General features: G+C 39.1%; 3 protein-coding genes across 4 annotated transcripts in view; 1 reads left to right on the forward strand and 2 right to left on the reverse strand.

Moving 5' to 3' along the window:
- Window positions 1-4,214: 4,214 nt before the first annotated feature.
- nos1apa (nitric oxide synthase 1 (neuronal) adaptor protein a) lies at window positions 4,215-98,127 on the reverse strand. Of its 2 annotated transcripts, XM_035414918.1 has the most exons (12): window positions 97,602-98,127; window positions 97,071-97,142; window positions 63,153-63,245; window positions 60,606-60,664; window positions 46,892-47,000; window positions 42,224-42,365; window positions 41,418-41,575; window positions 27,120-27,281; window positions 20,847-21,012; window positions 20,319-20,468; window positions 8,594-8,930; window positions 4,215-6,894 (listed from the first exon to the last, which is right to left on the reverse strand). In XM_035414918.1, exons 1-12 carry the CDS (start codon window positions 97,704-97,706, stop codon window positions 6,309-6,311), a joined length of 2,139 nt encoding a protein of 712 aa, XP_035270809.1. In that variant the 5' UTR covers window positions 97,707-98,127; the 3' UTR covers window positions 4,215-6,308. The 2 variants fall into 2 exon arrangements, with proteins under 2 accessions (XP_035270809.1, XP_035270810.1); XM_035414919.1 differs by lacking the exons at window positions 4,215-6,894; window positions 8,594-8,930 and having other exon boundaries at window positions 18,277-20,468.
- Window positions 98,128-124,640: 26,513 nt separating this feature from the next.
- On the forward strand, window positions 124,641-130,447 carry rgs4 (regulator of G protein signaling 4). Its single transcript, XM_035412186.1, has 5 exons — window positions 124,641-124,797; window positions 125,078-125,182; window positions 126,131-126,192; window positions 128,405-128,571; window positions 128,744-130,447. The coding sequence occupies exons 1-5, from the start codon at window positions 124,754-124,756 to the stop codon at window positions 128,990-128,992; spliced, it is 627 nt and encodes a 208-aa protein (XP_035268077.1). The 5' UTR covers window positions 124,641-124,753; the 3' UTR covers window positions 128,993-130,447.
- A 6,260-nt stretch (window positions 130,448-136,707) lies between these two features.
- LOC118224706 (regulator of G-protein signaling 5-like) overlaps window positions 136,708-144,179 on the reverse strand; it is a 12,188-nt gene continuing 4,716 nt past the window's right edge. The window contains exons 3-5 of the mRNA XM_035412341.1: window positions 142,964-143,025; window positions 141,130-141,296; window positions 136,708-140,393 (exon numbers count right to left, since the gene is read on the reverse strand). Coding sequence (XP_035268232.1) covers window positions 140,232-140,393; window positions 141,130-141,296; window positions 142,964-143,025 — 391 coding nt within the window. The 3' untranslated portion in view covers window positions 136,708-140,231. The remainder of the gene's footprint in view (window positions 140,394-141,129; window positions 141,297-142,963; window positions 143,026-144,179) is intronic.

Here is a 144,179-nt window from a genome sequence, read left to right on the forward strand (position 1 = left end):
CCTCAGTTGTCTTAGTGCAAGCCGAGCAGACACTGACCTGACAGGCACGTCTGCTTGGGTTTTATCACCCTCCACAAACGTGTGGCAGTGTGACTGCATCAAGGTGAAAATGCTAACAGCCATTCCTGTGATGTAAATCAAAATAAATGGCCTCAAGTACATTTAAGCATCTCACCAGTCCTGCCACAGTCAAAACAGTTCTAAAGGAAGACACAGATAAAAGGGGTCATGGGTCATTACCTCATTACATTGGCTTATGGCCCCAACAGCCACATTTCAGTTTTGAACCTCGTGTACCTGCTCATTGATCACTACATGGCACTGCTGTCTTTTTATTTGACAAACAAGCTGTTTTTACTGACCCCAAAGCCAGTGAACACAACTGACAGTAAATTTGTGAGCCCATTGCTGAATATTCATCATGAACAATGTGAATACTGCTCTGGTACCCAATTAGAGAATCCCTATCCCCAGACAAGGCCTTGAATTATGAATGGGGTCCAGGCCTGCATTGCATGCAGAATCAGGCCAAACCAATACAGCACTCCTGAACTGAGGTCAAATCCCCTCTACTACTGGGGGAGGAGAACAAAAGAGAGATCTATAGCTGCTAGAAGTACAGCACTGTGTTAATACACAGACTTCTGGACCTGCGAGAGCTTGTTAAATCAGACCAGAGGATGCAGATATCTTCCGACTGATTGTTTTTCCACGTGCCACTCTTGTTTAAACTTGTTTCTGTCTGAATCGGTAAAAATGGTTATTCTTTATTTTTTAGAAGAGGAGTAATTGATAATATTTGATATAAATATTGATGACAAATGAAAAACAGGAATAAATAGACAATGAAAGATATTCATATCCCTGAACTGAACTTTCTGGCTTTGCATAGACAGATTTTATAATCACAAAATTTATTTTCAACAGTATATTCTTGGGATATAATGACAAAAGCTATATTTCAATTAGTGGTGATTTTATGTGACTATAATGTGTATTCAATATTTCTGAATGGGAATAATTCTCAAAAAATGAAAGTTTGAACTTAGTACTTTAGTATTTTGTTGAGATGATAGTTCAGGACAGTGCAAACTAACTAGTTTAAATGTGAATTAAAGTAAATAACAACGGTTACAATTTGGAGAAACTTGCCTTTCCACTGCTGGATTAGCACCTCCCCCACCGCTCTCATGGAGATGACTAATTCAAGTAAATGGAAAGATTTTCCAACTCATTTACTTAATGTGATTCCATTTTTTTTTTCTGTTAAAGCAATGTGAAAATATCTCCATCTGAAATGTCTCTGTTGAAATCACGATTAAGCCCAACATCAGAATAAAATGTGTTTGAGTATGAATTTCATAGTGTGACTGACCTATAAAAACAGTAACGTTTATAAAAATGAAATCAACCTCAACTGAGGTGCATTATCTGGTATTTTTCAAAATACAATTGTACTGTACATGAAATTACAAAAAAGCAAAGAATCAAAGATTCTCCATGCAGTAAGCTCAAAAATCAGAAAAGCAGATCTGAAATGTGTTTGTCATGTTTATTATACATGATCAGACAAGTCCTATTCCAGAAGCACTTCATATGTATTTAAATTATTAACTACAAGGCAGTGAATCTCAAGTGGAACACAGAACTGATTCCTGTTTACAAACTGGATCCATGTGGTGATACGGCAAATAAATCTGATTTATACATTCATCATTCCATCGTGTGCACAGAAATGTCAGAGATGCTAATACAGTGGTATCTGAAATAATTTAAAATGCATAATTCTAATTAAGAAGACCTACAATGCAGCAGACTCAGTCTGGATCATGTAAAGGAGGTATGCACAAGAACATCAAATAAGTTCTTATAGGACAGCCCCTGGACGCAGAAGACAAACTTGTTACCTTCCAAAGGAGATCTTTACTTCTCTCCCTGAAATACTTACATGGATATGAAAAAAGGAAAAAATGGCCAGATCAGACAATACACCTATATAGGTACAGAATCGACTGCAAGTCTTGGATTCACTCCAGCTGTAGTCCCATTCCCATGTTAATATTACACCAATTGAAGGAGAGATGCGTGCGCGTAGAACATTGGATATGCTTGAATATGAGCACTCTGATGCAGCACTCCGTAAAGGCTGGATCTAATACAATGAAATGCATTGACATGTCTAGGTCAGGCTGCTTTTGACATGCCTGGATCTTTTTCTTCTGCCAGCAATCTTATTGAAGGAGGAAAAAAGAGAGGCCCATTGTTTAAATGATATGCAGATAGTCTGGAAGGACCCATGGTTGACCCAAGCATGAAAATCCATGTACATCAAAAAACAAGAAACATGTACTAAACAGCATACTGCAACATTCTACAGTATTAGGATTTGAAGGCACAACCTAAACAGGATGTCTTGCTGGCAGTGATCAATGTGAGTCATTAGTTGCTATGGTTATGTAGAGGGGAAAATGAAATGGAGGATATGCCTAAAATAGACAGGAAAGCTGCCAGTGAAATGGTCGAAATAACCACGAAGCTAATAATGTTTCTTGTCAATTCACAGGAGCTTGATTTTGTCTGTATATATTGAAATGAAGGTAAACTAAGAATTGCACTTTTCTCCATTCATTCTCATACCACAGATTGTGTGAGAATGTTTAGTTCATTGAGTGTTTAGTTCATTTGCCAGCAGCCATACCACCATGCACTCTGCTCCTGCCGACTGGCTGAAGCTAAGCAGGTGTGGGCTTGGTTAGTACTTGAATGGGAGACCACCAGGGAATACTGAGTTGCTGCTGGAAGTGGTGTTGGTGGGCCAGCAGGGGGCAATCTTCCCTCTGGTAAAATAAACCCCAATGCCCCAGTGCAGTGACGGGGACACTGTGCTGTAGGAGATGCTGTCTTTCAGATGAGACGTTAAACTGAGGTCCTGACTCACTGTGGTCATTAAAGATCCCATGACACTATTCGCAAAGAGTAGGGGGTTCCCCGGTGTCCTGGCTAAAAATCCCAGATCTGGCTCTCGCAAAAACTTGCCACCTAATCATCCCCTGATTTAATTGGCTAAAAAAATGTTCTCTCCCTCCAGTGGGGCTGCTCAGTGGTCAACAATAGAAGATTGTGGTTGTACTGGGCGGCTCCCAGGTGTGAATGTGAAGCAGGGCGTTCCTGCAAATGAGCATCCGTGCTCAGCAAACCTACCCTGGGTAAATAAAGGTTACATAAATAAAACAAATAAAATTGGTTGAAGTGGGAAAAACTGTCCAAAGATCAACAAGATCTTCAGGTCTGCAGATTCAGCCTCAGAGAGTGACTAGACTAAAATCAAAGCAGCCTGAAAGCAAAGCGATTTTTGGCACAAACCAAACACAGCCTATCACCCAGGTAACACCATCCCTACTGTTAAGCATGCTGGTGGCAGCATCATGCTATGGCTACTTTCCAGCAGGAGGGACAGGACAAGCTTGCTGCCATCAAGGACAAGATGGATGGAGCCATATACAGGCAAATCTGTGAAGAGAAACATTTTTTTAATCCGCAAGAGATCTTAGTTTAGGGTGAAGACTAATGTTCCCTCTGGACAATGATCCAAAGCCTGGCAACAACTACAAAGGAATAGCTTAACAAGAAGGTCAGTATTTTTTAAATGCCCAAGTCAAAGCCCAGACTTAAAGCCCATTGAACATTTGGAGCAAATTTCCATAGAGGAATGGGCAAAAATTCCTAAACCTAAATGTGTAAAGCTTACCCAGATATCCTCGAGACGTCTCAGAGCTACAGTTGTCAAAGCTAATGACTGGGGGAGGGATATTATATTAATTAAAAAAATTTTTTTGCATCATCAATTTGTTGAATTTAGTGTGTTGGTGAAGGGGAAAATATTTAGAAAATTTAAGGAGGAACAGGACAAAATGTGAAATAGTTCAAGTGGCTTTCTCAAGGCAAAGTGTATATATGTATGATTGTGTGCGTGTGCAAGTGTGTACATACACACACACATGCACATTCATATATACACACACGACAGAAAGCTTAAAGTGACTAATTTGTCACTAAAACAATGTCAAGGAGATTGATGTATTAATACATAGGTAAGCATCCAAAATAGAGCCCATATTTCTCAATGCATACTGAAATATTTGCAACTCGGCTTTTGAAGAATACAGCAAGTTTGAGTAAAAATGAAACCGCAATAAATCAATGGTCCACATGTCTTCAGCATTGCAGTAGACTTCATTCATCTGATTAAATGATCTTTTCCTTCATTTAGTACATTGTTTTTGAAATTATATAGACCCATTAACATTAAATTTACAAAGCTTAACAAATAATGATACAATCTTGTAATTCATACATTTATATCACATTTATATCTACCATGATGGCAAACAATACCTTTTTGTGTTTGGTTTCCATTCTGAATTAAAAAAAAAAAATTAAAACAGACATTTTCATTAAATTCTAAAACTAAAATGTGCCCTAAAACACAGATATATGCAAACAAATTATTTCTCCTAGGCAAAACAATGTATTTCTGAATTTCCCACATTTGAAAAATGATTACGGTTCAGTTATATATTACAGATATTGGATATTCACATATAATAGCACACATGGAAGTATGTGTTTTTATGTCCTCCTTTTTTGTTCTCGCATTTTAAATTACCATATACCGACATCATCATTGTAGCTAAATTTATCTCATATTAAAATTGCATATTGCATTTTCATCTGCTAGCAACTGACAAAACTACACTGATTCCATAAATGCTTTGTAAGAATAAAATTACTCCTTGTTCTTCTTAAGTATACATGATGCATTAATCATCCAAAAACTACATAAAACATAGCAAGATAATGTTAGTGTAAAACACGGACAGTATAGCAACACGCTGTCTTAATTGCCACTGTTCACTCTAAGCCTTGTAAATATCACTTTAGAAAAGCATCCAAGATCCTAGCACCAACACAGACTTAAAGCTGCAGGTCTGTTGATTTGTGTTGACATACTGAACTCTTATAACTTCCAGTTCCTCATTTTCAAGACTTTCTTTGCTGGGCAGAAAACCCTGCACCAAGAGACAGAATGACACAAATGCCTGTTCATGGTTGGATGCATTTCAGACGCTGCTTGTTCATGTAAAATACTCATTAAAAAAATCTATACTTACGGGCTGGTGGAACTGACAGTTAATGCAAAGAAAAAACAATAAAAGTAACTGGGTTATCCAGGCAACACAGATTTGTTTATACAGTTTTCTAAATTATTCCAGTTGTAAGATATTACATTATATTTTTCCATTTATACTGTACCAGTCATGTACATTTCAGTAGCTTTTGAAAACATATCATTAGACAAGAGCTTGCTCTCTTACATTGAGGAGTTTTTTAATGTTGTCTCAGTGGTGCTGGTATGCATTATCTGGTCACGTATCAATTTTTTTTTGCTTTACTCAAACACACATTCTCTCTCTCTCTCCTTCCTTTCTCATCCTTTGGCCCTACATTTTCATCATACCAGCTGACCCGTAGCCCCAGTGTGATCAGAGCTTAATAATGTGGCCCCCTGTGGGCCCTGTCCATTAGGTTATATAAGCATGTGTAAAAGCACTGCTTTTGTTTTACAAAACTCTGCCAAGCTGGAATGCTTAATGACAGAACTATGATAAATATCTGACCTACCTATCATACTGTATGTGTTGTCTATTAACCAAAATCTTTAATAAAAATATAAGCCTTGCAAAAGGTTCCAGTGCTTTTTTGAATATACCAGCAATCTGTTGACCATTGTGGTATAACACACAGCCATATAATCAGCCTATCCCTGCAGCATCACAATAAAACAGAATGAATGGTCCATGCTTTGGTTTTCAGGTCTTTCATTATTACAAACAAGCAGCAGATTATTTTCGGAGGGGTATGTAGAGTCCAGCATTAGTCATGTACTAGACTTGAATCTATCTGAGAAAACCTTTATTGATGTGAAACATCAATTCTTAAATATTTCTTTAAAAATATATACACTATAAGGAATAAAATGTAATAATTTATGATGTGAGAACATCAATATTTGGGTATTGCATAAGGCTGTGCACTGCTGAAATGAAAATGAGCAACTTTGGTCTGTCTCCTGAAGACACTCCCATAAGCATTCACTCCACTGTGGATGAAAACGGATGGTTTGATGAAGTTTCTGTTCAAGCAGACACACCCAAAATCATCCTGATGCAGCCAGTGAAATGCAGCCTCTTCCCAGCTCCCCAGTCACTGCGCAGCAGAAGATCAGGGAGAGGGTGAGGTCAGAGCAGCTACTCAAAGGACAGCAGGTCTGGGTGTGGCTCCTCGTTGTCCACACTGGAGGATCGCTGCCGTGGCATGCCCGAGTCCACCGAGCCGCTGTCCTGGAGGTCGTCCTCGCCCATGCTGATGCGGATGTCGGGCTTCCCTGGGCAGGGAGTGGAGGCCATCCGGGTCTCCGGGCCTCCAAGCTTCTGCCTGGGGTCCAGGGTGTCCTTGTGGATGAGGTCAGGCACGGAGTGCAGGAGCTGAGACGGGTCCACCTCGTTCTTCTCCTCTGGCCCCTCCGGGCCCACGGCCTCCGGCCCCACTGCACCCGCAGCCGCACGGTCGAGAGGGGGGGTCGACCCGGAGCACCTCTCCGGCTCCTTCCTCGCGTCCTCTTCCTCCTCTGGGGGCCGCTGCTTGGGCTTGTCCGTCTGGACGAGGGGAGGTTTGGCGGGTGAGGACGCACAGGAGTCGGAGGCCTCTGGGGTAGCCACCACGGGGTCGGAGGAAATCATCATGTCTTGGGTGGTTTTCAGGGCACGTGGAAGGCGCTTCTTGTTGGTGGGAGGGGGAGGGTCCAGTCGAGGGAAGGAATCGAGCGTGACGTGACTGCATTCACGAAAAGAGAGGGAGAACATTTAAAGGAGGGTAATGAGGCAAATAACCTTTCCCACTGCCTTCAAATGAGGCAATTTACAAAATCTGAAAAAGGAAAAAACTATGTGACACTAGTACCGATACAAAAACACTTTAATGGTGAGGTCAAGGGAAAGCAATAGGTCTTCAAAAGTCCTCTGAGCTCTAACATTAAAATCAAAGAGATGGAAAGTTTTACACCTTTCCTATTTAATATTCTGCTTTTTTGTTGTACAACTATGCCCAGACAGGAAAACAGAGAACGTTTAGACTGCCAAGCTTTGTTTATGACAGGACATTAAATTTCACATTAACAACCATCCCAAACCATTAAAGACAGACATAAAGGGCAGGTGTGAAACGTGTCTGCAGACAAGATTGGGCAGACGTGGAGGGTCAGGAGATTCACTTGCATTCAGTGAGAAATGAGGAAGGAATGCAATTTGAATAACTGATCTGAATGTAAATCAGTGTGAATAACTGATCGGAATGTAAATCAGTGTGAACCTATTATGTGAAAGGAAATGTTTTGAAGCATTATACTTTTCTTAGAGCACTTCTGAAATATGAAATATAACACAGACATCATTAGAGCTCCCACCTTACCTACAACCCTGGCTATGACTGGCCGATAATTTTAGCCAACAATCAAAATGTATTGTATGAAGTACAGATGGTAAACAAATAGCTATGTTAACGGTCACATTTTCCCGAACCTTACTCTCACCCTCCATAATTGTTATACTTTCATTGCAACTCTGATGACCTTATATAAAACTGCCTCTGTCGCAAAAGGCAAGTCTCAGCAAAAGTGCCTGAAATTTATGACATGTTCATAATTGCTGAAAAGGCTGATACAGTGATTCATTTTCTTGACAGGAAGGAAGCTGAGTAATATGGTTACCAAGGGAGACCTGAGCTGCATAGCAAAAAAAAAACTTTCAGATTTTTTCCCATAAATCATAGGTAAATACATATATATATATATATTCACACACACACACACACACACACACACACACCTTTTGTGACTGAAAAAAAATCATGTGAACAAATGCTTTTTCTTTGTGTGGTACCCCAACAATTCCAGTCACAGCAAATCAGTCTATTAAAAATAGATCTATAGGAAGGTAGTCATGTCTTTTATCTGAAGCACATTTCTGAAGCACTGATGTTTGTAAAAACATTGTGAAAAGCTCCATGGGAAATTTTGGGAGCACAGAGTTCTTAAATTCAACACTACGTGCAGTTAGTCAGCAAGGGTGAACAACTCATCAGATGACTGACACGATGAGGCCTAAGAGGGCGGGGCAAAACCAGGGTCTGAACCACCAGGCTTTCAAAAATAAATACATTGCTGAACCATGACATGGCGCCACATTTTATCTCAGAAAAAACTACTGTCAGTTAAAAAAAAAAAAAAAATTTAAACACAGGAGAATATAACCCAGCTCATCTTGTTTTATGTTCTGCTAGTCAAACCTAGGGTTTGTCCAAAAACCAATACCGACTGGCCTTGGTTTCGGATTTCAGACATTTACGGTTATGATATTTTCAGGGAATTCAGTCAATAAGAGGAGCAACATCTGCTTTAAATTTATCAAGATACATGCGAGTCATGGGCACCAGCTGTCTGTATAGTGAAGTCTACGGTGTGGTGTTAAGTGGTTACCTGTTGGCTGTGACGCCCTGGGTGCCGCTCTCTATGCAGGTCCACACGGCCCCCACGTTCTTGTTGACCTCTGTCACTCCGATGTCCCCCAGGCTGCTGGGGTCCTTCCGCCGCAGAAGGTCGTTCACTCGGGCGCCCATGGCCTTGCCCAGGTTGAGGGCGTTTTTCAGGTGCAGACTGCTGCCGGTCTTAAGGCCACCGGCGCCAGGGCCGTCTGCGGGGCCGCTCGGACCCGAGGCGTTGCCAAACGAGCGCCGGTTCAGGGCCGGGGCCGACTTGGCCGTTTGGAGCTTGGTCTGGTACGCGGCATTGGAATTCTCAAACATGCTCTGATCAACTGCAAAGGACAGACAGAGAGGCATTAAAAAGTCTGAATATTTGGGTTACACAGAAGAAATTAGGGATATAAGGGACATTCCGCTTTGGTATAACACAAGTAGATTTGTGGAGCTTGCCCCATTGTATTTGCATGACATGAATACTAGCAACATTCACTCCCATTCATTTTTGGGACCTCACCTAAATTCATAGTTTTAAAGCACAAACTAACTACAAAGGATAACATCAATAAAAGAGAGCATCAATGTCAAAAGGTCTCTGTTTTGTCAATATCTGATGTATTTGTGACATCATATAGCCTTATAAAAGAAAATGAAGTAGCCAACCTGAAAATAGTTCCTCTATTTATAGCTAACCAAAACTTGAAAATAGATCACCAGCTCAAAAAAACAAACAAAAAAAACCAGGACCTTTTATCGATCAGTTAAGCTCCCTAGTTAAGTTCAGCTTTAAAACTATTATATACAGGCGAGGTCCTGAATGAGAGTGAATAGGGAGCTGGGCAACCGTGCTGTTAATGGTCAGCAAGGACAACTGATGTTGCTAATATTCTAGATATGCAAATATAATGGGGAAAGCTCCGCAAAATTACTTGCGTTAGTGAAAAGTGAAGTATTCCTTTAAAGGGTGTTACAGTCCGTGTTTAATACGCATATATTCAAGACAATAGAAGGACATGAGAAACAATTTAATCTACTGTCACACAGTACAGATGCAAAAGAAAGACTGCAGTTCATAAACCAAACAACAAACACACATGCAAACCAAATTTGACAAACATTACAACCTTATTATGAACACTATGTACTCATTTTTTAATGCAAATGACAATACACAGCAGCCTTAAATTAGACAATTACTGAAAAGCTCTTACCTCATGGACAAAATTATTTCTCGGAAAGCATTTAGGCAAGACATAAAAACACATTTTCTCATGAATGACAAAGTTAATGAAGCCATTTCGCTTACACAGATCCACATGAAATATAGCAGTTATTATTTGCAGAACATGAGACAATTTCAGGCAACAGGCAAAATATAAGGAGCAAAGCAGATTATTTACTTCAGTGAGGCCCGGTTCACGCCGTTTCTGTGTCAGCTTGTTTGCGCTTTGATTAGTGTACATAGGACTCCTCTGTGAATCTGCCCCTTTGAGCATTGCTACAACAAGCTTGCCGAATGCGCTTTTGCTTATGAAATCCTCAAGCTCAGCACCAGTGCACTAAATCACTTGTCTCATTCTTACATCATATTTTTCTTATGATCTTGACTAGTTTTTCCTCCATGATAAAAAAGCAGGAGAGCAGGGGAGGGTCATACGTCACTTAAATTACACCAGAAATGTGTTAGTGTATATTCACCTCTACACCAGCCACTGCATTAGTGGTATAGCTGGAAAAAAATGATTTGTAGACATATCATTGATGGGGGAGAGCTTGGGAACAGAACTGTGATGTGGGACATCAGATCCTAATAAAAGGATGCATAAGAGCTGTTCACATAATGTATAAGCAGAAACCCTAGAATACATACACCACACAGTACCAACAATCCAACAATTTTAAACATAATTGTATTAAAAACAAAAAAATATATACTCTTGTGTTCCAAATGTGCAAAATAATTAAATTTGTCATTGTAGGTTCTTCAATAAACATGGCTGGAGTAGTGAAGTGTCCAAAAATACACACATGGAAAAACTCGAACATAAGCTCTCAGATCAGTCCATAGACCGAAAGCAATTTTTTACATTTTCAAAGACAATATGAAAGCTTAGAACACAGATGTAAACAAATCAAGTTTGCTTGCCAGAGACCCGATAGGAGAACATGTTTTCACTAGCCTGTCAAAATGACAGACAGACCTTTACGACAGACATGCTTTTAGCAGCATGGACCACAACCTGCACAAAGATAGACAGGAGCAAGTTGAAAGTGATGATACGTCTAATGCTCCATAAATATTTGTCTGAATACGGCTGGGTAATTCTCAGCAAATATTTGATTCCCCAGCATAAGAAAATTGCAACGAGAAAGTGGCAGAAAGACAAGCACTGAAATGTACACAGACAGCATTCATCTGGCATTATCGACAATTCCAGTGATTACTTACCATCAAGAAATGGCCGCTGAAGTTTCTGAGCAAGGGGAAGTTGTACTGGACTGACAGTAATAATGACTGATGTGCAGGCAGTAAATCAAATAGGCACATGCCTATTAAAGGTGGGGATTCCAAGACGGATCTTCTCACTGAGAAACTTCAGTCCTCACATGGACAAAAATGGATCTCTTCTGCCTCTCTGCCTTCCCTCTCCCCCAATATCATATTTTAATTTTCAAAATTAAACCATTCATGAAAATGGTTTAATTTTGTGTGTCTGGCAAATGCTAGAAGTGATGGTGCGGTCCTCATATCAGGGACAATGTGCATGATTCGAGTGCCATTTACAGACGGGTTACGGTCTGGCAAACAAGTGCACTCATGGGGCATATCAATCATACCACCCACAATATTGTTCCTCTTGTGCCATTTTGTACTGGACAACCGCTACTACAGTATGTTGAGTTGCTCATGTTAGCACAGTAATGACTAGGGCTCTCAGGTCAGCTGATCAATGATCACACACAGGCAAGCAAGCCTGATGTTGCAGGCTTATTAAAAATAGATAAATAAATAAATAATCCTCTTTCAGACCATGTGTTCTTGTTAAAATAATTGAAAAAGTACACATTATGCTTAAATAATTTAGATAATAAAAATATAAGTAAACCTCCCATGTCTAAAAACCTAGTGCTGAAGATTTGTCTGCGTCAGAAAATTTCATTGTTATTTTAGCAGCTGGACTATCTGCATGAAGTAATTTCCTCCTTCGCCACAGGACTTCAAAGTAAACATACAAAGCATGACCTCAGAGAATACCATCAAAACAGCTGCGGAAGGGCAGCCACAAAACTCACAAGGGAGTAGCATGTCTGACATGGGGGTAATTTAAGGCCTACTACTCCCATTCAGTCCCAGTGGGTGAGAAGCCTGTGGACAGAGCTGCGCTCTCATTGGACAAATTCAGAGACATCATTTCCAGATACTTACACTGAACCAATATGACCTCATTCCTGAGTGGTGAAAGCAGCCACTGCAGACTGACTTAATGAGCTGAGTACTAATCAGCTAAACCTCTGATACATCCTCATGCATTAGTATGGATGTTTTGCATCGCTAAGGAAAACTTGATTTGGCTGTAGCTGAGAAAAAAAGTTACAGGCTGAGAAAGTGTCAACTCGAAAAGGGAAAAAGAGAAAGAATTAAGAAAAGAACAATTTATTCAGCAAAAGCAGGATTTGTGACAAGATGCAACATAAGTGCACTTACACTTCCATTGATAATTTGGACATATTTTTTCCATTACAGTAGGGCTGTTTTGCACACATCTTGGGAACAAAAGCTTACATTATCAAAATGTGTTTCAGTGCTATTAACAACCTCTAAGATGAATGGCACACATTAGCGGTTGTAGCACTTGAAGCAAGCTTACAGTAAAAATGCATAATGTCCCCTTATCCTGCGCTACTGTCTGCTTCACAAGCGCAAAGTGCCGTGCTCCAACGGCCAACTGGCATCAATTAAAACAAAACACTCGCACATTAAATCCATCACATCTTACCACACCTGAACTGCACTTGGTTCTTTAAGTGCCATTAAATCAATGTTCTTGCTTTCTTAAAATTATTATTTTTTAAAGTCTTGAATAACATCATGTTTCCTATTTCCATGTGCAATGTTTTCGTATTACGTCTGTGGAGGTGAGTTCAGTTCATACAAATGACGACACACACAATTCGGCAATTATTTCAAATTGAGCTTTGTGACAACAGTCCTTAGAAATTAATAGACGCATGCTTTCTGGTGGACTCTGACTCCTAGGTGAGATGTGGTGAGGTGAAATGACAGCATGACAGAACATATGAATTTTGTGTGGAAAAGAAAAGTGTCAGACACAGGTTTGAGGCACTCCTAATGGTGCTACCATTAGCATGCAAAGCTATGCTCGAAACAGGCATATGTGGTGTGAAGCAGCACTGAGAGACATCCTACCCATCTGCCCGAGATGTCATACTTTTGCATCATCGTAAGCTGTCACTCCGCATCAGCTACTGTACTTTACTTCGGGTCTCCTTAAAGAACCTCATCTCTGATCAGTGCAGGGACTTGGAAATCAAACTCAGTGACTGCAACTAATATTGTACTTGCCTGTTACAGTTTATTTTTTAGGCTGGCTAAATTATATGGTCTTTTAAACTATGTTGCTCCTGTTTGTCTTTCTTCAGGAAATGAAGAAGGTTGTTTAAAAAGACAATTGCTGCAATTATTTTCATTAAAGTGGTTGCACTGAAGACAGGTTTTAAAATAAACAAGCGTTTTACAATATTTCTAAAGGGGTAAAGGATAATGTCCTGTTTGAGTGGGTTTGTGGGTAACAAATTTAAATGAGAAAGGACTCAAAGTCAGCAGCTTACAAAAAGCTAATATAGACCGTAACCCAGTATTTAGTAAATGTATGTTTCTGAAAACCAGACTGACAACAAATCAGATTTCAGATGAGATTATGTTGTTTTCACAAAATAGACCTTGTGCTTTTTAGCACTTTCTGGAAATGAAAAAGCCAATTTAATAATTTTGTAACAAAGCCTGTCTTTCTCTCAGTCCGCTGCACAGGACAAATTGCAACAACTTGGCCTTTCAGGGCCTGTGTTTGCACATGCCCAGAGAACAGACAAACAAGCTGAGGACTGCAGGGGAGACCATAAATATTTCACAATGACTTGTATTTGCACATAAATCTTTAACACGGTGGAAGCTTTGGGGGGTTGAGACACTATAACATTTTGTAAAGCCCTGTCATCTCATGGTGAAACCCCAATAGTCAGGGCGTAAACCCCTTCCTGCAAGCCACCTAGCGGCCAGGAGGCTGGAGTTCTGAGATTGCTCGACACGGACACTCAGTGCTCCAGCAACCAAACTGAGTGGAAACAAGAAACTCGTAGGTCGTCCATTTAACAAACACCTCCTCCCCGCAGTCACATCTGGAACGATACCCCCTAAGAATGACACACTGGACAATAGCGTATATCGAAGAGTTCATGAAAATATTCTTTCACCACTAAAAATTGTATCCCATCATAGTAACAAGATAAAGCCAACAATAACCGAATGTATGCCAATACAGTGGTGAAAAATGTTGCTCATTGAACAGCAAAATAAACAACAGGAATTTCTTTTTGTGTAATTATACCACGTCATTACTATAAATATCTGCAACAAAACACTGAATAAATGTGCAACCTTACCATTGGTTCTACACAAAGTTGTCCCTTCGACTTTGGTCATTTTTTGTCTTGAACAATCCTTTTCAGAAATACACAAATAGAAAGTGTGGATAGACATTTACATCGGTGCAAAATCCCACCTACTTTTTATGCCATTAGAACTCTTTTCTATGGAGGACTAAAAGTGCCAAAATGAAATAAATAATTAAATAAATATGGAATTATATTTAACATATAAAAATAAATAAATAAATAGGGTCGATAATAAAATAAATATTACATTTTATTTAAAAATAATTAAATTACTTCCACTATATTTCATTTCATAATAACTTGTATTTCTGAATTGCTTGTTTCATTTCATAATGAAATTTTTCCGAATGACTTATTTCTGATTGGCGATTTTTATTTCCGAAAGCCCTTTTTCATGTCTTAATGACGCTTTTCAAAATGGTAAATTTGGAGACACTCAGGGACACTAGGGCACACTGCTTACTTTCTGCTTCATTTAGTAGTTCTGCACATCACCCTCTAAGTTGGCACACTTCTGCGCAAAGTTTATTATCCAAGACATATATAGTCTACCTGTGTTATACGTGATATTTCATTTCAAGCTAAAGGAGAACTTAATTTTTGCATTGCATTTGTAAAACTTCATTTCTGCCTAAATTATGAAAATTAACTAATATAAGTATTGTTAGTGTTGTAGTGTTAGTATTGTAAATGGTACAAGTATCTGGCTTCATTAAAGACATTTTCCAAGACCCTGTGATGCTCACATTTGGTGTTATGAAGACTTAAATAGAACATTACCTAAATACGCAAGGATTGGCCAGATTTGGCATCTGTGCAAAACGGTTAAACTAACGGAGAGGGCGCCTTATGAGAAACTGTAATATGATTAAAAACACTCTTCCCATTATTAACCCTGTACTGACAACACTCCATATCAGTGCATTCTAATGAATTATCCAGAGTAAACACACTACAAGCCTGATTAAGTGCATCTGAATGATGAAGCCTAGTGACTACAGCAGCAAGGGGGAGTCGCCAAGTCAACATCACTCTGTGTAGGTAGCACTGCTATGTGACATGCTTAATGTCAGTGGGAAAATGTCAGACAGACTAGTGATCTTCAGTACTTTATTGCAAGAAGTGAGTGTTCCTCAAAAACCAACATCATGTTTAAAATTCATAAATGAAGGGCACATTTTATATGAAAGGCAATCATATCACCTGAATTATACACAGGCCATGCTAGGCTTCCTTGTCCTTTAAAGGGCAGCTAGCAGAACTTACACAAAACTGGGTATGTATAGTGGTCACCTGGGTATGAACTCACAGAATAGACAGAGAAAGGTGGAAGATGTACCCCCCTCTGTCCCTATCAAAGCACTTTAATCAATATTTAATTCACCGTCTCAATGGCTGCCAGGGCTCCTACATCATAGCGAAGACAGAGTGAGTCACAATTAATATGTAATTTTCCTGTACATAAATCATACTTTCAAGTTTCAGGTGTCTGGCCTTGGATGGAGTACAACGCAATATCTGAACAATAGGGGGGGCTGAGCTCATTGTGTCTAGTTTAATGAGGCAGTTTTCCATACAGGGACATTTTAAATGTTTTTATGACATTTTGTAATGATATTTTTTGTCTCCATGTCATTCATCTTTGGGACAGTGTTATTTTTCCAGTGAGCATGAGTCCAAGCTTGCAGTGCAGATGATGAAACTGCATTTTTCAAAGGATCAAAAGATCAGAAGTGATATATCCTTAGTGTAATCACATGTATGTATTCACACTGCAAAGGTTCTCCTGAAATCTTCAAATACAGGCACAAAATGACAAAATCCACTCTCCTTCTAGAATTAACCCTGGACTGTGCAGCCTTAAATCAACATCACATTTGATTGGCTCAGCCATGGTTCTCATACAATTACAGTCACCTTGTGAAATGCGCCTCATTGATTCCAGATTTCTAGTGTGTCAAATGGCGGAATCGATAAACCCAGTTTCAAGTTTAGCACACGTTCCTGTGATCCTCTCCGCAAACAAGATGGTGGCAGCCACACATCAATTCAAGCTGCCACTCATTCACGGAAAAATCAGGCATTCGCGATGCAGAGGCCATGAAATAACGGCCGACAGTGTTTCACAAAGCAGCGGCTTGTTAATTAATCGTATGTCCTGACCTCAGCGTTTACATGCGACAGGTCCCACCGGATATGTGAAACTTTGAGCAGCGCTCTTTAAGAGCTGAATGCTCTCACAATTCAATCTTGAAAGTGGGAGGTGGGCCTATGCATCAGTATTCATCCTGCAAAGATGTAAACAGCCTCTCACTTATCTGGGGACTGTGGCAGCAGTGCCAAAATGGGACTCGATGTTCTTAGAAGATTTCAATTATGATTCAGCAAAAAGCTGGGAGGTGATAGCAGCTTGCCGCCATGAATTGTCCATGTGTCTTCTGTGCCTCTGCATAGTCTCAAGGAGCACTAACTTTTCCCACCGTAAAACCTCCCACTGTGCCTCTGCATATAGCCTCTGCTTTTTCATCAGTATTTGGAGGGCTAATGGTAATGCAGCATGCTATTATTTAAAAATTTATTTTCCAGAGAAAAAACATTTGATATGAAATAATAAAATTCCATTATAACTAATAGTCAAATAATCAGAGGTGGAAAGTCCAGGGGTCAGAAAGTAAAAGTCCTGCCATGAGTTACTTCTACCCATGAACTCAGCCAGCTGATTCTACTAATAAGTTATACCTCCTGGCTGAAGAATTGTGCTAATCAGCAAATCCAGGGGGTTGGAACAAAATACAGGGGAGGACTTTTACTTTCTGAACCTGGATTTTCCACCTCTGCAAATTATAAAGATTATTTTAAGCTCTGATGTGGTAACTATTATGGTACATCCTCTCTGTAAATTTAGCGCCTAATAAAACTAAAAGACTAGATTTCTCCACAGATGTTATCTGTTAAAAGTAGTTATCTTTTAAAAGTAAAAAAAACAACAACACATTAATCTTCTAATATGCAGGGGATGTAGTGCTATGAGGGTAAAGAAAATGAATTGTCTATCCGAATAAATATTTGTGGTCTCAAGAAGGAAACACACTTCATATATCATATTAACATCTTCGCATGATGGCAGCATTGAGCAAAGTCTTTTTAATTAAATGAATTATTGCATTTTTCATTCACATTTTGGCCTTTATGATGCATATTCTAACAATTAATTAGTAATGCTATCTGAAAGAATGCATTTTGGCATAATATAAATGTGCATATAATAAGTAAATAGAAACAGAAAAGAAAGCATACAATTACATTTACATTAACCAGTTAAGCTTAACATTTAGGCAGGTTTAGCTTCCATACAATTATATACATAAATAAGATTTTTTTTATGTCATACTGGTACTTCTACCCTGCTTCACTCCCAAGGACCCGTTATAACAATCCCATGCTATAATTTCCTTGAGCTCAATGGTGTCAGGTTGCATGTGCCATAGGAACTAGTTCCAACCAAAAATTAGACAAAACATTATTTTAATGAATAATACACAAATATATAACGTCTGGTAGCATAACTTTGCTGTATAAGCTGCTCTGAGTAATTTGAGCACACACAAAGCAGTGTATTGTTTTGCTTTAGATCACAGACCCCAATGCATTAACACTAGCCACTGAAAAGTCAGCAGCGTGTCAGAAAGTTCTTTAAATATATAAAGTATCCTTCATTGCACACAAAACCTGTCTGAGCCAATCAAAAAGCATACAATAAATTCTAAAGCTTAAAAAAATCACTTAAAACCTGATATTATTGAAAGATGCAAACTTCCATAAGCACTGCTTCATAGAAGTTAATTTCTGCTATGGATATACTGTATTTTTAAAAAATCAGCCGTTGAAAACTTTCAGTTCTTAAGCCGTTTGCACTATCTGACTGTGATCAGTTTGTTTCTATATTTGCATTTACTCTGCTCTCTAGTTATCACCCCCCCCCCCCCCCCCCCCCCCAATGCCTGCAGATCACATTCCTCAGCCTACAGTCCAGGCACTGCTCTCCGAGATCTATCCAGACTCCACTCTGATTGGGTGCTGGTGAAAGCGCAGCTCCTCAGGCTGCTAGGGGGTCATACTATGGCAAACAGGGGCTAAGCGGGGAAGGTCGGGTTCTGACCGGCCCATTGATTCTGCGGCAAAATCACGATGACCACCAATTAACAAGCGCTTCGAGAGGAAGATGAAAAATGCACAAGTTGACATTTTCCAAAATACACGTGTCAGGGTATCTGAGATGTTTTTGGAGGTCAGGCTCCTTCTGCCCCTCCGCACCTGGGCCATGGCCTGGGGGTGTAGGGCTGCCTGCGCGGTCTGCCCTGAAGCCCTCATTAGAGGAGTGAGCCATTGCTATGCTCCTGCTCTCCTCTTACCTCTGAGACCTGGGATCCCAGACACACTCCTGCACATTCATTAGCATGCCTCTGACTCCCTCTCCCCCGCTCGCCCAATCAAGCTGCAAATCACACAAGGCCAAAGCAAATCATTCCGCTCACGACAAAATGGTAAAGTTAGATTTGCCAGTAAATGGCGACGGTAGATGAAAGTTATAGGTTAAAGCAATGTCACCATCTGGAGATGAGAAGGTCAGACGATGAAGCGTTCTGCAGGCCATGTTTTTAGCAGCGACGAAGGGCGATTATTTTTCCTGAAGGGTGATGGGATCCTGATTAAACAGTTTCCAAAAGGTCACGATGACTTTCTTTAGGGTCTAATCAGGCAAGCACACACCAATGCCATTGCATTAGGTAGCCTACATCCTCAGAAAGATAAACAAGGAGAGAGCAATACATCTAGCCTTTCTCAACAAGTCACATGGCAGCTTTCTGCAGACAGTGCATACAGCACAACCAAGGACAAAGGAGAATCAATGTGGTCCACTTTACTGATTGACCAGTCTCTGTGCTCTTTAAATCCATTACCTCAGATGGTACTGGTGCAGCCTGACTGCCAAGCACAACTTGGTTTGGTGGATAACTGCACAAAAGCAAAATTCTTGCTGATGCTAGACAGACACATAGCATGCTATGAGCAAACATAAATGAAATCTAATTTGTTCAAAGCTGAGCACATGCTACTAGTCACAGATAAAGCGAAATTGGATGAGTTTGACTGCATGCCAAAGGTCACAAACAGAACCAGATGTGAATGAAGCTGCAGGAAGTGTGCCATAAATATGCAAATATGCGCGAGTTCTCAGCATAAAAGCACAATAATGTTAAACCGCTGCATCATAGCTTCACAGTACCATGTATAAAATGTAGTCTTTCCTTACATATACATATATAGATATAGATATTCTGCTTTAAAAAAATCATCTTTAAGTTGTTAGAGGACTGGCCTCAGAATGGATGGCAACAGGTCATTGAATGTCCTACATTTTTGCCCAGACTTTAAATAACAAGAGTGCATGTGCACTGTGCTGGGCTCCCAACTTCCCTTTACTCCTGTGATTGGCTGCTTACACCTCTCATTCTAGCACAGATGAAAGGGGTTTAAAAGACATCCGTGTCTGTACAAAGGTTCTGCCATATTGTGTGTCGTGGATGCTCTATGTGACACAATGACGCCTCCTCTTTTGGGAGCGGGAGGAGCACTACAGAGTAGTGAGGTCTGACTCTCGACAAGTGTATTCACCGGGTGCTTGGAACGGGCGCGGTCACGGTCGGCAGCGCGTGCGGAGAGGGCGCAGGCCAGAGGGACGCGCTAGACGGCGATCTCGTCGTCGAGGCAGTCGGACGGCCCGTGCCTGTTCAGTGCGTTGAGGAGGCGCAGGGCGCCGTCGTCCGGCCCCCAGCTGTCGCGGTCGTCGCTCTCGTCCGTGTTGGACTCGTACTCCGAGGCAATGCCCGACTCCCGGAATTTGAAGAACTCCAGGCTGTCGAGGAAGTCGTCGCGGGACCCCCGCGGGGGCCCCCAGCCCACCTCCCTCAGGGCGGGCCCCGGGAGGAAGCGGAAACACTCCAGCTTTACCAGGCGGTCGTCCCTACCTAGCGGGCTGTCCAGGGGCGGGGAGAGCGGCGTCCCGTCGCTCAGCTGCGGCAGCCCCGCCTCCTCCGGCCGGGGCGTGGTGGGGTCGCACAAGACCGGCGGCACGTTGGCGCGGAAGGTGATTTCCAGCAGGCTGTCCTGGGAGCCCACTGCGAGGAGAGCAGGGGCGCACAAAAACACGCAGGAAACCTCATCACAACCGCACTGCAATCACCATTCACACACAACGCACGTCAACCTGCTCAGCCTTGCAAATAAGCAGGATATCTCAAAACTGGATAAATTACTGCAATACATTTCTTACCTCTTCAAATTACAGCAATGGAAAAAGAGATGAAAAGGCTCCCGCTGATTTTATAGCTTTCTAAAGCCGTAAAACTTTCATATATTTCAGGAGGTGTAAGGACTCGCTGGGCTATTTTGACCACGAGGGAGGGAATAAGCTCGCTTTAGAAAGGCTGAGTGACAGCTGGAAAGTGAATGATGACATCACAGACTACAGGCGTGATGTGGGAGAAGAGTCTTACTGGAGTTGCGTCCGGACAGTTTGAGCTCCAGCTCCTGTATCTGTTTGACCAGGAGGGAGATGTGCTGCAGCAGGTCTTTATTCTGCAGCAGCAGCTGGTGGACTCGTGCCTGAGCCTCTAACCTCGCTGCAGCTTCCGCTGAGAGCTGGTCCTTCAGCAGGTGAACCTGCACACACACACACACATAAACACACACACACAAACACACGCACACACACACACACACATAAACACACACACACACACACACACACATAAACACACACACACATAAACACACACACACAAACACACGCACACACACACACATAAACACACACACACACACACACATATGCACACACACACACACACACACACACACACACACACACAAAGGCAAACACACGTAAACTCTTGGCACATTAATGCGCTAAACAGCTTTATATCTGCCTTTACTATTCTACCAAGGCAGCATGAACCACATTTAGGCTCCATTATTGATCTCATGGACTCATCACAATAAAAAATAACTACATACACAAGATGAGTTTAAAAAGCAACTTATTTAAGTTGTCAGAAATAATAAAGGCAATAAGAAAGGATTTTTTGGTTTAAATGCAAACAAATGCCTTCTATTAGATCGTATCACATCAAAAACGATTAAGCAATAAATCAGCTTTTGTTTACATACACCCTTGTTTAATCTGAGGTGGAAGGTTATTCAACGCAAGAGCAAAAGAGCAAAAATGTAATTTATTAGTATCTTCAGCTGAACTTTAGTTTTTCATCTGCATTAGCACCGATGAAGTCTGAACAGTATTTATGGGAGGGTGGAGGGTGAGAATGATAAGCACATTCCAAAGAGCAACTGCTTACTGTATAGTGATTTATAAATTTAAACTGAAAAGATAACCAAGCATCTAAGATGAGGCTGCATTCCAAAATGTCAAACCAGTGCAAAACCAGACAAAAATCAATATGGCTGTCAAAAACAGACACAACAGTCAAAATAAAATGAACCCCATTTTATTCCTAGAAAATGAATAGCGTACTTAGATGACCCTGGAGAGGAACAAGAGAGAGAGAGAACAAACACCACTTTTAGCTAACACCAGCTATTTCTAACAGCTCCTACCAAAAACAGGAAACTGCTTGACCTTGCAGAAATTTTAGGATTTAAGGGGAAAAAAAACAAAAGTACCTAACCATTTATGCCTACATTTTGCAACAAGCTCTGGTGTGATCAAGTCATAGGTTTACTGCCGCTGCAAAGTAAAACAGCAGCAGAATGTGACCAACCGAACGTGCTGTGAAGGAACACAAATGCCCAAATGTAATTTTGAATTAAATGTAAGATTATTTATTAATGGGATGAATATGTTGACAAATATATCCGTTATAAAGTGCTGACGGTAGCATGTAATGGGAGTAATGTAGGAGCGGTAAATGGCCTATAATAGTGATATAACACATTAATGGAACAGGCAGTAGAGATATACGCTGAGCATTCACAGGCCACACAGGCCATGGCATATCAAGCAGGAAACTGCAATATGCCATGGCTGAAACTGAAAGCAATGTCCTCCTTTTTGTTTTGTTTAGGCCTACATTACTTTGTTCCATTCCAACAATTTACTATAGTAACTAGGAACGCAGAGCATCTCTGTACCATGTCCACTCCAACCAAATTAAAAAAAAAAAAAAAATCAATTGATTAATTAATTAAATAAATGACTAATAAATAAATAAATTACTAGCTCCATGAATATGTCGGACAGATAGCAAATATTCAAAGTGCCAAACTATGTCAAATCCAAGTTTCGGAGAGACTTCGGCTTTTACAATGCTTCTTAACAGTGACTTAATTGAAAGATTTATATTTTGACATTGATTTAATTCTAGAATAAATAATTTCTACTGACAACATATGCAAATGCAAATGCAAAGTAAACTGAATTGTATCACATCTGAACTGGACTGCATTGCAAAACTGAACTGAATCAGAGCTGAATTGGCTAAAATTGTATTGTATTGTTGCATTGTTAAGTGTAATTTTCCTGCATCATTTCATAAGCCATGTACTAACATGCATACTGAATCTTCTGAGATTCATACCCTTTGTGCAGACACATCTGGAGGCTAAAACTCTGAAACAAGCAGCAGTCTCCAGGCAATCTGGACACACTGTTGGCCACTTGGAAACTACTGAAGCACCAACGCTGACTTACTGAATGTTGAGAACTGTATCTACTCAAAATACAGTCAGTTGGCTTCTGCAAAGTAGCCAGCCCGGAAAAAATGACAGCATTCAAATCATATTTCAGCATTTTTCTTTTCAATACCAAGATGAAATAAACACATTTATAGGAAACCTGATTACAATGAATGGGATTCATTTAGCTGTCAGCGAGAAGGGACTGTGAACCCGAGGTCAGCTTTCAATGATGTAGGGTTTCAGAAAGACCCCATCATGACTTTCTCCCAGAAGACGATGAACAGAACTGCTGTCATCTCTATTTCAGAACAAAACAGAGGGTTAACCTTGCTACTCTCGCTTTATAGCTCTTGACTTCCAGAATTCCGACAATTCATGGAGATGGGGAAGCTATCCTCACAGGCATTTAAAAAAGTGAATTTAAAGTATTTTCAGAGCCACCAGTTCTGTCCATTCACTATTTGAAAGATATTAAAGTAAAATAGACAGATTTGACGGCAGTATCACAAAGCTCAGTGACAAATGAAGGTGATGTGGATTGGATTTTGAGAGAGAGCATCAGTTCAGGCATTCCGCTTGACTACACTGTGCAGTAATCATGCTGCCACTCATTCACAGCTCTGGCATACAAAATAGTCTGAGGGGAGGAGGGTGGGCAGCAAACAGGGAACTGTGACTTACCCTACACTGACTGTGACTACCACAAGCCTCAGAACAGCAATGCACACACTCAGGGAAACACAAAGAGAAACAAGACATGAAAGCATTACACCTTCAAGGGGTGACTAGCATGACAGCGCCAATGACCTGTTAGTCACTCAAAGTCATTTCTGCAAAATGATTCATCCATCACAATGTGTACTTTGGTGAAAACTGAATATTATATAGTGGGGCACTTACACTGCTACTATATTAAAGTGCATGGGACATGGGCAGACAACTGAGCGACTGAGTCCCCAGGAGGGCAATCCATTCACCATGAGCTCAATTGACTGATCCCAAGCCCCGCCTTGGCCTTCCAATCACAGCTTGGCAACCATTGCAATCCACCATAATCTCGGCCAAGCTTTCACAAGTTTAGAAGCTGAGCCACTGTTTTCAATAGACTGATTTTATATTTTAAGCCACCAAACATGGTTGAAAGTGCCAGGGCGAATGAATAAGCTGACACTCGATACCCTAACAGTGTAGATGGTGTTTTTTAAAATCCATTTACAAAACTAAAAAATAAAATTACTTGCAGTGTCCGCTTTGGTTTCCTTCATGTAGAAGACCTCACCATTGGCTGAACGCAAACACAGTTTGCTTTTTGCCATCTTGCATTTTCCAGATGTGTGAGAACAGGAAAGATAAATTTAGATAATATGTTTTTCTAGCAACACTAATTTCAGCCTCTTTTCCATTTTCCGTGATTTTCAACAACTTTGCTGTGAGAACTCTGTGACTTTAGCCAGGTTTGGGGGCTAATCCACTGTATCCAAGACCACAGTGTAAATTCTAAACTGATAAACAACTATTAAACTCATCCAGCACTGAATAACCCTGATGTGTAATGTTTTCCTCTTCAGTGTGAACTGAAAAATGATTGGGTTCTTTTTGTGATGTGAGTGATAGCATTTAGCTTCAGTTTTTATATTCCTTTTTCCATTCTCTGCAATTTCTTCACTGCTTATACATGCTTCTAAAGCATACTGAATGCCTGGCTTTTGACTTCTAGTTGATACATAACCCAATCCTCAAAACGGATCAATTGTTTCTTGCCATAGCTGGATAAACTGAATGACTCCAGCCATTTTTCAGAAAGCTTGAGTAGTGAGAGTAATCATGCATAGGTGGGGTGAGAGATCGGTCAATTAATGTCAAAAACTACACTGCTTAGATTTGTGTGCGTTCATAGTATTCCAGCATTTACACATGAATATTCATGTAAAATTGTTTTTCATCTAACCCTGTACAACACTTTAAAAGCTTAACTTTCCCCAGACACTTCTTTTAAAATTTCCATTAGGCACCATGTAAATGTTTTAACTAAATGATAAAGACAGATCGCTTCCAGTAAAGCAACAAGGTTTGCAGTTCAATTCTCCAGCTAGAAACTCATCAGACATAAGCATTCACACTCTCTTGAGCTGATTAATGAGTTGCCCGAAATATATATATAAATAAACAAATTGGCTGTGTAATTTCAAACGTCCCGGCAACGCTGACGTTTCTGGTGTGCTGAGCTTGGAGTACTGACTGCCTGAGAGTCCTGACCATGGTGTGCTGAGAGCAGGTGTAATGGGCTTGACCCTTCCTGACATCACTGAATTGCCAATGTGAGGGAGGCAATGGAAAGAACCTCTTCTGGGCAATCCAATGAACAACAGCCTGCAGGGTCAGGACTGGACTTTTTCAATCTCCTGCCAGCAAATAGGGCACATACCCCTTATTTCAGTTAGTGTTCCCTGCTTTGTTGGCCAGCTTTAAGTAATTACCTTCACATTTAAAAAAAATGATTCTCTTTTAATTAATTCATAGCTCATGTTAAGTGTCGTTTAAACTACATGGTTTCATAATTCATCGGTTTGCCAAAGCAAAATAAGTGGCATACCGAAACGAAAAGTTGCAAAAATGATGTTAAAAGTATTAGCGTTGACCGAGGGTTGAATTTTTTCTACTGTAAATGATGGATAAAATGTCAGCTTGCCCTGAGACTGGTTTAGATTCAACCAGTCTAACTGGTTTTTGCATGGCCCCTATTTCTAGACCACGTGGTGAATACCCTTTCAACTACAAACACATTTCATCCACAAACAAAGCTCCCCCCCTCCCCCTCAAGACAACTGTGACACAAATTAGTAATGACCAACAGCACAGGTGGTTTTGATAATAAACTTCAAAGCTATCCTCAAAGATTGTCTGTCATTTTAGACAAGTTACTAAATTGGCACGAGGTACCTTTATATATGTTGATTTAGTGGAACTCCAGTAGACTGGCATATGGGGCAGAGCAGGGTGAGGAATGAGTACACATCCCTAATGTCACTGAGCTGAGAGAGTGGGAGCACTGTTGCGTAGATGTTGAGCGCTCTGCAACTGCACTAGAGGTTTTGAATCCCAGGAGTACCATCGCTGTTATACCATTAGGGCCAGGTACTTAACTTGAATTACTTTAGTCAGTATCCATCTGTTAAACTGACAACTGGTTAGATGTTAGGTGCCTATTTGCCCTGGATAAGGCTATTTGGAAATAAAGAGTGTGGAGGGGTGAGAGAGCTAAAGAAAGCTGGACCCTGTTTTACATTTAAAATTATGGGAAAGTATCCAAAATTCCAACTCAGAAAGCTATGAGAACACTTACTAGATGAAAACATCTCTGATTGTATTTAAATTGATATTCTCTCAGTTAAAACTAATGCAAGTGTTAACTGCTTGAACATGACCACCATGAAAAACAAAAGACAAATTCAATGGGTATAAATATGACGGATAAAGGCGTACATTCCTTCCTGCACTGCACACTATTTCCAGGGGGTAATGTGGCATTTTACAATAAAACACTGTGACACTTTTGGGTTATCTGCTCAGAGTGGTGGGAGAATTGTGAGAAACAGGGAAGAATCTGATAATCGCAGAGAGCCCAGTGTGAAATAGCAGGTTGGAATCAAATGCGGACCAGGAAAACCCTGCAGCACTACTGTTAGAGCTCAATGGCGCCCCCTGGGCCTGTTGGCAGATCAGAATGGATCTAGGACGACAGACTGAACAGAGTAAAGGGCCAGGATAACCCCTTCAAAATATTGATAGTATTTTAGAGCGCACTAAAGGCCTGGAAGCTTCTGGTTCCTATTTTATTTCATATGGTGCTGTTATCTTGGCACAAAGCACAGCACAGATAACACACACAATCACATTTAACAATAAAGCACATAAAGCTGGGTGCGCCATAATGGGGCACCTCATAATTGCATAAGTAACACACATATAGAGCTACGAAGGAAACCACAATCTGAAGAGCAACCGAGGAAAACGTGTCTCCTGTCATTAGCATTAGCGAAGCTGTGGGGGAAGCGTGGCGCGCTCATGGTCCTCACCTGGGCTACTGCCACCTGCGTCTGCTGCTGCTGCTGCTGGACCTGCTGCTGGAGGAGCTGAATCTGGTGGTGCACCGACAGGGGGGTTCCAGCTGCCAGCTGGCCGGACGAAGGCAGGAGCATCTTAGGGGTGGCCAGCAGGATGGAGACGTCCTCTGAGACCTGGGGAGGCAGTGGGGGCGGGCCCCGTGGTTACCATGGTGACCAGCGGGGTGATTGACAGGAGCAGAAATCAGCTCCCTCTGATGGCAGTGTGTAAACAGGCCTGTAGGGGATGATGCTTAAACCTGAAGTGCTTTGGCAAAACTCCAACCATATCTATGGATGATATATTAAAATGTAATATAGGCATATGCTAACCAAATAATAAAAAAACAATATTTAGTGCACTGTATGAATCAATAGTGAATCACAATTTTAATACATAATGAATCCGTCATAATAAATATTATATAATATATAAGACAGATTTACAATGGGCACATAAATTAAACCACCAATAAAATTTATTCGCAGAAAGCTCTGCTCAGCTCACACAATTCGGAGCATTGCCTGCTGGGTATTTAGAGTAGTCCTTGCTTCTGAGAGATGAATGGCACCACTTCAAGCACAAGTGTTTAAAGGACTGCAGCATGACCCAGCCTGGTCAATGGACCGCTTCACCACAGAGCCTACAGAATGAGGATTGACTGTGGTAGCATGGGGCCAGTGCCCCTCAGCGACTGACCCCACTGCCACTGACCCGGGGCCATTAATTAGCCGTGCCTCTGGTCCCTGAAGTAGCCGAGCCCTGTACACACTGGGCAGCGCTGCTTGGGAGGCACTGTGGTCCGTCGCAAGCACGGCGATGATAAATTGGCAATATTCCACCACGCAGCTGGGTTATTTATTTCTCCTGGCTGAGATGAAAATATGGTAATGCTGCCGGTCAGATATTGACCTCGGAGGTGCTGGGTGTGCAGTCTGTGTCACGAAGCAACGGGCACAATTTCACGGCGTGAACTCTATTCATTCCGGGTTAAATGTGATATGGGATTGTGGCCCTCTGAGCCAAGGCAAGGCAACGTGCACTTGGAGTCAGTTACCGAGTTATGAACAAGGAGGAAGAGATGGATAGGTAGAGAATGAAAAAAGAGACCTATTACTTCCCATCTCCCTCACATGCCAATTTCTCACCGTTCCGCCAGACACCCTGTGTACGCAGTTCACAAGTCCAATGCATCAACTCAAAAAACAGACATGAGTGCAATACTCCAGACAGCTGCATTTCTCTTCACTCCACTGCTTTGAGAGGCCACACAATTAAAGAACATCCTGACTTTTTTTTGAGTGGCTCAGACAAGCGGGGCATTCCATAATCTCCTCTTAATTATCAAGAAAAACCCTGCGTTTTCCCTCTCACACATACATGAGCAGATTTCAAACAAAGGTGGGTGCGGGGGTTTAATTACGTTTGCCAAGGCTACTTTAATCTGTTTGTCGTCCACACCAGGCTCTACTTACAATAGATGGCATTCTGCAGCCACAGAGGAGCTAATCATATTTCTGAAACAATCTGTGAACCAAACAAAACAGGCCAGGTTTGCATCCAGAATTCAGGTTCATGGCGCCTGTGTGTGCTAAGCAGCAGATGTTTCCTAGAGCAATTCTGCAGAGCACTACCTTGTAAACACCACCTGCTCCGTAAGACTCCATCCTGACTTCCAAAGTTTCGTGACCAGTAAACTGATGAGAAGCCCATATAGCTGATACTTCCACACTGAATCCATGCTGGCTGTATCCTAATTCTCTAATTTGGCACCTGATGCTAATTATAATTAAGAAACTACTGCAAGCATGATGCTAATCAGAATGGATAAGGGCGATTGACTATGTTTACCTTTTGAAAGCAATTGTGTTTATCTGGCAAACGTGTTTGATAAAGAATGCAAAAATGAACTAGAAGAGTGCACTCAGTAGAGTGCAGATCTCCGCCAGGCGTGTTAGCTTTGCTGATGCAACAATAGAGGCTACACAATCAATGCAACCAGACAAATACAATATTACAAGCTTTTACCATGTGCCACTGAAAATCCCAAAAACGCCAATTCAGTGAAGTAACGCTAAAGGTGATGACATGTTAGCTAATTTCATTCACATCAGCCACGATGTGTTAGACAGAGCTAATGTTGACGTTATAGTCTGGCACTTTCATTTCAAATCTGGACAGGAACAATTCCAAAAGACCAGCGATATAAAATATCAATTTCAATGTGAAAATGGCAACAAAAGAATTGCCACAGATTCAAACATTAATGTACCCCGTTAGTTGGCGGATTATTTTGTTGGCATTTTACATCACTGGTCTTTCATTCCAAACGGAAGCAGTTGTTGATCACTTGCGGCCCCTACCAGCCAGTTAGGAGGAGTGAGGAGTTAGCACTCAATGTATTCGAAATGGACAATGATGGAAATTAATTCAAATAAAACACTTGTCGTTGACCGATTTGCAAAATATTCGAGAATTCAGGTCATTGGCCTGCTGTCAGCATGCACAACAAATATTAGGCTGATCGGCCCAGTAGTATGCGAGATTAGCTGCGGACAGATACACACACACACACGCGACCAAACGCATAATCCCCTCCAGGTTCTCACCTGGCGGAGATAATGAATAAATGATTCCTGTGTTTTTCCCCATTTGGCTGTTTCAGCCAGATCTTAATACACTTTCCTCTCATTATAGGAAATAGAATGGAAACTGAAATTTGTGAATTCTTTGCTGATGTGTAGTTTTTGCATTCACAAATGACCCAGAAATATTTTTGATGATTATGATTCTAGCAAAAAAAGTGGTCAGTGGTCAGGGTTAACTGGGTACAATGTACAGTACGTAACTAAAACGCTACAACCGGTGAAACCCTTTCTACTTGTAATATGTAAATGATGCTATAGCTACCTTTGTGCAGGCAAGCTGGAAATTCCTAAGCATTGTGCCTTGATTGATGCAGAATAACCAATACGCTTTTTTTCTTTTCCAAAAAAAGCAGAGACCCACAAGAAATTGGTTAATTTCTGGAGGCTCACAGACACTGCAATATTGCAATAAACCCAACAATTAATATGTGTAGTGCCAATTTTTGCGAGGAGGACTTTCGAAACTGCACACAAAAACAAAGTGGCTTTGCTAAAAAGCTAGCGCTAGTGCATGGTGCAGTGACTTCCTTCAACTCCCTCCCAAAACTTTGCAGCAAGTGACACTTCCGGTGGTTGCAGAGCAGACACGGGATGGATTGGTAAGAAGGCCTACCATTAGCTAGCAATAATAACAGCTTACACGTATAGATTTGTGGAATTAAAGCCTTTCTTTATGTGGGTGTAATGTCCAGAGATTGAGACTGCTGTCAAGTCTAATGTCAGTGTTACAATGCTATTACACATTGAACGATCTTCATGTTTAACATTACAATGGGAACGTCTAGCTTACGTTGCTCTTTCGTGTTGTCAGGTATTCTAATGTTACTGCACTGGACAGCCTGCTCTAACCCAGTAACGAGGAATGGTTTATATACGAGGTGTCTCACCGATATGAAGTTAATGAGAGGAGGATACATGCCCTGTTCGTATCTGCTTATTTGATGCTAATTCAATAGTATTTATTACAATATAATGGTTATAACCAAGTTAAAAACTTGAAAGAAATACTAAGCACAATCAATTGTCACTTCTGGGGAATATAACCACAAATTGAATCCAGTTTCCTGGACATTTAACTCCTCCCTGATAACTTGAGGATTTCGATAAGCCATGTTTGTGCAGTTGCCTACAAATTTACAGTAATGCTCCACGATTTTAGAGTGGGCAGAAGAAATAGCGGAGCATTACTCTAGTTGACATTTTAAGAATTACATGCATCAGTAGCCAAAAACTTTTAGCACAACAAATTTGTGTTGTGCTGACAAAAACATTAAGTTAAATGTAGGTGGCAATGTGAAAGGGAAAGAATCTATGTGTGTATATGGACCAAGAAGTGAGAAAAATCTGAGAGAATTAGGAACAGGCTGTCAATGTAAAAAATAAAATGAGGAAGATACAGAAATAATGAAAAATGTAGAGAGAACAGGACCAAAATAAGGCTTTCACAAATTCTGGTTTCAAAGCTAAATATGTCAAAAATGCAATAACTATATTCTACAAGCAATGCATTGAGCGCATGCCTCTCCACTCTTAACAAATGCCAAAGCAAATGTCTCTAAAAGAGTCATCTGTTTCAGCAAAAGGTGCCTTCCTTTCTTGCATGAAATGAAAACCCCTCTTTGTAAATATCTCACAAACAAAAAGTCAAATCCTTTCTGGACTGTACTAAAGCCAATAATACCAACAGTTGTCACCCACAATAGTCCATAATGCATTTTCAGTAATGCTGTTACTAGACAAACGGACAGATGCAAGGGGAATATCACAGACTATAACCTCCCCTTCACCTACTGGCGGCTGAGATAACAGGCTGCCAGCCACCCAATCACGAAAACCAAAACACATAGTTAGCGCCGGCTCTCAACAGCTGAGATTATCTATGACTGATATGTTTTGTAGACATGTTATTACTCTCGTGTCAATTTGTGAAGGCAAATCTCGAATCAAATCTGGGACCATATTGATGTATTCGTCACAAATTCGCTCTCCAGGAGACATGTGACAAAGTGCTGGCGCTGGTGCACGCAGTGAAGCTTGCCCTCAGTGCCAAGCATCTCGTGAGGAGCTGGGAGAGATAAGCGACACCTTTAATACGGCCGTGCAGTGACAGCGGGCCTGACGCTCCAATCATCCGCCAGAGCGCTCGGGCTCCGTGTCAATCAAACTCTGACGTCCGAGAGACTGAGTCAGACGTGACACTGACAGAATGACACGCAGAAGGACGGCCTGCACGACATGAGGCTGCTCACATCATAACAAACACGCAGGCCCGCTTTTGACACCCCGAGCCGAGACTGTGCGAGTCACATGACTTCAGCCATTAGCCTCCTGGAACAGTGTTGTTCTCACATGACCACCGCATCCACATTACTTTTATTTGTTTAGCATTATCACCTTATCCAGAAAAAAGCTCTGGATGACACAGGGACTGGAACACAGGAGTTCAAAAGTGTGTTACAGTACGCCCTGAAGTAAGTGATATTAATGTGAGGCAACGGTGCTCCCGAATGCAGTTGTTGCAGTTTACGCATCAAAAATTGCATGTCTGAACTAATGGACAGTTCTTCCAGTAATTTCCTGTAATTTGGAGTGTTGTGGTCCAAGGGGAAGCCTTCATTTTGCAGAGGGTAGTGAGGAACGTTGGGTTACAGCAGTAGGCAGAGGCGATGGATAGCCTTGTCTGTCACAGCTATTGGTCAATGAGGTGTAATATAGTGAGGTGTGACAGGATCTTTAGTCTCTGGGCCAGCTGGGCAGGACAACGGCCATTCTGCCACACTATGCAGGAACTTTGCCTCTCCTTCATAAACACCTTTTTGGTTTCATTGCCCACAATTTGGCCTTGTACTCACTGTGAGGAGGGGGGGGGGGGAGAGAGAGAGAGAGAGAGCAAAAAAGAGAGTGAGAGAGACAGACAGAGAGAGAGAGAGACAGTGACAGAGAGAGGAATTTATTTTGACCTTTGGAAACTAAATCCAGTTTGAAAATTTGTAAAGTTAATACCATATTTATTCCATTAGAATTTGTTTTGACTATTTTTTGTACACAGTTTCTGGACTGGTTTATAAGAAGGAAAAGCCTTATCTCAAAATAGTGGAAAACAGAGCAGGAGATAAAAATCAAAAGGCAAAATTAATAGACATGGACATTTTTAGTCTTTAAATGATTCATGGGCAATGACATTAATATCAAACTGAGACGGTGTGCAGTGCAGAACATAGAGAGCTAGCTTTGACATTCTGGGATCCATTAAGGTGGTATATATATTTTGAGCAGTCACAGACGCAGTTTGATTTGAGCAGCCATTTCAACCCCCCTAGAGTGGGTTAAACCTACAAGCCCCAGTCATAGTCCACTATGGAGAACATACTCATATTACCTGAAACTGCACCTCACCTCACCAGTTTCAGAATTCAGAAAACAAGGAGAACCTCAACTGTCAGAGAAGATCAAGGCAGCGTTCTCTTGAGATCAACAATATCAAATATGCAGTTTGCTTCAACATTGACCTGTAGTATGAAAATCCACATTGTGAATTCTGGTGTGCATTTCTCTAGAGAGAAACCATCATACAAAACAGAAGTCAAACAACAGAGGTTTTTCTTTAACATTCCTTACCTTTTCTTTTTTTTTAACAACTGAATATTCTAGAGTTGCTCATAACCAAAAGAGCCATGTCATCAATGAGATTTGGAGTGCACATCTCCAGATCTATCAGTCACAGTTCTTTTCATTGTGCTGCTTGACGGCTTTCACAAACATCAGTGCAGGAATTACATTTCTCCTCTCCGGGTCCCTTGTGCCGGGATACCCACAGGCTGTATGGAGCTCCTAACGGCCACTGTGCAGGGAGACGAATGTAATGATAAACATCAAAGAAAAAGTGATCAACACTCTAATAAGAAAATAGGCTGGTATATGCTGGAGCAGCATACGGAATGTCAATCGTAATGACGGCCTTGATGCTTTTGTACATTAGGTCTGTGCAAACATTGAGAGGGCTGAAAATATGCAGAGAAACCCCTCTTGAAAATTTTGCTCGAAAATATTTCAGAATTTCCATCCCATGTGTGAGAAGTCCTGGGTAACGTTTACATATCTGAATCTGTTTTGTTCATCCGAAATGTCATTTAGAGTATGTGTTGGCCCAAAACTTCCGGAAGGATTACGAGAACATGGCTCCTTCAGACGCCTGTTAATCTGCAGACCACACGGACACTGCTGTTCTTCCCTGTCTCTCACAGTGACATCACAGCTGTGCACTTGTATGATCTGACATTTGGAAAAGTGCAGCGATGTAGAGGTTGACCACTGAAACATTTAAAACTGGGGCATGTGCTCTACAAAACCATGTGACCCTGGCTGTTGCCCACACTGATAAAAGCACAGCCATTAGTCAGTAAGCAGTATTGTAGCCCTCTGCCACAAGGGGACAGAACCAGTGGCCACAGCCTTGGAACACAGAGGCCCTGAAGGTCCAGTCCATCAGATCTGAAGATCCTGGGAAGGCTCTCGCCCATGGTGTCAGCCCTCTGATGACTTCCTTTTACAGTCCCCTAAGTACTATATATATACTCAGCTTCTCCTTACATTAAAACAATACACTGCAAAATGACCTGAGCAGAAGACGACAAACAGGTTCTGAGGAATATTACAGAGGGTAATATGGCAAATTGATATATTTTAATTTAACACCTCATAAAGAAAACACAAAGCTTCTAAAATAACCAGACAGCAACAATGAACAGAAAAAAACATGCAGCAAAAATATAACATAAATTAGAGATTTTCACACAACTTTTAACCTTAGGGTTGGTGTTACCACAACACCGACACGTGAGACATCTGAAATAGTGTCATACTCAAACTGACAGCTTCTGGTTGCATTCTCAAAATGGCAACCTGTGCCTCAAAATCAAAAACTCCATTCTTCAAAGTTCTTAAACAGGTTCGGGAGAGAGAAAACATCTGAAATGGGAAAGGTTATCCAACTGGCGAGCAACAAAGCCAGACTAATTGAGTAGCATCTGTTCCTGTACTTTATTTCTTATCCTGTCACGACTGTAAGCCTTCTGCAAAAAATTTTATAACAGGTTTGAGGACCTCAGCCAAATCTTTAATAGCAACAATTGAGATTTCAGGTGTTTTTAGCCCAATGTAAAAACTGCATTCAAAAAAGCTCACTTCCTAACTGGTAATAAAAATCTGAACATTTCATTTAACAGGCCTGAATAATTTTAATGTGGTTCCTTATGCAGGAAAAAAATCTTCCCACTTAATAAACAAATAGGCTGGATCTAGACTTGTTCAGCCCCAAACTCAAACACGACAAAGCATGGCATGATATTAAATAATGTTATTAATGTGAATAAAATGCTAATTGGGAAAGGGTATTTCAAGTTGTTTGGGACTGAGTATGTGTAACCTAACTGAAGTAATAATGCCATTGTACTTTAAGATGATCCCTGTAGCCTGTGCTCTAGCAACAATATCAACACGAGCAGAAGCATAAAATTGATATATAAAGGCCATTAAGCTTGTATGTCAAGTTTTACACGGCGCCTAAGGGTGATAAGATCAGGCTGCGCTCAGAGATTCCAGCATGCCATGCTGGGGACCCTGACCAGTGGCCTCCAACCAGTTCAAGCTTAGGCTTCCAACCAGACACGCTTTATTTATCAGCACGGTCCCTCCAGTCTACAACCTTACAGTTTCTCACATAACGCCCGGTCAATCCAAGATGGCCAAAAACTTCCCAGAAATTAAAAGTAATTCTTGCAAAGATCATCTTGCCAACCCCCTGACAAAAATATGGAATATGACAAAATTCTTATTTTGTCATAAAAAGTAACAATCTTAAAAGGTAACAATAAAAATGTTTGATTATAATGAGGGAGAGTAAAATTTGATTAGGGAAATGCACAAAAAACATCAAAGACAAATCTGAAAAATATCTTTACCAATTTGGTAGTGCATATATTCGGCACTAGAATGGGTTCATAAAAGTCAGTGATTGGCAGCTCGCCACATTATGGTGTTTATAAAGCCTCATAACCAATTATAACTGTTAAAGAGGGTACTTACTGTGAGTGTGTCTGGGATGTGAATTGAACGTCAAGCTCTTATGGTATTTCTGCCTTCTGATAAAACGTGACAACTGTTCTGACTTTCTAATCAGGTGATACCATCCATGCCTTTTTAGTTGTTTAACTACATGTAGACACCAGCAGAAGTAAACATCCATAGCAGTTTAACCCACATTTAACCTACAGTCTTGTAAAATTATGGAAGGTAAGCATGCACCAAGGCAAACTTTTTACACCTAACAAATTTCAATGAGTGGATCCAAAGAAAGAAAGAATGATATCGCACAAGCAACTAAGGTAGAGAATCATAAACACAGACCAATAAACAGAACATCAGCGAAAATCAAATCCCCATAAATAAAGCAATATTCGTCCTGTTATTGAATGTTTCCACCGCTGCAATGCCAGGAGGTGTCAGTGACATGATCAATTTTGCAGATATATGCTGAAGTATCATAACAAACCCTGTATCTCAATTTTTGATAAATAGAAAGCTTCCATTATCCTCTGTGTACTGTTAGTGTTTTATGGCTCTGTGACATTAAAAAGTGGATCTAAAACTTGTTTGCAGTAATAAAAGTTTTTTCTAATTTCCAAGTTTCATAAATTTTTTGCTATATAGTATTCTGCCATTTTAGCCCCACTTGACTAATAAAAAAAATCCTGCAGTGTGTTTGATTTGAAGTTTTGGCTGGAAACTCTTTCCCCAATTACTCTTTCAGCCACAAAGAAATGTGCTCGCAAGAACTACAACGCTGAGTTAACAAAAACTGGGAATAACCGAAGGATCTCTGTAAAGAGGTGAATTTCAAAATGGAAAGCCAAAACTACTGATAGCAGCAACAGAGCTCCAGGCATTTGTGCTTGGTTAACTACAGCATGAGACCGATGCCCTCAGAAGCATAGGCTGAAAATTGCTCATCACTTCTTCAGAAGCTTGAAGTCTGAAATGCAGCACACTCCAAACCCACTTGGAGAACAGCAAAAAATGTATGGCTTCAAAGGTCCTCACATTCCATCTATAATTTAGTGGGTAAGAACACAACCCTGGTTCAAATGGCCAGATAGGCTTTATGTTCTACAGCCATCCATAGACCAAAATGTCGGAAACATTGTCAAGGAATAATGATAAAAAACAATTTACTTCTGCAAGTAACTACAGGCAGCAGAACAGAAGTCAGGGGAGCATCGTCTATTTGCAATTTGTTTTAACAGGCCCACTTCACACAAAATGACCTGCAAGGCCTTAACTTTAATAAGAGTTTGGTAGGTGCCAAGGATGGTTAATTCTTTCAACACATTAAAAAAGCATATTCAAGTGTTTGCAGTTGTAAATGCTTGTTCTTAAAAAAGTGTGAGATTACCCAAAATGTCCTAGCTAAACTAAAATTACTTAATGGGACATGAATCCACACTTACTGAAGAGCCAAAAATTGAATGAAGCTCAGGATCTCCTGTGACAAGACTGCTTCAGATCCTTTAACAACAAGCCTGGTTTACTGCAGAGAGCCGGATCTTGTGCTCTGAACCTGTATACACGCATTAACATACCATTTCATCTACCTCCAAAACGCATACACCACTGGAATTCTGCCCACTCACAGCCTGACTCTGAGGAGCTTAATCAAGGATGCCCGCATAGCCTGCACCTTACATCACAAGGCATTACTAAACGATGGCCTGACTAAAGAAATGTGAGCTCCAGGGCCTCGAGCCTGCTGAGCAATGTGACAATGGTGTCCAAACCCACTGCTGAGTAATCTATCAGACTGAGCATGATGATTGTTGCCCAGCATATCTGAAAAGGATTATTCCCACTTCAGTGAGGTTTCTCTTGATTTCATGGCTTGTTGGTTCCAATCATGTCTTCTGTGCACAGACAAATGGATTAAAATGACCAAAGGCCCAATTTTTCACATGGTCTTAATGATACATAGCTGTGCATGGCTAACCAATGTATCAAATAGCAAGACATTAAGAACAGACAAATGCAAAAATAATAATAAATAATAGTAAGTTGTTTTGTTTCACAGCTTATTTTTGCTAACTTGGTGCACTTTCACAAGCATCAGGCAGTAAAGGACTTTCTCAGCAGTGCTTCAAAACCAAAAGTAAAATTAGCTACAGTGATTTACAGGACACAGTATGGAGCTTATGAACTTTACTATAGCATTCACATTTACATTATTGGTTTCCACTGACCATGACCACAATTACTTTCACTGTATTTTAAAATAATGGCACAATCATAATGACATTCCCTGCCGTCGGCACAGTGAGCCCACTCTGCACAATACTGAGATTCAAAATAACATTTGTATGCAGGTCACAGAAGCACGCGTCGACCACGACAAGCAAGTAGTAATATTACGTTATTATGCTTTTAATACTGTAGTTCACACAGGGAGTCCACCAACACAGACAGAACTCTTAAATGAGATATTGATGAAGTGGTATTGCCTTCCTACAGGGGATGATAACAAACCAACAAACTAAAGAGAATTTCCCTGAAGGAAAGAGAACACAGTAAATCATAAAAATATACTCAACTCACCCGCACTCCACTCACTTCTGCTGAGCGTAACGCTTGACCTCTGTGAGGTGGGATTTTTTAAAAATAAACATGTTTTCACAGAAAACACACCATTCACCTACATCCTGCTGCTCCTTTCAATTTGTATATTGTTATTATCAGGATTCATCTGAATACTACGGGATGGGAAAACTTTCTGCCCCGAGAGTGAACACTTCAATGCTGTAAATAGACACAAACTTTATGGAAAATATGAAACGCATATACGACAAACCACACACTGCCCTCCACAACCAAATACACTCCATTAGAAATTTCACAATATCACCTTGTTATCATGATGCCAGCAGCCATGGAGTCTAATCCCTGGATTTTAACGTATGCAGGGTAGAAACTAATGTGGTAATCTAATGGCCTATGGCACCAGCAGCGTTCGTTTCTTAAAGACATGAGGGGTGATCATTGGTGAAGGTTTTGAAGCTGATGCAGATGATAGCATAGAGCCTCTTATGTGCAATCATTTCCCTCTTGTATTACAAGTAACACCTCTAACTACCACTCCGCAGCACAAGTCTTTGAAAACATCTTTACCAAACCAGATCTGGTGAGTCTGAATTAAAATAACATAAGCAACCCAACCCCTGCCACAACAAAATAAAAATGACAGACCCCAAGGACAGTCTTCGACTTGGGTCTAGTGTAGCATTGCTAATATAAAAAAATAGTTGGCCTGCCATTGCTCTGGGGAAGAAAATGACTACTTTCTATTTACAAAAGGTGACATATTGAGACGGGCCACGTTGCAGACTCTTTCCAATTACAGCACAGTGAAAGGGCTTTGATTTGCCTCTGGCACCTGCACGCTGAACTGTATTGTAATGAACTGGACAGACACAAAGCTCCAAGAATTTGGAGCAGCTACCAGAGCTTGGTGCCAAACGGCAAAATACCACACAGCCCGAGCTTTCTACAGCTCTGCACTCGGATCCGTAGAGACAATATACAACTGTGTATTCACATCACTTTAACAGCCATATATGAACCTGCATCTGCACCAGATACATCCTGCTATGCCTTGGCCAAACACAAAGATCACATAATGACCTTTCTACATGCATCTGGTGTTGGACAGTCATCTGTCACAACAGTGAATAAAACCCAAAGAACTCAGCTGAAACAACACAGCCTGAAAGGCGTTGGAAATACACAGGCGTAGGTGGGAGAAACACCCAGAAGCACAGCCTGAGAACCATCCAGCCTTCAGACTCTCAGGCTGTCTTTATGCCAACCAATCACCATCATACAGACAGTACAGGGTGAGCTAGATGAGCAGTGCAGCTATAGTACTTGGCAATTGAGCATGGATGTCTGAAGGTAGCAGGGTAATTGACGTCATGCAAGACCCAAGACCCAATGCGCATAACCTTAAAACCCACTGATGGGGCCTTCACTCTTGCACAAATCTCATGAATGTGACATTGGCTGATACAACACCTTTAGAATCAATGCAGGAAGTACTGCTCATTAACTTGCTGTCTCCCTACATTGGTTGAACAGCATGTAAAACACATGTTGGAGAATAGTGATGTTCAACTAATGGTAAATCGACTGCATTTGTATAGCGCATTTTCCAGCAACTACAGCACTAAGCGCTTTACAATGAATGCCTCTCATTCACCCATTTATGCACACATACACAGATACACACACACACACACACACACACACACGAACGTCGAAAGGCGGCCACGCAAGGCACCAACCAGCTAATTGGGAGCAAGGACACTTTGGCACACCCAGAGGGCTGGGGATTGAAATGACAATTCTCCGGTTGCCAGACAACTGCTCTATCTCCTGAGCCGTAATGCCATAATGCCATCCCAATGATTGCATTCAGTACATTTTTTAAATTCTCAAACCACATCAGGTCACCCTAAACTGTGTTATTTCAGGGCTAATTACCTTGAGAATTTCCCTAATGGTGTTTAAATTACTGGACCACAGCTGTCTAAGGTTCAGCTTGAAGATAAAGCCTACATTGGTCATGTATTTCAACTTGAATTAATTACAAATGACATTTTACCAATTTATACCTCTATAAACCACATACATGCACACATATGCATGCATGTACAGTATGGACTACAATATATGACGAAAAGTATCTGGACATCCCTTGGTCTGGGGCTGTTTTTCACAGTTTGGGCTAGGCCCTTTAGTTCTAGTGAACGGAAATCTTAATGCTACAGTATACGATCACATTCTAGATGATTCTGTGCTTCCCCAACAGTTTGGGGAACACCTTTTCCTGTTTCAGCATGACAATGCCCCTGGGTACACAGCGAGGTCCATATAGAAATGGTTTCATTGAAAACTTGACTGGTCTACACAGATCCCTGACCTCAACCCAGTCAAACAGCTTTGAGATCATTTGGAAAGTCAACTGCGAGCCAGGCCTAATCGCTCAAACAGTGCCCGACCACACCGATGCATTTCTGGCTGAATGGAAGCAAATCCCAGCAGCAATGCTCCAACATTTAGAATAAAGCCTTCCCAGAAGAGTGAAGGTTGTTATAGCAGCTAAGGGTGGACTAACTCCATATTAATGCCCATAATTTTGGACGAGATTTTGGATGTCAGGTGTCCACATACTTTTGGCCATGTAGTGTATTTAGTAAGAGGTTAACAACTTTTCATTAGTGTGCTCTATCTGAAGTAGATCATTACCCACTCTTATCTGAACTGAGTTGCTAAGCAGTGGCCCTTCATGGGTGACTTACTCCCGAACAATTTAAACATTAGCTAATTCCCTAAACTCTACTGGTTTCTGCTGCTTTAATTACCCTCATTGCCGTAATACATTCGTAGAAACAATTCACAGAGCCATTTCCCCTTCTACAGTTGCTATTAGAGCAGCATGATTGGCAGAGTCTCTTGTGCTGAATTGCTTGTCAGTTCTATTAACCTCAAATTGAATGAGTAAATCGATTTACAGTACCGCACCTTCTTGTCACTGCCGATGTCGTCCTCTTTCTTGGCCGCGTCCAGGTCAGTGACCCCGCGGTTGAACTCGTCCACCGTGCTGTCCGGCAGGGGCACTTCCTCTGCGTCAATGTCCGTCTCCTCGGCGACGGTCTTCTCTGCGCCAGTCAGCTGCCGGGCTGAGAGAGAGGAGGCATTTTCACACAAAGCATTCACCACCAGGGGCCCATCGTGCAAGCAAACAAGGGCTTAGCAGAGCATGAATCGGAAAGACAAAGAGACTGAAGCAGGGGGTAATAAGAGATTAAGGCATAATTAAAACTGTCCAATTAGCACCTCAAGGATACACTTTTGGAAAATTACTCAATGTCACTGCACTCCACAGAGGGAGATAACCACATGGACACTTTTTCAAGGTAAACTTCCCCGAAGCCACTGCTTACTTAAATACTGTATCAACTATATGCTTTTGCTATGCCCCTTTTAAACCCAGGAACCAACAGAAGCAAGCTTCATCCCTTCGACGAGCAGCAGTGCATTCGCAGAGGTGACACAGGATTTCTACGCTGCAGTGCTGCAGCACATGGGTGTTCAGGCTCATTTGCATTTCAAAGGGAATGCTGTGGTGGCCCGCCTTGGAATTAGACCAAATGAGGAAGCTGTGATGCTGGGCTGTGGGGACCTGGGCTCTGCCTCCACATGGTTTTCTTGTGACTAAACAGGTGCTTTTTCATCAGACTCTGAATCAGACATGCATGTACAGGAGCTGCTGGTGTGAAAGCTGGGTGTTGGGGAGGTGGGGCAGAGCGGTGGCTGTGAGACAGTACCTGGCACCACAGATTCCTCGCTGGCCTTCTCGCTGACACCGTCCTCCTGTCCGTCAGCATTCTGCTGCGTGTGCTGCAGGCTCAGCTTGTGGCACACCTCGAACGCCTGGCCCACCGTCCGCACAATCCGCATGGCCTGGCTCTATAACGGGGGGGAGGGGGGTAGGGGTGTAGGGGTCAGGTCATCCTGGCACAGGCAAGACGGGCCATAAAAAAAGCCCGCATCAGCCAGGTGCTCACCATCAATTTTATATATCTGTGTGTGCTCCAGGGAAGTTGGTTGTAGGGAGCCAAATGTGGTCTTTGTTTCTAAGATGGAGCCAGGCTGTATATATAACCATATGTTCTGACAGATGGACCTCAGTAGCATCTGCCTTCCAGAGCTCTCCCTTTTTTCCCCACTTTCCCTTTGATGCTGTTGACCTTGGGGCTGTGGTTACTGCTGTGACTGCACTGACTGTGCGAATTCCCTTTACTCAACGTCACTGGAAATACATTACTGGAATATCCAAAGGACATACACCTCACTCTTGAATTACTGTCTGCTGTTTTTTATTTTTTATTTGATTTATTTTTTTCACATTTGTCTGAATGACCTACAATCTACAAAGTGAAGGTTTCATGAGGGGTCTGAATGTCCATGGAACTAAGCCACTTGTGTAGCAAACTGAATGCACCCCAGCTGTTAATTAATAACCATTAGAAATCAAATTCATCAGTTTGATGCAGGTAATAATGTTCTCTGACCCTGAATGCCAGTCTGAGACAAGACTGCAAGATATACCAAGGTTATTGTGCTATTAATCTGTGAGGACAAAAGCACTACTCCATGCTGATATTCTTCCCTTTGCATCACCAACGATATATGTCATTTTGAGAGTCAATGATTTGGTGAAGGAAAACTACATTGATTTTCTTGTCCGTGAAAACAGACACAGAGCCTCTTCTAATGGAATACACTTCAGCGGTTGAAAGGGAAGAAATGAAATAAAAGTACTCTTATTCCATAAATTCTGACAATAAAAAAGAAAGACGTATATGTAAAGATGGAGGGTTATCAATACGTCATTATGCACAACGTATGAGAGGAAAATTAGTGCAGTCAATCTGTAATTAGCATGAGCGGTGCTGAGACACTCAGCTGTAATGAACACTGATGCTGATGTGCTAAATGAGCTGAAGGAGAGCATGGATCTGGGGAGCGAAATTACCATTGCAGAGTTCTAGTTAAAAAAAAAAACAAAAAAAACAAAACGGATGTTTCCAAGCCCCACAGATCCATCTACAGTATAGAAATCCGTCACTCACTCACTCAAGTGTGAACAACAGTGGAACGGAAAGTCGTATGCAATGTTTTGTAATTACATGTGTATGTCTTTTAGTCCTCTGTGCTTACAAGCAGAACTGATTAGGTGCCTAGTATGTATCCTCACTCTCTTTATCATTAAAAAAATTATAATATGGCTTTGTCTCCAGATAGAAGTAACACTGAGTATTCAGCGGCCACTGCACATACAGTAAGCAGAACGACCAGTGGAACAGCCAGAGGCTTGGCGGAATGGTTTTCAGCTTGGCGATTAATGTAACCCTCTAAGGAGCTTCCAGACAGGCTCTGCTTCACAGTTACACATGCGGGGGGACTCAGGGCCAACATTCAATTTTAAAGCTGGGAATTAGAGTCACAGTATGTGGCCACAAAAGCCCTGGAGTCATGTAGTTGCATTTTTTGCTTCGACACAGAGAATACTGCTGGGTAAGTTACACTGAAAATGGAATTAACACAAAAGTTACAAAGTAGTGCTCCTTTTTGCCCAGATTTAATAACGCATACATTACATTTTGCTAGTTGTAAACTGAAATAAATTCACAGGCCACTTTGTTAGGTACACCAAACTCGTACCAGGTAAGACCGGCTTTTTCTTCGGGAACAGTCTGAATTCTTTGCGGCATGGAATAGACAAGGTTCCGAAAACTGTCACTGACATGTTTGTGAAACCAGCTTGATGGCATGCGAAATGGCGATTTAAGAATTTTATTTTATTTTCAGGAAGTATCTGAAACCATTTGAAAAAGGGTAGACTGTGGCCATAAAGGGATGCACATGGTCAGCAACAATGCTTAGGTATGCAGTGGCATTCAAATGATGCTCAATTGATATTAAGGGGCCTAATGTGGATCAATAAAACATTTCCCACATCATTACACCACCACCACTAGCTTGCACTATTGACATAAGGCAGAATGGATTCCATGGATCCAGTTTATGTCAATTTCTGACCCTACCATCTGCATGTTGCAGCAGAAATCACTTTCCAATCTTTAATTGTCCAGTTTTGGTGAGCATGTGTCCCACTGATGCCTCATCTTCCTGTTTTTAACAGACAGGAGTAGAACCCAGGGTGGGGTCTTATGATACTGTAGCCCATTTGCTTCAAGGTTCGGTGTGTTTTGCATTCAGAGATGCCCTTCTGCACTCCACTTCTGTAAACAGCTGTTCTGTCAGCATTTGTGGCCTTTCTGTTGGCTTGAACGAGTCAGGCCATTCACCTCTGACTTCTCTCATCATCAAGGTGTTTACAGCCATAGAACTGGATGTTCTTTGTTTATCTCCCCATTCTCTGTAAACTCTGGAGAATGTAGTGCATACATGATTTGCTGTTTGGAGGAGCAGGCTATTTACATTAATAAGCAGGCGTACCTCATAAAGTGCCAAGTGAGTCTATAACACAGGCAGACTTTCTCACAAATACTGTGACATTGTAGACTTTTTCCAAGAAAAAAAAAACTTCCAAAAATTTGAAGTACATAGAATGAGTAGTTCTCAGTCCTTTTTCCTGAAGCATGTTTCTATATAACTTCCAGAAGCTGTTATGTGCCATTTAATTCAAAGATTGATAGCCGTCTTGTAAAGAGAAGTCAGGTGCACCAATTCACAAATGGTCTTTCCACTTACAATTTTGGATTTGACAAAAATGCAGGCATGCTCATAATAATCCAGTGGCACAGAGCAATGAGATATTTGGAGGGATTTGTGCAAGTTGCATGCGAGACCTTAATAAAAAAAAAAATGATTTCCATTCAGTAAACTTCATTTCCAAATTTTGATCAGAGAGGGTTGAAAAGGGTGAAAATGAGCTGTGCTCTGCCTCCAGAGCAGCGGATGCTGTATTAGCCCAAACCGTGACTGATAGATTACTAACGAGAGCACCCTCCGTCGCTGCCAATTGCTTCCTGATGTAAAGCAGTGGGGAGGTCTCAGTTCACTGTATATTCTAAATTTGGCAGCGCCCAAACCTTCCACCGCACTCTCACCCCAGCTGGGCTTGTGTGTCACTCAGGCCTCATTAAAATTCAGGAACACTTCCTCGGCAACATTAAATTGTAATAGATTCCCTGAGACAGCTCTCTCATTTAATGCCCGTGATAAAGACGCAGCAATTAAGGCTATTCCCTAAATCTGTCTTTCCTGGGAGTGTACTCTCTAAAGAAGTCCAGCTAATCCTCATTATCGGCTTGTATTCCATACCACTAGCTGGGCAGGGAAGACCAAAGTCGTAAAGGGGGACTCCATGGGCAGAGGGGCCACATTCACCGCGTTTCTTTGGCCTCCCTCGCCGCCTTACTGCGAGTTGGAATGGTCAGATAAAATGCCAACCGAGCGAAGAGATAATTTCCACATCCCACAGCATTCTTAGCATTGTTAGCATTCATGAGTAACCGGCGTCCATGCCTGAGCTTCCAAAGTGTATTTCAGCCTTCAGTATCTGTTGTTACAGGAGGGTGTGTGGGTGGCATCCGGGGCGGTGTGCTTGTGTAAATGTTGGGATTATGGAGCTGGGCACAGCCTGGTGAACTGTGACCCAACATAAAAACTGCATTGTAACCACAGGGCACAGCAGGCAGGCGTTTTCACAAATGCAGCTCAACCAAAGGAAACTATAATATGTCAATGGTCACCAGAAACAGCACCCTGTGACTTTCTCCCAGCTGAAGGCTGAACCTAAGCAGGGATGGGATTGGATAGCACTGAGAGAGGCCTGGGAAACCAGGTTGCTGCTGATAGTGGTGCTGGTGGTGTGGCGATTAAGGGAAATCTTCCTTCTGGACCTGGTTGAAAAGCTAATAACAGTGACAAAGATGTTGTGCCGTAGGAGATGTTACCTGTCAAATTAAATGTTAAAACATAGTTCAGACTCACAATGGCTATTGCAGACCCCATGCTAGGGCACCTCTCACAAGCCTTCCTTCATAACTGTCTAAAGAAATTCCTCCCTCCTGCAAAAAGTGGGCAAGACACATCAGAAATGCATGCCACCTTCCTCTTTCTCACATTACAAAATTCTCAGATGGATCAATTAAAATGATGATGGTGGAGATAAAGACTAACATTATTATTATCACAACATAACCATTTGTCTCAAATAATTGGCTTTGATCCTAATGTCAAATATTACTTTTAAAACAGAGTTTTTTCTTAAGCTTTTACTTTAAGCTTAAAGGAAGGATGAAGTTGTTTAGGTGAGGGAAAAACACAATAGCACTTCTGTACTTGCCATTCAAAGTGAAGGCTAATTATCAAATCAAGAGGAGTGGATTGTGTCCTTCGACATCAGCTGTAATGAAAGCTTCCATTAAAGTCACTTTTGAAAGCTGCAATCAGCGGCTTACCTTCTTCTTTGATTTGAAGACATTACAGCGGAACACATTGCTCTGCCCATCTCGTGCTATGTAACTGAAGATTTTCAGGTCTTGGGAGTCGTGAGAGACATAGAATATTCTGGAAAAAAGTAAACTTTGTTACTTAATCGTGTATATATGAGATTCTAACTAATTCTCAAATATTTTGTGCGATTCAACCCAACAAGACAAACAAATCTGTGTTTTACATCCTCTATCATGTTTTTACTTCCTGTAACTGACTGTATTCCTGTAAATATCTTTTGTTCTGTGTTCCACTGCACAAACAGGAAGAAAATGACAACCAAATGACACATTGTTGTACCTTAAGGTCCATTTATAGCTTTCTGTTGTGACATATTACTCAGCATAGTTGTGGCCTGATACTTGCATGAGTCACAATCCTGCACCTTGCTTATGTACAATTTTTATTCAAGCACACATGACCCTGGACTGCATCTACTAATTAACCAAAGTTTTTAAATGTGTCTTTTTTCTCAGAAACACTGGGGGACAGAGCACAGCATGTAAGAATGAGAGTTAGGGAGAGAGAAGGAGAGAGATAGAGTGACAGAAACCACAATGTTTATACAGCTGAAAAGCATTTGTTTGGCTTAGTTTGTTTTGTTTTCATTTGTTCGTTCAGTCTATCATTTTTCGCCAGGACACCGTGTGGCAGAACGTACAAATTTTTTTCTTTTATTTCTCAAACAGTCTGCCTCATTGTGTGTTCTCCCTGACCAATAAAATAAATTCTCTGGTCCAAACTGGATTGAGCACATCTCCCAGTGTTTGCCTATTCTGTCCCTCCAGGCATCAAATCCAAATGTTGCACAGTTACCCATAAAACACCTAGACATGGATAAGTTGATTCTATCTCTTCCAAGGCATTTTCTATGACCGTTAGTGATGTTCCTTTTGTCTGAGACCCTGCACATGCGGTGATCAGCAATAAACAGAAAAAAGAGGTTACTTTTGTGGGTAAACAACGAGGGAAGAGCTGCTATCCTGCAGAGCTCCCAAACAAGGAAAAAAGTTAGGAAAGAAAATGGGTTTTCCCAATCAGGGAGAGGCATCTACTCTCCGAAACTGCGGAGAGCAATCATTTTCTTTTGGAGATCAGATAGAAGAAAGTTTCCCCTCTCCTTTAATGGGACTGATAGGTATCGAGTTCTCTGTTGAAATTTTCTTTAATGTGGGGAAAATAATGATTCCCTCAAAGCTTTCCTGGCTGATAAATGGCTGAGGGTTATCAAAGACTGCCCTGCTGAAAATCCCCCGGTGCTGCCAAAAACAAGGCTCAAACTACATCTACATCACTGCCGGCTGCCAAAGTCAAAAAGGAAACAGACTGTTAAGTGTAAAGGCAGTGTCAGAAAAACAAACAAAGCCCCAGACTCAGCCAGAGCGCAGATCCATCTGAAAATGGAAGTGACTGCACATTTTTGGAAAGCACTGGACCTTGACGAGCAAATTAAAACTTCAGAAGCTCCCAGTGGGCTTTGTGTCGCAGCGGGATGAAAAATTGCAGGAATGTGCGCAGACCAAGGAAGAATTAAGGAGCTACAGTACGCACTGTAGCAGCACAGTGACTACCCGTGCGTTTAAAAAAATTACTGATAAGCTTTTAGATCCACGGGACACACTGCAGCCTAGCAGCACAGCTTTCACCACCACCTCAGATTTAACAGAAATATCACGGAGAACGGTGCAAAGGACTTGTTCTGCAACTGTGGTGATAAAAGATCCTGTACACCTATGCCAAACCCCTGAAGGTTTTTCCCCATTTTATTCATAAAAAGACAATTGATATCTGGGAAAGAATAGCTGCTTAGAGATCTTCCTTGGAGCAACAATTCAGTGGCAAAGTGACAGATTCATATCATTCATTTATTCATAGATGTAATCATGTGCACAACTACCAGTTACAAATGATACTCTTTCATGGCAAAGAAAACTGAGTTACACATAGAAGTGTCTTACTGTAAATACACCGCAGTCAATACAATGACTCACTATAGATGTCCAAGGAACGCTGTAAACATCTTATTACTGCTAGTGCTTATAAAACTGTGTCCCGCCTTCGGCCACAGGCAGGTGTGAGAGGCAGATGTTGCAAAATCTCTGGCATTTGGCCTGGACCTATTCCAGCCCTCGGTCAAGCCTCTAGGACTCTAATCTGGCCGACCTATGCTGACAAAATAGAGTGGATGACCTTCTCAATGTTGTCCCTAAGGTAAATAGTAAGTTAACAAAAAAAAAAGACTAATGGCCTGTCACTAGACTAATTGGTGGCCAGATTAAATTATTCCCGGCTAAGCTGACTTTAAAGGAAGTTCAAGGCAGTGAATGTACAGGCAATGCAAATGCAGATCCAGCAGAAAGCGCTCACCCTCTTCTGGGACAAATGATAAAGGCAAGCAGCCGAGTTTGCACTATACCACATTCCTCCACAGCCATGTCAAGAAGTAATTAAATGTTGAGAGAGGGAACTATTTGCACAATTTACAACATACTACTGATGAAAAAGTATAGGTGTGCATAAAATGAGCAGTGTACAACTTCAGAGGTATGACACTTATTCATTTAATTCCTCCCTGTGCTGCTGATGCTGTTGCTCCTCAGTCAGTGGTCTTGCCACACATGAGAATAGGAGGATGAAACTTGCAATTATAGAGGATTTTCTGCGTGCCAATTAATCAGAACTTAAAACATTTTGTTTAATTTATCAATGTTGTGAAAGAAATCCTGACATCATTACTTCTGAACACATCAGAATTCAAAGATCTGGACAGAATGAAAAGCATGAATGTAGGCATTTCTTGATCTGATTTATTAAATAAGTGTTACATGTGCAACTAATTTTAAATGTTTATGTCTGAAAGAAAAAGAAAACTGTAAAAATTGCATCATGAAACCCCCATAGGAAGGAAACTTACTTGTTTAGACATTAAGTATAATTGTATTCATTGTTTTAAAATGCCCATTGTTTTCATTAGTCACTAAATATTGACATGTAATAAGCATCTCAAATGGCAATTACTATGATAAACTGCTCATTGCAAAAGCAAAAATGAAAGAGAGGAGGATCTCAGTAGATAGGAGAGAGAATAAATCAGACAGAAAAATAGACAGAACATCACAATACTGACCACTTCTCTGCCATCATAATATTTGTCCACTAGACTGTACGGAAAGGGTCTGGGAGACCCACACAGAATATGGGAAAAGCATACAAACTCCACACAGAGGGGTCTTGGATATAATTTGAACATCGTGCCATCTCGCTATGAGCCCACAGCACCACTTACTACACCAGTGTGAAGCCCTAATTTATTTTCATTTTTTTTTTATGCCAGATTATCTACAATGCATTTTGTTCTCATAAAGAACAATTGCAGCTTAGCAAATTTACATTAATTAGACCAATGCTGTCATGACATCAGAGAAAAACACAGGGTACATTAAATGCTATACATGACGATGGCAGTGGCACTGAACAGCTTCAGAGCTGGGATACCGTAGAGAACCCTAACATTGCACTCTGACTCTACCACACCATATTTGGAGGCATGCCTCCACCAGCTTTTTCTGGACTACTATGACAGTCACACATCCCAGGGTTTCCTGCAAACCAATGTAGCCTCAGTGGTGCAACAGGACTTAAATATCATGCCACCAAGACATAACATCAATAAATAAATGCTTCACATAAAGTAAGGTCAGTCTTGTTCATAGTCAATTTTCATTTCTCTTCTGTCCCCCAAAAAATACAGTTTCGAGAAATAGCATCATATTCTAAGCAAGAGTATTACAAGAGAAAAAATTATTTAACAACCCACAAATACATTATATATCCAATCTGACCATTTTCCTTTCCTATCTCCTGAAAAATGGCCACTCAGGATTCAGACAAAAATAGCAGTTACAAAGACACCATGAAGCGAGATGTTTTGATTGTCAAATTCCAGGGAACGTCTTGTGTGGAATCCCGTGGTGGTTCTCAGTGGCCTGGGGGAGCAGGTGCTGTGCCGAAATGCCCATCTGTGCTGTGGTTTTTATAAAGAAGAGCGGGAGAAATAAACAGAAGCTCCTCTCTTCCAGTGCCTGTCTTCCTGCACATCATCTCCATAATTAACCTGTAAAAACATTCCATCAAAACTATCTTCACTAGTGTCCCCACAAGTCAGTCTTTAATTGAAAGCGTCTGTCTGTCTGTGTGGGTTGCTGGATACTGGAAGGTCCAGACACTCTGAGTTCAATGCCCTTTGCTGCTGCAGAGGTCTCTAATTAACCGTCACCCACTGGCCTCTCCCCATTGCCTCAGAGATCTAATGAGACCTTGTTTTACCCATTCCTTCACTCTCCTCATTTCAGAGGCATCTTTCCTCATCCAGACTTACTGGGGTCAAAGGTCAGCTGAAAGGGTTATTGCAGGGCACCCCTGAGTTACAATACAGAATTCACAGCCCCAAAATTCACTTCTCACAGTTGAGAACACTCCTCGGCACTGTTTGTTGGATGGGAAAAGATCAGATGGATAAGACAGGCAAACAATGCAGACGGCTAAACAATGAAAACCTTTAGAGGAAGACTGTTAGTGAATGAAAGCATCTGGAGAGATATGGTGCTGAGGCAGACATTTGCATTTTAAAGTAGGTTTCCGTCATAACCTACCAGAGGGAAACAACAAAACCTTTTTCCTTTGCTACAGTAAATGTAGGATGTTTGTGGACACCACTCCTTCAACTATATATTCACCTTTCCAACTCACAGTTCTTCCAATAGGTCTATATCAACCATTTGCCATGCTAGATGGTATTATCCAATTAAATGCCAGGCCACCTTTGAAGCTGCTGTACCCGAGCCAGCACGTATCGGGTCAGACAAACCTAACCAGGAGGGAGACGTGGGGGTGGTTCAGCTGGATTCAAACACGTATGAAGAGTTACTGGGGCTCCTGAAAGCAAACTTCTCAGTGTTGATGTTCCTTAAAAGCATTTCGCGGCAACAGCAGAACTGTCAGCAGACTCGCCCCCCCCCCCACCCGTCTCCTCTCTAAAAAAGAAATTAAAATCCTCCCCTGAAGCAAAGCTGCAGCTATGTTATCAGGAGCGGTTCAGAGTACTCCTGTAGCTATCACAAACATGCAGAAGACGTTCAAAACACAATTCATTAGCTATACTATACAGTCACTCATGCCTGATTTACAGATAGTGTGTGATCACTGTCTGTGAGAAATGGAATGGGACTGCCGTCTATTCATAAATAATAAAAACAGTGTCATACAACAAAGCAAATGCTCTTGTTTCAAGGTTTCAGAAACATTTGCAAAAAAAAAAAAATACACAAAGAAATAATTTTTAGAGAACACAGAGAAAACAACACTTTCAAATGGGTTTTCTTTTTTACTGGGAATGATGTGCTTATATGTATGAAACTAAATTATCAAACAGTTCACTTTCAAGCAAGATAGATGGATGTGACATGAATGTATAGTTATAAATTGTTTCAGGAAATGGACTATAATATGACACACTGTTATGTTTAAACCAGAAAAGTCACGAGCATTAATAATTAGTGTTCATTGTCACAGTGGTCTGTTTTTCCTGATAACAATTTCATGAAGTTTTAAGGGCAACCTGAATCAAAGCAAAACTGCACAGTAAATATGTACTTTAAAGGTTTTCTTAATATAAGGATGGGGTTACTAATGAGTAGAATATGTAGCCCAGCTGCTTAAACTTGGCTTCAGCATACTCACAGAGAGACAAAGGGCAGGATTTCTTCAGTATGTTGTGTTTGTGGAATAACAAAAATGCTGAAGTAGTACTTGGTTGCTTGCTTTCATGGTATGTGACCTATTGTGTCTATGCATGTTATGTGCTATCTATTTTGATCAGTCATTGTGTCAGCGCTTTCCCTGTTCAGCTACAAGCCGCCATTCTGGTGACAAAAATGCCTGTAAAATATGACCAGTGTTGTTAGAAGTGCGCCAAGGTCACGTCCACAGGCTTCCTTCAACAGAAGGCCACAGGGGGAAAAAAGAGGGCAACAATTCTGCTTGCATAAAATTTTGCTGTTTCCTGGAGTTAGGTAGTCAGACACAGTCACAGAACTGTGCACAACCAGTAAAAGAAAACATTAAGAATACATTTGATAATACATTTACAGCACTTTGAACTTCCTTATGCAGTAAAAATAACACTGCTGTGCTTGTACACTAGGAACCTGAACTGTTAATCTTGACCTGAACATTGCACCAACTTGGTTTTTATCTATAATTCAGCCCATACTCACTTCCTAACAAGCAGAAGCAGAATTTGTGCCTCTTATTGCATAGTGTGGTTTACACAACACTATAAATATTAGAAAAAAACTCCATAAACTTAAACAAGAACAACTTACCAAGATTAATGCCAAAGAGAATAAAACAGCTGTTTTCTTACTGCTCACAAATTTGGATCCCTCCCTCAGATTTAATAAGGCAGTGCTGTTATAGAGTTCTTGTAGTTACTGAAGTATGAAGAATTCCCTTTGAGATTAGGCCAATCTTCCTTAACACTTCCCTAATGGATATAAACAAGACCCACTACCACCCACCCACGCCACCCCCCCCCCCCCACCCCAACTAGTTACCCAGAATAAACTTTCCACTTTCCCTGGGATATTCAGCTATCTTTAAAAAAAAAAAAAAAAAAAAAAAAAACAACTATGCAGGCCTAATTTATGAAAATTCTGAATTTGAATGAATTGATATATTATTTAAGGTTGGCAGTTTCCACCAACTGTCTCTCATTCAAATGATGCTGCTCTCACTTATTTCTGCACTGAAACTCCTTAGGATTTCACAGACGTGCCATCTAAATATGTACACTGTTAAATATGCTTGTGAATCCACTTCATGTAGTGAAACTACGGTGTATCGACGAATGTCATCCCTAACATCTAAGTCTTGTATGCTTGGATATCCTCTAGTACCAAAACTGTTTCGTACATGCACTTCAGAATGCTGATAGGTGGGGGAAATTTATACTTCCAAGTCCCTCACTGAATGATACTATGTATTGTCTCCGTGTACGTGTGTGTATGTATGTATGCATGTATGTCTGTATGTATGAATGTACAGTATGTAAACAAAAAAAGGAGAAGTTAACTTGGCACAAACACTTCCTGTGGTGGCATTACGGATTCTGAATGTTCCAACAGACATGTGCATTCTGCAATGAACAGACACGCCCATGAACAGCTCAAAAGGACAACAGGGCAGTGTTTTCACAGTGGTTCCTGAAACTTTAATTTACCTAAACTGACGACTGCCCTCAGAGCTAACAAATCAGCTAAGGCTGAGACCTAAGAAGTCCCCATATCAGGTCATAGATGGAGAGTTGTAGCCCCAAGAAATGTGTATTTTTCTTCGAGCACAATGAGGATTTTGGCAGTAAATGAAGGGTATTAATCCCTTCTGATAATCTCCCAGTAATTATGCGGATTAAAGTAGCCACCTCCGCATTTTGACATTCACTCACTTTACATAATGCTCAAGACAAATATAATGTCGCTGGGCCAAATGGATAGAGAGAGAGCTAGATACTTTACATCACCATGGTAAATGCATTGACATTGTTTTCCTGACAACATTTTTGGGTTTGGACAAAAAAAAAAAAAACCAAGGTTGTTTTCCCTCTGATCAGAGGCTTTTCTATGCTTAGTTCTTCACAGAAACACAATTATTTTAAGAAGCACGGCCATGCTGGACCCAGTGGGGCACAAAACTGACTCAAATTCATTGCAACAGTCCTATTAAAATTCATTCTGTGATTTTTTTCAGATTATTCAATTATGCATGCAAACACAGTAACAGCAGCTCCCCTTCTTTGCATAGTTCAAGCTGATATATATATGCCTACAAAGGAAAACATGCAGTGCCACAATGGTTTACACACCAGAGGCAACACTAATGCCAGAATTGCTTGCCAAGATGACCGAATGCCCCTAACCGAATTGACTGCTCTGCATTGTACAGCAGTGTATTGAACAGCAACTTTTTTTTTATTTAGAAAGTAGTGCCAGTTAAGAGCACTGAAGCAGACACACTATTAAACAAAACCAGGAAATAAAATATAAAAGAAACATTTGGTTTCCTTGACAACTGGCTATCATAAAAATCAAAATGGCTGCAGATGTATGAAACAAGCATGGTTTTATAATGCGTGCCTATCCATAGGTTTTTGGACCCCTAGATAGTCTTAGACCCAGTATAGACCCTATACTGATGAGAGATTCCCACTTGAAAATGATGCAAAACTGAGTTTCATGAGTCAAAACAGTTGATCTGTATTGAAATTCAGACATTCTGAATAGATCTGCAGACACTAATGGAGACTTCTTTACATTTGCTTCAATTTAGCAATTCAGTTGTTCTGTATATCACACTCAGATTTTGCATTTTACTTGTGGTCAAGGAGTGCATGATTCGGGACATGTATGGTTTTACAGGTTTTACACGTGTGGCTCTCAGTAGTCCAGTTCAGGCTAAAGGGGAAGAACTTCACTTATGCTACATAATTGCATTTGTGGCACTTTATTGCTAGCTAAATTATGAATATAAACTAACCTAATCTCTAGTACTGTAAATGATACTAGTGTCTTGCATCATTTAAGCCAGTTTCCAAATCTCTGTGATGCTCACATCTGGAGTTATAAAGCCTTAAATAGAACACTTCATAAATGAGCAAGGAATGGCTAGATTTGGCATCTACATGAATGGATTAATGGTCATTATCAAAAAGTGTGGATTCTGACCAAAGGTGATAAGAGACATTTCACACACCTAGACAACACTGAAAATTAATGTGCCACGCCTGAGCCGATGCGATTAATTATCATTCAAGTACCAATAGTAAATTCACTTCATGAAAGTACCGTCTATGCCAAGTAAAGACATCAGTTCATTTATTTCTAAAGTATGTCTAATCGGTGCTGTCAATTATTTATCACTATTCTGTTATTATTATTATTATTATTATTATTATTATTATTATTATTATTATCATCATCTAAGCACTGAGGTGCCGTGCAACTTAGGCCAAACTGATCCAGTATATGCAGCACGTTGTACAATAAAAGTGTATAATTATGTGTTAAAATGCCATGAATGCAAATCACCCTAGTTATGTATTTCACCTTTGGAAATAAATTAAGGAATACCACCCCCCATCAAAGAAGAAGTAAATAATAAGAGATGTTCCCTTAAAGAGATTAACTTTAATACCTTCAATATCCGTGGCTCAAAGAGAAGGTCAGGGGATGATAAAGAAGGTATTAGCAACCGATAGGATGACATTTGAATGGAGTCTCAGGCATTTTCTTCTCACATTCTCAAGTAAACATGACCTTGGAGGCATTTTGGCACCTGCACCACATAGACAAGAATGAGCCACCTCAAGCACTCATTCACAAAGCAAAGCACACTACAGTTGGGAGCAGAGCAGAAGATAAAACCATGCATATTGCTCTTAGGATGAAGACAAGCAGTAGCACATGTAATAGCTTTAGTGACATCAGTGCCAAAGAGCAATTCAATGACTTCATTATCGTAGAAAACATCAGACTGCAAATGGTTTCAGTAATACAAGTGGTGATACAAATGGTGTAAAAATTGGATGTTTAAAATATCAGCAAGCTTCCAAAAACTCTATGCATCTATAGAAGTTTCTTAATATATCATACCCTCATCTATAAAAATACAATCCATATGCGATATTATCAATTTCAAAAACTGAGTTAAACTTAGACAGAAACTCCATAGGTGGAAAATGAGCTGCAAGCACTAACCAACTCCCTGAGGAATTGAACCACCTCAATACAATAGCTTTATCCTTTCAGACCAGGATTAAAAAACAAAACAAAACAAAACTGTTTTTCACTGTGCTGAGCCCCTGTCACTTTTTGGGTATGTGCAGGCTGTTGTTATTTCAGGAACAGAAATAGTGAGGGAATAGTGAAAACATATCATCAACTCTGACTGCACCAAGACGGAAATTCAAGACTCGAGAGTTGTTGTGGCTGAGCCCAGGACCGGGGTACCTGAAGCTCACGGGGGGTGAGAAACGGGGAATGAGGAAATGCCGCCACAACTCTGCACAAATGGAACTGTCACTCGCTAATCTAGGGCCCACAAGCACAGTGAGAAGATGTGATTCAGTCTGCGGGTTTCGAAGCCAGCCGTGATCTAGACTGCTTGGCTTACGGCAGCGACAGACAAAAGATCAGTGCTGTACGCGCAGCGGGTATTTTTCCAAGCAAACAAACACAGATTACTTTTGACGCAGAAGAATATATTCCAACAGCAGTGCAATTATCAACAAGCATCAATGATCACAGCTTCTAGGGGCTTAGGAGGCACCTGTGAATTATTATCTTGGGACTGCAAGCCTTCACAAGCAGCAGGCACCCACAGCAGTACATTCCTGTTGATTTGTAAAAATGGCAGGTTAGCACAGCATCCCCAAAGCCCTATGCTCACAAAGAAGTATGAGGTTTTGTTGAAGTGACTGGACTGAAATGTAAAATATGTAATGAAATATGGCCAACGATCACATTTTCACCAAATTCTCTATCCTGCATTCACAAGGGCACCTTTTCTTGCTGAAATAGGAGGGTGTCACACAATGGGGTAGTATTTTGAGTTCCACACTAATTAGTCTGGCCTGCAGGACAGAATCAACCACTATAGCTCATGTTTCAAAATGTGACCATTTCGTTTGCACACTAATGGAATAATCAAATAGGCTCCTGTGTGAATATTATAACATAAGTGCGCTCAATCTACACATCCCAAGGTATTTGTATGGTATGTGCATAAGCCCAGAGCATGCACTCTTACACTACAGCCCATACCCCAACAATAAAAAAACTAACCTGCCGTCCACAGTAGATGACCAACTAACTAATGGCCATGCAATCTGACTGTATTGATCTCCATTTCCATTGACCTTAGTTAAAGTTTATCAATAGTTTACATATAGTTTGCGTAAACTTGTGATTAAAAAACTGCAGTAGACTCACAAGTCAAAAGATGGTATCCTGTCTGTGACACGGCTTGGTTTGTGGGAGAGGTTTGGGGCAGTCTAAGGACCACGCTTCCTGGTTAAGTAGGCACACCCACCTGGAATGCATCAGTAATTAATCCAGGTATTTGAAGTGTGCTTTCTTCCCAGTAGGGGTCTGTGACCGAGGAAGACACAAACTGAGAGAGAGGAACGTACCAGCACGGAAAAGGCTGGAAAGTGTTTTGTAGTATTGGTTATTTTGTCTTTGTTATTTCAGTTTGCTGTGTGGCTTTATTATTTTTACCCAGATCCCGTGAGGATGAAGGGCGAAGCTGTTTTGTTTGTTTTGTAGTGACTGGATTCTCCCTCTCTCTAAATTGCTTAATAAACACTGGAATATTATAATATTCCCGGATTCTCATATCTCTGTGTCCAACTCTTCTGTTCAGAAAAGGGGTGTGTCACGGTGTGCGACACTGTCAAAACAACTTGTTTCTAAATTGCCATTTTTAGCAAGGTTAGGTAGACATCTCATTTTGGATGGCACGTCTCTAAGGAAACAAGCTTTATGCACTTGATGGTTTGGCATTTCTGAAATATTACATTAAATAGAATGGCAAAGTATAACTATTGATAAGAAATACAGAAAAGCAGAACATGTCCTGTGGCAGATGCAACAAGTCATGAGGAATCTGACTACCTTCAAACGCAGACTAAAGACTCATCTCTTCAGGCTGCACCTCTCCCCGCCCCTCCCTAGCCTATAGTTTAGCTCAATGTACCTAGTTAGGCTAATACGATCACGTTAGTTTTTATTTGGCAGGATTGTTTTTGTCTGATTAGGCAAATGTGATTTCAGTGCTAGTTTGTACTTGGCAGGATTGTTTGTTTGCTGAACAGGTTACTCTACAGGGTTGGAGTCCTGATCTATGTGGTCACTTCTGGCACTACGATCTTTACTTGACTCTAGTGTGTTTCTTTTGCACCTCTGCACCTTGAACTAATGCACTTGTTGTACGTCGCTCTGGATAAGAGCGCCTGCTAAATTCCTGTAATGTAATGTAATGTAATAATGAGACACATATACATATCTCAGATACATATCTACATAAGTAAGAGAAGGTGAACATTTTGTTGGAAAGGCAAGCGATTCCATTTTAAAGCCAAAACCAAATTTGATCGGTGTGTGGTGGATTTTCTCCAACATCCATCACACTAAGTGCTACTGTCTGGTTTCAAACGCCTTGCTTTTCCACCCTACACAACACTACCCACAGGGCCACACTTGGCTCCTGATGTTTTTAAATCATACAAGCATTCCACGCTGGTCTCCGTGGATGCTCGTGGTTAAGCTTTTGTCAGTCGCCTCGCGTAGTGATTAATGCCTCACAGTATTTCTCTCACATTTCATCAAATCTGATTGAGTCGGAAAACCCACAAATAGCAGACCGAAAGAACATGTAGACTTGAGATTGCTGCCTGGCAACCAAACCCCTCTCTATCTTCCTCCCCCTCTCCTCTACTATCTGTTTGTGCAGCTATACCATGCTGTTGGACAGGTCAACTCCACCCGTAATCCTGCAATCTTGACCCAAACTACGACTAGTCATCAAGAACGACCATACTTATCAATGTCAGTGCAACCAAATAACACTTGTCATCGTTGAAAGCTGTTTGTGCAGGCATGATAAGGGTAAGCTGATCCTCTGGAATTTGGATATGGAAGTGCAGGAAATATAACTGTTTTGGATTAGTATTAAATTGAATTGGGCACACATCTGACCTGGAGCATTTAACATACTCTTCAGAAATGCAACATATCAACATATACTCAAGTATAACCTCTCCAGGGAACCCCACACAGGCATCCACATAAGCATATGCATATGCATGCATACACACACACACGCACGCACGAACACACACATGTCAAATCACAGGCTAATTTGTAGCAGTCATTTGAAAAAGTTAAGAAAAGATTGTTGCTCATCTAATTACACTTCTGTCAATGTAGATCAGTGTAATTTTCCAGAAAATGCCATCTTTCTCCACATTGCGCTGAATCACATCTTTTCTATTTTGACAGGAAAGTAAATTGCAGTAAATTGTCCACAACAAAACAACCAGTCCCTAAACATGATGGTTGTTTCCTTATTTTTCCTGGTCGGTCAACAAGATACTTCCATAACCTCATTAACCCAGTCTGGTTTTTTTTTAAACCCATATTTACTCTACTTCTCATGTTTTCTTTCCTTTAATCATCCAACAAAGGCAAATTATCTATGTTCAACTTCGGCCATTATGCAAAATGGAAATCTGCAGCTGGTGCAGCTTATCTGAGGAAGACCTGGGCAGGTGCCAGTCTGGAGGCTCTGAGTTGCTATCGGGCTGAAACAACATCTGCTAGTGAGGGGACTCAATGCTTCCACTTCCAATGGGATACACTGACCGGTACTCATTGCACATTACAGACAGTGATTTCTCACACCCAGAGAAAGGTATTCAGGCAAGCTTATTTAAGTTAAAGAGCAAGATACCGGTATAGCCCCTACATACCTGCAAATATTAGCAAAGCAAGTGGCTGCGAACAACTAATAACACATACTTAGAATCTCTTTGAATGATGTAGGAAATTGATCAATTGCTCCTACCTGTAAATGGGATCTTGCATGACCATAATTTTGCTCTCATCCCATGTCCATTCTTTTTTCTGTGGAGACAAAGAAACTTCCAAATTTAGATAAACCTGCGAACGGCGACATCACCATTTCAATTGCCAAAAACCGGTAAAGAAACTGGATGATTTCTGTTATGCGATTCAATGTTGGCTTTTAAACTTTGATTTTTCTTTCTGTGAAGATGCATTCAGCGCAGTTCTTCACAAAGGCAACAAAGTGCAGTTCAGCCCATATGCCTAAAAACATAAAAAGTTATGCTTTTTCTCAACATGAAGATGAAAAAAGTTACAAAAAAGTTCAAGTAACCCATGCGGAGAATTTACGTAACATGATTCATATTCAAGCTCTGATTTTTTTTTCTCCCGCAGGCACAGAAGAATAAGCCTGAGGAGAAGCACTGGCGGAGTGGTGGTGTTAGACTGCACTGCTCCTAAGATCATTAGGAGGGTGTCAGCTCATTTGAAAAGGCGTTAAGTGAACCATGAGGAAGACTCTCCATGGAACATTTTCACAGCTGAGATGAAGTTGTTTTCACCTGGTCAGACTAGAGCAGGAGCGTTATCTCTCATCTGTTTCTCCCTCTATTCGTCTCTCTGAAACTGACCTCTGCAACGGATTCCACTGCATTTTACTAGAATAGGTCAGTGGACATTGATTCTTAGCACAAATGAAACACCAACATACATTACAAAGTAGTGGAGATGATATATTGCTCTCCCGGCACAACATCCCAGCCGCTGACTCTCTTTAAATGTCAACGGAAGAACACCTGCGGCCTCTGTACGATTCACTCCGACTCCGTTCGGCAACAATTTTACAGACGTTAATGCTTTGAAATGTAAATGAAGAGCCATTCACTTCGCTGGCATTTTAAAGTGTAAAGCAATGAGCGGGCGATACAAACAAAGCAAATAAAAATCATTCGATTGAAAAGTGCTTTAATTCGCCCCACGATGATATAGTTAGTTTCCCTGGTGAGAGGACAGCAAATGTCTTTTATTGGCAAAAGGCAAGTTCCTTTTGCCATTAAACTATATCAGCCTCTGCGGGGTAACTTAAATAACAGCTGAGTGGACTCAATCTGCATACAGGGCCTAAAAGACTAAAGGCTAAAATCAATTCAGCAGAACCTGGAATTAAATCTGAATAAAAATAACTGAGCAGTCCCTAAACAACCTTTGGATTCCCATACTCTTTATGCATTCTAAAATAACATTTCTAATTCAAAACCTGCAATTGCAATTGTCCAGCGTTTTCTGTAGCAATTAATTATGGGCACCTCTTACTGGAAGAGACCACGTACAGGGCTTATCTTCCCTTTTGATGAGTAAAAGGGAAAAAATGCATTAGTGCTGCATGCCAGACTGCAGACAATAGCTGGCCAGAGTCCACATGACACCAGGACAAAAGGATGGGAGAAGTCTTCGGTGTCTGACTTCAAGACCTTTACACAGCTTTACCTCTTTTATAATTACTGCAAGTCTCTTTTGGCTTATGAGGGACTTTTAGTGGACCAGGCTATTTTAAACCAAAAAAAAAACCCAAAATCTAAGAGGCTTACGTAAGGTCTGCTCTGTTCTCTCATTTCAGGAGCAAAGCCATTTTAAACATGCGCAAAACCAGTCATGATGGGCACACCACAAAATCAGTTTGACATCAGCCAGATGAAACAATGTGTGAATGAATGAAGTGTAATGTACAAGTTTGAAATCAAAGTACTTTTTTCCTGTCTAGTTTTGAACAATTTTGTACAAAAAAAGAGTAAATATGTTATTTCCAATTTATAACGCTACTATGGTTAACTCATGGTCCTGGAAACTCCTAGGAAAACATTGTTCCAGCTGATGTAGAATTTTTTTTTTACAAGTAGCACGCTGTTAATCAGTAGTCGGCAAATTGCTATACTGCATTCAACTGATTGATTAACGGACTGATTGACTGCAATCCTAAAACCTAAAAGTGTGAACACAAATAACACATTTAAATCAGGGAAGCATGTAACTGCACATTCCTAATTAAATTTAATAATTACAGGATTGGCAAAAAAAAATTAAAAAAATAAAAAATAAAATAAAATAAATAAATAAATAAATCTCACACACAGAAGTCCAAATGCTGAATTTGGCAAGTCCTGCAATAATTGGTATTTTAACTAATTAGATTTTTGGGGTGTAAAAAAAGGATGGAGAAAAAGGCTGATAAATTCTTAAAGGCACAAGCCTCTTGCCCTCAGCTTCTCTTCATTAGAGATGACTGCCTCCCAGGCTTGGCAAACAGAGACCACTATCCTCTATCTCTCCGGCTGGGACAGTGTCCCCTGGGAGCCAGTGTGCTTTAATGAGCCTGGCGATGCTGAATGTGGGGCAAAGACAGCCGCACACTGAGGGACACGCATCTGATGTGTGATGGGTCTCGGAGGGGAAAAGTGCGCGGATGTGGGGGGCCTGGGAATAACGGATGTGACCTCTGCCTGCCCAGCATCGCTCAGCGGTTAACAAATCACATTCAAACGCAACTCACCTTTTTCTTCTTCCGCAAAACCACCCTGACCCCATCCACAGACACGATAATGTTCACTTTCTTCTTCTTGATGTTCTTCACTTTAAATTCATACTGAGGAGGAAAAAACAACAAGCAACTTAGTAGTGAAGGTGACTATTGAAGTCTTTATATATGCAAATACAAAAAAACCCTTAAAAATGGTCTTACACCTCACACATGGTCATAACACTAAGCAAAGCCAGTGATGAAAAATGTAGTGTATGAAAAGAGAATAAAATGAGAAAAATAATGCTAAGCTACGTGCTAAGAAAATACTGGATTGCAGTTCAATTGAACGGAGGCATTTTTACAGCATTCTGGAAAGCTTTTTAGATTAACAAGTATAAAACCTTATTAGTTTTCAAAGTCTTCCTTCAACAGTGTGCCTTATTTGGGCCAGAATTACCCTATTCTAAGGAGAAATGCCAGGGTGTTTCACAGCAGTGATTGGCAAGAATATCACGTACAAGAGGAGCTGCTATATGTGAGGCGATTGCTAGTCACAGGCGGTGGGAGGTCGGAACCGAACCACAAGTAAACACAAATCCGCTGGGGCGACATCATGTATGCAAGTGAGAAACGGCCTTCATAGCAAAGTGACCTGGTCCCCATCCCAGCATCCCAGGGATGTAAAGGGACCCGTCAGCGCTCGTTTCTTGCATCTGTTTATTTGATTTGCATTAGACTCCCCGACAAGAGATCAATCACGACCAAATACATCAAAGCTTCCGCAATTTCACACTTTGAACACATCGCATGCAAATCTGGGTAAAGAATTTTGACATCCACATTAATCTAACAAACACTTAAAAAATATAACAGGGTGCAGCATAGATCATAGTACGCTGGCACATCATTGAAATGCGCCGGTCCTTGGTGGTTTGATGGGTAACCACATCAGGGCTGTTTGAGGCGGTTGCATAGGGCGGGTTCTGTTTGGGGCAAAGGGATGTGTACCATTGGAGGGGGGGTAAGTAAAAAATTGAGGAAATGTAAATTTCACTGATAATTAATCATAGTTGGCGAAACCCCCCCCCCCCCCCCCCCCCCCCCCGCCCCCTTCCCGGCAACCGCTAACTAAACAACGCCCACTGCCCTCCCTGTGGCAATCTCACCTTGGCTTATTTGATGTTCAAAAAAGGAATTAGGACTGCAGAATTGTTCACTTTATTTTACTGACCTCAGACAACACTTATAAAAAAGGTTTGTAAATATTTAAACACTATTGACCAGGAGCTTATGCAACTTTAACCTTGGACATTAAATTGTTGAAGCTATAAGGGTTAAGTTTCTTTACCTTTGGCTGTGAAGGAGACCAGAAACCACTAACATAACGACAAGACAACCCAAAAACACAATTTTCTACCAAGCATTTCACGTACATGCCCACCAAATATAAATGTAACAAAAAAAAAAAAAGATTTAATTTACAAGACTGTGTTGTTTCAGCTATGCAGAACACAATGATAGCACTGAAGTGGAACCTTGAGAAGACATTGCTTGTGTTCCTCCCGCTCTCTGTAATGAGTGCCTGTTGTTGAAGGTTGTGCCACCTGCACTCTGCTTTGGTGAAGCAAAGACCGGGACTCAATGATGCTGCCTGCACAATGAGGTAATGGAGCTACTCATCCCTATCCCTCAGAGACCCAATCAAAGAGAGCGAGGATCCTTCCAATGACCTTCTTAAGAACCTCATTTTCCACTGCTCAACGCACACTCTATGGATAATAGGGATTTAAATGAAAGAAGATTGTAGACAGAACAACTATTGCTGGATAACCCTTAATTGTTGCCCCGGGGGTTTAATAAGGCATCTAATCACACGGTCAGTGACATGGGGATAAAACTATCTATTGGGTACCATCTACCTTGCCCATGCTGTATGTAACTCCAAAAAAAATCTGTTTAAGTTCTACGACACACAGAGTGAACAGAGTTAACCTGTACAGGATAATTTTTGTGTTCACAGACACTGTTAGCTGTAGCGGCAGCAATGTCAACGTCAAATTTTCAAGGAGAAAATTGAACTGCCTGCCTGATTCCCAGTTTCAGCTCCCTGCTGAGTGAAAAACACAGAGACTGACCCAGACCTGTTGCCATGAGACAAAAGGGAGAGCAGTAGAGGTATTTCAGGCAGTATAACATGGCAACATAGTTTCTGTTTGAGATTAATGTCATGAAGTGAAAGTGTGCTGCAAATGAAAGGCATCTCCATCTCTCCTTCCTGCCATTACACAGTGGCATAATGGAACCCTTTTCCCTCATGCTTAGAGTGGAGCCTAACGGCATTTTTAATAATTCAATCCTGCCATCCTCAGATGCCCTGATTGAGTAACTCAGAGGAAGAACGCTTCTAAAGCCTCACACTACTGAAGGTGTTCCCATCTAATGATTTTCAGGCGACCATTTGATCAGATGTGACAATTGAGCGTACAACACTAAAAAACCTCCAATGTCATTCTGTTCAAAAGTTGCCTGTACACCACAGCATTTGAGGAATTCAGGCAACAATCTGTTAGGTGTGTTTGAAAAATTCAGATTACAAAATGGATGAAGATGGGCAAGTTACTATCCCACACACTTTGGCATCCCTTCTCAACCGTTTTCCAAATTTGAGAAATCTCTGGGGTGTCAAAAATGATGAATGATGTATACTGTGATTTACTGCAAAGAGATCCATTTACAGGCACTGCTTGCAGTGGGCTGTATAGCTCACGATAGGCAATGTAAATCTACCACACACAAAACTATAACATGATTGTAGAGAAAACATACAATTGTTTTTTTTACAGATAACACCCTTCGTTTTCCTGTCTTAATTAATAATAATAATAATAATAATAATAATAATAATAATCATTACTACCATCAAACCATCTTTTCTAAGCTTCATCTCCGAAACTGAGCTTATGTAAAATAAATCTGCATAAAGAATTTTACAGCAAAGTTTATAGAACATTTCATATGACACCTAACACAAATGACTTCAAAGAAACAGGCACCATGCCACAACAGTGATCTGTCAAATAGGACTAATCATTTTCATTTTTCAATATGAAAAACCTGCATCCCTGAAAATCACTTTTAACAAATACTGTTAATTAAAAATAAAAGCACCAAAAAAAAGTGATCAAATTCATACCGGCTTGACCGTACACCAGCCAGCAGCAGCTGCTTTAAAAATGTTGAGTTCAGGGAAATCAAATCTCCCATGTCCAACAGCCACAATTGCAGGCCTGGATCAAATTGATACGAGACAGATAATTGAATCTTAGCGAGTCACATTAAGGGCACACTGCTGACCAGCCCTGTCAGGAAGACTAATCAATCGCATCACCATGCTTTTCCCCCACAGGGGAGACAGTGAGAACAGCATTAGATGAGGGGGGTCAAGAGGCAATATTAAAGGTGTTTGCAAAGGAGTGCTCATCTGCCACAGGGGGGTGCACATTAATGTCCCAATCCCCAAAACTCCAAGGTTTCCCTGGGTTTAACAGGTAATTACACTGGGAGTGGTAGCACTTGTTAACGCATTATCAATCCCCGTGCCCCACATCAGAACGACCACAGCCTTAGACCTTAAATCAGTTATTGATGGATGCTTTACTATTGCATGGTTCCAGCTGACTCTGTAGAATGATATTGGTGACTGCTGGTATGGTCACAGAGCTGTGATGTACTCCAGATATCTCATTAAAATCCTCATCTACTCTCCTGCTTCCGGATGAGCTACACTGTAAATGTGCCAATGAGCCGTCCTGCTGTACAGCCTTAAACCAATGGATTCATTGCACAAGGTGCACACATCGCCCCTGGTTACTTATGCCATCAGCAGTTAAATGATCACCTAGAATGAAAACGCAATCAGAGTTCTGCTGCAATTGCTATTATGCGATAGCTTCACCATCAAAACCCATTCAATTATACCATTGTAGCTCTCAATTAATAGCCATGTGGATTATATGTAACTTCCTGGACATATTAAAAGGACAATCAGGGAAATGCCTTATGCCAGACAGCCGTACCTCCACTTGCAGATAATGGCATCGCAACAGCCACTGCCAGAATCAATCACCAGATAGGCTGTATTTGTCTGACATGCGCTTCATATTAATATGCAGCATCTCAGGGCTGCAGAAAAAACTGCAGGGTGGCCCCATTTTCCCCTCACCCACACACCTCAGTGAGGGATGTGAAGCTTCTTTTCATTGTAGGCAGCATGCGTTTTTGAGTCTCAGTGTCAGAAAAGCGACATCCTGAATAGCAGTGCTGCTAGAGGCACACTGCCACCCCTAATTTTGACTCGCTTCAGTATTCTGGAGTGCATCTTGAGCCTCGACAGCAGCCCAGCACAGCTCTGCCTGAGAGTATGGTGCAGTGCGCATCCTTGCAGCCGGTCCCCGAACCATTAAACAAGGATTGATTTCCCTGTGAAACGTTTAAGTGGCTTTAAAAGACCGATCATCTGCTTATAGTGGAAGCCCAATAAGGGTGATGTCTTAACAGAAACTGAATAAAAAGGTGCACATTAATGTGCACGGCTGACCTGAAGTCTAGTTCTCCTCCATGTCAGTCAGTTTGTCTGCTTTCCCTGCAGCATCCTGAAAGACTGCCACATCCATCCTACTGCTAAGATATCAGCGCAAGACAGACAGCAAGCAAATACTGACTTTCATTGAAAAACAAGTGGAGTCACAGAACTTCACGGCCTACAGTTACGGGATGCCGTAAGCAAAGGGAAAAATCACTGGCTGTATTTCCAAAGATGACTGATGTGCTCAGTTTGAGGGCCTTTGAGTCGGTTGATCGATGGCAGCCGACCGATCAATAAAGAGGAAACTGAAGAGGAGACTTCCTCCGCGTGTGACCGTGTGTGACCGCACCTCAGTACCAGCAGCGAGGTAAAGAAAGCCTTCTTTAACGATGACAGCATAGAGAAGGAGTAGGAAACAGTCGCTGGGGAAATGACAGATTTTTGCTTATGGCATGAATGTTTCTGGTCTGTACCGTGGCACCGCTTACATTTACGACCCACAGATGTACTGTAGGCACCCGCTCCTTCATTAAAGTTGCTGGAAGTAGATTATACATCACAAATAAAGAATATGAGCATCAACAACTAAGAGATACATACACGATCATTACTGCCCCACAGGATCTCTCTAGGAAAACTATTTAATGAAATGTGTTATGATTAAATGGATTTATTTTCTGTCATCAAATTCTTATCTACTTTTACCTTGTAGTAGAGCTTGTCAGATCAGTTTAAAAAAAATAATAGCAAGCTATCATCACCGCAGGGGCAAATTGCAAGTTGCTGCTTGTACTGTGCAGACAGAGAAGAGGAGAAAAATACAGGCCATATGTCAAAAAAAAAAAAAACTGTACTTAAGCATGCATTAATTATATAACACATTAATTATACTCTTTACTTCAAGTATACTGACGTACGCATGGGAAAAAGTGAAAACACGCATAGAAAACACAAAACAATAATATGTATAGCTGCAGGTAGTAATAATTGGGCCAAATGTCATGACTGGTGGCACCTGTTCAGGTTGAACATACAGTTCAATGCAGAGGCATTGGGACAATGACATGTATTGTTATAGCTATGTATACCAGTACATTGGATTTGAAATAAAACAATGAATATGAGGTTAAAGAGCAGGATGTAAGCTTTAAATTACAGCCCTTTTTATACAGTCCAAAAGATATATAAATCTTTATTTTATCTGTATTTTAGTACTACCAGGTATTGATAACAATAGGTGACATTTTTCCTTCATAAACTGACATGCTAATCTACTTGGGGGTTTGTCCATCCATCCATCCATCCATCCATCCATTATCTATACCCGCTTATCCTGGTCAGGGTCATGGGCGGTCATGGGGGACTCATTAGAGTCTCAATTTAGTCTACCTGCATGTCTTTGGACTGCGGGAGGAAACCGGAGTACCTGGAGGAAATCCACGCGAACACGGGGCGAACATGAAAACTCCACACAAAAAGGCCCAGGCTGGGATTCAAACCCAGGATTCCTTCTTGCTGTGAGGCAACAGTGCTACCCACTGCACCACTGTGCTAGCCTACTAAGAACCCGCCATCAGTCCACTAGGAACCAAAATACCATTACTACACCCAAGTCACAACAGTACTTTCCAGTATTAAAAGGGCCCTTTTATACGAGTCAAACTAACAAATTCCAAAGTTTAAAAAGGCCTAAGTACAGCAGGACCTATTAAGATGACATTTACCATGAACTGGCATACTAATGGCCAGAACACACCTGGGAGGTCCAGTAATATTTAAATAAACAGTTGGATATATGGAGGAATATATGCCTTCTAACCCTTCCTTTGAATTTAAATGTGCATATAATTTATATTGCTAAAATTATTACATTATTATTAACAAAAATCTGAGAAAGAATAATGGAAGGATAATTTTTGCCCAGTTTCATGGTTGTATGTGTTGTGTGGTTCAGGACAAAGACTACTTTTGTCTTGTCCTGAACCACAACATGTTTCTGCCCCTGGGTTATATTATAGCTGTTATATTATAAATTATTTTTTCAAGCTGAATAAGATGAATAAGGTTCATTAGCATACACATTGGCAAGGATTAATTGTGGCCATACTGTTTAAACTGAAAATTGGAAGTGAACAAATCTGATATATGAAAGTCTTCTGGTGCGGAGTATGAAGTTTTGTACAAGTGAGAGGAACAGTAGATGAGAAGATGTAATTTCAGCAAATCACAAAGGATATGCAGGCTGTGTAAGACCTTACGACTTGACCTTTCGGCTGAATCATTCTTCAATATTATTATTATTAAGTTTGTTGACCATATATATGGTCCATGGACGTAACTTATGGGCCAACCATATAATATAATGTATTGGTACATACTGGGTCTCATCAGATGCAGGTCAATGCCCTCTATAAACCTAACTAATGCTGAGCTCCTGAGAGTGGTTGTTTCTTATGGCTTCATTTATAAACATCACCAAAATGAAATGCTGATCCGCATACACTACTGTGAGCTTAAAGAGTGCCAAGAGACCAATGTTCTCATTTTCCACAAGGGGTAAAAAGCCTCATCATTATAGTCAATTAGAAAGGAACTTGTGCTGCTGCAGAACAAAGGGGGTTCTTTGGAAAGGACCCAAGTACAAAGGAATTATAAAAAAGATGAGAAGGTCAGCTTGGCATTTATTCTGCCATAAAAGCACATCTACACTAGGCACCCTCTAAACACTCAAAAACAACACGCACACAAAGCTTGGTTCCTATTGCATGTCTTTGGGTTATGATTATCAGTTTGGGTTTTGTTCCAGGTGCATGCCAAGCTTTCCGTAATGGATATCTACACAACCAATGGAACATAGAGAAAAAAAATTGTGTGAGAGTGTGATAAATTAATAAATAAAGTAAAAGAAAAATATGCAAAGATCTGAAAATCATTTATATCTCAAGAGCAGCTGTATATCTCCTCCTCTAATAAGCCAGGAAACATTTTTGTCATCTGTGCTTGAGGGTAGAAATTGGTTCATTATAGGGATTTAAATAAAGCCTTTTATAAGGCCATTTGCCTCATTGCAAGAATAAATCGCTGTCTTTACTCTTTGGCAGTATAAGTTGAATTGACTACTTCAGAACTTATAAAATAAAAACACAATACAGACTCTTGCCTACAACTGTGTGACAGTTTATTAACCATGGGACATTGAAAAATGAAACAAGAACATGGAGAGAAAATGAACTTTATATCTCAGAAATATTGTAATTTCCCTCTCCGACCATTCCTCCCCACTAAAAATCTCAACTATACCACTTATTGGCTACTTTATTCCAGGGTCGTCCCATTTGCCTCCTGTAATATACATTGAGTAAAGTGTTCCTATAATGCCCTCAGACGGAAGCATCTACCAGTTAAGCAGTAACAACATTTGGATAAGCACATTTCATAACTAACTAACAGCAATATTGTTTGGCGTTAACAAATAACATTATTTGAAAACCCATTACTTTACTCCCCCTTTCTGTCCATGATGTGTCTCAAACGTATGCACTGAAATTCAAGCCTTTCCCTCACGAGACACAGCAGGACAGATGTGGTGGCAAATGACAAAGAATGCAGACTTTCATAAATAACCCACCTTAACGAAACCACACATCTCCCACAGCTCTCCCAGCGGGATCATCACAAGAGCTGGTGTAGAGATTCCCACTGCTGCCCCAAATAAAAGTCATTTTTAAAATGGATCACTTCCCAACTTCCTTACCTCTGGGCACTATTAAGGAACAACAATAAAAGTTTAACACTCTGCCATTTAGCCAGCTGATGCTAATGAACTGTCAGATGGTAATGCCTTCCGACATTATTTGCATTGCCATGCAATCATCTAATAAGTTTATGGCAGCTGACGTCCTAAAGAATGCGGCCCAAGCCCTTGTTTTAAGTGCTGCAAAGCATTGTTCAGCTGGTTGGGCAAGAACTTCTCTGTCCAATATCGGAAAGCTCAAAGTTATGTAAAAGAAGTTATGTACTGCCAGCTAGAACCATATGATTCCCCTGTACAGATGTACTCGCCTCAAATGACTTACTGTTAGGAAGATGTTAGAAGACTGTCTATGACATTATTACATTTAAGGATTCCTCTGTGGCAACATTCAATTATGCAACTAAGTGCCTGCAGTGTGCGGGGGAAGTTGCATCAATCTTACCTTAGATAAATGCACATTCATATACCATATAGTAAATCTATGCTAAGAATGAGCAATTATGAGTGACAGACTGGCTTTTAAGAGACTGATTAAAAACTGTGGGTAGTTGTGTGGTTTTACCATTCCTATTTTTCCTTTCTTCATTCCGTTTGTTTTTTTTTCCAATCAAACTTGGCAATGTATTCTATGTAATGAGTTGTTTGGATCTCTGGCCCAAGATGTATGCTTGTGAATTGTGTCTACGTAAGATGAGCATGGGATAAATAGTCTGAATTGATCCATCATGGAATTCCTAATAAACAAAAAGGTACAGTTTTGGGGTTACAACAGGCACACCCTACAAGAGATAAGCGAGTGCTTTTATCCCCTTTGTAAAACATTCGAATGGAAGGTGCTGTATCATTTCAGATAATGATCACTGCAATTTAACGTGAATTTTCCATGAATCTGCAATATCCAATTACATGTCTCCAAAACAACTGGGCATTTGTTCTTATGAGAAAATGGCGTATAGCAAATTATGCAACACTGTCCATACAAGGACCCCATAATCCCATACCTAAAAACTCCCCCTATAAAAAAAATGCCAAATTCATGTACCTGACCTCAATCTTTCTCTCCCAGTGAAAATGAAGTACTGACAGACAGAAAGTAATTCAGTTGTCAAAAAATCTAATAACCACCCTCCCAAAACACTTCATCATTTACGCAGCTGAACAGAACTATTTCTCTTGAGGATATCTTATTTACTGTAGCATTTTTAGTTTTGTGGTACTGCATTTACAATTAAAGTATTCTCCGTCCTCAACCCCATCCACTCATCTCCGTTTGTATACTTTATATCAGTTTTTATACAATTTTTTAAATTTATATCTCCGTTTTTCAACAGCTGTGCCCTTTGACGAAAATCAGTTTCAAAGGCCCTGGTTTTTGAATGAGCCCTGTTGGCTTTTAGCATTTAGTTCCAGTGGCAACATTCTGTCATGCCACCAAGCATCACTCAAGTCAGAAACTAGATAGAACTGTGTTCCTGGCTAGGCTAAAAACTTGGGAGAGCAGGTAAGTAGCTGAGAAGTTTGCCTTACACAACAGTCAGGACCCATGCACACCAACATAAAAGAGAATAATCGGAAAATTACTTTGTGCTTAAAGAAGCCATTCTTTCAGCTAATTATTACTTTGTTTTGTGTTTGTTTTGAGCCCAGTCAGCGTGCACTATTTCAGTCCTTGTATCCAACAGACCCCACTCAATATTTTGGATCTATTGAAAAAAATATTGTGCACAAGGGAGAATTTTTGTTTACCTTTTTATGCTGTCATTGAACTGTGCAACAATTCATTTTTATTTCACAGTTGTGTATTCGTTTTTATGCGGCATTTCATGTGACTTGTTTTGCGTGCAGTTTTTTTTTTTGGGGGGGGGGGGGGATTTGGAACAATATTTAGTGCAAGCACAGGTTTGTCTGAGCACTGTTACTGTTTTATCGAGTCAGTGCCTAAAAGAGGTTATGCACAAGTTGTGCACATCTGACTGCACTACGATAAATATAGGCTGCTTACATTAAGTAGGCCTATATGATTCTGATTGAAAATCACTCTGTTAAGCTATTTCTGAGAATGCATGAATAACTAAATGTGTATTGTATATCACCAAAAAGCTTGACAATATTTAGATATTTTTTAGCCATATCGCCCAGCCCTAACTGACATTATTCACTGAGCAAGAAAGGATACATGCATGTGGATCTAAAAAGAATAGCTCTACAAATACCAAATAACATCTCTGTGATGTTTTCTCAACATTTAGGATATGGATGGTATTTCAGAAGGCATAAAATGACAGAAAATGTGAGTGAGGAAAAAAAAATCTAATATCTAAAGCCCCAAATTGCAATCAGCCCCTTCTGAAATAAATATGCAGATATGCAGATAGTACTGACACCAATCTGTATGTCAGTAATGTAGAAGCTCTGACTGGCTTTTCAATGTTTTATTGTGTGCTCAGTCTCCAGATGATTAAATTGCTTTCCAATCAGGGTAACAAATTGGATGCTGCTGAGGTGACGTAACAACCAATACAGTAATGCTCCCACATCTTAAACATGCTCCTTCTTTCTGTCACACTAAACTTTAAATGCATGTGAGCTCAGAAGTGATAACATTATCCCTGCTCCTCCACATTCCATGGAAGGGAGCATTCATTAACACAGTGGAGTGTGGTGGGCACTGGCAGCTAGCAAAGCCCAGCAAAACAAGCCAGGGCAATATATTCCAGCACCCCATTAAAAAAGTAAGCATCTGGATTTGTACTGGAAACAACACAAAGGCCAAAGCATTAGTATTTCCACTAAAATTATGGGAATTAGTTTTTTTTATTGTATTAGCCTATAAGAAGTTTCTTCCGTAATATTTTCAGAGGGAAATGCCAAACTCCATGGGAGTACAGTGGCTGAAGATGCAATAATATCAACACATGGGCATGCATCCTAAAGAGAGTGTTTCCAAAGAATTAAGGACTGACTCATCCAAAAAGACGCTTTAGAAAAGCAGAATCCCATATATCCTTTTGGGGCTCTGTTGGTGCTATAAACAATATGACTCTTTGTAAGGCTGTTACAGGTCTTTTACAGGTCACTGCCAGCAACATAAACAACTAGTTTCTTACTTTGGCTCTTTTTGTTTCCATTTTTCTTTTCTGCCCCCAATTGGAAAAGCTGATTGTAACTGTGGGCCCATCCCTTAACTGGCCCATTACACTGGTGTAAAGTATGGTGCACAAACACAAGCTAACCTATCCTCTGAAGTACAAGCAGCCAGCCACCACTTCTTTATTATTCTCCAAGTCACCGGTCCCGTTGCCGTGTTGCTGGGGACTGCAGAAATGGTCCAGATATCTTGCAGTGCCCAAAGGTACAGAGGGGTCACTACTGTCTGGACTCAATGCGATGCCATGGAACACATCACTGCACTAAGAACAAGGGCCTCAGCAGGAAACCTCTCCTCAGGGCCCAACACCCAGTCACCTGGTGCTTCTCGGCTGCAGGGAGAGCAGCAGCCATGGAGCAAATTCCAGAGGTACAATGTCAGTGAAGATAAATTACTCCAGTTGTACAAAGGGTTTCTGACAGGTCAAAAGCCAAAGCCAAACATTTTGCAGCCTCAACCTCGAACAAGACCTTCATCAACACTAGAAATAATGAAACTCATGAAGGTGGTGTAACTTGGACTGGAATTCAGACCAATCCATTCCGATGCATTTCGATTTCCAATGACTAGCAGCAATTCACAAATGGGAACTCAGTTGCCTCATGACTGCACCAAAAAAAGATGTGCTATTTAATAGAAGTGCTCTTCTAAAGATGATTTTCAAAAGCTACTGACAGTACAGTACTGAACATTTATGCATACACTGATTTTGGACAAACTGAGAGCCTGAAAACAGATAAATCTGAATAAATATGCTTAATTTAGCCCAAATATATTCCACTGAATCAAAGACGAAGCATTGACAAGATTCAAGTCCCAGCAAATATCCAGAGATAGGCTACTTACAGTATTTCAAATCAGCCAATATTATACTCCCTCCCAATCACCAATCAATTAAGGTCAGACATAAATGCAGAATTCCAATTGAAAATTGATTGTAAAAGTCCACAGAAAGTGAAAATAATTATTATCAGTTGTTAGTTTAAGGAATTCTTATTAGTGGTATGGAGTGAAACAATTATTTTATTACAAAGACGACATTCCACAAGCAAAACACACCAACTAAGAAATATCAAAAACATTAAATCTAGAACCTGGCAACAATCACTTGAAAAACTATGGAATGTACATGCTTCATAACCTCACACAACACAGAGATTAATAACAATACAAGTTATGGTGTGTACGATAAAGAAAGGAGAGGTAGTGTGCAGGAGAAAAGGAGGAAGAATAAAGGCACATTGTCACTTGTTCAGTGTGCTAGCTGAATCACTAATGCATCATTGGAGTATGCTACCCTTTATCACTGGATAAACTTCAGATTCAATAATTAGGATTCTGAACAAGCAAAATAATTATTCATGTAGATAATAGAACTGGATATTCAATTAAAATTATTATAGAAACCCTTAGAATTTTATATCAGCTGAGCTTTAAGGGATTTCAGTCGCTTGATTGTTTTCTTTTGTGTTCGCTTATATGCAGCTCTTTTTGGGTCAATGGAAACACAAGATCAATGGAAAATGCAAATTTATTTTAATTTATTTACGTAAGTACTGCTCTCTTACTACTTTGGAGCTATTTTCAATGTGGATCAAACACACACACACACACAAAACAAAAAAACAAAAAAGGAACGAGCAGCACCTTTCTAAGTTTAAAAAAATTCCTGGTGGTGGTCTGGTGGCTCTGTGCCAGCAAAACACAAAAGCATCTAACAAAGATGGCTTTGTAATTAAAAAGGACCAGATGATTTCCTGCACACAAAGTTAAAAAATCAGCTTTGCCCACATATCACAAGCTGCTTTTAGTTTACAGCAGGTTACAGACTATGTGCTTTAACAATGTGCTGCAATTTCACTGCCTCTTCCATTTGAATTATCTACTGGTGACACTTGTAGTAAAACCTCCTGGAGTGTTAACACAGGAGACCATAAATAAGTGGGCTGGTGTTCTGTCCACTCTAAAGCACATTTCTATATGTGTTGCTTGTACCAAGGCTTGCAAACTTAACTAAAATGGTTGACTGAACACATCTCATTTGTCTCCCTCCCCATAATTATGGAACATTCTACCTGACAGAATGCAGAAAAAGCTTAAGGAAAACATACTGTTTTTATTAATGCCATTAATATCATTCTTTTCATGAGAAACCGACTGTGCTGAAGTTCAAATGTTTTATTTTCTTCTGAGGCATACAGTAAATGCTAAAGGCATTACACTCATTAGCTTCACTTTACACAAGATTGCATGCGCTAAATGATGAAATTCCGAGCCATTGTCTAGTTTAAATGCTTTTATATCATGCAACTGCAAAGGGCATTAAATGAAAGGCTCAGCTGTTTGTTTTGGAAATGATAGCACTGCAATGAAACTACCACATGCAAATAATGTTTTACTGTTGTCCAAAACCTTGTCATGGCATTTCCATTAAACTATTCTTGTTCTTATAAGAGTGGTGCTATATACCATTCGTATTTGACAAACTCAGTTTACTGCTACTGCTTTTCACACAAATTTCATTCAACCAGACACACAGAAGTCCATGATGATGACAGTTACAAAGGAATGAATCTTGTATCAAATTTGCCATGGCACACTGGAAAATTCTGGCTCACAAGTCAGATTGAGTTTTACTGTATATCTGGGGAAAATAGTGTTTTTTATACCTGCACTATACCTGCACCTGTTAATTTGCTCAATGTCATTTCCTGCTCTCCTTATTAAAAGTAATTTGTTTTGGAGCTGCAAAGCTCTCTCAGATGCCTCAACTGGAAATACATTTACTGCGTCAGTGTGAATTGAGCTCCTTAAAACAAGCTAACAGGATTTTACAAATTTAGGATTCGTAAAATCTCTACATTTGGGAGAGAACTCAGACCTCAGATCTCGGTTGTGCCGTCTGTAGAAAAAGGTCTCCGTCCTGGTTTTCCTTTTTCCTCTAAAGCTGGAAAGCAGTGCTTTGCTTGCCGTCACATGCTGCAGAACAATAGCAAATGTAAAGCTAGTAAAAAATGGATCCCTTAATGGATCAGTTTCCTTAGCTTACTTGTAGTACAGCTAACCCATTTACTTTGAGTTATAAACTGCTGGCTATTGCTAAAGCTGAGAGAGACAGTGCGTCTCTCCACGTGTTCCTTTATAGACAGGCCTTAGCTTTCCTTAGGCCTGTGCCTTGAGACTGTGCTTTTTACAAAGAGAAGAATGGCAAAGAGACAGTGAATGCGATTCTACAGGTATCTACAGGAAGTACCCAGTCCATGTAATCAGCCTGCTCGTGATCACGTGATTGTCTGTCAGTCTGAGCTGTAGACCCAAAATGGTGCCCAGTTCTTACACAGTGCCGTCCCTGAAATTCTGTTTGTGAAGTCTTCTGGAGACATTAGTCTCTGACACATCCATGCCAGCCTCCAGAAGAGTGTTCCTGATCAGTCGGACAGGTATTTGGGTGTTTGTTCATTATGATGAGAATTCTTTGGTTATGAACTGTACAGGTCTTCCTAGGCCTACCAGGCACTTTACCAGGTTTGGCCTATGTCTTTTCTTTTTTCTTATTTCTCAGCCTTATAATGGATTCCTCGACTTTCATTGGCACTGCTATGGCTTTCGTTTCAATTCTGGGACAAACCAAAATGTATAAAAAATACAACCCAGTGACATCAACTGTTTGGTGTATTCTTTAGAAATGCCTTTCTAGGCCTTCACTGTAGCCACTTTCAACTGATCTTTGTTTCGGGGAGTTTCTGTCTTTAGTCTCCTCTTTAGCAAGTGAAATGCATACTCACTCGGATTTAAATCAGGTGACTGATGTGGCCAGGCCAAAACTTTCCACTTTTTCCCATTGATGAATGCTTTGGTTGCATAGGCAGTGTGTTTGGGGTCACTGTCTTGCTGCAGGATGAAATGCCAGCCAATGAGGTTGGAGGAATTTATTTATACACAGCCAGATACACTACCTCCAGGATATTTCACAGATGAGGGGGTGGGATGCTTTGAATCTGTTCCTTCCTTTCTCCATTCTTTTGGTCTCATCTCTCCATAAAACAAAACGTTTCAAAACGCTTCTGGCTCATTTATGTATTTCTTGGCAAATTATAATCTGGCCTTCCGATTCTTGCGGTTAACGAAAGGTTTACATCTTACAGTGTAGCCCCTATAATACTACTTTAAAAGTCTTCGTAACATAGCTGGTGATATTTTCATCCCTGCCCCCTGGAGACCGCTGGTGATGTCACACTGATCATTGTCCTGGTGTTTTTCTTCACAACTCTTAGGAATAGCCTGTCATCATCCGCAGTTGGTCGTCTTCCTTGGTCGACCTGTACAGAGTCCACCAGCTGTTTCATTCTTTTTCAAAACTTCTCCAAACTGCTGTACTTGATACACACAGTTAATGTGCTATCCTACTTAATGAATGTCACTCATTTTTGTAGACGGCAGTTAAGTTCCTTAAATGATTCAGTAGTTAATAGTTTTTACCTATTAATAGTAAATAGTAAAAGTTTTTGTCTAATTTTGGATGCAAGTCTTTGCAAAACATGCTGTACATCTTATTAGTAACACCCTTCTTCAGAACTCCTCCTTCCTCTATCCCAGACATGTATAGGTATGCAGCACTGACAGGATGTTATCCCGAAGCCTGTGCTGCTTTCAAACTTTGCACCTGAAAGCTGAATTTCCAATTAAGCCTTGTTTCTAGTGTTTCCCTGACCCTGTGAGCCTAAGAAGTAATTGGAGACTGTTGCAGCCTTTTACAAGATCTACTACATTGAATTCCATATCAAAGCAAAACCTTGCTGTTTGAGAAATGTATCAAAGCAGACCATGCCCTGAGCAATGTACTGTCATGAAGGTGAAGGCCTACATTCAGTGGCGATGGGATAGCACAACTGCTTGATAAAGTAGGCTACAACGAAAAGGTTACATTCTCAAATCCTGGGGTGGGGTGCTGTTGTTATGCCCTTAAGTGAAGGCACTTCACCTCAATTGCTAAAGTAAATGTCCCATTGTATGTATGCATAATATTCCAAATGAAATGAAGTCACACTGGATAAAGGTTACATAAAACAAATATATATCTTTAGAGTGAATTCCCAGGAGGCCATGTGGAATATTTTTTTTTCCCTGAAGCCAGTGGCTACAGTGCCAAACACTAAAAGCACATACTGTGCGTCTCAGTATAGTTGTACTAAGAGCAGTCAGTCAATTTTTTCTCACTTCATAATCAATTATTAAGCTATTATTACGCATTCATTCACATTAGGTTGTCATAGCAACTCCTAACATTCCCGTTGTCAGTTTTCTTCAATTGAACTATATACTTAAAATTCCAAGAACAGGAAATACTGCAGCTACATGACAGTAAAAGTGAATTTTTTGCAGATTTTTTGAGATCTCAGGAGAAGCTTGTGTTTTCATCCCAAAGTATGAATTTATAAATCGCCAAGCCTGAAGTTTCAGGGCATTGTAATAAAAAACAGCATAAAATAGAAAACAGCTTGTGTAGGACAATATTCAAAATGCTTTTTGAGGGGTAACAACACACAGAGACGCCGTGTGTTAGAATGCATAAAAATAGAGCAGAACGTCCGACAGGCAGGCGATTCGTGTATGGAATCTTTCTTCCTGAGGCAGGGAAACGTTTGGCTGCAGCTGGGAAAGGGTACAAGCCTGGTGTGTTATAGTTCCTTGTAAAATAGCTTTTTGTTTTTCATATTATTGAAAGTAACTTTCTGGACATTTCACATCCATGTCCCAGAGAAAATTCACCACTTTTGTGCAAGATCTTTCCCAGATTAACACAGCTTTTATGGGTCGTGTTGGTTTCTGCATATCAATTGCAAACAGACAGGGGGATACATAGCGATCCTCTCCAGTGATTCAATGTGTGTTCTAATCATTTCTAGCTAACACAGATATTTCACATTGTAAACATGCAGAGATGGGCAAACTCATTCCTGACTTGCTTACAAAACCTCTGGTGGGCACGACTGTTTACTGCCTCTGACAATGACAGCGCCATTTCAAATTTGGCAGCCTTTCCTTCTGTAGAATTCAGTCCCAGTTGGTGGCAGTATAAATCTTAAAGGACTAACAAAAGCAGGTGAGTACCATAATAAAATCTTCAAAGAAAAACTGTCCTGTTAGTGACATCCGAGCCACCCAATCAGGCGAGCCAAATTGAACAGATTGATTAATTTGCTATTACACCACCCGACAATATGTACATAAACAAGGCTATAAAATAAACTGGAAAGCAATAATAATTTTATTTATTTTTAATTATTTATGTTTTTTTCTCACAAGAACTACCATGTCAAAAGTAGGACACATTTTGTGACCAAGGCTCAGCAATGGCTGGCTGTCCAAAATCTGTAAAAAAAAAAACATTCCCTGAACTTCAGTTCACCTCTCATTTGTGGAGTCAATGTGAGGCTCACCTGCCTCAAGCAAGAAAAGGGGCTCCTCTCCTATTGACAGCTGGTTTGTGCTATTATCCAGCCTGCCCTGTTTCCAAATAAACACCTCTAAAATGCCTAAGGAAAGAAATTATACAGGGTGCCTGTTATATTATTCTGTCATAATTCAAAACACTGACAAAGTGACAGTAATGGATGTCCACAATCCCCACAGAGAAGAATGGTAAACAATGCGAAAGTGAATTACAGCTCAAATTATCTTCATGATGCACTGGGATGCTCACACAGCAAAGCTAGGACTCAGACCACTGTCCATCAAAAATTTTTTACACAGTATAAAATGTCTGTATTGACGCATGCCTTAGAGGGCATGGTAACACTGAGATGAAGTCATTGGTAGCCAATGCAGAATTCTAGAGTGACTCTGGAAGGCACCATTCTCTGCAATGGTTTTACATTGTCTTAAGTGCCTAATTTCTTCCCTTTGGTATTAGGGATTAAGTGGTGATCACTGTACACTAAAGGCACTAAAGACCATCCCTACAGAGGACAAGAAGAGGACAAGTGTATAATGGTATGTGAACAAGAGCAGGATGCACAGCGAGGTGCACTATACAAAAATCACTACCATCCCTTCTGCTACATTATGGAAAATTGTGAGCTACTGCATACATAAACGAGGCTATTCAAGCTAAAGAATATTACAATAACAGCAGATTAAAGAATTAATCATATGAAGGTCATAACAGTGGCATAGTGCAGCTTCTGGCAAGGCTGCCCCAGAAAACATTTCATGCCATTATTTTAGTACCGACAGTCAGGGCACCAGGGCATGCCACTGCACCCCCACAAATCACCATCTCCATATTTTTATTTAGTTACGCATTTATTAGTTTTACCAAAAAGAGTAAGAATGTGATTTTTAACAAGATGCTCTTGGAATATATTTGATTAACACAACAAAAGAAACATTTTTTAAATATGTAGTGCTAGCCTCTCTGGCTAGAGTGGCCAAGTGGCATGAACTGCAGAGTCTGTTAGGGGTTACTTTCTCCTTTTCACTAGTGGGGGCACTAGTCGTTGAATGGATTATGCCATTGAAGCAGTAGCTTTGCCTGCTAGCTTGAAGTAGTTGTGCTGGCCCGTGGCTAATAGACCCACTTCATATTAATAAATAAACAAAGAATGATGCTCCCGCAACCCCGGGGCAAAAAGCAGGCTATCGCAATGCGGCAGACTTGATCATCAACAATTTAATGTACCAACTGCATCTTTTGTTTCTGGTTCTTTTATTTAACTTCCATCTTTGCAAAGCTATAGAAAATATATAGCATTAGAAGTCGTATTGCAACTTTTTTGGAACTTATCTGTTGTGAGCTAGCCTATCTAGTTGTATTTACATTATAAATGAGTGCAAGCTAACCTTACTGTATGCTACTATAGTAAAGGCTTTTTATCTACATTTTATTCAATGGACTTAAGTGGACTTGATCCTGAGTTTGGTTACACTGTTGTAAGTCGCTCTGGATAAGAGCGTCAGCTAAATGCCTATAATGTAATATAATGTAATGTAATGTAATGTAACCATCATAAACCGTAAATGTCTGATGAGTGGCAAAGTTGATAACTTCATTTTTAATGCTATTCCAACTCAACAAAGTACTGACACATAGGACACAACAAATTAAGAGATAGAACTGCTGACAATGATAATCTTGATTGTCTGTTTGAAATTGAATGAGTGTAACTTTTGTTAACAGTAGCATTTGGTCTACATAGTGATCAATTTCAAACAATGTGATGAAGCTTTTTTTAAAAAATACAGCGCAAGTTCTTGTGACACATTAGTAGCCATATCTCATTGTTTGAAAGGCCTCAATAGCCTCCCTGTAACGGATATGGAGAGGAATGACCCCCTTTCTCCCACTGCCATTTTAGGCCTCAGCAGTTGGGAAGGAAGGATCACAGACTGGATGTACAGGGATGGACACGCAAACATCCCGCCTTAGTCACCAGCTCCTCAGACAATCATTCACCTTAACCAGACCCTGCTGAAACTGTCAGAATCAGTTTTTTTTTTTTAATGGGGTGCTCGGCGGACTGTGAAAATAATGAACAAAGCACAGAAATTTTACCTTGACTGTTCCTGAGACAGACAGTTGCACTATTCATTCCCTCGTGTGACCAAAGAATGATTAGTCCCTGTCATCAATCTTGAGTCATGTGTTTCCAACACTGTTTTGTGAGATGGATGGATTAACAGGTCTTCCAAAGGCGCTGGCATATTGGTTACAGAAAAGGACAAGACCAATCTTCTGTAGGCGCACACAACCACAAGATGACTAAGAAATGTCTTCATGTACATACATCACAATTATTCTCCAAAGGTAGACATGCTTCATGTGTCATTATCTTTATTAACCACTGATTTTGTAGCATGACTCCTGGGCAGAGATAAAGGCCCACATAGCAGACATACAGTGCCACACATTTGAATTTAGTGACCCAATGACAGTAGGTCATATCAATACTAAGGCAAACAGAAATCAAAACAAAATCGATCTAGTTTCTTCTACTGACAGATATAAACAATACAAGGGAGGAGGAGATGTACAAGTCACAATAACCAGTCGCACATTATATACTTCTAGTTTAGATTATACTCTGACATAGCTTTCATCACTCTGTAGTGGTGCACATGAGCTTTGCTGTATTGCTTCATTGTTCTCCCATTTCCTCTTTTGGTAAGCCCTTCCTGAAGCCAATGCACAAATTTATCATCCCAAAAGTCAGGTGGTTGTCCTGACTTTGACGTTGCATATCCTGGCCATCCAAGGTCTTTTTGCAGTGAGCCTGACTGTACTGTTTTTGAAGAGAGAGCCTAAATAACTGCCAGGACAATCCCCTGCAATATTTTCGAAGCTTTAACAACACTAAAAGCACATCCCATTACAGATACCCTACCTAGAAGCCTTTTCTCTGCATGAGGGACACAGTGCTTTGACTCCTCATTCTGAGAAGGCTCCAATATCAAAGTAACATATCTGTGAAAAGATCATTTGTATGCCATACTAAGTATCTCAGCTGTTGAAATATGGCAACGTGAAAGATAAGGGACCTTTCATCACCTGACCTTCTCAGGAAAGAAAAACGTAATTCACTACCAGTCACTAACAAACTAATTTAGTGGATTTGAGCTCTGGTGAATATCTGAGAAGCTATTTCTAGATGCAATCATTTTGACAGGAAATCTGCAAATTTGCAAATTCAATCAATTTGAAATTCATAAAAGATGGGTTGGAAATGCTACATAGTGCAATAGACCTGGCCGTAAAACTCTTCAGAACAAGCTGGACATCAATAATAGATTTTCTGGAAATGTTCCTTGTGACAATTTCTTTATCTGTCAGAACTGGTCAGAATCATAACGGCTAATATAAACTTTGCTGCACGACACTTTCAAAAAGTGTCACTCAAAAAATATAAATGCTGTCACACGCAGTTTGGAATTTAAACTTCAGTGAAGGCCTGGAGGGAGGGTTCTGTTATCTTTATGGTTACAAGATTCCAAACACCTGACCATTTGTTTATATTTGTGAAAACATGGCAGCACCTGATGAAATTGAGATTATAGAGGAAGACAAATTTGAACATATATTTTTGTAAAAACAAAAAAACAAAAACAAAACACACGAACAGAAAAAGGTGAACTATGCATCCCATAAACCAAATGAGGGAAACCAGAGAGAATATGTTCTAGCTAAGGAGATGTGTTAAATGTCAGATGAAGACATGCATTTCCAATATTTTAAGATGGCAACACTTTTTTCCGTTGAAAATACATCATTTTTGATGAGTGTGGTGCAACAAAGTAGAAATGAGCTTTTAAGATTCTGTAACATTATGGAGAAAATTACAAATCTTATTTCTTTTATTTCCTTAATACATTTTTTAGGCCAAGTTTGTTTAAATGAAAAGGAAACCATTTTAAACCTCTGAAAATCATATTTCAGAGTATACAATACCATTATGTTTAGAAGTAATTTTCTACCTTTTTAAGGACCCGAGTACCTTGATGCAATATTATTTGCTCTGGTAAAGGAATTGGTGAGAAAATATGAGTGTAATGTTAATCAGCTTATTATGCATTTTATACAAGACATAAACACAAAAAAACCACTAATCCAGAATAAACTAAAGCACTCCTAACTAAACTAGTGAGTACACTGTGACCTTACCCCCCTTATCACAATGAGTCATTCGGCTGACCAGTTTCCAGAAGTCCATTCATGCCGGAAGTCCATTCGTCTTTGATTCACTGCGTAATGCTGTTATTTCTCTTCAAAAATGTGTAGCTGCACAAGACCACTAGGAGGAAGACCACAACTGGAAGCTCTTGCACCTCCTTCAGCCTAGTATACTTCAGTGACCCATCAACCGTGTTGCTTGCTGTGTGAACGTGGGGTTACTGCTGTTTAACATTTTGAAACCGTGGTCACCTATATGGTTGGATCATTATTTTGATACTACTTCCAGAATGGTTCTTTTTTCAGTTTCTACTGTGAAAAAGGACCAATTAAAATCAAATATTTAATCTTACATACACATACAGCTTATTATTACTATTACCCAGCCTAACACATCCCTGACAACTTCACTCCACTTCTTACTTCACACAGATGTATTTTCTGATACTCACACTAGAATTCAAAGTATTCTAAATTCTACAGCCATGTAGCTCATCTTTACTGAGCCATGATAATGTAATGGCCTAACCTGTAATTAAGATTGCTCCCACCTGCTGATATCCCTCACTGGAGGTGCTTATCTTTGCAATATATTCAAAACATAAACATTTGCACATCACCCTTTAACAGCAAATAAAGTAGCAACCATTAAATGGATAAAAATTACTTAGGAATATTTAAGTAAACATCAGCCAAAGTATAAAAATAAGATCCTTTAACCTTTGTGAAGCAGATGCCTTTGAAAGTTTGGCATTATTTGGCATTATTCACACACAAAATATCAGCTGAAGTCTGAGAAATAATCTTCCCATGACGCAAACCCATAGCTCATTTCCCCCAGAGTAGTTATTAATCATAATATGACAACTTATATGAAAGTTCTCAGTTCACCACTCAATAATCTATGCTTCGTTGACAGCAAGGTTTGGAATGGGCGGAATAATCATAACTGCCTGTGTCACTTTCCTTGACTTGCTGCATCCGTCTTTTAAACATATCAGCTATATTAAATGAGTATATTTTGTTTCCATGAGACACCCATTGGTCAGGGTTTCATGGCACATTACAGGTGCGTTTTACATTTCAGACTGATTCCAGTCAGTGAATCCCCAGAGGCAAAGTGCTGTTAGGGACATGCAGACCCAATCTCATTAAGGAATGCATAAAAATAGATAAAATAAACCAAACAAAAGTAGCTGTAAAGGCTAGCTACTGTAACTCCCATAATTATTCTTAAATAATTCTTATGCAGTTAACCTTTTTGTGGGTGGACTTCATGGAACTTTAAGCTTATAGTGTCATAGGTTCTTAAAAAATATGCTTGCTAAACTTTCTTCTTAATAAACTGTTACAACTTATTTCCTTGTCTTGAATCATATATTCATAATTTCAAGATTTGAATCCGAACTCAATAACTAACGTAAATGTTGTGCTTACCAGAATATTCTGCCTCTCTTTTTGCAAATAGCATATGAACAATAATTAGATATATAGATATAAAATATAACTTATTTATACAAGTTATATCTTCAAGACCAGAACTTAACGTTCCCTAAAAACAGAGGGAAATCATGCATCAAGTTGACGGTGGCAGTAAAGCCAAATCGACCGCAGTCGCTATGACACAGTCCACACCTAAGCCCTATTTTGAGCCAGGAAAAACCTTGAACATTATAAACAACACAGCATATTTATTATTTGTTTTTCAACAAAATAATTTTTATATGTGAATAATTTTTTTGGCAGTTGCCGATGCATGCTATAAAGAGATGTGAACTCTGATAATATTACGGTATGAATTACCATTTTTCTCTTGTAAAACCTGGACAGCAGCAGGTTAACAAACTCCCTAACGTTAGTATCCTATAGGGGGCATTTAAAGCATACTGCAATCGGAATTAGAACGAGACTATACAAGTCTGAGAGCATGCTGCAATCAGGACTAAGGCAATTTGGTCTTGATACTGATCTACATCCAGGAAATACAGAAAGTCTCAACAAAATCCTGTGCTAGTCTCCATCCTGCAAGCATGCTGCAATCGATCAAGGTGTGTGAAACATAAAGGGATGATAATGGAAACAGACAAATTAAAATTAATAGTGCCTTTTCCATTGTTAAGTACAGGCAATATTATCAGAAAAAATAACTGTTAGTTGATCACTATCGAGTTTTTCTCCGGGTTTAGATATTTTCCTTTTATCTCACTTTAGGAAAAAAACACTACTTCTTATCAAGACTATTAATGCAATAATTGTTGCTGCCAGGACTGCTTAAGTGGTGTTGTTAAGATACCAATATTAGAATTTCCAAGAAATGTTTCCATGCTAATGAACTCAAAACAAAAGGAGGTGAAGAGCAATGTTGTCAGGCAGTGTGTGCCTGTTATGAGCACTCAGCCAGTCTACTCACGGAACTGTCATAACATTCAATATTCAAGACTGCATGCAGAGGATGCACACTTTTTCCTGTTTTAAGTATAAAGCAGTGTTGAAGTGCATATCAAATATTTATAAAAAGATCATGTACAAATTAACCCGATTCAAATCAACAATCACATAAGCTATGATCGTCAAAAAAAGTGAAATTTAAACTTAGTATCTACAACAACATGAAATTGGATTTTTAAATAGCAATAAATACCTTTGGACATACGCTCAGTAATAAACTACATAATCTACGTATTTACAATCCACATCATAAAATGTAATGGTGACAAAGGTGCAAAATGAACCCTAAGCAGTTAACTTCTGCCACTCCGTACCTTTAATCATCAAAACGCCTGTGGAAAAAGTGTACTACCCTGACAACAAATATTTGCCATGCCAATACACTCCTAAACTGCTGTATATAAAATACAAAGGTCCATTCTACTGAACATGCAAAGCAGAAAGTCAGCAGCATTAATCATTTCCTTTTCGACAGAGTGGAAATGAAAGATGTCAGACCAGCTTATGAAAGGGAGAAGTCCTTGCTATTTTCCAAAGGTTTACAGCCTCCCTTCTGCACAGTGTACAACTCATCCCATTGTGGCACATTTCAAACCTTCCAGAACCTGACAGAAGCTGATTGACTCAATAATGATGGCATCTGGACTAGGGTGGTTCTAAGTTTCATTACTGCCTTGTTTGAACTTCCTGCAGAGGCCAACAGCATTTCAACAAACTTGCATTCATTACCTCACAATAACACACAAGCCAAGGCCACGAGGACAGATTCAATGACTAGATTAAGCAGTCGTTCCAGTAGATCTGTGTCCCACATCAGGTTTATTAGATATAAGTCACCCCCACCAACCAATCAATCAATCAAAACACTTTATTCAAAAGTGCTGACTAAATTAAAATGAGATTCAGTATGCATTTTTTTTTTCCAATTTGAAAACCTGCCTTTGCTTGCTGATGGTGAATTTCGTTATTTCAATTTGAATCGGCACATATATCCCGGATGATCATTTTATTCTTTACAATAAAAAATCACCACCAGCTCAAGGCCAAGCTAAGGCAAGTCGCAAGGCTTGATTACAAAAAAAGCCTATAGCTGCAGGTATATCAGCATATAGCTTGGAATTAAGATCTAATTCAAAAGTTGATGTACAAAACTGAACACTTAAAAGCTCTTCTCATTAGAACCATTTTAATGATTGTGAGTGATCACTATGAAATCTGCTACTGCTGAATACTTACTGGGACTAAGAATGCATGGTTCAATCAAATCAAGAAAATAATGGCTCCAGTCCTGTCTGCCCATGGCTATCAGAGAGTGTGTATGTATGTGTGCTTCTGTTATTCCAGATCAGTTTGGCCCCTCCTTGGCAGAACTATCTGACAGACTGACACACATGATATGCTGCATTCAGTGAATCGATACAGAGGACAATCTTCATTTCACACAACAAGCTCAAGATGAGATAATTTCACTCTCATATTTAGTATAATTTTACAAAGCTTAATGCTGAATGTGCTAAGCTTGTCCTTTTTACGTCAATATCCTCAAAATGGCTGACTGGGAGGGCATAGACATGTACAGTATGCATTTCCTCTGAAGGACAATTCTTTTCACCTTAAGCTGTGTTCCCTTGGGCAGATTGAAAGCAAACTACAGGACCCCAGGTGGACTTTTGTGTGCTGATGGTGAATGTTCCGCCATTTGAATCTCTACATCGCTGAGTGAAGCAAGGTATCACTTCACAGCACCAAGCACCTTTAGCAGTACACTACACCTAAACCCTCAAGAATGATAAATTTAAGCTACATTTATACCTTAAAATAAGGTTTGATAATTAAAGTAAAGGGTTTCCCTAGAGCTCTTAGACAAGATTTCCCTTAACAGTGAGTCCTGTGAGACCAAAAAACAAACATACACCTCTCTCTCTTCTGGAATAACAAAGTCTCTCAGTTCCCCCTGTAGCTTGTGATAGTTTGCCAATGGCACAGACGGTGTTTGTCTTCCAGTTGTTCACGGACACGCTTGTTAGTTTAAGGAGTAACGTACCATGCCTAAACACCAACATAGGTCTGACTGGCTCAGGCAGAGGGTGTGGATTAGACAATTCCCGACTTCTGTCTTCAGTTCCATCTCTACCACACAATCTCTACAAATCCCAAACCATGTCTCCGGCAGCAAGTTGACAAATGCCCATGCAAGAGAGTGACATCTCTTTAAAAAATAACACCTTAAAAAACAGATACCCAGATACTGTGAAATGTACAATTCAGTGCCAACTTAAACACCATTCACATGTTATTAATGTTATGCAAAATAAACGATTCAAGTTAAATTTTTCAGGAGGTTAAATTTGCAACACTTCTAGGGGCTTACTGCAGTGACCAGATGCTTGTCCCTCCTTGTCAAATGCCGCATTCTCCCTTTAAGCACAGGTCAGGCGAGGCACTGTGATCCTTTAATACAGAGAGAGACAGGCTTGTCGGCATGCCAAGGGAATAACAAAGTGTCTTGGATATGGTGGGTGAGGTTGGAAATGTAATCCCCCGCCACGGTTTTAATCAGAGCACAAGAGCACTCAACGTGAATCAACAGCCAACCAGAATCTACAGCCTTCCGAGACGTGCCAAAAAGACCCAAAGCAAAAACTCGAGTCTGAACTGAAATACCAGCGGAATTAATGTTAGATGATCTCGCAGTTCAAAAGTCATCTCTCAAAAAGAGAAAACATAGACCTCCCTCTTTATGATTCTGCAGCCAACACTGCAATTTATGTTCGTAGCATGTGACAAGCTACAGAACAAATGCCTCTCCTTTAATATACAATGACGTCTCCTTGCATTCAAATGCATCAAAAGAAAGTGCATGGTGACGTGGACACTCCCGGCGGCAAAAGAGTCAATTTACATGATCAGAAAATTATGATTTATGAGTGAAAATGTAAAATGAATTGTGCAGCTGTAGCCTTGTCCAGTGTGGCCTTGAAATCTACCCTAGAGGATGGAGATCATCAAAATAAATTGGCTTTAATTCATTTTGGAGTGAAAGTACCAATTAGCCATGTAAAACGGGTGACAACAAAGTATTTTTCCCCCAAAGGAATTTATGCTTGAACACCATCAACATTCAACTTTTTAATTGTTTCAACCAACTATGGCCTATATACTCAAATATCCTCAAGCCCAGTAGTATCACTGGTTTTCAATTACACGTAGCAACTAATCAATGTGACTGGTGGCCAGAGATTCCACTCACCCGGTGTTCCAGTTCTAAGAAGAATGACTCCAGCAGTATTACTAGCCACAAAAGCCAGATTTGAGTATGCCTGGTCCATGGGACCCAAACTATGTTCAGACTGCAGGCGCATTCAAATGCATTTCCCTTTCATGTGACCATGTGGATGTTCTCAGTGTCAACAACGCCCCCCCCCCCCCCAATGGAATCACATCGTTAGACTTCTGATTTGTGCCACATCTGTATGTGGAACTCAATTGGATACCCAGCCAGGTGACTCATTTGTCTTTACAGGCTATCAGAATTGCTCAGGTCATACATGCCTTTAGCAAGCCGGCGTATGCCGGTTAGGTGTGGCATGCCCCAGATCAAAGACAGGATTGGTACATTGCCCTCCCAAAACCAAGGTTAACCAGTAAAGCTATTTTACATCACTCTCCATGGAACAGGTTAATGTCATAATTCTGCAATAGCAGTGCTGTTGTGTCAATTTCCGTGAGTCTAAAAAAATCCAATCTGAGCAAAAACTCAGTATTAAGCCTCGACACGCCAAGCCAGACAGGTGTGCTCGATATCACTATGACCCATAAGATTGTGTGTAACTTTTGACTGATTTACTAAACCCCTCCACATAAGTGGAAATGAACCACAGCACCCAGCAAGCACTCTCGCTCTCTCTCACACACACACACACACATGCACACATGAACACACAGACACAAACATTCAAGGTAATACGCACACTCACGTGTAGACTTCTTTCTCTGATTGCGTGCAGTAGCCCATCAAGTTATTATTGATATGCTCTTACTTGCAACCAATTTTTCTGAGGACTATCTACTAGCCTCCTAACCCATTTACAGTTCAATAGGCATTTAGCACACATGCTGAATGCAGTGTATAGTGCAGTCTGTGGTCAGACAGAAGAGGGTTGCATTACCAAGAAGAGCACACAGCTAACTGGAAGATATATTCAAGGAGAACACTTTCAAAAAAATGTATTCAATGACTTCATGGAGAAGGAGTCTTTACAACATTCCCCCAACTGCTTTCTCCTGCGCCCCCCCCCCAGGCACCCCCCTCCCAAAAAAAAAACCCTCAAGTCAAAATCTTCAGTGTCATCTCATTTTCATTATCCGATAGAACAAAATCTCTGCTCTTAAAGACATGATAAAAAGGATTCATCAATTTATGGCAATATCTTCATTTGTTACAGCTAAGCTGACAAAAGGGACGATTCTGACGAGAGAAATGATGAATCAGCTGAGGTTTCACATCTGTGTTCATGAAACAAGGAAGGCGACTTGTTATAAAGTCTGGCTAGCAGAGACACTGCTGTAAGAAGGGGGGGGTGGTGATGTTGAGAGTCAAAAGAGTGGAGGCTGATTTAGAGATCTTGGTTACTATGGCAAACCAAAGAACAGGGCAGGCTATGTGCTAAACTCTTGGCCAATGCCGAAGAGAGGTCATTGCTGGAAAGAAGCACGTATTTCTCATTGAAAGTCCAAAAGAGCTCTCTGCAGTGAAAAGAGGGGACACTCAGGCATGCAGGCCGGCTTCCAAGAGTCATCAGCCGGGCGGCTTGGCGAATGGCTTTGCCCTCTCATCGCGCACACAGGACAGAGTAACCCAACACGTTTCACAGAAGGACAGCAGAATTCCACAGAAAACACATGCACACAGGGAGACCATTGTTGAGCATGAACGCATTCGGATGCTGGGTTTAGACTGGGAGGTGGACCGAGACCATCCATGTACAGTACAGCACAGTAGGAACCAGTTGTAAGACATAGCACTATCCACCAGCTCAATTTTTAATTCATTTAATTAATTGTATTTTACCGCTTTTACTACAATTTTCTAATTAATGATACTGAACAAGAAGGAATCTGACAGGAAACTCCAGACCTGAATTTGACTGTGATGTCACCGTTGTTGAGAGTTTAAGCCTCTTACTAAGTGGATAAGTAAATTTTTTAAATACGGACACTCAATGAGTGAGTTAAACATTAACCTGGAGGCACTGACACATTGACAGCAGGTTTTATTTCCCTCCCAGTCTTTCAGTTTCAACCAGAGGCCAAGTAAGAGTCAGCAATGGTTATTTAACAGAGTAATTTGGCCTTTCCACTTTGTACCTCAAAAAGCAACTCAAGGGGAAATATAGCATTGACACTGAGAGGCTGAAAAAATTAATGGGATTAGGTCCAGTTATTATTCAAGAATGAAATGCCCATGTTTTACATAAGTATATTCAATTTATTTGCAATATAAGCTAGATTTGCAACAGCGAACTCGTATTTTTAAACTTAGTAATGCATTGCTGTTTGATGTTAGGACACAGAATCCCACAGTCTGGGGCAGTCTATCTACAGTAGAAACACAACATGGATCTAATAAACATGGGTCAACACTGGCCCTCCCAGCATATATTATAGAGCCAAATTTGATTGGGTACCTGGCTACTGGATGACCTTTGATATTTTACTTTGGCTTGAGTTTCAGGAGAAACTGGTCGGGCTGGGCCTCAATGTAGGTTGACTGTAGGTTGAATCTTTCAAATACTGAACTACTCTGCATGGAGTCATCAATGATTCGTAGCTCATTTACACTGACTGTCTGGTGGATCCTCATTAATGTCAATCATTGTCTGGAAAGTAATCACAGGATGATTTTAATTATACCCGGAAATACAAATGAATAGCAGGCACACACCACCACCTCTCACACTGAAGTTAACATCACTTAGCTTATGCTTTGCATGGCTGTAATGCTACTTAGAAGAATCTGTCATTGTCAGTTCTTTTAGAGATTTTGTGGAAGGAAAAGAAAAGCCCGTTGACAGAGTAGAAGCAAGAGTAAGATAAACCCATCTGCATGTGAAATATGCTGCTCTACTGTCACTCAGAACACCTGAAAACCATCAAGATTCAGCATAGGTCGCCAGAATGGACAACTGATCAGAAGTCTCCAGCAGCGAGGATACCGATGTTTAAATATTCTTTCAACTTTCAACTAAAAACCATCGTCACCATCCTCCCCATCATGGTGTCAATCTGTTCCAGCCTCTCTGTAACCAGCTGAAGTATTTTAAGCTCCAGAAACTACATAAGGACACTGTCATCTCCCTCAATGCATGCTCTGTCAAATCCAATGACATCCAGCCAAGGCTCAGCCAATTTAAAAAGCAAAGGCAGCTTAATAAAAATGAATCCATAAAATCTGTGGCTGCTCTTCCACATTACTTTCCACAGAATATATAAAAAGAGGAAATTATCTTTTAGTGATAATCAGTTTTTCATCAAACTACTATTATCACATTAATGACTGAATTACACACATGAAACTTTCCTATGTAGTACATGTATGAATGTACTCCAGTTCAGAAACGTTTGGTATTTTTGTGGTTATTTTGCATAAGAATGATAAGATATAGACATTCAGTTCCACCCAATCAAGTTGGCTGTTCTTGACTGAGTGAATTATGTTCATTCCAGTTCTTTCTTGATAATCAACGTATTAAACTGAAGTTAGAACCACTGCAGACTTGGCATAATCTCACATTTGATTTGATAATTCTACAGTCCAGTGATACAGCATGTGTTACTACTCTCATATAACTGGGCTGTAAAATTATCATTGAACAAAAATGCTGCCATTCTTGCAATGGTCCTAAAACATACCTGCATGAACTTAAATTATTTGACACGGAATCATAAAAATTAATTATTCAAATTAATGCATTTGATTATCATTCCTACCAAATGATTGTGCAGTAGATTCTTTTGCATTTTCACCAAGGAAGCTTGTTCTTTTTCTTCCCATTTCATATAGGACATAACCGTGCAAAGGCTGCTGAAACCAATTCATGTCTGTGTGCAAGTGGGAACATCTGCCACATCTAGGCAGGGGGCTCTACTTTTAGTTTAATGAGATAATTTGCACTTTGTGTGTGCTATGCTAGTTAGACAAAAATCAGGAGCCTGCAGCATCCCAGCTCATTAGTGACTTTACTGCTAAAAACACCTTCACAAAATACAATTCAATTATAGGGCACATACTTTTTTATTTCTATAGGATAGGGGTTCCTAAAGTTACACATTATCCCAAACCACTGCATATTATTTAATTAAGTGTGTTGAATATTTTATTGTTTTATTAAGTTAAATTAAGTTAGTCAGTTATACACTGTGTTTTTTGTCTGTCTTTTCCAGTCATGGCAAAAAATTTAAAAACATTATATTGCATTCAATTACATTACCATTAGGGTGAAAAACATTCACAGTACTGTTTTAACCATTCAGTGAACCCCTCAAGAACAAGCTGGGAACCTGAAAGTTAGGTCTGTGAACACAGACAAACCCTTCTATAACTGGGGAGAAGACTGCATAAATGATTTTGCCAGAATATTTACATTTTTGCACAAAAAATGTGACTTAACTGTGGGGCTAAGCACTAACACAAACAAGCTCCCAAGGATCATACATCAGTGGAAATCTGGCAACGACAAGCATGAATTAACAACTGAGATCACAGTCAGTGTGAAATCATACATTACTACTTTTCAAATTTTGTGGGATGTGTACCCATAGTGCTATACAGCAAGTATGTGTATCCACTCATGATCTGGCAATACTCTCTGGATAAATGTATATATCAAAAACATACGTGTCCTGCGTGGTTGAAGACAAAAATGTTTCTGTTTTCATTTTTACACTGTTTGCCCACGGATTATACAAACACTTGTTACAAACAACACACCTACAGCATTTGTGTATGCGCTTCTTCTTATTAGGGATACACTGATTGATTTTAATGTAATAAATGCAGTGTATTAAGTTATCCTCTCTTTGTGATCATTTTAAGCCTTGATCAACATTTCGTGCTGTGCAGGAGGGGGCAATTTGCGTGTTAACCATACAGAAACCTCAAAGTCAATTCAACTGGCTTTCCACCATTAATCCATCTGTATGTTGAGGTTATTTACCAAAAATTACATTAACTTACAGCAACACAAGTGGCAGTTAAGTGACAAAAATTCAAAGTGCAAATATTAACATTGAACTAAATATGATATATTATGTAATGCCCACATAAAAATCAAGTCAATGCTTTAAATCAGCGTTTCCTAACCGGTGTGCCGTCAGGGAAGGTCAGGTGTGCCCTGTGAAAAATCCTTTTAAAAAATTTTAATTTTCAAATGAATAAAATTTAAAAAAAAACTTAAATGAACAAATCCCATTCACAAACACAAAATAAAGGTAATTAAAATGCATATCGCTTAATTAAAACCCCAAAAGAACATTTAGACCTACTGTTGGCACGTTACATCAACGTCAGTACTTCGTGTGGAGGGGGGCTGCAGGGTGTTTATTTTTTATGCTTTTGAGAGTGGTGTGCCATGAGATTCTGTAAATTTAGAAAGTGTGCCGTGGAAGGGAAAAGGTTGGGAAACGCTGCTTTAAATAAGTCTGTCTAAAATACATTAGATTTCGGACATAAGTAAATCAATAAGTCACTTTATAAAATAGTTACTCCTGAAAGTGGTTACAAAGAGCAAGATGGTTAGGAACTGTCCTGGCAACCTTGGGCGCAGGTTCAATTCCCAGGTAGGTCACTACCGTTAGGTAGTTAACCTTCAGTATGTATCCAGCTGCATGAATGGATAGGCTACATGGTATGTACAAAATAAATAAATAAGAGCGTCTGCTACATGCCCGTAACGTCTATGTTCAGCTAATGTTTCAGCTGTACAGAACAAAAGCTGGACCAGGAGTAGCTACTTTGGCGAGCAGAGCCTCAAAGCATTGTCTTATACAAAATCTGATAGGCTACTATTTAAAATAGTTTCAATTCTAATTTCAATAACAGCCGTACAAAAGTTAGTCTTGAATACATGCGTAGTTTGCTCCAATTCAATGCTTTTACATTTTCCTACCTACCTAGTAATAATTAATACCGTTCATGATTTCCAGAAAGTGATACATTCGAAAACACCAATAGCTGGAGTAGAAGCGTTCGCTTTAGTCGCAAATAAAGCACAAAAGCGGCAAATCAAGACTTGCGCTGTGAGTAACGTGCACTGCAGCAGGCTTTGGAATCTTGGAGTAAAACTCACCCGTATTCGTCTCATGGCAGCAACTATCTCCACTCGACTATTCGGTCGGGCCACGTCCAGACTACCAATATACTATTGATAAAAAAGAAAAAAAACATTAGCTTTACGATCAAATGTAACATTCATGTGTCATGATTCTACAATTCTACAAAGCAAACTGCTTGACAAGCTCAGATAGTAGTTTAGTTCAGCTCAATACACCTTTATGTTGACTACTTAATATATTTTCACGTTAAAATACAAGCTTATTCTTGGATTCCTCAAGTAGCCTATCGATATTCACATCTGTCCCCGTACAATTCGGCAAATAGTTATTTGAAAAAAGTAATGAACAGTAACGTGAACTGGTACCCATAGATTCGTGTACCATGACAATTTATATGTAATTTTTCCTTTTTTAATTAAATGAACGCTTTACTTTGTAAAACTTGTTCAGACGCTCGTACAGTGTCATTCTGATGATTTCCGACAGGTAGTGCAACTCCTAGGAGTCGAGCTAGCTGTCCACCTAGCCAACAGATCGATACTCACCTTCGCTTCGAAATTGATCCCATGTTGGAATGCTTCCTCGTTGTGTAAGGGAATTCGCAAATCATGACCATCATCAACTAAATTGTATTTTGTTTTCCCCGGCATGATTGCCGCGATGATCAATCTCTGACGGACAAGTAAATTAAATATGTAATTAACTTCAGTTAAACCATATTCGCAACAAAAACCGACTTTCAACTTTTTAACTCCAGTGTGTTTACGCCAAAAGGTCACGGTGCTTCCATCCACTGGATGGCTAGTAGTAACTTTGAAGCTCGCAAGTATGCATTCGCCTCTCAGTTCGATGCACTGTTAAGCTTCGGTATCCACGTCGGTTAATTTGCAGAAATAATCCCAACGGTGGCACACGTTCACGAGTACGGAGCTTTTGCAGGCTGGATTCCTAGCCTGAATAACAACATTTAAAATTCGTTTTTCCTCGCTTCCCCCTTCTTAGTTTTCAGCAGCGCCATGACTGGATACACTCACTCTCTGACTTGGACAATTCGGGAACAAAGCGTGATTGGTTGAATCTGGGAATTCCACCTGCTTTCATTGGAACAGAGTTACATCATAGATTTGTAGGAGGGGGTAAAGATTTCGTTTTCCTCATTCATTAGACCTTTCAACCGAGAGAAGCGGTGGTCAGCACCTAGCGGTGTACGAGAGCATTGTGGCAGGCAACTTGTTCTTTTCCAAAGTGTGTGGGTATAGAGTATGTATTAGCGCACATGTGATTAAAAAAAGACCTTCAGTTAGAGAAGACTTCAGTTAATTTATTGAATACAAAAAAGGAACTTTTCTTAAAAAATAATCTTAAACACGACTTTCCACAAAATATTCTCCTTTGGCTTTAATTACAATAAAACACATTTTTGAAAGTCTATCCTATCAAGTCGTGGATAGTAAATTTAAGGTAAATGTTTATCTTAAAACATGACTGTAGATAAGATTTCAGTTTACAAGATTTAACTATCCACCCACCTCCCTCCCACCCCTCCACTTCCCATTTTGCAGAATGACTGGAAAGACTTCTGATACTTTGTTTCATTGTAATTGAAGCCAAAGGAGGCTATTCTGAGGAAAGTAATTTCTAGGATTATTTTTGAGTAAAACCCATCCTTGTTGTGTTATTGCAGGTTGAAACTGAAAAAAAAAGTTATTACTTTTGTTTGTTATTCAACAAATCTGCACTATTAAGTGGATTCTTCTATACCTTAAGTTTTTGCAGGTGGCCTAAATGATATTAAAATGCATACATTTTTAAAACATGTTTCAAACCAAATTAAAATATATAACACAAAATAAATCTAAGAAAACTTATTCAAAATATGAATGCACATTCTGAGTATTAAACTATGCATACAAAATGTGTGTATACTTTTTAAAAATGTACTTGTTTAAATGTCATACAATATTTTGTATATAGCCTGTATAACTTAGTGCTATAGACACCTTATTTCCAAATATCTTTGCCTCTCCTCACTGTTACTAACAAAGGAAGAAAAAGAAGAAGAAAAAAACATAAAATATAGTCCTCACAACAAGAAGCTAACATGCATATATCCTGATGGGACAGGACACTACAGCAAAGTGTTGGCCAGTCTTCAAAATCTCCGCTTCTTCAATTCCCATGAAGAAATGTATTACTTTTACTGGATTCAGGTGCTAGACAAAATGCTTATAAATATTTTACTGTCAGTCCAGAGTTGCGGAAATCTTTGCAGCACTAATGAAATATCTGTACACAAATATTAGCTTTGATCTGGAAAGTAGATACACATACAATCAAAAGCATTTATGATCAACCAGTATATCCTTATAAAAGGCATACAGTTAGCAGTTAAAATATCAAAAATGTAGAAGATAGGCATACATCTTTCCTGTTTATACTATACTCACCAGAAAGCTCAGATTGGGGTCAGTGGGTCAGAAGCCTTTCTCCTTAAAAGCCCTCATGTGTCCTGCACTCCAGTGTATGAACCATTACATTTAAATTAATCATGGCATTTCTAAGAATATGGGGCATGCACACAGTTAAAATTAAATGTGCTATTCATGACAATTCAATGGGGAGGGTCTGATATGGCGTGCAGAGTATGGTATGCATGATGTCGCAAAATAACAAGAATTTGAATGTATCAGGTTGTTATCCTTTTTGCAGTACATTTCACAGATTCACCTTAAGGTTCTGAATTTGATGGGCAGTGGGGAGGCAATGGGTGGGCCATCATAGCACTACTATAAGAGTATTGCTATGAAGCCAGAAAACATTCTGTTCAGTTCAGTGAAAGTGCAATAAATGATGTATGATCCTTTGGAGTTTTTGCCATCCAGATGGTATTGGCCTGTGCTTCCAAACAAATTAGTTCCATATTCATAAGTGAGTAATTGGGAACCCATTAAAGGGCACCCTTATCCTGCATTTACAGTGCTAATGCTATAGTTCATCTGTATTTAAGCAAGTTGAAACATGTAACTAAATCAGTCTTATTTTCCAGCGGTGTGTAACTCTACCTTTTTCTCATATTAAGAATTTATTCATAGTAAGATTTCCATTTAAAAAACCCAAGAATCAGTTTGGTCCGAGTCATCTCCCTTTAAATCCCTTTAAATTCTCCCTTTAGAATTTTGTCAAAATGATCAAATTCTTTACCCATAGATGTAGTGCTTAGTAGTGTTGTGTTTGTTATGCATCTGTAAACAGCAGAACTATCAAAAATGAGAGATGAATATGAATTGTGCATATGTTCATCTAAAAAGTAATGTTGTAAATGATGTAAGAACCAAACAATGTTCTTTTGGAATGTTTTTCAGCTGTAATTTTCATCTTCTTGAGTTTCAGCATGCTCTTCATTTTGTGTGTCTGTTACTCACAGTACATGCTTAGATTTGTAACATTGATGGATACATGTTGGATGGATACCTGGACACAACTCATACTGTCCAGAACCAGTATTCTTTTAAAATAGTTCAAGGAACACAAAAATGAAGGTTATATGGAATAATACTGTAAAATAGGATGCTGAAATAGTGTTTTCTGGCAGTGTGAATTATATGTGAACAATGTGATCTTCAATGCTATGTACACAGTCAGCAGAAGCTTTGACTGAGTCTGTGATTCCATGAAATCCAGAAATTTTTTGCTTCTTAATTGTAATAATGTGTAGTGATGCTTTACATCAAAGGCTTGTGGTTTAGTACCAGATTTGATCACATCCAACCTGTTCCTTTAAGCTATTTGAAGCCATCAAATACAGGAATTCAGTGAATGGATAGGAAATAGGTAAAGGATAATATTTTCCCAAAAAGATGAACAGTGTAATGGTAAACAGCACATAAAACACACACAAGCAGAAGCACATGGTGACATAGATGTTCGTGCACTCCCAACACTAAAAATAATAATAAAGTGAAGTCATTCCTTGGTCTCGAACATCTGCTTGTAGGTGGAGCATCCAGTAAAAATGCTGCACTGCAAACACTATTCCATGTTTCCTACATAGGCACTTTCATTTATGTGTGAAATTTATCCCACCCATCATTATTATTCCACTGCCATTGTTTCAGTAAAATCCAGTTATCCAGATACATATCATTCTGCATGTCAATATTAATATTGTTTGTCATTTGCTTGATTGCACTAGGTAAATGACAAAGTGCTTGTGTGAATTCACATTGCATTTGCTCCACCAGATGTTTTACCTCATATGTTCAAAATAAAATGACAATTGCAGTATTGCATTATTGATGTTTGCCTTCTGTTCAGTGTTTTTTCTTATCAGACTTAAGAGCATAACAGGGATTTCCAAATAAATCTTAATCATATGTAACTAAAATGAAAGAAAGACACCCGTTGAAATACATTTTGTCTTTTTAAGGTGCAATCACCTGCAGTGATGTGGGCCTAAATTCACAGTTATGGATTGGTGCATTGAGAATTGTACATGGCTATTTATTTGCATATTGTTGAGCTTGTGTGCAAGGATGTATATATTGTCTGGGTTGAATATTTTTTCTAGTTTGTTTTCTCTAATGTACATTATCAATAGCTCTGGATCAAATTATTTTAATGTTTAAGTTATATTTTTATGTTCTCTTTGATTCATGCATCAATGTTTGCACAGTTGATTTGAACTTCCTTCCATTTTGTGTACCTAATGTTACAGAAGGTTACTAGGGACATATAGCGTAATTTCTGCCTTCAATTTGCTAATGTGTCAGAGCTCACACAAAAAACAGCACCACACTTTTGTCACAGCATTTATTGATGACTGTTGGCCTTCAACCAGATCACAGTGGAGTTAACTCTTATTCTTTCAAAGGACAAAAGTTCTGTATTTCTATCTGTGATTCATCTATGTCAGACTGTTGAGTTTCATCATTACTTTCACAGATTTTAAACTATAACAAACATTTCCTCTGTTATAGACAGTCCAGTTTTAAGTGCTTAAAACCACTGGGATATACTTTTCTGGAAATTCATGAATGTTCTGCAGCATCAAAGAAAAAACAAAGCAAAAAGGGGTCAAGGTGAACTGAATATTTATTAAAGTTATGCAATCATATAAAATTTCAGCCAAAACCTTCTCCCATAGCACCTGAGGGACTCACAGTCAGGGGTGTGCGGTCATAGGCGCCAGGGGCTGCCAATGCACCCCCATGAATCACCATCTCCCTATTTTATTTAGTTAGTTATTTATTAGTTTTGACCAAACCAAATAAGATTGATTTAATTGTCGTTGAATGGATTGGTGAACATCATTCACTGTTATTCTAGGTAAGTCTTGCAGACCTTTAGAGAAAACACCATTCAAGCAGTATTTGGCTGCGAGCCTGAGGTAAATGGGCTGGCCTGGCTGGCTAATAGACCCACTACATGTTTGTAAATAAATGAGGATGCCCCCACAACCTGGGGAAAAAGTGTATCACCTTGGTATGCTATCACATGCAGCAAACTTGATCATCAACAATTTAATGTACTAAGTGCATCTCGTGTTTCTGGTACTTTTATTTCATGTTCATATTTGCAAAGCTATAGAAAATATATAGCGTTAGAAGTCATATTGCAACTTTTTTGGAACCTTTCTTTTGTGAGCTAGCCTATCTAGCTGTATTTACGTTATAAATGAGTGCAAGCTATCCATCATAAACTGTCAATGTTTGCAATCAGCAGGAAGTTGATAAGTTAATTTTTAACATCATTCCAACCCAACAAAGTTTGGACAGATAGGATACAACACAATAACAATGGTAAATGGTAAATGGACTGCATTTATATAGCGCTTTTATCCAAAGCGCTTTACAATTGATGCCTCTCATCCGCCAGAGCAGTTAGGAGTTAGGGGTCTTGCTCAAGGACACTTCGACATGCCCAGGGCGGGGTTTGAACCGGCAACCCTCCGACTGCCAGACAATCGGTCTTACCTCCTGAGCTATGTCGCCCCATAGCCCCAACAAAGATGGAGCTGCTGACAATGATCATTTTGATTGTCTGTTTGAAATTGATTGAGTGTAATTTTTGTTTTTGGTAGCATTTCGCCAAGATATACAGTCCTTTCAGTCAAATCAAATCAATTTTATTTGTATAGCACTTTTTCAGAAAACTGTCACAAACACACTTTACTGAATGGCAGAAAAGTGCAAAAACAGAGCAAGAGCAAGAGCAAAAACTGAACAAACACCAGGCATAACCAGGCAAAAATCTGGCTAGCAAGCACATGAGGTAAAATAAAAAACTCCCAGTGGGGAGAAAAACCCTCAAATGGAGGTGAGAAAAAACTGCCCGATGGGAAGAAATTATGGGAGAAACCCAGCTATATAGGAGGAGCCTATCCTCTACTGGCCAGCCTGGTTTGTAGTAAATAAACCAGATAAAATGGGTTGAGCAGGTTACAGTTGAGGTAATAAACTAACACGGGTAGTAGAAGAATACATTGTATAGTGCAATTTAGTGGAGTTTTGTGGGGCAGGGGGATACATTTGGAGTTCTAGGCTGAATTAAGGCATGGGCATGATCCTGGGCTGCAGCAGTCTTTGACCAAGGAGTGAGGGACAGGGCTGGAGTGATCCCGTGAAATCAGGGCAAGGAAACAGGCAAGAGCGGTCCGTGAACTGAGTGCGAAGGAGGGGCAGCTCCATCCAACTTTTACACAATCCAAGTCCACCAGTGAACAACCTATGGGCTAACTTAAACCATACATTCACAGACTAGGCTGAACTACCCTCCTCCCTCTGTGCCATAGCCTAGGACAATGCACTGAGCTAATCTGATAAGAAAACATCTGGTCCTGCTGGCCTGAGGGACAGTGCTATTAGTACATTGTCAGTGTGCAATGATGTGTTGATAACCTAATGCTTAAAGCCTGTCTTTAATCATGTAGTATACTTTTTTAGTTTGGGCTGAGCAGAAAAGGCACCAGAACCACCAGCAGGGGCTTTCACTGAGAGTGGATGCCATTTTGAGCCCTGAGTTCATTCAGATGGATGTCATTTTCACTACATCCGTGTTCTCCTCATCTAGATTTTTAGACAGGGGTTCTGGTGAATTCAGTGCCTCTGTTTTATGCCCCTGCATAAAATTAATAGTAGGATAAATAATAGGATTAACTACAAAAGAATAGCAACACAACTTAAGTTTTCAGAATGACAGAGCCTTAAGGACAATGGGTCTCATTCACCAATATCTTCCTAAGTTTTTTCTTAAATTTGTTCTTGAGAAAATTCCTAGGAAAAGTCCAGGTCAGATTCACGACGTGTTCTTAAACCGCAGAATTGTTCGCACATGTGTTCTTAAAATGATGAATCCCATTGTCCTCGTAAGCGTAAAGCGCGTGCCAGTTGTTCCTAATTAGTATAGGTAAACGCCCCGCCAATCCCCATAAAAGGGCACGAGACTGCAGGGCTGCGTGCACACACACAAATCGAAAAGAAAAGTTGAGAGCGAACGAAGTCAATAATGCCTAAACGAAAATCTAAAGATGGTGGAGCACCGGACTCCAAACGTAAGAAAAACTTAAGTAGTTCTGAAGTGGAGGTTTTGCTGCGGGAAGTGAACAGCAAACGATAGTAGCGTCAGTAGTGGATATAAACACAAAAAGATGCATGGGATGATATTGCTCGTTCAGTGAACGCTGTATCCGGAGAAGGGCGCACAACTGATGAAGTGAAAAAATGGTTTGATGTCAAATCTGAGACAAAAAAAATAAATAAATAAAATACTGGTGGGAGTGGGCGCAAGGAATTGCGTGTTATGCATTCAAACGGCAAATCGCTTCTCGTCACATTAATACCGCTAATTAAATCAACCGGAGTAAACCCGTCGCTGCACAAAACACTGCACAAAAAATTTATTGCCAGTCATTTTGGTGTCACCCCCCTAGTGACGTTCTCTTCTTCAACATGTCCATGTGTTTAAAAAGTGTTACTTAAGTGCTTAGTTTGTATTCAAAATTTAAACATTTTCTTTTGCAGTATACCAAACATTGCATAACTGAAACCCCCAAAAATAAAAGGTCACTACAATGGTTTGATTTTTATCATTTACTGCCGCTGAGGCAACCACCCTCTGAGGCGGAACCTGGCACCTTAATGCTTGGTAAAATAATGAAAATAATAATTAAAAAAATATTATAAATGATAAAAATATTATTGTAATTTAAATCCTATATTATTATACAACTGTAGAATTGAAGAAAACGCAATAACCAATTATTTTGCAGAAACATGTCAGCACTCAAATGTACGTAAGTGTGCTCTTGAGTGTGCGTAGATTCTGTTCTTACCTAAGAACAAATCCCAAATAAGAAAACATTGGTAAATGTCAGAATCTTTGTGAGAGCTGCGTAAGTGGGTTTTAAGAAGAAAATTCTTCTTAAGAACGGTTGGTGAATGAGGCCCATTGTTATTATCCACAGTAACCATCCTTGCATCATTATTCACCAATTTATATTCTCTACTGATTAATTGTAAATAGTCTTCATTAGAAATACCGAAATTTGTTTGGAATCAGTAGACTACTTGCAAAGTACCGGGTACAAAGTTAATACTAACTTTACTGAAACAGAATCTTTCTTGGACTTGTAAACTAGCTAGGTTTAGCTGCTAAATATCAGATATAAACTAAATCTTTAAGAATTTGCAAGCTGCACCTAAAGTTTTGTACAGTTCACGAGCTTACCTGAGACACGTCAGCTAAAAAGTGGTCCAAGCATCCATGGAAGAAGTAACCCGAGTGTCACACTAAGAACAAAATTTAAAAAAGCAAGTCCATTTTAAAGATACCTTAACTCTGATTTAAAAATATATATTTGTTTAAAAAAAAAAAAAAAAATGCAAATGATAGGCTACCCATTGTTATTTGTCAACATATAGGCTTACTGTATGATAGTGTCTATGTTTGGGTACTGAGGGGGCTATCCATGGCTGCTCATATGGATACACCGCACCTGCCATCAGGGTAGGGCCAAAAGGCCTCAAAAAAGAAAAAATACAATCAATGCAGAGATCAAATTCTAAAGGTCTTGGTATTTTGTTAATGTGTGAAATTACCATTTCACACGTTAATAAAATTTTAAGCGCATCATGGTAGCTCACCATCGACTTTGGTAGCCAGACCTTTTCAACTGAGGCTGGTTTCAGTGTAAATAACACTGAAGGTAAGTATTAATCTTGTACCATTGCAAATGGGATTGACCTATGGTTTGTTTCCTTGTATTTTATGTAAAATAAAAGTACAATGTGAGGTATCCTTTCCATAATAATTTGATGAAAATCAAATGATGTCAAAAGTTTCAGGGAAAGCAAGTTTTAATCACAATTAAATTTTTTTTATTATTTCCCATGTTCCAGAATTTAATGTGAACAGCTGGTAATAAAGAATTAAAAAATGAGAAAACAAAAAGAATTACATGTCCTTGGTGAGGCTCTGGATTTGAATACACAAAACGAATCAATGAATGTTCAAAACAAACAAAAATGACAGTTTTGTATGATTTATAGATTTTCTAAACCAATGTTCTGTTTTCTTCCAATTAGAAACAAGCAAAAATATTTGCAAGCCTGTCTCATTACTGCAGCACCCTCTGTAAATCCTGGAAAATACATGCAAGTGCTCGTTATCCTCTGTAGTGAGTGCTACAGCCCAATGCTATGCAGTCATTATGTCCCAGCAGCAGGCACACCACCAACAAGACTGGTCACTGTTGCGTATGAAGAGGACTATCCTTCTATTCAGTTTTCACATTTAAGTGATTATGCTGTTTAGCAATAACAGGGAAAAATGTGCTATGCTACACAGGACAGATAAAATGGTTAGTCAAGGTCTGCCTGCCCCAGATGTGCATTTCAAATGGTACAAGTCCTCTATTGCAATGGCAGCACATCTCAGCAGGAAGACTGCAGAGTGAAAATGAAGCACTGCCAACCCTCCTAAACTGATAGAAGAATGTTGCAGTGATGGGTCAGGATCAAGGGATTCCAAATGGGATATAGAGAACACGGGACTTTTTCTGGATAGTGTGTATTGCAGCTGTAACTGTAAACATCTGCATTCGTCTCTGGTAATCAAATACTTCTATCCAGCACTGCCTTTCCATCCTTTTATGACAGGGACCACAGAAAAAAGAGGAAGAGAAAACTGCTAAACAACTTGTTTTTCCACCTGCCACCAGATGTCACCAGTGTACTTCACGTTTCGTTCACTGCAGAAGTCTAGTCAAGGCATCTCTGAAGCCTCGATTTAAGCCTCATTGCACACAGATACTACAGAAATGTATCAAAAAATCATACATGTTTTTCAGCCCTTCTTAATCTAGAATATAAATAGCTTTAAAAATTGTATTTGCTTGCTGACATTATCTACATATTCTTTCTTCATTGTTTCCTGAGCCTACTATGAGGCAGTGTCATTTATAATGGAAATGACACAATCTCAAGCAAAGTAGTGACTAATAGCTTCAATTCCTTAAGTAATCATGAACACATGAACACAGCAGGTAGCTATAAAAATATATCTGCTTGCTGTTTGTGGTCCTTCTTTGCACATTTGCACAATATACAGTAAATTCTGATGTCTCTCCTATTCCAGTCTCAAGTACAGTTGTGTCTTCTCTCTAATCTTCCCAGGTCAGGTTGCAGTAAGAAGCCATTTTATATTATTTTCCAAGCCAACAATTTTAATACTGAATAAATAAATAAAGCTCTTATATGAAATGTACCTCTCCCATGTGTCATAATTTTTTTTTTGGACCAATCTGCTGATTTAGTGTACAATCACACAATCATCACTTCCCATGCTTGCACTTCATGCACATTGTTTAATAAAAAACAATATGCATTTATTTGTTACTAAAGGCTAAAGACAAATGTTAATTTAATCTTTGCTATATTTTGATTTTGAGGTAATATTCAATATAGTTGGAATTATTCTCATATTTCCACATGTCCAACAAGTAGAATGTGACCTAGCAGCACACTGTTTCCAGTCAAGCGAAACAAAACCATATAATTAATAGCTTGAGAAGTGTACCATAGAAGACATCACATTTCATGACACCTTGGTAATCAAGCAGGAAGTAAAACAAAACACTGATAATTCAGTATTCTTTTCATAGAAATATTACACATGATTTACACCGTAAAAGTCATTAACTTCTAAGATTGATAAGTACCAGTGAAAAAATAATGCATATCATAAATTATTTGTTCTCATTTTGATCTACATCTTGTAATGGTTTCCTTCACTGCTTCTTCCCTATATAAATATCTCAGATTCTTGGGTTGATGCCCTGCAAATGTTGATGTTTTAACATAAATTTTACTTCAACCAATAAACAAAACAAACATTTAATATAAAATTGAGAAAAATATTAAAAACATTTCCTTTATCGTCATATTCCCATTATCAGCAGACAGCTAGAAGCAAATAGTAAAATACATGATTGCTTTTAATGGATTAATAGTTTTTGCAGGATGTCTTCTTGTTTGGAGGGTAATTTCAACTGGCAAGGACAAGCCTCCTTATCTGCTTTAAAAAGCTTTATTTACTGAATTAGATTGGACACATGGACATGGACTAATGGCTTTGCCCAACCCAGCTAAATATTTCTTGTTGTGAGGATATATCCCAACTGAAAGCATAGATGACCTTATTGTACCTCAAAAGTACAGTGCATTATAAATTTACGTAAAAACAAACAACCTTTTCACTTAGTTTTGAGATGTAAGAAAAGTTTTTCCATGTTACAGTACATGGCTTGGTAAGGGTAGGATAAATCACAAATGAAGAAAAGTGATAAACACCAGATGTGGATGGGGTTTTGAAACATGTGGCTACAGATGAAGCTAATCTCATTTTGTGTGGCAGCCTCATTGTGTGTTTCTGAATCTACTTTTACAGATACTGAGGCTGACCTTCAACCGCATAAATGTACATTATCACAACAGCAGCAAATCTGACCAAAACATAAACCTAGTGAATCATTATTTTTCACTTAATTCCCTAACAAAAAGGAATGAACGTGTAATAATAAACAACATAGCATTAGTGCCTCAACAGTGAGTATTTATAGATTTGCAAAGACCCATGGAACAAAAAAAATGACTGTGGTCATAGGTCCTTGGGTTCCAGAGAATGATTCAACCACTTTATAACTGAAGTGGAATCATACACCCCTGTTATATAAGATGTCTATATTCAATAAGATTATTCATTTTGTTAGCGGGTGCTGTTATTTGGTCAGGAATGGTCTCTATTTAGAATAACGATAACAAGCTATTGCCAGGCAACCTACATTTAATGGACATACGTAAAACCAGGAATAATCCATTAATTTAGGGAATATCCTTTCCTTAAGAAGGACGTGCAGATGTAAAGAGACTATATAGCCCTCTCCTTTCATTCTGTGCTGCACATACATTCCCTTGAAAGGAGAATTAGTTTGCCCAATGCCCAGTATTTGTGATTTTCGGGTACTCCTGTACATTTCAAATTATTAAAAGCTTGTACATAATTCAAGCATTCTGCAAAAAATAAAATTTTTTGAAAAATGTACTGTAATTATATTTCTATACAATGTTACAATGATGCTAGTTTCTAGGTTTTTTATCTAGATATTTTAAGGTTTGTTTATAAATATGATTTGTCTATAGATGTATTTATAGATTTCAAGGTTTGTGCTGTAATGTGTTTACGGTATTGCCCTCAATGAGGCTGACTTTTCACTAAGTTGCTATCTTGATCATCATCTCAAGATGTTTTGCAGCATTGGTAAGAGTGCTATGACAGAAGACAGCCCATCCCTACTATTGTCTGTTTCTCTGGAAATGAAAACACCCAGAAGCAAGAATAATTATTGATTTAATTAGTGTACAGAGAGCACTTTACAAAGGAGACAACCTCATTATTTGACATAGAAGCAACGGTCAGGATCCACTGGTTAAAAGTGATACACAGATGCAAGTGTCTAAGATCCATTCTAATGCCAAATCAGTCCAAATTTAGAGAGAGAAATTATCTCAAATCATTATTTCCATGAAAAATGGATACATCAGTCAAAATTATATGAACCACATTTTCTTTAGTGTGACAATTTGTGTGAAAACTTTAGTGTTATTATCCAGCATAAATATTGTTATTCCTTGTTTATGATTAATAGCGTCATTAGATGACCCCAATAGGAACAAAAAATAATACTTTTTTGTATAACCAGTGATTTCATCAATGTGATTTCCTTTCATGTCATTTATTAATTTATGCTCAGGTATACATTTACAGAGTGATAACATATGAGGCTATATTTGCTAAGCATTTGTGGGGCTTTTATAGACACTTACGAGACAAACAGCATTTTTTCCATATTTACTGAAATAACACATTGGAGGTTTGCGCTGGTAAAGCGACAGAAAAGTAGAATTCCAAAAAATTGCATGTTTGGGTTAATGCATATGTATTTTAGAGCATTCTGATGTTAGGACGCAAAAGGAGGAGGAGAAAATGGAAATTTATGCACATGACCAGCAACAGCTGATTTATCATGGCTGGTGGTCATTGCGGCAAAGGTAATTACCCCTGTTTTTTAATGTCTGTGAAAAGCGGGTGTTAACTTTGTTCCAGCACAAGATCAGCATATCTATTCATAGGAGGAGACATCATCAGCGTGTTAGAGTAGGGGAGAGTTCCATAAAAGCTCAGCTTTCGTGATTTTGCTAACTTATTCAGAAAATATTTAGTCTAGAACTAGGAAATTTAACTTCAAACAGCTTTCAGAAGTTGTTATCTGTTTATTATTCATTAAATTACATTCATAACTTAATCGAGCTGGATACAAATAAAACCAGGGTACACGCAGTCCGATGTCACATTTATACCAACTAGTCTTTAGGATCAAAAGTGCAAAATAATTGTAACAGTAAATAAAAATGCCCTATAATGTATAGTACGTATGCAGGTTTGCTTGTTTAAGCATGGCATTAAACAAGCCTATGGCATCCTAGTTACAGGAAAATAACATTGTGTTGCTGCTTAGAGTTGAAAATGTAAAGCCCAAAGCAAATTTATCTGGCCCTGATTTCCTTTCAAGGCAAAACTACCAAAAAGTTTACAGTATACTACAAAAAGATTTTAATCAACTTGCAAAGAGGTGCTCACCTCACTCCATGACTCGCTCTGGCCTTTAACCATGGCAGCCTTTTCTGATAAAATGGCTCATGACAGAAGCTGTACTTTTTTCGTTTTTTTTTTTGATGTAAGACACATGACCATCTGCATGGCCTAGAATGGACAGGTTTGGAGGGTTTGATTGGGTGCAGGACAGCTACCTCCGGAACACTCTGTCAGATGAAAGCGAAGAGGCGATTCACTCAGCGCCATCTGGTCTGATAGCCATCTGCATTAGTGCTACACAGCACGTAGCTCTGTCACATTTTGTACCTTCACCTTTATTTATTTATTTATTTTGGACAATTTACAATAAACAAAAGTCAATAAAAAGACCATGAACAATACACATTTAGCTTCCCCTTGTTTCTTGGTAAATTAGCATTTTAAAAGCTGACAAACCTGTAAAGCTTACAAAAAGCTGCATTCACTTACTTAATTTCTAATGCTGGAAACCTTTGTTCAGAGCATGGGTGCCACCATTTTGCTTCTCATTTGCAGAAGATTCTCATCTATTTTAGAGTCAGGCCATGCACCTCTATCTAATGAATCCTCAGGTTTTAAAAAGGCTCTTTATAAAAGAGGTAAATTAGTCCTAATGAAGATAATGCCAGAAAACACAGATGACTGATTAGGTATAAAATTAATATACCATATTGTGTTAAAAAATCCTTAATGTATTAATTTCAATATACAGTCGTTTCATTAAATGGGGAGGTTATCCTACATTATGAGTGTTGTGAATGCCACTTCCCCCAATCCCAACTGACACTAAATCCCTTCATATAACTGCGATCGGTAGTCTATGGTTAAACACACCTTGTGCCCCTACCCCTATCCCCAAGGCAATTGCCCCCACCTAACTTTTGAAATTGGCATTTTCATCAAGCTGTATAGACCATGCAACACCACCAATCTCATTTTGTCATTGGTATCAAAGTTTATTTTAGCTACCCCACAATATTCTGGAGCCTGGAGCCTTGGGTCCTCTCCACAGACAGTTAATTACATCAGAAGTCTGAATATCCCAGCCAGGCAGTGAAGAGGCATGGAACCTGCCGACAGAAAGTTGGAGGCATTTTCATTAATGGCTGCGAGTGCAGTGTCTGCTTCACATTGAATCATTGTTCGTTTTAGTAGCAATGAATTTAGCGAACGAGTTTAGTTAAACATTATTCAATTTGAGCTCGGCCACCTGGACACACAAATAAATACATCAAGAGATTTATTGAAAAGCTTGCAGGGATATTTTACTGTCTGGCTCTAAAAGTTAAGCAATCTGATGGTAATCTTCATGTAAACAGCCAAGGTAGTGATTACTTATCTTATGCATTCCATTTTAATTTACTGAACAGTGAACAATGTGATATGATCACCATTTTGACATCACTTTATAATGGATGGTGGAGTTGTATTAATGAAATGCATGGGAATGTTATTAAATGTACTTATCTTCACCCTTTCCCTGAACGGAGTTTAATGTCATAATATACTTTCTAGCCTCATAGGGAGAGATGAAGTGTTGGTGTTATGACACCAGTATGAACTCAATGACATGCTCACCAAAGCGAATAAGCTTTCTTGCGTAGTAACGTTCGAAGATGTAAGTTGGCATGTGAACGACTAGTACAGACAGGGAGTTAAGCTCTCGAAAAACAAAAAGAGAGTAATTAGTTCCCTTCCCAAGGGACCATGGTGTTTTACTAAGCTGGATTATTGTACCTCTTGTTGATTTGCAATGGCTCGATAGGGCTTCAGTTCGAAACTGCTGCAGACGTACCACTGTCACATCTGCACACATTAAACTAACCTGCAAACTGTTTTTAAACTTCAAAGAATATCAGCCCAGAATGACACACAAAATGTTTTATTCATCATGGTATTGTGATAATCACTGCAGCACAGAAAAGGTTGTACATGAAGAGATGTATGCATTGAATATATGAATGGGTTGTGTAAGGTTAACAAACATTCACATTCAGGTTGTGGTTTCTTTTTTAATGGGTACCATCTATTTGTGTTTTGCTTTCTAACAAGAAAGAAGCTTTCATTTCAAAAATAAGTCTCCACCTCTACCCACCCTCTGTTTTTCAGTTATATCAGAAATTATAATGATACAACTGCTTCTGTTTACTTTATGTAGCACTGCATCTTCTGCCCTTTTTTCCCTTGAATTGAACCTGAATGTCTGCAGGGCTTCCTGGTTGACTTGGCTCTTCACACAAGGATGATCAATGGAAAGCATAAGTGAAGGTTTTCATTCCATGCAAACTGAACCATTCCATAAATGCAAGGAAAACCAGTGAACTCTGCAATGAAAGATGCTGCGATTTGGAACGATAACATGTTACATGGCTGAATGCACTGAATATTGAGTCACCCAGCAGCTGAGGTATCAAGGGAATGTCATGCAGCTCATTGAGATCCAGGCAGTGATGCATCTGCATATTGCTTGTCAAAGAAGTGACATCTTCACAGGTGGTTATCTTCCATACTGCACATACTGTAGGTTACCTAAAGAGTGTCTTTGATCAGAAATCCAGTCTAAGCCAGCCCTGTACTCAATTCTGAGATGTATGCATTATTTATAATGAACACAATGAAAACACCATATATAATGTGTCTTTTGTGTGAAATCAACCTCAAAGTTTCTTTAATTTTAACTGAGAAATAGTGCATGCATGAATACACAATGGACAAGCTAAAAATAGAACAGAATTGAATGGGGGAGCAGATACAATCAGTGAGAAGGCTGAATTGTTTGCAGAATTGAAAAAGAGGGTATTCAAGAGCTTTAAAAAAAAAAAAGAAGAACATGCGATAATATTGATTCAAAGTCCTTGTATGAGACAGAATACAACACAAAACAAGTACAAATGGTTAACTATTTGAAATGAATTATCAATTTTTGTGTAGTAATTATCATACAGGACATATATTGTAATGGTTTGGGGAGGGAGGATACAACTGCACACAAACAAATTCAGAATATAAGAGGGGCTCTAAGTTGAACCGGGGTGGGGGGGGGGGGGGGGGTGGGGGTGTTCAACCACTAGGTCGTGAGAGACAGGGAAAGGAAATAAACAAAATGAAGATAAATGAACAGAAAATTCAACCTCACTCTGAGGTAAGGTAAGATAGGAGCAAAACAAAGGAGGCTGACTGATAGTAGCATGAATCAAGTCACCAGAAACCAAGTATCAGTATAACAGCTAGCTCAAAACTTTGCTCTAAGCTATACCGACTTACCAAGTCTTTTCTTTTCTTTTCTTTTCTTAAATGCCAAGCACCTTACCGGCTCTTTGCGAAATGAGAATTAGACACAAAAGCAGCAAGCTTCTCTTAGAGGGGAGTTATATAGAATGACACCAGATGGAACTAATTGACCGTAATTAGGACTCCACCAATAAGCTCCGTAGAAGGAAGAATGCTGCACATGTATCAACTGAATACTTGTGCTTGTTTGCTGAAAAGAGAATAGCTCTCGAAATGAGTAGCCGAGTAGCCTGGATAGCACAAAGGAATACGAAACCATGACCTATATAAAATGTGTTTATGAAGAAGGCAGTTGACTTGGAAAATCCTCATTATTTCAATATATCTTTGGAAAATGCAGACAGCCAGGTGAGATAACTGGGTTCAGAAGAAAGAAAATGTTGTTTCTGCAGAGACTTTTATCCTTTATCTGTCAGAATTTATTTTCTGTGTATTGGGTTAAAGTTGTACCTGGAAGTGTAGGTACATCCTGTTAATTTATTTATTTGCAGCTGTGTCCAGGGACATTTAGAATGTAGCTTGCCTACCACCACCCCCTCACACATACACCTAAACACTCACTCTTTCCCTCAAATGCAGGCAGGTTGTGATGGAGAACTGCTTGCATCTCTACTTGACTCTCATCGTAAGCGACAGACTCTCACTTTCTCTGACATTCAGACTACTGGACACAGTTGTCCTCAGTTGTCATTTAATGCCATTTAGTGGGTCATCACCTTTAAAAACATTTTGTAACATGGCTGTGTTGGCAAGTGCATTCAATTAGGCTGCCTTAATTCAGACAGGTAGGTAATTTCAGGCTAAATGAAAGCAGGGTCTGTCCTCCATCCATTCCATGAGCAGATCTGATTGGGCAATTCGTTGTCAGAATAGAATAAATAATTCTGTGCTTTGTATTCTGGACACAATGGGCATGCACATAAAGATGTGACATTCAAGTATTTATTGGGAGGTTGAGGTAACAGCCAGTGGGCACAAAATATATCCCCAGGCTACAGTTCTTTCCACATTAATATTTTACACAAGACAACAGTGCAGTGTTACACAAAACATGCAACATTATCTTCTTTTGAATCAAATTACAGTATATGGCTCTTAGGAAAGTGTTAATGATAAAATATTATATCGAATGCTAAATATGGTATTGCACATCCATAATTATATATCTAGTGATTGATATGCAAGTATCATGGCAGGTTGCATAGATATCTAAGGATTCAAACATAGTTTTTTAAAATCTGAGATTCAATTGCATTTGACTGTATGTTTGACATATGACATTACATCGCATGACTAGTGGACCCAATAACAGAACCCAATGCAAGGGGCATACATGAAGGATTATCAGTGTGGCAGATGCATGGAATCACTACACACATTTGTTAGAATCTGTTGTCTTGAGGTTACAGGCCCCTGTGGCTCAGTATGGACTTTGTGTATCCCAGAAGCAGGATTTATCTTAATATCCTTGACAGATGCATGTCATACTTGATGCAGTCAAAATAATGGTTTATGTTGTTGTTTCCAACAAATTGTGTTCACACAGACAACACAGGTTTTTTCTGTTTACCTCACAGAGTACAGATGGTGTGACAGTAATGTTAGTGCTATGGCTGTGTCCTTCAAATTTCGGGTATACATTCCCAACCCCTTGGCAGTCATTATTTCCATGCCCTACCTCCAAAGGGGATCCAGTGTAGAAAATAGGTTGAATAGGAGGCTCCTGCATCCATCCTTATCATGACTCACGCTAGGAGGCGTGCCTGGGCCTAAGTTATTGTTAACGTTATTGCTGTTGTCTTGCATCATGGTATATCCCAGTGCCCTGTCAGTTCATTCCTCATTCACTTCACCTTACATGGGTGATCTACGTTTTTTTTTTTTTGATCCAATCAGCAGCATGGAGACGTGAGCTCACTTAATTGCCTATTCCATAAATTTTTGGAATCTACATTACATTTCAGAGGATGACAGTAAATCAGAACTAAACTCAGAAGATCATGGCACCAGTTACTGACAGGATGAGCACATACATGCGCACACGCACGCACGCACGCACGCACACATAAGAGATGCAGTTTTATCATGCCAACTAACCAAGGCATCATTTCAGAAAACCAGTGCAGACAGAAAGGCCATGGAAACTGTTCTAGATTTGATCCCCAGACCCTGAGTCAATGAATAATGTCTTGGAACAGCACTTTCTTCAGTCTCAGTCTGAATCTTTGATTAATACCTGCCATCACTGTCAGTGAGATGTGGGTGATGTCACCACTCATAACAGTGGCCAGGGCTCCTTAGTGGCAACCACCCTCTTTACAAGACTTTACACTTGAGCAGTCAGTCAATTAATGATAAATATTTGGTGCTGGAGACCATGAACAATTCAAAACCCTATGGAGTGGGGTGTGGTTCACATCTAATAATAGAGCTCTAGAATGCAGCACCTTACTAGCATTGTTGTGAGATCTGATATGTTTTTGAGCAAGGCGGAGGAAGCAGGCAGCTTATAAAACTTGTTAGACTTATTACTGGCTTTTGTGGACAGCTGCTCTCCTCACATGGGGAGATCCAGTAATTAGTCATGGTGCTTACTCCATGCATGTAATGATACCAGTTGTCATGCATTTTAAGTCAGTTGATGATATGTTTAAATACAATTATGAACTTGACATATATTTATATGGGATATATATTTGCATATCTAGCTATTTACCCTTTTAGTAAATATAGGGATGCCACTTTCACAGTTTTCACTGTTTTTCTTTTTAATCTGGAATGGCCAATTGTCAGCAGCTGCCGCCTCCTTTGTGTGCAAACCCCACTGCTGAATTGGGAGAGTGTACACATCCACCTCCTCTAAAACACGTGGTGTCACCAGTTGCTTCTTTTCAGATCACAGACTACAGCTACACCTGTCGGACCCCAGGAAGACTAGCTGACGTCATGGCGTTAACTAATGGGGATCCTAATAAACAATAAACATAGTGCTGAGTCAGAAAAACTTTTCCTTTCATATGTGGCTATAGCATGCAGCCCACAGGCGCCCAATCGACCAGCGGGGGTCGCCAGACAGCGATGAATGCAGACCCCTAACCGACTGAAACTTCCCATACCAGTGACCTATTGCTAGGCTCCTCCCTAAACCAAACACTGGTGTAACACTTGCTTAAATAATTAATCAACAATTTGGGAAGGTATTGGTATTGTATTGTTCTAAAGATAGTGACATGTACATCTGTCCTCTTGTCTGGAGCTGGAGAAAAAAGGCCTGTAGCACCAAAATAAAAAAAAGGCTCTGCACACAGAAATTTGCTCCAGTTCTTTCCATTCAAACAATGTTTCGAGCCTCTTTTTGGCGCTTTGAAGGTATTGTATTGTAACGGTTTGGAGTGTTTATTCCAAAACACTCTGGGGTTCATAACTTTTTAGTAACCCATAAAGTAACTTACATAGTGAATAAGGTTTGCACACTGGGCACAAGTGAAAAACCAGGTGCTTGGAGAAAAGGGTATAAGAAGATATAAAAATATTAAGGTCCCACTGTTGGGTTTATTGTTGTTTTACTCATGACACTGAGGAAGAATTGTTTCTAAAACATTTATCACTTAATTAAACAGTTTGTGCAAGATACAGTGCGTGGGAGTTTAATCTTTTTATATCATCTTAGTAACCCGTAAAGTAGAAGTGCTCCCTCAATGTGTGCATGTAAGCAAACTCTCGCATATGATAGATGGGTTGATTAATTCACAGTTCCATTTATTTTAAAATGAGCGATCACAGCGTCATGTGTTTTGACGATGTGACCATTTCCTGGTTGATGAGCCATTTTGGATTTTTAATTGATCTGAATTATAGAAATGCTTCACTAGCTCACGTTTTCATGATCGCTTGAAACCTTCAAACCAAAGTGTTTGGAACACAATATAAACCTGTGCTACAGCTTTGACTCTGGGCATAATTTATGCTATACACTGCTAATGTGATAAATAACAGTGGTTATGGTATCATTTTGTGTTGTACATTATACCAATGACAAACTGAATGAAATACATGTGATAATTTATGTTTTAAAATTAATTGCCTCCAGTTTTATTTTAACTTAGTGAAGATACTTCAATGAAACAAAGATAGATGCTTGCTGAAAACAGTTTTCTGTTATAATTGCATTAGAACTGACTTGCTAAACTCCTGGTAAACACAGTGCAGGTGACTAGCTAGATTGATATCTCTTTCTACTTGATGAAAGAACTGACATATTTGCACTGGGAAATGCAGACTGTGAAATTCTATTTAAATCACCTTTCTTTATTGAGTCCTGCAATAAAATGGGAAGCAACTTACTCCAAAAACTGTTCTCTCTGATTTTATTGTCAAATAGGTAGCTAATTACAAGCTAGCCATTCTGCCTTGTCTCTATCTGCATCTAAATGTTATTTTAACTACAGATAGGATTTTTTGGATTCTCATGCTAACCTCCACTGCAATCTCAGTTAGGATAGATGTTTGCTTATTTTTGCTGGGCAAAGGGTGCTATTTCTCATAGTGCAAAAAGAATAATGGAGAAATTAATGAAATTTGTCTTTGTCTTTAAAATTACATTCATATGCTGTGTCTGAAAATATGTGAAACCAAAATTACAAAGTGCATATACATTTTCCAAAAGAAAAATAAATCATAATATATAAATAAAAGATCTAGATGAAACTACACAAATTAAGCTCTGTGAATGTCCTCAAAGAGCCACATAAAGATGGACCCGCAAGATGTATTCTGCCGCAATTATCTAGAAAACCTGTCACATTTCAACAAAACTGTCTGGACGGACAGATACTACTCTGGGCAAATGGAAACACCTTCATTTTAATTTTGGGTGAACTGCCCCTTCAATAAGAGCAAGCAAACACAAGGCTATTATGGGAGATAAAAATGGTCTTGTTGAACAGGTCGCATAATGTTTCAGGACTATGATCAGTATTGAAAACGACCTCTTTTTGCACAAACACCACTTGCCATCTTATTTGTCTGAAGTTCCCCTGCCTCTATGATCCACTTTTCTCTTGAGAAAACCTGTAGCTGTACATGTTGCAGCTCTCTCTGTTTGTCTTAAAACACCTTAATGCCAAGAAGAATGAGGACAAGCAGGTCTAGTCAGGGACAAGGATGAGGTCTTAACCACCTTATTGACTGCTGTCAGAACATCCTGCTTCCTCCTAAGGCCTGAGAGACTTTCAGGGCCATAAACAACAATAACCTCACCAGCAGGCACGTACTCCTGATGTTGATTGGTAATCACCTGTTTATTGCCAGTTGCCTTCAGTGGCCTCTTGATAAAACAGTGCCTTGAGGGAGAGACGCGTCATGGGAAAAGCTGTTGTGCTTGGCATTTTAATTGTTGTCTTCCCAGAAGCCCATTTTTTATTTCATAAAAAAGACACACATGCTTTAGCAGTTCATAAGAAAAACCCTGAGCACTCTAAATTATTAAAAATGAATGCAATTATAAAATAGTGTCTCACGTACAATATCTGCCTCTTACTTGTCATAGGAACAGAAGCTCACAAATTCCTGCATTCTTTCTCCACCAAATGAGATTTGGAACAATCATAATTTTTTGTAATTCTTTGTTTTCATTTTTCATTTTAATTATTCAACACACACAAAAAAAATATTAGCCAGTAATGCCCCCAGGCATTTTCAGATATATCTTGATACAATATAGACAATAAAGAGATAAATATTAACATCAACAGCATTCACAATGCTTCTTCAACATAAGAGAATGTGTACGTATCTATAATTATCTGGAATTATGTACTCGTACACAGGAGTCATATGATTATAGAGTTGGTGAAGTCATCCTTTCTTGACAATAAAACACAGGAGAGGCCACTCTATGGCTGAAGTTCGAAAGGGAAGCTGTAATAAAACACTGTGCGTGCAAAACCTCAGTTGATGGAACAAACCACATTACTTCATGATACAGACATGTACTTTTCCTACCAGTTTTCATACCCTTGCAAAAAATAATAAACTACAGTTTAGTTTGTAATTTCAATTTCAATCTTAGAAGTTGAAGTTTACTTAATTTTGGCAGTAATTGCGCAGGGTAGCATGATACTTATGTGCTGATAAAATATGAACTCTGTTCTACTTCACAGCTTTTTTTCACTACTGTTTTGTTAGTTTTATAAGAAAACAAAATCACCAGTCCATTCAGAATTGGGCCGAGTTTCTACTTCAGGCCTGTGCAAACAACCAATCATTTTAACAATGTCATTAACATAAACCCGGCCTTGAGGAGCCTCTTCTTAGAACAAGGTAATACACACCTTTTTGTGATTTCTATAGAAACAGCGTATAATTATGAATGAACGAGCAAGAGAGATTTCAAATGTGACTAGCAAAACTGGCCAAGTTAAAAGTGCTGTGTCAGTGGATTTTTGAGCTTTTCAGCTACAAGTAAAATCAGCAACAATAGTAAAAGCTTGGAAGTAAGCTCTCAGTGCATTTACAGCTCTCTTGATAAGAATCTAGGTACATGATAGGTAACCTGTAGTTTGCAATTAGGTTTAGCACTCAGACAGTTCCTGCAGGGCCCTTGATTCTTTAACCGGCTTCTGGTTTTCCTCTGTGGCTTTAAATTTGAGAACTGACACTGGCTCGAACATATACAGTGTACAAATGACATGTTTGTTTGTTTGCTTTTTCGGAATAGGAGTAGGGTAAACCAGGATTGGTTGTGCCCCGATTGCTAAGAGATCGCTTGCTCAAGAATGACAACATTTTCAAATTAACAACTTGATTAAACAACTTTTGGTGATGTTCATTTCATTCAATCGCTAATGTGAAAGGCACATGTTGTATATATATTGTTCCTTCTTGATTGTAACTCTGTGATTGGTGGAGCTCTTTCCATGCATAATGCAACATTGCAGCTGCCCCACCCCTGTTTTATTGTCCCTATATGATACTAAGCATCTACTAACTGGCCATCAAGACACATATAGCTGTGTTGTGCATTTTTTTCTTCCTTGGTCTTCTTTTTCTTGGTTCACTGTCTGAAATATATGTCCTGGTTATGAAGGGAAAAAGGCTTGTAAGAGAAAAGTTACAAACAAATGCTGACTGAATCCAACTTCACATTCAGGAAATTTAAAATAAACTTGGGGGTGGGGGAGCACACTGTCACTTTAGCCACCTATGTAAATGTGCAAGTACAGTACATTGAAATAGTTATTTCACAGTGATGTAAGTTTATTATTTTGGTTCTTTGCTGTTCAATTTCAAAATACATTTCATGTAAGTGCTGTAACAATTTGGGCAGACAAACCTGTCATATATGAAACCCAAACACAGAGGCGGTTTTAGTGATTTGGAGGCCCCAGGCAAAGACAAATGTGAGGCCCTTCTCCATTTTGATTAACACAATCATAGCTAGTGAACAAAAAACTATTTGGAGGCAGCTCTTTTCAGTTAACAAAGCCACAGAACTAAAGGACTGCGAATTCTAACTGAAGAACTTCAAATGACCTTCAGTCAGTTAGAAGGCAATATGGCAAGAAAAAGATTATAAGTATATAATCTTTATGTCTTTCAAGACAAAAGTATAGTACATGCTTTTTGATAAAGCATTTCAACATCCACTATTCTCTAGGGGTAAAAGTCCCAGTCCGAGCGGGTGTCTGGTTTGTGGTGGGCTGCTGCTGTCTGTCGGTGTCGCCTCTGACACTTTCCTCCCACACTGTAGCGGGTTCACCGCAACCAGCAGAGACAGTAATGCTAGAAGTTGTAGTAGGTGCGGTGGGTGCACAACAGGCTGAGGCAACAGTAAGGCTGTTAACGTTAGCTAGCTCAGCTTCTTCAACTAACGTTACACCTGTTGTAACGTCAGCTAGAGTGAGAGCACCTATTATCAACCAACTTCGTTCGACAGACAGGAAATGTAAACTGATTTGCAACTATATATGAAGAAATAGGCGAAATATCGGTAACAACCTGGACCTAGTTAGCAGGAAAAATGTCCTCGTTATCCTTAGGTGGTTATTTTTTTAAAGTACTTTCGCAATTTTTTTATGTGCCAGCAAATAACTCAGAGGTGGTCCAGCGCTAGCTTTTGGTTGCTAAGGGGACGTGTATCGACCACCCCATATAAATGAATGGAACTTAAAATTGCTAGCATGCTGTATAAGTGTCCTGTCTTGTGTATTTGAGGTTAATATGAGAAAGGGTGGTCCCTATCAGCATGTCTAGGAATCCGTACATATTCACTGTTGTAACTCAAGTCGCAGGACGCAAAACAGCTGTTAGGAAAGCAGTTTGAAATTATAAAGTAACGTCTGCGCCATTGCATTTCATGGGTCGCGATGAGATAATTCCGAGCGTGTTGCTTGTCTTAAAGTTGATATAGTAAATAAGGCTGTATTAATATAATTAAATGTATATGTATGAAGTTGTTTTTTTTTTTACATTTAGACAATTTATTATGTGTATTTTTACAGGACTTACATTTAAATAGGTAACGATGTCCAGTTCTCTCTAATAAATTACGAAATAAATATACTAGCGGTTAGGGTGGTCGATAATAGGTGCTCTCACTCTACTTGTTGCTTCTCCGTCGTGGAGTCTCTGGCTGTTTTATTAAAGAATTTCGTCAGTTTAGGCAAACTTTCCTTAAACTGGGCATCTTCCTTCTTCCTCTTTCTCTTCTCAAATCCACTTTGAAAACGCTTCATGGTAACAAAGATAGTGACTCTGCCTCTGATGGCAACTCTAATTTCCACGTCATTGATTAGGCGCAAATGCAGGTCAAGGTGGAATAGTCCATTAAATGTGAAATGTGGGTGATAATAAATATTATATATATATATTACATTGCAGGCATTTAGCAGATGCTCTTATCCAGAGCGACTTACACAACTTTTACATACCATTTACATTGTATCCATTTATACAGCTGGATATATACTGGAACGATGCAGGTTAAGTACCTTGCTCAAGGGTACAACGGCAGTGTCCTACCCGGGATATATATATATATATATATAATAGATATTTAATTGGATTAGCCCACATTTACATGTAGATTGATTTATTTTTTATCTACTACAGATTATCATTCGTTTGGAGTGAAAAGAAAGGAAAAATGTTTATAAAAATTTTTTTTAAAAAGAAACAAATTCACGAGGCCCCTTTGGCAGACGAGGCCCTAAGAAATTGCCTACCTATGACCTATGGTAAAACTGCCTATGCCCAAACAGTTCAAACAGAATTTTAAAAAACATAGTCCTCATCAGTAGATTTTTGAAATACAGTGTTGTCTGAGTTTGCTTTGATGATTGACGGTTGTTAGGCTGGTTTTCAATCGCTGTAATTACATTTTTCAGATGGGCTGGTAGAATACATTAGATGTATTAAGCATTTGAAAATTACAATGTCTAGAGGTTGAAAATAGTGTCTGTAGAGTGGCACACAACCAGTGTTTAAAGTGCTTTACTGCAAATAACTCATTTTAAAAGTAGTTGATGTGTTGCTATCTACAACAGTATAGGACACACAGTGGCTACAATTTTAGAATGTTTAGATGACTGGCCTTTGGTTTAGTTTAGTTAAAGCTTATGAGAATATAATCTTGGTTTTGCTTTTGTGTGTCATCTATGTTGATTAGACCTGGCACGAAAACAAGTAAACAGTCAGTATATTTACATGTCTTAAGATAGCAGGGCAGGTCTGCTTTATTCATTACACTTACAGTCTTATACTGAAGTACCCTCTAATTGCTTTCCTCTGACTTGCTTTATTTTCAACCCTTTTAATTGCACTTCCGCAATTAGAAACAATTGACAGGCAATATGACATGCTAATGTGTTACTTCCTTAAAAATGTGTGTGTTTGTATTGTGTATGTATGTGTGTGTACGTGTGTTTGTAGGCGCGCGCGCGCGCGTGTGTGTGTGCGTGCGTGCCAGTGTGTGCGTGTGAGTGTTTTGTTATCCCTGGCTGCAGTTTTCACTGCTTAAGGCAGTGCTCTATTGTTTCAGTTGCTATCAGCGGATTGGCTAATCTGTCCCTGCTCTGAACACTCTGGTACTATAAAAACCACATGCACAGGCGATGGCCACGCCATAACCCTAAAACATATCAGCACAGAGCAGACAAGTGTGCTTTGACTACGATTTATTTTCTGCCTCTTGGATCTGTATTATTAACAGAACGTAACAATGTGTAAGGGGCTAGCAGCTCTACCGGCAACATGCTTAAAGAGGTATGTCAGTTCATTTAGGTATGTCTTTTCATTTTTATGGTGTTTGGTTTAAGCCTGACAAAAAGGTTGGAGTGAAACATTTGCAACTCTGAATGTGTAATGTTAAATATTCTGTACAGTGTATTCTATTTTCAATACACATTTGAGAGAGCTGCATATATATTTTGTCTATCTGTATAATCCTATTTGACTTGCACCATTTACAAACAATAACTCTAATAATAACACAAGATAATTAACATTTGCAGTCATGTTTCTTAACTAAATATTTTCCATTCAGTGCAAAAGACATGAAACATCGGATTGGATTCCTCCTCCAGAAGCCAGACTTAAACCCTGATCAAAGGGCAGCTAGCAGTAAGGAGAAGAGCCCACCAGTGAAGAGGTGAGAACGTTGTTTAGATCAACTAATGGAATGAGCCTTTTCTCTGCTCTGATTAAACACAGTGAACAATCTGGGCATGATTAAACCTTAACAGTACAATGTCATCACATGTTTTTTGTTCAATTTCATCTTAATTCATATTTGTGTGGTGATGTGCTCTGGCAGTAAACCAATGACTTTTCGTTTTGTACTGTATTTTGAATCTTGATACACAGAATATTATGAATTCATAATAAATTAATTAATTATTAATTATTAATTTTCCACTTGGTATAGTATGACTTACACAGTCAAATACTTTATGGCAATGTTTTCAGTGAATACTGTACACAGTATATCACAGAAATCTATACGGAAATATATATTGCCTGTTGATCCCAGCAAGAATCTGATATGTGCTGTTTTTATAACATGAGAAGCATAGTTATACTCCTACATTTTAAAATGTGTATTTATGGGAATAATGATGCTCTTGTGGAGTACACATTACAGTGCCATACACAAAGAAAGGAACTGACCGCAGATAAAACAAGACTGTATACAAAAAAAAAAAAACACATGTAACTGAGTGTGCACAAGACACCTTTACATCTATAAAATTGTAATTCCATAGTACAACAGCTTGTGTTGGTAACACAAGGTAATAATGTACTGTATAACTGCTAGAATATTCTGTAGTTGTAAAAGGCACTGTGCTTTTCCTGCCTTCTGTTAATCTCCCCACACTGCTACATGTACAGCACTATACTTATACAATACTAAACGTATAAAGTGCTTTAATCTGACAAACTTAAGTAATGCATTGCATTGTGTCCTGCTATTTCTAAGAATTCTGCATTGTCAATTTCTATCAGTTTGAAAGCAAGACTCATATGTCAATGTCAATCTGTATGCATACATTTCCAAATGGCTGGATGAAATAAATAAACTTTATTTAATTTTTTTTAGAATTACTCCACTGGAAGTCAGAAAGTGGAAGGAGTCTTTGGAATCCCTGCTGAGTAATGACGGTAATTGGCTGCACGCACACATAAATAAAATGATCAATTTCCTCTGAATAATTTGATATTATTTTTTCTCTATTATTAATCAGAGGACAGACTGATTGAGCTGAATGAGGAGCCCTCTGCTCAGACAATCAGTACTGTATAAATACACCAACTATGTTTTGTCATGATGGCCTAATGCATATCATAGCTTAACCAAATTCTGGAAATTGAAACCATCCATTAACAATAAACAAATGACTTCAAATTAAACTAGGACATATTTCTGTATAGGGGATATTATATCAAGGGAAAACCTAGAGATACATTTCAGATAAGACAAGAAACTTGAAACCCATGTAGATGAGATCATTTATTTTTCAACTGAATATTCATATCTCTCTACTCAAAGAAAATTATATCAAAGCATCGGTCTATTTTTAGTAGAGAACCTGCTTTGAAACAGTTTGTTAACCCAACTCCCCCTTGTTTCAGGTCATTCAATTTAAGATAGCTTAGTAAAATCTCAGTGCCCAGTACCCAGTACCTTATATTTACAATTGAATTTTCAGTTGTTAATTAATGTTAATTTTAAATGTGCTTACTGTGTTCATTGTGCAAACACTTTTAATACCAAAACCTTTTCTCATCCACATGCTGGTCGGTAATTAAAACTTCATTAATTGAAATGTTACAGGTTTTATTTGTGGGATGACATGCATCAGGGAGACTGAATGTACCCTCAAGACATATATTACAGAGTGCAAAGCTTCTTTTCACAATAACAACTTGCTAAATATTACGCCAGGATAGGATATGGTTCATCCCCACATGCTTTACTCTTTGTGAGCATAGCGCGAGTGCCCCTCTCTGAAAGAGGTGGAGATCTAGTTTAATTACTTCTTAAAAGAGAGGCATATTGGATTTTACGCTTGTAAACTCGGGTGCCTTTGGGTTTAAATGAAGATTAAAATGATTGCCCTTTGATTTAACTTGCTATGATAAGTGTGTTATTTGCCTGTGAATACTATACTATTTGCTTGGACTAGGCACTTTCTCTGTATGTTACAGTAATTATGATTTCCTTCAAGGAGCAACAACACCACCTTTTTGGTATATTTCTTTATGTTAAGATTGTTGAAGTAATTTTATGGACCTCATTTTGCTTTGCACAATATATGTACTAATAAGTATATATACTATACATTCATATGACAACATCCTTATATTTCATTATGTAAAACATAAATAGTGTGTGATTTAGTATAATTTTACAAGGTAAAAAATGTTTTTTTTTCTTCCTCATTACTTCCATTAATGAGAGATACATCATTGACTTATTGGGAGCTCCTCTGGTGCATGAAATTCATGTTTTGAAATCTTACATGAACACAGTTCAATAACCAAACATATCATCCATGACTCATATTTCAGAGAGTACCCTTATTTTTAAGAATATCTGGATACTGCAGCTGTATTTATGCCTATTTCATTGCAGTAAGGTATGCTACTCAAGGTTAAAACAGCAGAAAAGCTGAGCTGCAGTGGCTCCAGTCCCACAGTGACCTTATTGCTGGGTCTTCGTTTAAAGGGCTTGATTTGCGATCGCTTTTGTTTATCTTCGCTCGGCATGTCCTGCTGTGTTCTCATGCTCCGGATGTGCGGTACGTGTCTGCAGACAGCTCTGTTGGCCCCAGGGGGAGCCGCTATTATACTCTGGCACTCTTACAAGCATCAGCTTAGTTGGGGCGCTTCTAAGAATCAATGACCTCCTTGTCCCTCAGGCTGACCTCCATGTTCCACTGCTGTCAGACATGACCGTGTGGCATTTATTCTTATGATCTACAAAAATCAATAGAAAAATGTTCATGTGATTATTATTTTTTAATTAATTATTATGTCCTGGGATATTAATTCTAATCCTCATTGTGCAGGGTCAGGGATGTGTATATGTGCAAGGAGGTTGATATTATCAAACAGAAAACAGAATTTTTCATTGAAAATGAGCTTTAACTGGCTACTTGAAATAAACATTGAAATAAATCTTCATTGTTGTACACAACAAGAGAACTTGTGGTATTAAGCCTCTGTCGACCCCCATAATATTTTTTGTGAGATATATTTTTCAAGAAAATGTATATACATTCTGCACACATGGTAAAGATGATCTCCCCAATAAAGCATGTGTATGAATTATTAGCTCTGCTTTTTCAGTGCATGTTCTTTTATCTTTCAGATGGTCTTAGAGCATTTGCCACCTTCCTCAAGTCAGAATTCAGTGAAGAGAACATTGAGTTCTGGATGGTCTGCCAGGAATACAAGAAAACCACTTCTCAAGAAGACCTGGCGTCCAAAGCAATTAAGATTTATGAGCAGTATGTTGCAGCTGAATCTCCCAATGAGGTATGCATAGACATATGTGCCACATTAGTGCATGTTCACTGTGTCCAGCTTTACAGATTAAACATAACCTCAACATGATGTCATACAAACACATAAAATTAGAAATTTGGTCATTTTTTGCTACTGAAATGCAGGCAATAAAGCTGACACAGCTGTGAGATGTCATTTTCAGGTCAACCTGGACTCTGCCACCAGAGAAGAGACAAGGAGGAACTTGGAGAACCCCAGTCTGTCTTCCTTCAACGAAGCCCAAAGGAAGATCTTCCTCTTGATGGAGAAGGACTCCTACAAGCGCTTTCTAAAATCCAAGCTGTTCCTGGACATGGTGCCACAGCCCTTGAGCAGTATGCCTTGTGGTATGGAGAAGAGGGGGAGAAGGAACACCTCTGAGTTTGGTCAGGCTCTGCCTCAGTGTGCTTAGAGGGCCTCTGGAACAGAGCGAATACTGAGCTGCTTGCTACACAGTGTAGAAATAGGAAAAGCTGAGTATTGCAGTGCCAATGCAGCCTTATGGTCAATCACATTTAATGGAGAGAGAGATTCCTTTTCACCACATACCTCACAGTTCAAACATGGATACATCACTAGATGAATCCACAGAAATGACACCACTCTCTTTGTCCAATACCGCCCTGTAACTGTAGGTCATGCACTAGGGACTGAAAGAATCAGATAAACCATTCTAATCTTCAGAAGTGCTCTGATTTAGCCACAGATGAATGGAAGCAATAATGTGCATCTAACAGTGATTAAAAATAATTAATGAAGTTTGGACATTATTTCTTGAATAAAAAACTTGTTTCCTGCCAGCTGCTGTGCTGGCAGTCAAACTAATGACAAAGAGTAAAATTAAATAATTGATCATTTGATGCCAGAAATAGAAGAATTTTACTTTCACATGTTCATGATTTTACCATATATTCTATGTATGCTTTGCTCTGCGTGTGGTTACTGAGCATAGCTCAACTACACTATTGTAAACTGTCAACCGGGTCAAATTGAGGTTACATTGTTACAACGGAATCTTTTTTGTCAAAACAATGGTCTATGTTGAAAAATTAAGACTGACACAGTAGAAGAGCTTTTAACCATTACTTTTGCAACTACCTCTCATTTTCTCTTCTCTCCACAAGTTCCTGACATTCCCATTTTTGCACCCACACAGTGCAGGAACATTTTAGTACAGTGCATTTGCAAATTTAATTGGCTGTAGATTCCGTTCACATAATCTGGTTGGGTCCCCTGGAAAGCATGAATATATATTAAAAAACGTATGATGTATTTGTGCTTTTGTATGCAACAAAATATGTTAAAACTGCAGAGGCATTGTATAAAAGGAAAGTTAACCTTTCAGTGTTCTGAATATATAACATTGCATATCTCTACATCCAGCACAGTCCTCAGACCGTGGACATAAGTAAACTTCATTGACTGATGTACTGGTGAGGAGGATGGAAGCCAGTGTTTTCATTATCTGAGTAGATATCTTTCTAAGTTCTGTAATGTCTTGTTGTAAGTCCTGATGTGAAGTATCAAGATATGTGTTTGTAGGATGAGATCTATTATAATAAAATCAACAGCCATATTTATTACTCATTCTTTTTTTCTTTTATTGTATTATTTTACTGATTGTGGTGTGGTATACATATTATGTTTTATTTATAGTTTTATTTGCAATCAACGGTGAATCTCAAAAAGATACACTTACACTTGATGCTATTTGTCTATTGAATATATATATAATTTTCTGGTGAAATATGATTAATTTGTTTTTCATAAATAGCATACTGAATGGGCTTTGCAAGATGCTTCTGACTGTATAATGTAAACTTTGTGACACATTACAAAATAAAAATGGAAATAAATTAAACCTTCATATAGCACCCATGTGATTTGCCTCTCAAAATTGAAAGTAATCAAAAGCACATTGAAAAGATCAGCAAACATTAATGATTTACTTTTGATTTACAAAAGAATATCAACCAAATTAAACTTTGCCACATTAGCATGGATTTTACAAGCCTTTAGTAACCATTTAGCAATAATTAATACAATTATCTCTTACATATTTACTTTCTGTCCATTATATTCAGAAGACATATACTTCACAGGATTATCATAACCTTACCTTCATTACCTTCATTACCTTTACGTCTTCATATTGGAAGAATCATAACTAAAATACTTCACTATCTGAAGGGCTCCATTAAATAATGATAAGTGAATGGGTCTGGTGAAAGTTGTTTTATGTTTTTCCCTGACAAAGACAGAAAACTAGTAGACTAGTCCAAAAAAAATACAATAAAATACATTCATGAGTAACATCAGTCTTTCAGAAAACCTTCAGATTGGTGCCAAGGGGTTATTTATCAGAATTTAAGATATACATACGCACAAGAATGCCTGCTCAAAAATATCTAATATCTCATCCCAAAGATCTTCTCATTGGCTTATGCACATGGTTTACTTGTAGTCCCGATCTCAAATAAGTACAGTTATGTTTCAGAATTTAACAAAATATAAGATACTTTCTCATATACAAGATCAAATACATTTAAGCAGGTCAAATATGAGCAAAACCATTTATTCCAGTTCTCTTCCATTTCATGCAGTGTTTCAACATGCTTAACATGTTCACAGAATACATTTTGTATAACATAAACAGTTAATTCAGTTTATTTTCATCTTTTCTGCGTATGTGAAAATTGTATCTTGATTAATATCTGCATGGCAGCGGAAGCCCCTGAAATAATCCATTGGGGCACAATCACTCTCAAAAAGAACACTGTAAATAGCTCTAGGGCCTTTCATGCCACTTTCATCACTCCCTGTAGCCAGAGCTGTCTGCCTATTGTATTGCTCAGGGGTGTGTTTTTGTGACCGAGACACTTGTCCTTGTCACTGTGCATATGGAACACACAGAGCGCTGATAAGGAACTATGCGTACAACAGCTGTGAAATGATCCCATTTAGACACATTTATTTTCCTGATGCGAACCACATGCTCAACACAGTGGTCCTGAACAGAACGGACATTTCAGCTGATGAGGTACAAGTTCAGGCACATTACATGTTTTATTTTATCAAACTGCAATAAGGCTGGATAAAATTTCTTTGTATTGTTTTTTTTTTTTTTCAAAAGTTTGAATTGACCTCGGTATTTATTCATCTGTGGAGCTTAATATTGAAGCAAAATCTGTTTGTTTGATGTCACTTTAGATTGCATTAATTGCAGAGAGGAGGCAAGAAAAGATCCAGGTTAATCAGAACTTGCGTTAAATGACTGCTAGAACCCACCGGCACCATCTCATAATGGAAATGAGAAAATTGCATATTATTGTAAATCCAGAATTTTCCCATGAATTTATGTAATTCAAGGTGGAAAAACTATTAAACTGCTACAACTTATTTATTTTCCAGGTTAAAATAAATATAATTTGTAATTTCAGTGAGCATGTCTGTGAGAGGAAATCATTTTTCCCATGAAATTCTGAAATTACAAATGCTGTTTATTTTAACATGGAAAATAAGTTGTGTTCATAAAAGCACCATAGATGGACTCTATTCTACCCATTGGTGGTTGGTGAGGTTGAGTGAAAAACTGCATCCACAGGGCCTAATAATACAGATGGACAAATATAGATGACCACAGAAATGAGTCAATAATATTTAATGGAGCTGTTCACTCTGTTGAGGCAGTATCTTTGGCCAGTTTCCCATGGAAAAAGTTTTCAGGCAGGTAGCAAGTCTACCCATGAACTTTTCACAATATTTAGAACTTTCTCAAGATATTTAGAACTCGGTGAAACATTAAAAAGCTATGATTAAAATGCTATATCTGTAAATGTATTAATTTTAGGCAAAACATTTATTTGTATATTATTTTTATGCAAATGTATGTTAAACAGCATCCCCAGCATGAAGGGACACTAGTTAAAGAGAAACTCACATATTCTCATTTATGGCTAGGCAGAAGAACACAATAGTTTGTGTTGAACCAGTGAATGTCCAGCAGTGTACAATCTAATGAGCATCATTTGCCAAACAGACCACCTTTTTTATCATATCTGTGTCCCCGCTAAACTATTTAGTTGCCCATCTGTTTTTTACCTTTTTGTGTCCGCTGTTGCTGGCTAAGCATGGCAATTATAACTGAGCTTTGGCCAGTCTTTGATTTAAGATGATCACATCCTGCAGCTAAGGCAGTTGGAAATGGTTGAGTTGAGAGGCTCTTAAGACATAACATAAAACCGTGCACCATTTTTCTCTTTTAAAACATATCATATCATATAATATAATTTCATCCATGGCTTATTTTGTTCTTACGTGACAGAGCAAAATAAGGTATCACAAACATTTTAATCAAACAATTACAGAAATTTAATACTGAAAGTAATTTCAATTGCTGAACATTCAAGTCAGGATTAGACTTCAGTATTTGTTGTTGTGAATAATACAACTGTATACATACTGTGACAGGACAGGTCAGTCAGCTGGAAACTTCCAACAACACAGCTGCACAGTGAAACTTTTCATAGTCGTCTCTAAAAATAAACTGGAAGAGGAATGAAAATGACTTTGAATAAAATACATTCATCTTGAATGACTTAATAACATAATTTACCAGCACAATTGATACAAAATTGCACCCCCCAAATAAAATAGGTGTATAGTTCACAGTGTTTGCCAGGGATTATCAATACAGATGAGGCTAAAACGGAAGTAAAGCTTAGATTTTGAGGCAGAACTGAGGCAGTGCATAAATTTTATTTGGCAGTTACAACTGATGCACAGTTGTCAATGATCACTTTGCATTCTGTTGTTGATGCCAGATGTGTATCTCAGGAGATGTCAAGAAGTAATGTGGCTCACATAGCAACGAGAAACTGGCAGTATGAAAATAAAATGACACAAAAGTGGATTGAAGATACTTTTTCCAAGGGATCCAGTCAGTTACCAGATAATTTATGGTAAATATTTTAATTTAGCCAATATTGCGTACTGCGTACAGGACCTTCTTGTCATAAACAACTGATGTGTTGTTACCAAAAGGTAACCAAGTGTGTGTGTTGGTTTCCCCTGAGACAGTCTTGTCCTAATTAGATTGAACTATTGATTCCTTTTTAAAAACATCTTGATGCACACAAGGAGGTGATCAGGGAATAAACAAATCAGACTTTTTATATAAATGACGTGCACAGCAATAAGCGGAGGTATGAAGAGTATCATAAATAATTACACTTGAAACTGACAGTATGATTCCTATTGTAGGCCACTAAAAACTATTTTTTCCGTGTAGCATATTTAGTTATGTTTATGTACAGTGCTTTCTCTGTTTATATATTGTTTTCCTGTGTAATTCATCTTTGAGGTTTTAGAAATGAGCAATATAATTATAATGTATTCTATGTGTATGTGTATGAGTATGTGTTCTTCCCCTTCAAATGGCTGTTGCATCATGTTGCAACTATGATAATAACTGTAACAATGTCAAGTGCAGCCCATTGATTTCTAAACTATACATGACTAATGTTGATAAATTGGTTGTATAATTAACCTGTCCATAGGACTGAAACAAATCCTTTCTTGGATTTCAAACAGGCCTTGTTCTTGGGATCATGATCTTTGTTTTAGCTGACAAATTGGGAGAAAAACAAATATTTCCCTAAAATCAAAGCTTTCAACTACACCATTGTCACATGTACTGGTGATATTTCATAACAGTCTCTGACTATACAATTCTTTGTTTAGCTATTACAAAGGAAAAAAGGTCTTGTTTTTATTATAAGTGCATTACAGATTTTAGTTTAGTTGAAAGTTTTGGCTTGATGGAAATATTTCTTCTCAGAGCACTTACATTCTCTTGACCCTGACAAATGATTAATTCTTCTTCCCTACACCATTTCCTTTAACATTGAAAATCCTGTTTTTCCTTTACTTGAACTTTCAATTGGAAAGACATATAACAATATAACTCCAGGGTACAAGTACTCATTGTTCTTAGAGTAATTAGTTTTGCTTTAAGCTGTGAATGAAAATGGGATTTTATCCAATTTCGAGACTGAGAAAGATCTACACAATGCCATCTTGATATCCAATCAAGGCAACGATGTACTTTTGAGACCAAATTTGCATACGGTGGCTACTTAAGTGACATCCCAGCCCATAATCTTTCTTTGAGTGAAAGAAACAGGGCCTGCAGAGCTTAAAGCTAGCCAATAACTCACAGAACAATGGGCACTTGTACCCTGGATTTCCATTTCTATTTCCTTATTAGCTTTGCTTTAATCTGCATATGGGAACCCAATTACCCACACCCTGCCTCCAACATCAGCCCCCTAATGCAGAACAATCAATCAATCAATCAAATTTTATTTGTATAGCGTATTTTACACCCGACAGTGGAAGTTGTGGCCAATCAAGGGGGCTCTCCTTCAATAATTCCTCATGTTACAAGGGGAAAAGGGGGACTGGACAATCAAAACACTGAGGGCTGATGCCAGTTTTCTGGCAGAGGGCAAGGGGAATGCTAGTGCAACATTGGGGAGAGTGTGCTTTGTGACCATGGGGGCCAAACTCGTTCTCAAGCAGGCACCAGCAATGTTCATGAGATAACTCTGCAGGGCTCCAGTCCACTTAACTGGGTCATTGCTTTTACACTCTCCCGACACAAATCAGGAACGCTGATGAGGTTTAGGTTAGGGAGGATGAATTCTGGGTGAGATGAGTTCTGATCGAAGCCTTGCCACTAGCAATGGCAACATCTCTCTGACCCCCAGGGTGCACTTCAGATGAAGGCGGAGATGACGTCATTGGGGGGGGCAATGAGGTGAGTGGCTAAAGTGTCCTCCAACCCTGGTGCCCCTTCCACGGTGCAAGTAACTTTTGCTAAGCCTTGGTGAGCGTGGTCCTCTCTGAGGCACATAACGCGAGTAGTGTGAGGATCCGTATCCTCCACGGCTGCATCACAACTTTCGCTCTGCTTCATCGGAAAAGTGAAACAGAAAACAATGAATCAGGAAAAAATGGTCCTTCCTCACAGTGCTGTGTTTCTACACACAGATGCTGAGTTTGTTGGGGTAGAATGAACAGTTTCCAGTTAAGTTGGTAATCGTATGCTGAAAATTTGAGATGATAGATCACGGCCTGGGATGTTGCTTATGTAGCCACTGTATGCAAATTTGGTCACAAAAGCACACTGTTTCCCTGATTGGCTATCAAGATGGCATTGTGTAGATCTTTTTAAGTGTCGAGATGAAATCCAAGTCCCATATACTGCTTAAAGCAAAGCTAATAAGGAAATAGAACAATACATTTTTGCAAGGCACGTTGATATTGCTAGGAATAGATTAGTAGTAGCACATTTCAGCCTTGACGATTGTGATGATGAAATTCTTATTTTACTTGTTGGATTGTACTGTAAGTAATCAAATCTATACAAAAACTATAGGATTTTAACAAATGCAGTACTGAACCAAAGTCAGTATGATAACCATACAAGCACCTGTCATCCTGAGATAATAACTGGATGTAAACTTGCTTGAGTAAATACAGCAAAAACATGTAAAAAGTGGAATTATTTTATTTTATAGATTTCTGCTAGCACCCAATGAGTGTACAGTCCCAACTCTGCTGTCTGTTTGTAGGAGTGAGCCTAGTAATGAATGCTCAACCTGACAGTGTTTATGTTGGCCACATCTCCCATTCCATCTGTTTCTTTTAACCTTCCTCTCTCCACTCTGACATTTCCATTCTCTCAGGGTTTTCTAGCTCTTTGTTCTGTGAAAAAAACACCTTGTTCGTGTGGGAAAAGTGTGCCTGGGGGGAGAAGGTGGCTCCAGGAAGCAATGTGTCTGTAATTCATCCAAATTACATAACTGGTACATGAGAAAGAACATCGGGACAGAGACAATGACAAAGTAATGCTCAGATTTGTTTTGATGGATGAAAGACAGACTGGCAGAGGGGGAAGAAAGATGACCAGCCATAATCTTATGTTCGTGACAGCTCATAGATGAATGTGGCTTCGTGGTTGGTCACTTGAATAACAATATGTAATTCCAGTGGAAAATATACAATGGGGATAGTTTTGAATGGCAGATATTTACATGTCAAAATAAATACATCTTGAGAATCTTAATGTATCAATGTACCTTTATAGTATTGGCAACAGAAATACACGCACACACTGTTTGATGCTAAATATAAGATTTTTATCATATACCTGTACTAAGTCCTTATTTTTTTTATCACAGTATTGATACTGTAGTACAAAAATACTGAAAAATGAGCTAATCACCTATTATTTAAGTGTGATTATTATATGACCAATTTGACTGTATGACAATGACTGTATTTCTGATTATTATTTTTTTTTTTGTCTAAATGTTGCCACATTTTCTAGAATACAACTTTAACTGTAAAATTTAAAAAATATATTATTTAACCATATTTTGAAAATGTATCTGCGAAGTAATGAACATTACCGTAATTGTCGACTTTTCACCTGCAGTGTTTTGCGATGACTTGCATGACTGGGAAGCAATAAGGACTTATAGTACAAATGTAGGGATAATAACATGGATATATCAAGCGTTAATGATTATAGTACATCTAATTAGGAAAGCATGCAAAATACAATAAATAGAAGCATACTACTGCTTAACATACAGTTACACAGTCTGATAATAGTCCATTTTATATCAAAGTATACATGGACACTAGACCTGTTTTGGGATACAGCATTGATTTACTTGAAAATGTAATTGCAATATCATTACATTATCTCATCCTAATTACACTTAAGACAATAGTAATTATAGAATACCGTAATAATCACTATTATTACAATTATTGATGACAAAATTCTGTAACTGTGTTCTGGAGTACACATATAAAAGATTACTACATTTAAGTGCATTTAAGTCATCATGATACCAGCATGAGATTGTGAAACAGTAAATATAAAGACCATAGAAACTGTATTTTAAAATGCTGAATATGCATAGGTCATTAAATGATATACATTTTTGTGTAAAAAAATCCTCTCTTTTGTGGGCAATCTGATGATCAGGCAGTACATCTAAAATGAGCATGTCTACTGCAATCCTTGTAAGGGCATAAACTTTCTCCTCAAAAACAACTTTTCACTTATGCCCACTCCTACATGATATTCCATACTTGACCACATACTCTCCGATATTAAACAAACAGTAAGCAACTCTGCAGTTCAAATAAGTTACACGTGAACACTTGTATTTCATGTCACTTTTTATGAAGAATTATTGAGTATATAGTTTGCTGTTTACCATCTAACTACTTGTTTAGACTTTTAAAGAGGCAATTTCAAAGAAATGCCTAACCATTTCTGTCTCTCAAGACGACTGGAAATAGACAAAATAAAGAAAATAACAATAATTGAACTGGGCCCTGTTTCCCATGTTTCCCATTCATGATGGTTGTTTGTGTGAAATGTGCATTGTTGGAGTAAAGTGGGTTGCTAATAAGCGTGCCCTGCTGAGAAAGAAATTGATTGTCTATGTAAAGTGCATAATGTATTTAGATATTGTTCAGAGATAATTTAGATACATATACATATAATTTGGGACCCAAACATAGTTAAGAGTGTTTTGAAACTGTCTTCCATTTGAGTTAGTCTACAGAAACCAACATGAAGACCAGATAATTGTCTATGACAGAAAAAACTGCCAATATGACAATAGGAAGAAAGAAAATTACCATCAGAGAAATTGGTAACAGGTACAGTTGGGAATAGGCCAAGAATAGGTTCCCCAAAAAAGACAACTGCAGTGAATGACAGAAAAATACTTCCACATCCCAAAATTACTGAAAGAGAAATCAGGGGTGCAAATATCAAATTCCACAATCTGCAGAAGACTTCACCAACAAAATGACAGCATGGCGTAAGCTGCTTATCAGCAGCGAGAACAGACAGGCCTGATTGGAATTTGTAAAGAAATACAAAGATGAGCCAGATGAGTTCTGGTTTTAAAGTTTCATGGACAGATGAGACCAAAACAAACCTATTAAAGTGATGGAAAGTCTAAAGTGTGGAGAAAAACATGAACTGTCAATGATCATAAGCACAGCACTTCAACTGTAAAGCATGGTGGAGTATCATGGCTTGGGCATGTACTGTATAGCTGCTTCCAGAATGGGTTCACTGGTCTTTATTGATGATTTCACTGAAGATGGCAGCAGTAGGATTTGGGCATATACAAACGGATCTTGTCAACAAATGTAAAAAATAAGCCACCAGACATCAGCAGCAGCACATTATGAAACAGGACAATGACACAAAACTAATACCGGCATTCATCTAACAGAAAAGGTGTAAAATGTTAAACTGGCCAAGTCAATCTTCAGATCTGAATCCTACTGAGCAAGGAAAAAAAAAAAAACTAGAAATAAAGGTGACCTTCTGACCTATGGAATTATTTTTATTTTGATTTCAATTTTGAGGATCAGCGTGGTGCGCTGAGTAGTGTAGTTGGCTCAGACCAAAAAGGTACTGAGAAAATTCAAGGGATTCTGTTAAATAAATGTAACAGAATGTAATGAAATTTAATGTAACAAATCATATAAACATCTTAGTAGCTGTTGTAATAGGCCAATTGGTGTATAGCCAATAAATGACAGAAATAGGAAATGACAATGACTTCAATAACATCTAAACATTGTGGAGCAAGGAATGAAGAAAAAGGAAAACTTCAAAAAACACACCGGGAGCTGTCTACATTGAATTGAAAGACCAAAATGAAATATGTCTTAAATGTTACATTGTTCTCTCAGTTATGCTAATGACGCAATTAGCCACTCTAAGAATGGTGTGAGGCACACATTTCATTAGGACAGCTTTTCAGTGTAAAAATTAAATGAGTTTTGGAAAACACATTGAATATTAAAAATGACCAATTACCAATGTTGATACAATCTTAGCACAAAGATGGTTTTGGGAAGCAGAGCCCAGTTCTGACCTATGGAACGCTCATGGTCACTATGACCTGTTGAAACGGTCTGATTCTTACCTGTACCAACTTGCCCTATTTTAGAATGTCATAAAATACAAATGTGAAATGTGGATTTCCTGTTTATTAAGTCTCCAGGAAAAAAATACGAACATGCACACACATAAAAAGAGTGACATGCATGCACTTGCACATGCACTTATGTACTCACAACAATTTATAAACCAATTCTGTGATATATATATTTTTTTTTTCCTATTTTTTTTCCAATTATAATGTCACTTTTGAACTTTTTTTTTTTAACCTTTATTGCTTTTTTATGAAATAATATTTTTAAAAAATCACAGAATATGCTTATATTAACTATTTGTTAAAATTAACTGGTGGATGAAACAGGAATTTCTGGAGTAAATGTATGGAATGTAAGTTTTTCCATTACTTTCCTTAACTTTGTATAATTATTTTAACATTGGCAAGGACATGGGACTGTCAATCACTTATTACCGATTTAGATCTTTAGAAGGACATTCCATCTGATAAATAGTAGTGTTAAATTTGGCATATTTGATTCAGATAGAATGTCATACTTTTGTATTGTTCCACGAATGGGATTTATTTTTAATAAGGGCACCATGATCAGAACCCCCATAATACCTCATGCAGTCAGGCAATTCAGTTGATCAGTTCCTGATACTGCTCTGATCTCAAAAACCTGGCGAAGGAGTCCTTCTCCATCAAGGCATAGATACGTTTCTGAGCCAGGTCAAATGTGGCCGGGGACAGCTCCACCAGGTTCCTCAGTGTCACATCCTTTGTGAAGTGGTCAATATTCACCTTCCAGTGGGAAAGAAGCAAAGCCATGAGTCAAATGCCATTCAAGCATCAGTGCACTCTTTGGCATTTATCTTTTTTATGACTGTGCTGTTCGATAATCTGGCAATCCAAAATAAAATAAAATAAATACATTTTGAAAAATAGATGTGCTAAGCTGCTTTTTTTTAGCCTGTGCCATGTTTTTAACAAGACTGGAAATTTCACCAAGTACCACTTCAAATTCCAGTTCTGACTACTATCATAGATTAACAGTTCTGGGTAGGAGAAATTGGGCTAAATAATAGCTAAGTGAGTGGGCAAATCTAGCTCCATGGCTTTAAACTAACTCTACTGCAATAAGATCTGAGCCAGTTCCCTAATAGATATGAAATCTCAAACCACAGTCCTGCATGACCACAGTATCTGCTGGTTTTCTGTGTGTTTCTCTATTTAAGTGCTGAATTGAATTAAGTGACTGGCTCAAGAGTTTAAGCATTAGGTTTCAGTCCTCATCTGATTGAAGGGAAAATACAAAAAAAAAAAAAAACCTGTAGATTCATGGCTTCAAGACTTGAGTTTCAGATCCCTGCTGTAAATGGAAGGTAATGGTTGGTAACCTTCAGGTTAAAAGGACTGTGAGCCCAAAGCCAGTTGTTTAAGCCGTGGCAAAAAGCTGCAACATAGTAAGATGCAACCTATTTGTGTTTATGTAACACCTAAACACTTTTATTAATTGATCCACAACAATGATACAGACCTCTCTGGGACCTTCTGTTGTAAGGAATTCCTCATAGATCCTTTTAGCTTTGGCTGCCATTTTCACGAGGGACTTCGTCTTTTTGAAGTCCTCACAAGCCACCCAGAACTCAATGTTCTCCTCACTGAACTCAGACCTCAGGAAGCTTCTGAAAGCAGCCAGACCATCTGTGGAGCAGAACACATTGAAAATCTATTAATAGAATCTGTCATGTGACTCAGACACAGAGCAGCCAGACCGGACCCATTCATCATAAAAAATGCGCAGAGTAATGAAGTAATACAACGCTGGGGCCTCGGTGACCTGACTATTGGGACATGGGGTCAGGAGGAGCCAGCTGACCGCCCTCCATGGTATTTGTTATTTCTATCAGGAAGATATAGAGATGTTGATGTGGATGTTGTAATGGTACATTTTCAGAAGGCATCAAGATGGATACATAATGGAACTTGCTGCCCATTTTATTGTGTTCTGCAGTGAATAACTTAAATGTCAGTACATCGTGAAACAATAAAGCAAAATGGAATGAGAATCTGTGTTATAGAGAATATCAACGCAGCAATGGAGAGTCAAATGGCACATCACAAAACAATGTTCCAGCAACCCATTTGCTATACCAAGTTTGCTTTACAAAATGCTTTCCATCAACATATATCTTTATAGGCTCAGAAAAGCACAAGTAGACAATTTCATATAACAAATATTTAGGTTTATCCTTCCACAATTATAGAATCTTATATATTAAGGAGTCCCTATAAAAAGGGTCTCATTAACAGATAACGTACGCATACAGTATTATGTGCTTAATGACAGGTAGTCACTAACTACATTGAGTTTTAAAGAATACTCAGAATGCTGAAGAATTCTGAAAGCATTCATATGGAATTGATGTTTGGAATATTATGCTTGCATGCAAATCTTAAATCTAAAAAGAAAAAAAAAACATTATTTCATTGATGGTAGCTATTTGCCAGCATATGTAAATTCATAAGAAATTACAGATCAAACTTAGTTTAATTTACAGAGGCTTCATTTGCAAATCAAAATCGATGATGCTTATCCAAAGGTTTTTTCTGAAAAAAGCAGAGGGCAGAAACTGGCTTGTAAAAATGCTTGAAGTGAATTGTGATGTTTAAAGGCTAAATAGCTTGCCAGGAAGCGAGAACTTTACGTGCATAGAACTAACAGTTTACGCATACCATGAAGGACTCATTAGTCTCTGGGACTTTGTATCCATAAAGATTCTGACAATGATCTAAACAACACGCTTACTAGAATTGGTTGTTGATTTTAGGTCACTGCTATAGAGGTACAGTAGCCTCATGAAAAACAAAAAAGGAATTGGACTGTCAGGAAGCCATATCTTTAAGCTAGCATCTTTCAGGTCAGTTTTCAGTACACAACTTCAAGCTGATTCTGATTTATTCTACTTTTCCGGTTAACATGTGCACATCTTAACAATAAAAACAGACCCATAAGCAGTTACCTGATTTATTTTAAGTAATAGCTTTCTTTACATTCTTACAATACATTGTTATGGTTTTACTTGATGAGAACAATTCGTGTAGAACATGTTCACTTCATAAAGGCCAAATAGAAGCATGTATAAATGTAAGCTTTTGTATTTTATCACCAGTTATGGAAACTCTTATGCTCATTCATGTTGCACAAAAGATATGAATACATTTCTCTAATGGCTAAAAAATCAAGAGGACTGTGCAAGTTCTGTAATTATGACCACACAATTACCCAGATTATATTACTGCGTACATGGGTGAGATGCTGTTATGTTCATCACACTTTACACAATTTCATCAAGTACACTAATACTTACAGCTGTTAATGAGAACTCTGTCCAGGGACTCACGCCATTGCACGGCTTCATCAGGGGGTGGTCTACATGTAACACAAGACATAGTACTGAGGCTTTAACCTCAGTATAAATGGATATAGATGGTTGCTGCTGCTGCAGCTGCTGTAGAGTACCACATATATACAATAGATATATATATATCACAAATAGCGCCTACTGTAAGGGAGAGTTTGCTACAGGTTTATACACAAAACATTTACAAGTAAATTTAAATATGGACCTGGATATTCTTCAATGTTCTTCAGAAGTCATTACATTTTGCCAAGCTGTAATACTGTAAGGGAGCATTTCTACACGTTTATACGCAAAACATTTACAAGTAAATTTACATATGGACATGGTGGATATTCTTCAGTGTTCTTCAGAAGTCATTACATTTTGCCAAGCAGTAATATATACAGAACAGAACATCATAAAAAACATTTTTTACTGCATACAGTGAGGGTTCCGTATACTCATCAAAACCATGCAGATGTGATTAGTAAAATTTACTACTAAATTTTCTTAAGCAAAAGAGTCTACAGTCTACTTTTCTGAGATTATCTATTGATACTGTTACAAAATTGTTTATAAATAAAACACCATCTTTTAAGAACAGTTAATAATAGCTAATAGCTGGTGAGCACATAGATAGGCTATTATAAGCACATTCTGTATACAGAACTCATTTATTTGTTCATTTTGACTGTGATGAGGAATCAACATTGCACGCTTTCTTCCATCCTGGGGATGAGGATATATACCAAAAATGTTTTCACCGATTTCCATAGAAATAGCGGTTATAGGTTACATAAGCCATTTCATAGGAAGGCGGAGAGGACAGAGCAGTAAACAACAATTTTGGTTGTGGGATGCGATTTGCAACATAAATAACAGGCTTACATTTTTTCCATTACAAAATGATTTCCCGTTCCTCTTTTCCAGCACTTGTCTCTGAGCAGAACTGCTCCTCCAGTATAACTGGCCATACCATAGTGAAATAGATTTACTTTTCTGAAAGTTATTTCATTTTTGTCAGAAACACTTTTTTATAGATTTATTTATTATGAATGCACATCAATTTTATTTCAAGACATACATTAATCCTGCAGTAATTTCACAGCTGTATTGCGCAACCCCAGTGTACTGTACTGTATGTCATGGAGATGCTAACTGCAATAACAATGATTGCAAGTGT

This window comes from Anguilla anguilla, chromosome 4 (genome assembly GCF_013347855.1).
Source record: "Anguilla anguilla isolate fAngAng1 chromosome 4, fAngAng1.pri, whole genome shotgun sequence".
NCBI lineage: Eukaryota > Metazoa > Chordata > Actinopteri > Anguilliformes > Anguillidae > Anguilla > Anguilla anguilla.

What these genes read in the sequence shown, in the direction of transcription:
- nos1apa (XM_035414918.1), bottom strand. Translation starts at nt 97,706, where the DNA reads ATGCCGGGGAAAACAAAATACAATTTAGTTGATGATGGTCATGATTTG. An exon ending in GGATCAATTTCGAAGCGAAG is followed by an intron (nt 97,143 to 97,601) that starts GTGAGTATCGAT and finishes TTTTATCAATAG; the next exon opens with TATATTGGTAGTCTGGACGT. An exon ending in ACATCGGCAGTGACAAGAAG is followed by an intron (nt 27,282 to 41,417) that starts GTGCGGTACTGT and finishes CTGCCTCCCCAG; the next exon opens with GTCTCAGAGGACGTCTCCAT.
- rgs4 (XM_035412186.1), top strand. Translation starts at nt 124,754, where the DNA reads ATGTGTAAGGGGCTAGCAGCTCTACCGGCAACATGCTTAAAGAG. An exon ending in AAGAGCCCACCAGTGAAGAG is followed by an intron (nt 125,183 to 126,130) that starts GTGAGAACGTTG and finishes AATTTTTTTTAG; the next exon opens with AATTACTCCACTGGAAGTCA. An exon ending in CAGCTGAATCTCCCAATGAG is followed by an intron (nt 128,572 to 128,743) that starts GTATGCATAGAC and finishes TGTCATTTTCAG; the next exon opens with GTCAACCTGGACTCTGCCAC.